General features: G+C 44.6%; 2 protein-coding genes and 1 long non-coding RNA gene across 15 annotated transcripts; all 3 read left to right on the forward strand.

Annotated features, from left to right (window-relative positions):
* Nucleotides 1–3,471: 3,471 nt before the first annotated feature.
* Nucleotides 3,472–85,427, forward strand: RALGAPB (Ral GTPase activating protein non-catalytic subunit beta). Of its 8 annotated transcripts, none has more exons than XM_082746322.1 (31): nt 3,508–3,773; nt 17,800–18,015; nt 20,961–21,163; nt 26,084–26,247; nt 27,853–28,039; nt 31,561–31,692; nt 32,364–32,542; nt 34,180–34,328; nt 34,456–34,672; nt 36,927–36,962; nt 38,167–38,368; nt 41,121–41,288; nt 41,807–41,921; nt 42,289–42,436; nt 45,341–45,405; nt 47,022–47,160; nt 48,920–49,053; nt 50,518–50,700; nt 51,739–51,890; nt 58,416–58,603; nt 60,768–60,874; nt 62,437–62,589; nt 64,694–64,903; nt 66,914–67,072; nt 70,492–70,657; nt 73,496–73,618; nt 75,210–75,346; nt 78,372–78,480; nt 79,248–79,326; nt 80,504–80,652; nt 81,347–85,427. In XM_082746322.1, the coding sequence occupies exons 2-31, from the start codon at nt 17,830–17,832 to the stop codon at nt 81,538–81,540; spliced, it is 4,533 nt and encodes a 1,510-aa protein (XP_082602448.1). In that variant the 5' UTR covers nt 3,508–3,773; nt 17,800–17,829; the 3' UTR covers nt 81,541–85,427. The 8 variants fall into 8 exon arrangements, with proteins under 8 accessions (XP_082602454.1, XP_082602455.1, XP_082602448.1 ...); XM_082746325.1 differs by having other exon boundaries at nt 48,932–49,053; XM_082746324.1 differs by having other exon boundaries at nt 47,022–47,151.
* Nucleotides 85,428–87,809: 2,382 nt separating this feature from the next.
* ADIG (adipogenin) lies at nt 87,810–117,788 on the forward strand. 6 transcript variants are annotated; one of them, XR_014315619.1, is made up of 4 exons: nt 87,810–88,016; nt 91,622–91,757; nt 117,328–117,406; nt 117,770–117,788. XR_014315619.1 is itself a non-coding variant. In XM_082745602.1 (3 exons), the coding sequence occupies exons 1-2, from the start codon at nt 87,890–87,892 to the stop codon at nt 91,714–91,716; spliced, it is 222 nt and encodes a 73-aa protein (XP_082601728.1). In that variant the 5' UTR covers nt 87,810–87,889; the 3' UTR covers nt 91,717–91,757; nt 104,400–106,644. The 6 variants fall into 6 exon arrangements, 5 of the variants coding, with proteins under 5 accessions (XP_082601728.1, XP_082601726.1, XP_082601725.1 ...); XM_082745602.1 differs by lacking the exons at nt 117,328–117,406; nt 117,770–117,788 and adding an exon at nt 104,400–106,644; XM_082745600.1 differs by lacking the exons at nt 117,328–117,406; nt 117,770–117,788 and adding an exon at nt 93,345–94,954.
* Nucleotides 117,789–117,987: 199 nt separating this feature from the next.
* Nucleotides 117,988–121,031, forward strand: LOC309872024. Its single transcript, XR_014315620.1, has 2 exons — nt 117,988–119,547; nt 119,784–121,031. It is a non-coding gene; the product is annotated as an uncharacterized lncRNA (long non-coding RNA).
* Nucleotides 121,032–143,121: the final 22,090 nt, after the last annotated feature.

A 143,121-nucleotide genomic window follows, 5' to 3' on the forward strand; every position in this document is an offset into this window, starting at 1 on the left:
TTAGATGCTGAGCCAATGAATTTTCCATCCACTACCGATCCCCCACCACATCTATCCATCCATCCAATGAATGTTTATTGAGTACCTACTGTGCCGGTATTGTTTTAAGTTCAAGAGAAATAGAAGTGGGTCTTCCCAACCATTATCTACTCCAAACTAGTTCTGTGTACTTTGAAAAAGAAGAAAAAATTGGCTACAGATGACATACCTCTCATACATCTGTTAACAGCTTTTCTTAGTTATGGCTCTTGAAAGTGTTTTAATTACTATGAGTGCATACAATTTACCTCAAAACTTAGTGGTTTTAAACACTGACAATATTTATTTTGCTCATGAATCTGCTCTCCGGTCTGAGCTCAACAGGATTACCTTGTCTCTGTTCTGCTCGGTGTCACGTATGGCGTAAAAGCTGGGGACTGGAATGATCTGAAGTCTTCCTCATTCACGTATCTGGCAATTTAATGTTGCCAGCTGAGACATTAGCTCAGGCTGTCAGCAGGAATACCTCCACATGGTTTCTTCATGTGGCCTGGGCTTCCTACCAGCGTGGTGACTGGGTTCCAAGGGTGAGTATTGCAAAAGGGGGTAAACTAAAGTTTGTTTTGGTTTTATGCCTTTATTTGTCAGAGAGAGTGAGCACAGGCAGACGGAGTGGAGGCAGAGGCAGAGGGAGAAGCAGGCTCTCTGCTGAGCAAGGAGCCCAATGTGGGACTTGATCCCAGGACGCTGGGATCATGACCTGAGCTGAAGGCAGCTGCTTAACCAACTGAGCCACCCAGGCGTCCCTGCAATGCCTTTTAATACACAGTAAATAAGTATACAATACAAAGTGATTTTTTTGACATAACAGTTTCAGAAGAAGATACTCCCAATTTGTTCTACTCTTCTAGTTAGAAATTATGATGTGGAACACGTTTGAATGGGGCCTGTGTCTGGAGAAACCAAAAGGTTTCCCTCTGTGTAGTGTTTCATGTTTCCTCAATCTGTTGCAGTCTGAAACACTTTACATCCACTTGAAACACATGTTTCAAAGTGTTATGTTTTATCCCCCCCCACCCCACCCCCACCCCGCCAGCAAGTGCGTGTGTTCCCGGGCACAGGTTATAACTTTATTCTTATGTTGGTTTAAGTGAAGCCCTCAAAAATTAAAAAAAAAAAAAAAGGGAAAAGAAAAATGTGCAGAAATGTATTACCTTTAAAAATGACTCTTGGAGCCCTGGGTGGCTCAGTTGGTTAAGCAGCTGCCTTTGGCTCAGGTCATGATCTCAGGGTCCTGGGATCAAGTCCGGCATTGGGCTCCCTGCCCTGCGGGGACTCTACTTCTCCCTCTCCCTCTGCCTCTCTCCCCTACTCATATTGTCTCTCACGCTCTCTCTCTCAAATAAATAAATGAAAAGAATGACTCTTGTGGCACATGATTGGCTCAGTCATTAGAGCATCTGACTCTTGATCTCAGGGTTGTGAGTTCAAAGCTCTACATTGGGTGTGGAGCCTACTTAAATAAAAAAGAAAGAATGACTCTCTTGCATTTTTTCTCCACCAACCCCCACCAAATATTGAATCTTATCTTCTGAACAGTACAATAGTTCTTTCACTTTGCATTTTATGTAAGAGCCATACTACTGACTTAAAATAATTTGTTTATATAATTTTTATCTTCATTACTCCATTGATATATTTTTCTGTTAAAATATTTCGGTATCTTGCATTGGAATTGAACATTTTTTTGGTTTTCCCATTAAAACTAATAGAAACATATATTCCTCATTTAACAGCTTTTGCTTAGGGTCAGAATTTTCAGAAATGAATTAAAGTCACCAGGGAGAACTAGATGTATTTTCAACCTCTCTCTAAGAGTTTTCAGACAGCTTCCTAGTCCTGTATCTCTCAATTTTCCAATTCCTACCATCTGTTGCTCTTTCAATCTATTACCCTCATTACAGCCCCTTACCTGTCTGATATATTACAGGTATTCAATATTTAGTATGTTAGAAATGAGTATGGTTGAAAGTAACATATATAACTCAACAAGCTCCCATCTAAATATGATTTTCCCTGTCTCACAAAACAAGAAGGTAGTCCAGGGTTTGTGCAGATGCTTGAGTATGTCCTAAAGAACTATGCTTCTTTTGTCTTTCTGTTCCACCTCCCTTAAGCATAGTCCTCCTCATGGTCTCCAGAAGACTGCAGCACCTCCAGGTGTTGTGCCTGAATTCCATGAATGAAGTAGGGAAAAGGTGAAGATCACAAATGTCTCCAAAGACTTCCTTTTTCTTCTGGAAGGGAAGATCTCCCTTCGGACTTCTATCTACACCCTATTGGCCAGAACTTTGTTGTGTTGCCACTCCTAGCTGCAAGGGAGGTTGGAAATGGTATGCTTTGCTTTCCAGTCTCTGTAGTTCTGAAAGGCAAGGGATAGGTGGTTGGAATAGCTCTTGAGTGAGCCTCTGGCAGTGTTCATCACACTGTGTTTAATTGAAATGCATTGCTTTGATCCACAAAGTGTCCTGGATATAGCCCCACTCCTGTCCTGGAACATTCTTACTCCTTATTCCTCTTTCCTCTAACAACTTTCTTGGGGTGAGGCTGGAGAGGTGGCAAGGTCTTGGGGAAACACTCATATCTTTATGAGAGTATCAGTTCCCATGGTCTGTTCTAATTGAAGGTAAGGAGGAGTCAGCATTTTCTCTGCTCTCTTCAGCCTCAGACAACCATGCCTTCAGCCTACTCAACACCCTGATCCTGTATCTCTAAATAGCAAGGACAGTCTCAAGGCTGTGGCTTCCCACCTCTTCTCTCTCAGCCCGAGTTTCCCCCTTTACAGTCCCAAGGCACTTGAGTTGTACTATTTAAGGGTATTTATTATCTTCTTCGTTGAGCCTGAAACCAAATTATTGAGAGAGGTAATGTTTACAAAATCTACGGCGCATCATAGGTGCTCAAACCGGTATCTCCTGCTATTATTATTACTACTTATGTCTTCTCGCCTATGTCAGACTCAGCTCCTTAACCAGAGGCTCTGATGTCTGATTCATCTTTGTAGTCCGCTCTGGGCCTGGAATTGAATATTTCTTAGAGTTAACGCTATGCCCAGGTAATAAGGGGGCAGCGGGAGAAGGGAAACATTTCCAAGAAAAGGTGCTGTAACGGTGGGAGTGAGAAACTCCTAGAACTTGGGTGGGAGTCACAATCTTGCACAGAAGTCCTTTACTCCTACCGCACCGAAAACCAGCGAAGCCTGGACGAATTCACAGGGACGCAGGTGGAGCACCTCCCCCACCCCCCAGGCGGTATTGAGATGAAGTAGATGACTCCGTCACTTCACTCCTCCCACTCCAATAGATCCGGAAAGGAAGGAGGGACTATGCCCCGCGCGGCGATCTGGGATAGCTGCGCACGCGCAGCTTCCGGCGCCGTGTCTCGGGAATTATTTGACGCCACGGCTTCGGACCCCCGCAGAAGTCTCTGATCAGGCGCGGCGCGCACGCGCGGTGGTTCACTCGGTTCGGGGAGTTATTTGACGCTACCGCCCCTGGCAGTCGGAAGTTGCCAGAGCGGAGCCCAGCCGGCCGGCCCGACCGGCCTTCGTCGTCCCCCGGCGCCCTCGGAGAGTCGCTGACGGGTGGACGGACCGACCGCCCGAGAATAGCCGGCCTGGGCAGCAAAAGCGCCGGCACTATGGCGCGGGTAGCGTGAGGCGGAAGGCCGAGCGCGGCCGGCGGCGGCGGCGGCGGCGCCCGCCCCAGCGATGCGGGCCCCGCCCGTCGCCTCAGGTAACCGGAGGGCCCTCCCCGTCGCGGCCGGACCCTCCCCTCTCCTCCCCTCCGGGCGGTCCCGAAACGACCAAATCCCTGCCTTCGGAACCACGACTCTGCTTTTCTCGGGGGGACCCGCGGGGTCCGGCAGAGCCCGGACCTGACTCGGGGTGGGGGTGCTGGGAGTCGGCGGCTTGTATCGGGTCTGTTCGGACTCGGTCTAGCCCTTGGGACCTCCCTGGGCCGGGCGATGCGCTCTCCTGGCAACCTGGGGGAGGGGGCGGGTCGGGAGCGAAGCTCGACAACTCCGGCGAGGAATTTGGTCCAGCAGAAGGGTTGCTTGAGTTGCTGCCGCCCTGTGGGGATGATGCTACCCATTGCACAATGACAGCCGGGTGAGGAAGAGTTAATAACGAGGATAAACAGCTAACCCTTGTTAAGCGCTCACTAGACGCCAGGCATTGTGCCAGGCCATTACGTTCACCACATCTAACTTCACAACAAGCTTGTAAGGTAGGATGGTTATCCCCATTTTACTGACGATGCAACTGAGGCTCTGAATGGTTTGGTGACTTATTTGCCCAAGGTCACATAACTGGTAATTTGGTCGCAGGCAGCCTGACTCCAGATTGAAGTTCTTAACAATTAGGTCAGTGGCTCTCCCAACTATGCTGCACGTTGAAGTCACCTGGGGCCACTTTCAAAGATTCCCGAACCTTAGGCAGCACACCCAGACTGATTAAATCAGAATGTTTGGGGGGAAGGAAAGGGGAGCCAAACCAGTATTTTTTTAAGGAGACCCATGTGATTCTAGTGTGTAGCAAACTTTGGGAACTGCTGGGGTGGGAAGTCCTGTATCTCAGACGACGTTTCAGTGTGCCTCCAGTTTAAATGTGTAGGAGAATCATCTGGGAGTTTGTTAAAAATGCAAGTCGCACTTGCAAAGATAGTATCTTTAGGCCCAGTGACGACTCTACTTTGTGAAAACCACTTGGATGAAAAGTAACTTTGTCTACAGGATTTCTGAGTTGCTGTACCTTTACAGTGTATACATCTCATGTAAAACTGTTAGTTTGCAGTTTTCCTGGATGTACAGTACTCATGGGTCTAATGTCTTTAACTTCTGGGTCATATTTGCATATGCTGTTCTTCTGCCTAGGCTATCCTCCATGCTTTGTCCCCACTCCCCTCAAATGCACATACTTCTGCTCTCTCTCACACATGTGCACAGAGCTTTTTCTTCCAGTCTCTGGCTGCCTAACTCCCCACATGCCCTTCAGGATGCCTGTGTCTGTGACACTAAACCACCCTGGGTCGTTCTTATATGCTATTTAGCATCATCATAATGGATTTTATTAATTCTTTTTCTGTGTTGCATTTCTGTCTCTTCTGGATTATGAGCAACTTGAACTATATTATCTCTTCCTTCCAGTGTTTTGATACAGATTTACACCGGTTTTAGAGATTGGCATGTTTGAATCTATTCTATGACATAGACTTTATGCTGCAGACAGATTCTTCTCTATTCCCATTTTTGCAAAAGGTGTTTGGTAGTTCTTAGCCTATAGAGTTTTGTTCTTTTTAATTGGAAACATTCTAGTTAGGGTCATTAATTTATCCATCAAGCAGTTGGACAAACACATTGAGTTCTTACACTGACATGGCACTATGTAGGATGATATGTAATTAGCATTGGTCAATTTTTTTTTAAAAATCTGATTTTATCATAATCAGATATGATCAGTTCTGCAGTGGAGACCTTTAATTGTCCTTAGGCCTTTGCATATGTTGTCCAAAATAGTGTGTAGTTGTCATTTACTAACTGTTGTTATTACCTCATTGGTACTCGGTAAATGCTAGTAGATGGAATTGGCTGTCGATAGTAGTTCATCCTGTTCACTAGGAGAGATGATATAGGTAGTACTTAATGAAGATGAAAACCTTGATGTCAGAGGATTTGACAAACTTAGTATATATTTATTTTAGAATGCCTGAATTGCTATTGCCTAGCATATTTACTGATTTTAAAGAAAGGCAGACTAGTAATTCAGATTGTGTTTGTTCTTGGCTAGTCTTCGAACCACTTAAAGTTTATAAAAGGGAATGAGTGAATATGTGTGTGAAGGTCATTATGAAGAGGTTTTTGGACAGTAAAGATTTTTTTATAGCACTTAAATATGGTGAAGCATGGGTGCCTGGGTGGTTCAGTGGATTAAGCCTCTGCCTTCAGCTCAGGTCATGATCTCAGGGTGCTGGGATGGAGCCCTGCATCGGGCTCTCAGCTCAGCGGGAGCCTGTTTTCTCCTCTCTCTCTGCCTGCCTCTCTGCCTACTTGTGATCTCTCTGTCAAATAAGTAAAGAAAATCTTAAGAACATATGATGAGGTATGTGGACCAAAAAATATGTACTTTTTTATAAAGACTTTCTTTAGGGGTGCCTGGGTGGCTCAGTGGGTTAAAGCCTCTGCCTTCAGCTCAGGTCATGATCCCAGGGTCCTGGGATTGAGCCCCGAATCCGGCTCTCTGCTCAGCAGGGAGCCTGCTTCCTCCTCTCTCCTCTCTCTCTGCCTGCCTCTCTGCCTACTTGTGATCTCTGTCTTTCAAATAAATAAATAAAATCTTAAAAAAAAACACGACTTTCTTTTCCGGATAAGGGTTGTTATAGAAAGATTCTCTTGGTTCCATTTTGGACTGTTATGTCAATCTTTAGGCTAAAGCTACTAGAGGAACTGATGGGACAATTCTTGTTAAATTCAGATACTCAAGAAACTTGCCCTTGTTTCTTTCTGATCAGATATGAACAGAGTATCCAGTTCTGGCCTCAGCGCATGGAAGAAACTCAATCTTTAAGCCTGAGGTTTTACTCTGTAATTGATATCCAGAGTAAAGGTGAAATATTTCACGTGTTCATTAAAGACCAAAAGTGGCTGCAATCAAGATAGCCTGAGACTTGGAAATGGATTCTGTTTAGTTTGAGATACTCACTAGTGTTAGCAGATGTGTTTTCTGACTTGTGTAAAAACCTTTTTAGGATAGAATACATGATTTCTTTTGGTACAAGATGATTAAAGTTTTAGAATTAAAGTACATGGAGTTTAATTCTAACTTTTTAGACATGAAGATAGTAGGTAGTTTGCCCAAGATTACATGGTTAGGTTCTAGTACATTGGGCTAGAAAGCAGGTTCCTTCCTCTGCATGCAGAATTTCCTTTCACCTCCGTACCCCACATGAGAGGATGTCTTGTTTGTTATTGTGTGTGTGTGTGTGTGTTTTGGGGTTGGGGAAATGACAGAGTAGGCTATGTTTGAGATATTCAATTAGATGTATAGTGAATGCTTTTTGTGTGACATGTACTTTATATCCTGAGAATACCAGAATAAATAAGACACAGGCTCTGTCCTCAAGGAGTCTATAGTCTAGTTAGAGTTGTAATAAAAATAAAAGTATAGTATCTTAGGCAGCTCTGCTGGGTAGAATTTTCTGTAGTGATGGAGTTATTCTTTCTCTGCACTGTCCAGTATGGTAGCCCCTAGCCACATGTGAGTACTGAGCACTGGAAATGTGACTAATATAAATGAGGAACTGAATTTATAATTTAAATGTAAGTAGTTACATGTGGAAATGGCTACTATATTGGACAGAGCAGGTCTGAGACATAAAGGATGAAAAGTGTGGGGTGCTGGTTGGGGGCAGGCAGGGTGTTCATAGTATTCATGCCTTTTTTTTTTTAAACAGACTAGCAAAAACTACCTATTTACCCTTTTAGGGAGGAATACAGGCACAACCTGTATTTCTTTGTTGTGATTCATGTGTCTGATAGGATCCCCAGCAGAATCTGGTATATAGGTGAACACATTCCTTTCTGATGAAACTTGATTGATAATTTGCCTTGTAGAGTCAGTGGGACTGCAACAGAAATGTAAACTATAACCCTTCTGTCTTTATTTGTCATAAAGTTATATGGGTGACCTTGAAAGCAATTTGTGCTTGAAAATCCAGCATGGTTCATTTATTTACTCAGTATTCTGGCACCCTGTACCGTGTTTTTCCTAAGAGAAACAAGGCATGCCTGATAGTGTGTACTTTGCCTTTGTACGTCTTAAAGTATGTTGACTTATGTCACTTTATTTGATCCTTCCTGCAAGTTCCTTTAGGTACTGCAGGTTTTTTCCCTGTTTTGTAGTTGAGGAAACTATGACAAAGAAATGCCAGGTGACTTTTCCAAGGTCATAATGGTGAGATATGGAGTCAGAACAAAAGGGAAGAACATTGGACTTTGGAGCAAAAGATGGAGTTTCTTGTCCCAGCTTTACTGTCACTTAATATGGCTCTGAGCAAGTTACAGCCTTTTTTGTTTCCTCACCTCCTGTCTAGTACGTCTGTTTTCCTGAACTTTCTAAGCTTGTTATTAGAATAAAATGAAATACCATGTGGGAGTTCTTTCAAAATGATCAGTTTTTACAAAGGCACATTGTTATCAAGCAAGATCTCTAGTAGTTTTTCTCTTGTTTAATGCTGACTTCAAAACTCATCATGTTAGTTCATCATGTTAAATTCTACAGTACTGTGGTGTCACGGATTTTCTCTTGACTTCCTCCCTGTGAAAGCTTCCCTTGGACAGCCATCATGTCCTGTTTATATCTGCGTACCTATCCTAGGACAATACCTGACACATAACAGGTTTAATAAATGTTTCATGAAATAACTGATGTCTTGATTTACTTTATGAAGTCTTAAAAAATTGTTCTCTGTAATTAGACTTGAAGTTTCTTGGGATTAGGGATCTTATTTATTCACTGTTATTCTTCCCTGTGCATGGTGTATAGAAAGCATGCAATAAATACTGGTTGAGTCGGTTGATGTAATTAATGTCAGACTGTGGTCTCAGTGCATCTGCAACTACCACTGTATTGATCATTTTGGTCATCTGTCAGTTAGACCAAACATTCATGTTGCTTTGTGGTAGAACCTACAAATCTTAAGCTGTTACCAGCACACAATCACCTGATAGTAGAAATCTCCAGGGAGATTACCTAGAAAATGGATACATGTAGAGTTAGGAAGAAGTTAAGTGAACTGCAGGGGTGCGTTGTCATCATCTTCTCCTTCTTCCTGTTCTATTTACTTTTGGAGACTTCTCTTCTAGTAGTTCTGGGTGATAGCTGACCGAGCCTATCTGGGGAGGAGACCCAGGATCCTTAACTTAGCAGTCAGAGTCCTTAATTATCTAACTTCAGTTTTGTCTTCATTTCTCACTGCAGTGCCCATTCCTCCCTGCCTCGTCCCCATCCTTCCCTCCCTCCCCCTCAGTATATTAGCTACACTAGCGTTTACTTTTCTATCGTCCCTCAGCCTGTCTTGGATACTTACACCAAATTCTAGTTCCTACTGTATCATTTCTATGATAAAGTTAATATTCTCTCATTCTCTGCCCCAGATTTTTTTTTTAAAGCTTTTATTTATTTATTTGACAGAGATCACAAGTAGGCAGAGAGAGAGGAGGAAGCAGGTTCCCCGCTGAGCATAGAGCCCAATGCGGGCCTTGATCCCAGGACCCTGAGATCATGACTTGAGCCGAAGGCAGAGGCTTAACCCACTGAGCCACCCAGGCGCTCACTGCCCGAGTTTTTATTAAATTAATTATAAATCTCCAGTCCTAGCATTTGTACTCTTTCAAAATTGGTCACAGTTTATCTTTGAAATCTTATCCCTTCTACATACAACTTTCTTTCTTGCCACTCTAGGTTTTTAGTTTAGGTTTTTTAGGTGCTTTTTTTTGCTGATTGAAGCAAATACCCTTCCTCATATATTTTCCTTTTCTTCCCTCCTCTTTTTACTCTCACCCTTATTCACTTAATTTTCTTATCTCTGTTAAAATTGTGACCTTCCTTCAATACCCTATTCATTCTTCCCTGATCTTGTCCTGTTGTTTTCCAGCTCAACCCTTCTTTCAATCAAAAGTAATCAGTCCTCTGAACTTCTTCAGTGTCTTGCCTATAGCTTACCACAATAGGTTTAGTTAATATTCATCATCTCCAGTAGGTACAATAAAAAGAAAAAAATATTTTCCTTGTAATGAGAACTCTTAGGATCTGCTCTCTTAACAGCCTTCCTGTATGTCATTCAACAGTGTTAACTATAGTCATCACATTGTACATTATATTCTTAGTGCTTATTTATCTTGTAACTGGAAGTTTGTACATTTTGACCACCTTCCTCCAATTTCCCCTCCCCAAAGCGCCCATCACTGGTAACCACAAATCTGGTCCCTTTTTCTATGATTTTGGTGGGGTACTTTTGTTTATTTTTAAGATGCCACTTTTAAGTGAGATCATATAGTATGTGCTTTCTCTGTCTAGCTTTACCTAGCATAATGCCTTCAGGGTCCATCCATGTTGTTGCAAATGGTAGAATTTTCTTATTTCTTTATGGCTAAATAATGTTATGTTACACCCCCCCCCCCCACAACTTCTTTATCCGTTTATCCATCAGTGGGCACTTTGGTTGTTTCCATGTATTAACATTGCTGTGAACATGGGGGTGCGGGTATCTTTTTTGAATTAGCATTTTCATTTCCTTTGGATATATTCCTAGAAGTACAATTGCCGGATCATATGTTAGTCCTTTTTTAGTTTTTTGAGGATATTTCGTTCCTTTTTTCTGCAGTGGCTTGTAGCAGTTTACAGTCCCACCAACAGTGTACAAGGGTCTCCTTTTCTCCACATCCATTTATTATGTTTTTTTGATGATGGCCATTTTAACATTTTAACATGATGTAATATCCCATTTTGGTTTCAATTTGCATTTCCCTAATGACTAATGATGTTGAGTACCTTTTCGAGTAACTGCTGTCCATTCATATATAGTCTTTGGAAAAATGTCTGTTCAGATCCTTTGCCCATTTTTAATTGGATTATTTGGGGTTATTTTGCTCTTGAGTTGTATGAGTTCTTTGTGTGTTTTGGATATTAACTCCTTATCACATACGTGGTTTGCAAGTATTTTTCCCCACTCAATACGTTGTCTTTTCGCTTTGTTGATGGTTTCTTTTGCTGTGCAGAAGCTTCTCAGTTTCATGTGGTTCCACTTATTTTTAATTTTGTTACTTGTGCTTTAGATATGATTTCCAAAAAAATCCATTACCAAAACCCATGTCAAGGAGCTTTTTTCCTATATTTTCTTCTAGGAGTTTCATGTCTTAAAATTAAGTCTTTAATCCATTTTGAGTTAATTTTGGTAAATGATGTAAGGTAGGGGTTGTTTAGTTTTTTTTTTTTTTTTACATCTGAATATCCAACTTTGCCAGCACCATTTATTGAAGAGACTTTCTTTTCTCATATATTTGACATTTTGAAATAAGGACTACAGAAGTGTATATGTAGTTCTTGAAATAAGGACTACAGAATTGTATATGTAGTTTCTGACAGCAGCCCAGATACCACCAGTGACATAGCCTTTGGTGATGTGATTTTCCTGAAACGGTCAACAGTTTTTTTAAAACAATTCTTGGTATGGTAAGGTTCTAAACATAAAAGGTCCAGTCTTTTCGCAGTTTACACGATTAATTGCACTACTGGAAAATTCAGTGTATATTAAACTAGCACAAAATATATTTTTGTATAAAATGGAGTTACACTTCTAGGCTTAGATAGTTACGAACAAAATGATTTTTTGGCGGACATTTGATAGTCATGTGAAAAGAAGCGTAATTGTTCATTGTGCAGGACTGTCTCCTGGATTGCAGGATGTCTAGATTTCCTGCCTCTGCCCATAAATACCAGTAGCACACACCAGTCATTGTGTTAACCAGAAGTGCACGTCATATTTCCAAAATGGCCGCTAGGAGGCAGTTCTTTTGTATTGAAAACCATTGACTTAAATTCTTCAGTGTGTCTTAGTGGCCTTACCTGCTAATCAGAGTTAAGGTGTTTGTTTGTTTGTTTTTCAGAGTTGAGTTTTATCACTTATTTTGCTAGTTTAATAGGTACAAAACAATGTCTTTGTTGCTTTGTTTGTTTTTGTAAAATATTTTATTTATTTATCTGACAGAGAGAGATCACAAGTAGGCAGAGAGGCAGACAGAGAGAGAGGGGAAATAGGCTCCATGCTGAGCAGAGAGCCCGATGTGGGGCTCAATCCCAGGACCCTGGGATCACGTCCTGAGCAGAAGGCAGAGGCTTAACCCACTGAGCCACCCAGGCACCCTGCTTTGTTTTTTTAATTCATGTTTATTTCCAATGTTTATTTTCTCTTGTTTTATTTAATTTGCCTGTAATTATAATCACACTTTTGTCTTAATACTTTTTGTTTATATGTATTTTGTTAAATTTAGCATGTTTTTTCTGTTATATAGATTTTAATAGTTAAGTTCAACTTTGTCACTGTATCTTTTCTATACCTTCCTACTTTACATGTTTGTTTCTTAAAGTCTTTAAGAATTTAAGAGCTAGGGGCACCTGGGTGGCTCAGTAGGTTAAAGCCTCTGCCTTTGGCTCAGGTCATGTTCCCGGGGTCCTGGGATCGAGCCCTGATTCAGGCTCTCTGCTCAGCTGGGAGCCTGCTTCCTCCTCTCTGTCTGCCTCTCTGCCTACTTGTGATCTCTGTCAAATAAATAAATAAATAAATAAAATCTTAAAAAAAAAAAAAAAGAATTTAAGAGCTAGGGGCGCCTGAGTGGCTCAGTGGGTTAAAGCCTCTGCCTTCAGCTCCGGTCATGATCCCAGGGTCCTGGGATTGAGTCCCACATCGGGCTCTCTGCTCAGCATGGAGCCTATTTCCCATCTCTCTCTGCCTCCCTCTCTCTGCCTGCTTGTGATCCCTGTCTGTCAAATAAATAAATAAAATCTTAAAAATAATTTTTTAAAAAAAAAGAATTTAAGAGCTATTAAACCTGTTTTGATTGGTCTTTCACAGTGTTGTTGTTGTTGTTGTTGTTAAAGAATAATACTCCTGTCTTTTTCAGAATTGGGTGGGATAGCAGCTATTTCTTAAAAATGCTTATTCCCAGGCCCCAATGCAGACCTATACAGAATTTCAGTTTCTAGTGATACAGGACCTGGAGATATGCAGCAGCAGCAGCACCACCACTCCTGCCCTGCCCCTCCATGATTCTTACATGTGCAGTGAAGTTTGAAAGCTAGCTTGTCTTTTTTTTTTTTTTTTTTTGCCTTAAAACATTTTTTTCTGCCAATAGTGTATTGTCTGGAATGCAAGCTAAATAGTAATTAAATATTCTTTAGATATTTGGAAACCATCTACCTACCACTTAAAGAATTAATATTGTAGGGGCACCTAGGTGGCTCTGTTGGTTGAGCATCTGCCTTTGGCTCAGGCCATGATCCTGGAGTCCTGGGATCCAACCCCGACTCCCTGCTCAGTGGGGAGTCTGCTTCTCCCTCTGATCCTCCTCTCTCTCGTGCTCTCACTCTCTCTCTCACCCTCTCTCTCAAAGAAATAAAATCTTAAAAAACAAAACAAAACTAATAACATAAAACAAATGGACATTTTCCAATTTTATTTGTGTATAACATGCAGAATTTTGGACATACCTCAGTGGAATAAAGGGAACTTTCTAATGTCTTCCGGTTTCCCACTGGTAAACCTTAACATTCTGAAACATTTATTTATTATCTATTGCATGCTAGGACTACTCAAAGATTTAGGAAGTGAGGTTTTCACTCAGAAAAGGTTGACACTATTGTGGTGAAGATATCTTTACATGGTTAACAAATAAGTTAATATGAAGCTTGATAAGACCAGCATGTAATAGGCACATGGAGGAGGGGTAATTCGAAGAATGTAGAAAAGCCTTACCAAAGGGAGGACATTTGTGCTGTTACTCGAAGGAGTATTATTTCGTAAAGTGAATCAGGGTGGGGCGTGGCAGTGTAGTCAGTAGGAATAGCTTGAGCAGTAATACAGGGTATGAAAAACCTTGTTGAGTTTGAGTGATCCATTAGTAAGGATCGTTCAGTATCACTACGGATCACTAAAGATCCATCAGTAAAGGATTAGTGATCCTTAGTAGCCACAGTTGGGGGGAAGGGTACGTGTGGGAAAGTGTCAGTAGAAGATGAGGCTGGGAAGGTAGAATAAGCAATTTCGAATAGATTCCTAGCAAGGTTTTGTTTATTTTTTTAATTGTATAAAATCATCTTAAATTTTATATAGAAGAATACATACATAACAATTTGGTCTGAGAATAGTCAATAAAGTTTTGAAAAAGAATAGGGGAGGTTGGGGGGCTTCCTTTTCAGATCTTAAGAATAAAGCCACCGAATTTAAATCATTATGGCATTGGCATAGGAATAGATAAATAATTGAATAGAACAGATTCATAAGTAGATTCCTATATAAATGAGGATTTAGTATATGACAAATTGGTGTTTCAGTTTGGTGGGAAAGGATGTATTTTTAATAGATGATGATGGCACAACTGACTGTACATTTATAAGAAAATAAATTGAACCTTTCCTATACCATTTACAGAAGTAAATTCCAGATGAATATAAAACTTAAGTGTGAAGAAATAAGCAATTGTTTTGCAGGAAGTCTAGGAGACTACATATATACTTTAGGGTTACGTTTTCACACTTTTGGACCTAGTCCTATAATAAATGTATTTTATACTGTGACCCAGAAATATGCATTTATGAAAAGTGAAACAAGTTTCACAGAATATTGGCTTTACTATGTCTGCTGCCTTTATTGTATATCTTATTCCAGGTAATTAAAAACAAAAGCGTTACCCATTACATTTATTTCATGACCCACAGTTTGAAAAACACTGACAGAGGAGATGGGAGGCAGAAACCACCTAAGCCAGACTCAAGCTATAAAATTTAAATATGTGACCAGGAGGCGCCTTGGGTGGCTCAGTGGGTTAAAGCCGTTGCCTTTGGCTTAAGTCATGATCCCAGGGTCCTGGGAAGCCACACGTCAGGGCTCTCTGCTTCCCCCTCTCTCTCTCTGCCTGCCTCTCTGCCTACTTATGATCTTTGTGTGTCAAATAAATAAATAAAATCTTTAAAAAAATAAAAAATAAATATGTGACTAGAACAGTGAAATTTCACCTCATACCTATCCAATTGGCTAAGAAAGAAAGAAAAAAAAGCAATTCCTGGCAGGAGATGGAGAGTGAGAGGAGGAAAAGGGCTCTCATCCATTCCAAATGTAGATGGAAGTTGTTACAGCTTTTTTTGGGGGGAAGCAATCTGGCAAGACCCATTAACATTAAAAACAAATGCCCTTTGATCCAATAGTTACATTCTTGGGAACTTATCCCATAGAAATTAAAAGGCCAGTGTTTATATGAATAAGTATGTTTATTGCATCATTTCCTGGTGATAAAAAAGTGGGAAATGAGAAGTAAATACACATGTTGGGAGACTGGTTGAATTAAGTTATACCACACCCATGTCGTGGAATGTTACACAGTCATTAAAAAGAATGTATTATTAGTTGAGGCATTGTTGAATGGGGGGGAAAAAGAGATATAGAAAAGTGTACAATGCCTATCTATGCAAGTATGTAAAATTATTTTAATATGATTGAGTTAGGGTAGAGCAAACACAAGAGGAAACATTAGGTTGTCAACATGGATTATCTGTCTAGGGAAGTGAACTATTTGGATAGGACATGAAGCCAAATAAAATGAAAAAATGTAAAAAAACTACACTGAAACAAAAGTCCTTGTGTAATATTCTTGTGCATTTATGTAAGAGACTATGTCTAGCGTTTATATGTATATTATACTGTGTATGCACTGCATGTATATGTACTCGTATATATGTTGACTAGAAGAGGTGAGAAAAAATGTATGGCATAGGAATATAAATTGTCATCTGATAGGGACGGCTCCCTATCAGAACTTTCCCTTTTCCCCCTTCCATTATTTTGGGAGGGGCGGGGAGGGCACCAGAATATCCTTGGGGGAATTCCTTATAAACCCAAGGAAACTGAGCTAATCTTAGTAGTCGAATCCACCCTTCCTTCAGATGGTAGGTATCTTGTTAGATGCTGGTCCTGCTCTCTTGCCTTCCCATTTTCAGGGCCTTTTCATCCAGAGGAGGACATCAGATCTCAGAGGGTATGGAAAGGTACAGGGCCCAGAGTCCGTAAGATTCCCAGAGAAGCTGAGAAAATTGAGGAGGGTTGGGGGTAGGAAGTATGAAAGAGAGTAAGGGAACATGGTGGGTTCCTCTGTGTGGAAATGAGAAAGAAAGGTAGTTTGGGACCAGTCTGTGAATGACTTTGACTTTCATGCTAAGGAGTTTCACCTTCATTCTTCAGACCTGTAATTCTCAAATGCCATATCCTCATGAAAAATACTGATACTGGGGCGCCTGGGTGGCTCAGTGGGTTAAGCCGCTGCCTTCGGCTCAGGTCATGATCTCAGGGTCCTGGGATCGAGTCCCGCATAGGGCTCTCTGCTCAGCAGGGAGCCTGTTTCCCTCTCTCTCTCTCTGCCTGCCTGCCTCTCAGTCTACTTGTGATTTCTCTCTGTCAAATAAATAAATAAAATCTTTAAAAAAAAAATACAGATACTTATTGAGGTGGAATGAAGTTTAAAATTGAATTGAAAATTGAATTTTCAATTGAAAATAATTTCAATATTTTCAATTGAAAATAAAATTGAACAATGCTAGTCTTGCCCAGTATGAAGGAAAATTAGCTTAAAGGATAGAACTTTTTAAAGATTAAGTATACCCATATATTTTGCTTAAACTCTGCTGGCTGGGCATACAGATTTCAGAACAAGTAGAAGTTGGAAGTTAGCAGAGATTAATTGGAAAGAGTTTAACCATCCTTGATTCTCTTCATGTTTATGATTGTAACATTTACATTGTATTCATACAGCTGTGTTTTCTGTGGCTGAAAGTTTTTCATGTTCATGATAGGCAGAGACCATTTCATGAGACTATACAGCACAGGGAGAAGCAGTACATGCACAGAGAATGTATAGGATAGGGAGAAGGTAGTACATGCTAAACCCAACAGATAGGGATTAAAACCCAGCTCCACCATGTTATTGCTCTGAAGCCTTCAGGTAAGCAGCAAACCTTTCCCTGTCTCAGCTTTTCAACTGTGAAATAGAGATAACATTCATTAATATTCATTGAGTTGGTTTTTTTCCAAGATATATTTTATCTTTAGGGAGAGAGAGAGCATGCGCATATGTACCCACACACCCGCAACCCCCCCCCCTCACAAGAGTGGGGAGGGGCAGGAGGAGAAGGAGAGAGAGAATCACAAGCGTACTCCTGCTGAGTGTGGAGCCTCATGTGGGGCTGGATCCCACCACCCGAGCTGAAACTAAGAGCTAGGGGATGCTCAGGTGACTAAGCCATCTAGGCACCCCTGTTCATTGAGTTGTTTTGGTGATTGCATGAGTGGCATGTAGTAAATGCTCAGTGAGTCGAGCTCTTAATATATTTTCTGAAGAACGCTATGACTTCCGGGTGTTTCATTACTAGAAATTTGTGTGTCACTCCTGCAGGGAATGAAATATTCACAAAGAATTTTATGTTTGATTTGAGGACATCAGTGGGAAATTGCAGGGATATGTTTCTAGCATGTAATAGGTACTTGGATATTATTGACTGAAAAATCTAGATCTTGGAGTAAACTCTTTCTTTTGTCTTCCTTTCTAGTTAGGGCACTTCATTCTGTATCGTTTTCTCTCCTGGAATATAGAATGAGGAGGTCTCCCTCTTGTTCTGAGAACCAGATCAGATCATTTTATCCCCCTGCTCAGTGGTATCTGTCCCAGTTCTGCTCCAGGGTTTCTGAGGCTCTTTTGGGGAGGTGCTCAGACATTTGCTTCCCAGGGTCTGCCTTCCTACCTGATCTTGCTGTGAGGCTGTTTCAGGATATTTTCAAAACATTTAGATGTGTGTTTTTTTTTTTTTTTCTGTCTGCTTGGTAGACAGAAGCTGCTTTTTGTAGCTGCTTTATCTTACCATGTAGGGCAAATCTGTGTTTTATTGATTTCTATTAATTTACAGCAGTGTAATTTAACAGAAATTTTTTCTTGTCTTTTCAGGTGCCATTTGGATAGTCCTTTAGCGGCACGATGTACTCTGAGTGGAGGTCACTGCATTTGGTGATTCAGAATGATCAGGGCCACACGAGTGTGCTGCACAGCTATCCAGAGAGCGTTGGGCGAGAGGTGGCAAATGCAGTGGTCCATCCCCTTGGGCAGGCCTTAGGTACCCCTTCAGTGGCTGGTAGTGAGAGTTTGTTAAAAACTGACAAAGAAGTAAGTGTTTCTTCTTTTCATTCTACTGTGTGAAAACAATTTTGTTACTGAAGCATTTATTTGACATTGTCCTTTTAATGGGTTTCTGTCCAATGTAGTACAACTTTTTTTTATTAATTTTGACCTTTGGGCTGAGGGTTGGGGCTGAGAGTTCATGGGGGTCAAGGAATAGGTTGTACTGTTGTGTTGCTAGCCCCTTACTAGCCAGGCCCAATTCTCTACTTGAGCTGTGTACCCAAGACAAGGCTTAAGTGTCAGGCTCTTTCCCGTAAGCTCTGGGCCCAGTCTTTTTATTCAGAGGTGTGTTTGGAAGGTCTTTACTGCTCCTCCCATATGGCCTCTAACTGAAGGCCTATCTTGTGTCAAGTTTTCAGTTTTCACATACACACTGAACTTGAGGCCTTCCTGTGTCTCCATGTCTGCTTACCCTTACCTGTCTCTCGGGTTTAAGGGTGTTGCAGAGCAGCTAAGCCCGTATGGCTGTGAGCCCAAGTGGTTGGAATGGGGGTTGTGTTTGCTGTCTCTAAAGATAAGAGCTCTTCGAGTGGCTCGGCCTGGAGGTGGTCCTCTATTCTTGGGTTCAAGTGACTGGGCTGAAGTAAAGTTTTAAGGGTCCGGTCGTGAAGGGACCCTGAAAATGGAGGGATACAGGAACTTGCTAGTGTGATGTCTGGCTAAGATATGGGATTAGAACTTTGTCTTTGTGCTTGAGGAAGTTTATACAACCTTCAGACTTTGGGTTAGCTTATTTTCCAGACCCACTTTTTCTCCCCCTTACTTTTTCATTTCTTTCTGATGAAGGAGAGATTAATCTAGATAGAAGACTGGATACAAGACCAAAGCTTATAGCTCTAAAGGCAGCTTATTTACCCTCTGCAGGCCATGGGTTGCTGGAGGATGAAGCCCCTCAGTCTGAGGAGTGTTTTTCTCTCTTTAGAGTACCTTAGCAGAGACTTACCCTAAGGACCAGCGCTTGCCCTGGTGCACTCTCCTCTTGGTGGGTCTATAATCTTCTCCTGGTAAGAGATGGCACATGAGTGGATAGAGGTGCTCTGGTGCAGCCTTTGTTTGTTGTCCTTCCTCACCCTTAAAAAGATACGAGAGAATAGTCCTCAAATCCACTGTCCTCTAGAATTGTACAACTGAACTATTATGAAGGTATCACCAGAGATGTTTTCTCCTTTGTCGTTTCATCTGACAATTACAGACTTGCAGTCCCTTTTAAAATCCCTTCTTATGCATGGTTCAGTTCCTCCTACCCTCCTATATTTGTCACAGCTTCACTGTGGTGTTAGAGCCTTAAAGTTTATCACTGTTGTAGATAATACTGTATTTATTGTCTATGTTATATTGCTGTTAACATGATTTTACTCTTAGTCGTTTTTAGTTGTTTTTGAGCTTAAAATTTTCTCTACCTGTATTTATCTTGTTAGATTCAACTTTTGTTTTAAACTGTTGAAGTCTTTTTGAATCCTGAATTTCTATATAACAGGTTAGCTATGCATTTTAGCTTTGTGATAGCTACAGATGGTTAGCCTGTAAACTGTTTTTCTCTCTTTTCCTAAGTAAAAATCTCGGCAGGGCCTTTGGCATGCCATTGGGCACCTTCTTCAAAATGGTCTTGGTGCATTAACCCACTGTGTTCTCTCATCTTGTATTTCAACAACTTAAAATCCAGCCATTTTACCTTCCTCTGGGCCATAGGTCTCCATCTTGTCAGAAGAATATCCTGCATCTGACCACATTTCGTGATCCTCCTTCGCCAGACAAGGCTATTGGTGGAAGATGGTGGGAGTAGCTTCAGATGTCTAGCCGGAAGATTGGGGTCCAAGTTTTCAGTTTTACCATTTCCACACCAGTGACTTGGGCCAAACTGCTTAATCTTTCTAAGCATCAGTTTTCTTATCTATAAAGTGAGGATAATTTAACCTCTCATACAGGGTTATTTTGATGGTTAGAGGATATTTATGAAAATTGCTTCGTAAATTGCCAGGGTTATGCAATTGTCCACTGCCTTCATAGTAACCTTGTTAGTAAAGGAATGAAGCTTGACTGGCATGACTTGTTCTTTTTGAGTAGGCTGGTTCCCAGTGAGCCTGCTTCTGTTTTATAAGTGCTCACTGATCATCTGCTTAGTAATTTGTCCCACAGTTTCATCTGGAATTTACTGAAACTTTCCAGTCTACAGAATCTGGAATATTGTTTCATCCTCTCTTGCAAATTATGATATTTTCACTTTCTGCTTATATCATATTCATTCTTCATGACTGTGGGCAGTGGTTGGTAGTCGCTTAGACAAGTTCTGTCAGCCTCTGTGATGTGAAGCACATGGGTCAAGGGCCTGGCACTCATTTAGGGCAGCTAAGTGCCTTGTTACGATCTTACCAGCTTAAGTCCCGTCTCACTTGTGTGTGTTCTTACCTTCCCATGTTAATTATTTTCTTTGGCAGTGTAAGAGTTGAGCAGGTCATATTCTTTCCTGTTGCTTGTTAATGTTGCATAATCTAGAAATGGAATATGATTGAATTTATATATATGATTTCCTAAATGATACACATACCTATATACAAATTAAAAGGAGAAATAAGGCTAAAATGTTCTGTGTTTCTGTGCCTCCAGTCTCTAGAGAAAATCAAGACAGCCCATAATTGCTTTTTATTTCACATAACAATAATAATATCTAATGGGTAATAGCCAACATGGGTTTAATATTTAGAAATAAATAATTTATTTTTTTCTTAAATATTTTGCTTAGGAAATGTTGTCTGAGTATATTTTTTCCATGGAAAGTGTCTTCTTGAGAATAAATCTGATGATACAAAGCTGAGATGGATATACTGTCACTTGAGAGGTTTTTGGTAATAAAAGAGGTCAATATTAAATCAGTCTACTGAAATATAGTAGGGATGTGTGATAGTGCTGTATGTATATTTTCTTTTGTTTAGGTGAAATGGACCATGGAAGTAATTTGTTATGGACTGACCCTTCCACTGGATGGAGAGACTGTAAAATATTGTGTTGATGTATATACAGATTGGATTATGGCTTTAGTATTGCCGAAAGATTCTATTCCGTTGCCAGTTATTAAAGAGCCTAATCTATATGTTCAAAGTATACTAAAACACCTGCAAAATCTTTTTGTACCAAGGTAAGCTATACCTGTCTGTCTGGCCTATTATCAGGAGCATGATAAAATAATCATAAATGTTAACTATTTTATATAAATAGGAGCTGATTTTATTGTTAGTCTTTTGAAAAGTATCATTACTGTTCAAAGAATGTATTAATATGAATAATAAGAGAGATGGGCTTATAGCATGTTAACTAAGTGTTTTTAACAAGTCTATGTTCATTAAAGGCTTTTGTTTTCCTTTCTAAGATCTGATAGCTGTTAGATTTTAAAATGTTATGACCCCTTTCCCCTCCATTCAAAAAACATACTTTTGCTTATCATAATTTTTTTTCTCCACTTAAGCTAAAGGCAACTAAACCTTCTACCTTAAAATGAATCTTTCTTATGAGAGAATGAAGACATTGAAGGAAGCAGACTTGAAATTATTATGGGCAAATTTGTGGTAGACCAAAAGATTTTGTTAGCAGTTTGTTACTGATTTTTTTTCTCCTTTCTTCTGAGACGATGACCTTAAATATCATAATATGGGATATGTACCTTATTTGGGCTTCAAATTTTTTTCAGGCGTCCTTTAGTGCCTCAGTCAGTTAAGTGACAGCCTTCAGCTCAGATCATGATCTCAGGGTCCTGGGATCAAGCCCCATGTCGGGCTGCTCACTTTGGAATCTGTTTCTCCTTTTCCCCTGCTGGTGCTCTCCCCCTCTTGCACTCTCTCCCTCTGTCTCAAATAAATAAATAATCTTAAAATTTTTTTTTTCCAATTCGAAAAGATCATATGTCATCGTAAAGAGTTTGGGAAATATAGAAAATAATGGAGAAGAAAGCATTAATTAGTTTCTTACCCATTCATGAGGGTTTCCTTTAAGAAAAACCTGTCTTTAGCTGTTTTTTAATGTCTTTGAAAGAGGCAAAGGGGCTTGTTTTCTTTTGGAAAAGTTCTTATTACAGCTTTTTCTTTATCAGATGGTGAGAGACTCTGAATCATCCAAAACCACTGTATAAATTTTTAACCTTTTGAATTTAGAAGGAAGATTACTTTGGAGGCCCCTGGCTGGCTCAGTTGATAGAGCATGCAACTCTTCATTTCAGGGTTGTGAGTTTGAGCCCTACAAGCAGTGTAGAGTTTACTTTAAAAATTATTATTATTTTTTTAAGCTTTATTTATTTATTAGTGAGTGAGAGAGAGCACGAGTCGGGGGAGGGCTGGAAGAAGAGGGACAGGCAGATTCCCCACTGAACAGGAAGCCCAACTCAGGGCTGGATTCCAGGACCCCGGGATCATGACTTGATCTGAAGGCAGATGTTTAACTGACTGAGCCACATGGGTGCCCACCCAAAAAAGAATTTTTTTAAGGAGTTTTAGAAAGAAGTTTACTTTGTAAAATTTGAATTAAAAAAAGAAAACCTCATTGAGAACTGTGATGTGTAGGATCAAGTATAAACTCCTTGCCTTTTGTGAAATGCTGGCTATAATCTAAGCAGATTATTTGCTGCTCATTCTGCGTGAGCCCTGCTCATTGGTCAGACTCATAAATTAAACATTCCCTTAAGACTCCTTAATGATCTTCCTCATCTTCTCCTACCCTTTTGTCATCTTCTTTCTCTTCTCCCTCTCCTAGTTGTCTGCATCTCATTCTTGTTGGTTCATCTTAAGTCCTGCCTTATAAACAGAAGCCTTGCTTGACCATCCAGCCCCACAGTGATCATACCTTTTCTGAACCATGTGGTACTTCCTGTGTCACTCTTTTATGTCTTCACTATTTTATTGTTTATCTTTTAAAACGTGTGTGTCTCATTTCCCCAGCTAACCAGCTTGAAGGCAAGAACTAGGGTTTTACATATTTGGGGCTTCCACAGTACGTGGTGCAGTACTTACATTATTAGAGGTGTGAATTAAATATTTGTTGCTTGTATTTATTGATTTCAAATAGGAGTAGTAACAAGAAGTAGTTGACAGTGATTAGAATATTATTTGTGCCTAAGCAGACTTTTCTAAAACGGTGTAATAGTTTTAATGCTTTTGTTGTTCCATGTAGAAGACTAATTTACTGGCCTTTTTCCTTGGGCATGGGACAGTCTGATGAGTAGTCTTGTCCCTGGGCTGCTTTCCTGTTTGCTGTCTTACCACCTGTCTGTGCTCAATTCATTTGTATTGATGAAAAATAGCAATGTCATTTGAGTTAATTGGGCTTTTGCTTTTTTTCCCTTTTGAGAACATGAGTACCTTGTTCATTAACTTTTTTTCTCAAGTGTGTGTGCATTCTTCAGAGAGGATATTGGACGGAGTCCTAGAGTTCTCCTGGCCAACAGTGTCTTAGGGAGCTGAGTATTTTCAGTGCTAAATATTGGGAGTTATGATCCTCTCTCCCTTTTTGGGAAGTATCAGAGTTTTTGTTTTGTTTTGTTTTGTTTTAAATTCAGATCACAAAATTGTCCTCAAGCTTACTTAGTTGTTTTTATAAAAAGTAACACTCAAAATAGAAGAAACTTTTTACCACTTTGCTAGAGATAAGTCAGTGGGGGTAACCTTTCTCTTTTTGCCTATCAGTTTAGTTTGATCTCGTTTGTTTGCATACTAGAGTAAGTCATCTTTTATTTATTTATTTTTAAAAAGATTTTATTTATTTATTTGACAGAGATCACAAGTAGGCCGAGAGGCAGGCAGAGAGAGATGGGGAAGCAGTCTTCCTGCTGAGCAGAGAGCTCCAGATATGGGGCTCCATCCCAGGACTCTGGGATCATGACCTGGGCTGAAGGAAGAGGCTTTAACCCACTGAGCCACCCAGGTGCCCCAAGAGTGTATCATCTTTTAAAATTGATTAGGGTTTTCATTACTCAAATATGTTGTAGTTTAAAAAATGTAATACTCTTCTAAAGCAGTGGTTGATAAACTTTTTTGATAAAGCCAGATAGTAAATATTTTAGGCTTTGTGGGCTATGTGGTGTCTGTTCTAATTACTCAACTCTGCTGATGTAGAGAAAGTAGCCACAGATAATGAGTAAATGAATGAACATGGCAGTATTCCAGGACAACTTCAACAAAACCAGATGGCAGGCCAGATTTGACCCATGGGCTATAGTTACCGGCTCTTGTTCTGAGAACAGTTTTTCTGAAGATCACAAGTTCTTTTGAAAATGTTGGGGGGAGGGTCGCCTGGGTGGCTCAGTGGGTTAAAGCCTCTGCCTTAGGCTCAGGTCATGATCCCAGACACCTGGGATCAAGCCCCGCATCGGGCTTTCTGCTCCTTGGGGAGCCTGCTTCCTCCTCTCTCTCTGCCTGCCTCTCTGCCTACTCGTGATCTCTGTCTGTCAAGTAAATTTAAAAAAAAAAAAAATTAAAAAAAAAAGAAGAAGAAGAAAATGTTGGGGGGGAGAGGAAAATCTCTTGTGTTTAGACCTTTCTGCTTATTTTTAAGCAAAAATGATGTAAAATGAAGTAAATGAAGTAAAGATGATCTTGTTTCTCTTAGCTTTAGAAATTTGAACACTGCTTCTGAATTTAGGTCTTCTTTGTGAGGCTACAGTTACCTACAGAGCAGATGTTTCCTTTTGTACCAGTGGACAGGTACCTGGAAATAGTGGGTAGGCCTAGATTACTAGCTTGGAGTCTTATCACTAGCTTGGAAGAGTGTCAACCCCAGAGCTATTCTTTTTTCTTATTCTGGACTTCTTGTATGACTAGATGAGATTTGGGGCTATTATACAGTTTTATATTGTTCTTCAAGTAGCCAGTGCCACAGCACAAACTTGAGCTTCATGGCTTTGCATGTACTGGATTTACCTCTAGCTAAATGTGGGACATTTTCCTGCTCTTGGGGATCTTGGTCTTTCCTAGGTGAGAGATAGGACTACTTTAGGAAAAACTTAGTGGTGTCATTTGTAACTTTAAGGTAAGTGTCTGGTTTTCTGGGCCATAGCCCAGAATCTGAGAATCTTTTATCCTCAGGTTGGGGCAGGAGTGGTAAGTCCACTTGTTTCATTTTCTGGATTTTTTGAGGAAGCTCTGTTTTATCAGCTCTGTGTGATATAAGTCATAATATAGAAACTTGTCAAGATTTATTTCAGTACTTTTAGTTACTAGGTTTCACACAGTTAGTCAGGAGGCCAACTCACCACTCATTTATGCATTGAATTTCCCACTATTTTCAAAATTCTCAGGTGGTCTGCTTTGCAAAGTAGGGATAAGGGGCTGGGGCTTGGACCTCTGTCTTCTACTCTAGCCTGACTACTTTGATCTGTTTTATTCTCTTGAGGAAAAAATTGGTCCTATAGACCAAAGAGAGTTTTAAAACTTTTTTCTAGAGTATCTTGGGAACCATTGGAACCCCCATCTTAGGTTAAGATGCCTTTTTTTTTTTTATTAGAACAGCAGTAACTGGGTGCTCACTTTTGAGGCAGTTGCCTCCAGACCTCTTCAGTTTCAGGGACCTGTGAGCATATTCCCTTGGGTCTGTAGGCTCTTCTCTTCAGACATTAGCCTCAAAGGGACTGTGAACACCAAGAATTCACATTCTAAATTCTCGTGAATGTGTGTTTAAAAAAATTTTTTTAAAGAATACAAAGGGCATTGTGTTTCAGTTTGAGCAACAGAAGGGGCTGCGGGTATTTACTCATTCACTCAGGAGAAAATGGTGTGCCTGTTATGTTGTCAGGTACATTTTAGACTTAGAAAATCCAGAGGTGAAACTTATATTCTATTATTCTCCCTTGTCCGGGAGCTTTTCAAGCTCTCCTAGGAATGGTGGGCTGACATCCCAGAGAGCCAAACTCTGGTGGCAAAATAGCTTTGAATTGAAGAGGCTGCGCCTTGTCCTGCCTTCTGATGCTCTTAGGGAGTGTCATTGGACCATTGCTTCCTGTGTCCATAAGTCGCCTGTCCTCAAGCCTTTGCTTTCTCTCCTCAAGGCTTGTCAGTGATGTATCTGTCTTCTTCAGACAGGAACAGGGCTCCAGTCAGATCCGACTATGCTTACAGGTCCTGAGAGCCATTCAGAAACTGGCCCGTGAGTCATCCATCATGGCACGAGAAACGTGGGAAGTCTTACTGTTGTTTCTTCTGCAGATTAATGACATACTTCTAGCCCCGCCAACTGTTCAAGGTCTGTTTGTGTTTTTTCTAATTTATTTCCAAGCTCTGGATACAGTTCACTTTAAACTCACTGAGTAGTAGACTGTAGGGATTTACAGTTTGGGATGACATTGGACAAACCAAGGTTAACAGGTCTTAGAATGGAAGCCCTCATAGGCACAACATAAAGTAATTTTACTTTCAGGGATGATTTTGCTAATGTAGGAGAGATTCGGTGCATGAATGCATATTTGATAATGATGGGAAGTAGGTCGTTCAGTCTATTAGGATAGGGGCTATATAAGAAACAGCTAACTGAAGTAGAACCTGTAAGTACAGTACCCGGTTGCAAAGCAGTTATCAAAGTAGACATTAAAAACTTGACAGTGGCAGAAGATACTTTGTTCAGTAAATGAATCCTGCAAAATCTTAATGGTTCTATTTGGAGGTAAGACAATATGCCACTCATACCTTGTCATTAAGAAGCCTCCAGTTTTATGCCTTCAGGTTGTATTTTAGAGGCCCTGCTGTGTATGTTACAGCATAGCATATACAAACTGTAAGTTGATACTCTAGTTCTAGGTTCCCTTGTTGCCCATTATCTGTGTAGTCTCTTACTAACAGACATGCAGTGTGCACTTGGGAACTCGCACAAATGCAGTGTCCAGGAAAGTATCTAAAAGAAACCACAGAAAATGAGTGCATAGTAGGAATACCTTGTCTGTTATGATGATAGCTAGGCAGTCATTGATTCATTAGCTCTTTGGTACATAGTCTCCATGCCAGGAATCTCAGCAACTCAGCACAGGCAGTTTCTCCCCTTCTGGGGCTCATTATTGTTGAAACTTCATTTGTGCTCATTTGAAATATGCATCCTTATAACTTTTCCTACTACTCCCAAGTTTGCCTTGTGGAGCTATGCAGAGTATAGACCACTAATTTTCTCCCTAGTTCCAGGGCTCAGAGTGGAGGAACAGGTCTGTTTTCATGGTTGAGGCTCTGTCCTGCACAGCTCCAGTCCTTTTGCTCCCTTCTTTGACTTCCTCTCCCCAAAGGGTAGCTTTCAAACACCTGAAAGTTTTACAACAAAATTTGGAGATAGAAAGACCTGGGTATTTGCTCTGATTCCTTTACTTACTGACTGTGTAAACTTGGAGAGGTTACTTAAATTTTCTCGTTTAAGTTTTCTCTTCTTCAAAATGTGTTTAATTGATAATTTGTAAAAGATATGTCTCTGTCTTGCAGAATTAGTGTGCAAAATATATGAGGTCATGTGCATAAGCCAGTCAGCACGGAAACTGACCCAGTAGTCACACATCATAGACATTTGTCCTTCCCCTTCTCCTCTGTGTCTGTCCCAGTTGCTGGATGATAAAGATCTTTGATAAGAACTGAGCAGGGCAACTTGAAAACTTTATAAATGATAATTGGTTGATGTCATCATGATTTTCTTCATAGGCCCTCCTAAGAACAGTTTCTCATTCTTACTTATTACGTGGCTATTTGAAAGTCAGAACTTAACATTGCAATTATTTTGATTTTTTGACCACTTACCCCAAATCAGTGAATTAAAGTTGTTTTTTTTTTTTTTTTTTTTAAATAAGTATGCCAAAGATGTTTTCTTTCTGTTGGTAAGGTGGCATTGCTGAGAATCTAGCAGAGAAGTTGATTGGTGTTCTCTTTGAGGTTTGGTTACTAGCTTGTACTCGGTGCTTTCCAACACCACCTTATTGGAAAACAGCCAAGGAGATGGTGGCGAACTGGAGGCACCACCCTGCAGTGGTGGAGCAGTGGAGCAAAGTCACCTGTGCACTCACTTCAAGGTAGGTTACCATCATTGATTTGCCTTCCTTCCTCCACCTGGTCTAAGGCAGCTTTCTCCTAGTTCCATGTCTTTGGGATTTATGGAATATGTTCTGAAAAGTCCATTTCCTGTGTCTGTTATTACTTGCATTTTAAGTACAGAATCAAGCCACTTTTTATTTCTTTTTTATTTTTAAGGTTTTTTATTTGAGAGAGTGAGAGAAAGAGATCACAAGCAGTAATGGAGGGTAGAGGGAGAAATAGACTCCTCACTGGGCAGAAAGCCTGATGTGGGACTCGATCCCAGTGGGATCATGACCTGAGCTGAAGGCAGATGCCTAACCGACTGAGCCACCCAGGCACTCTCAAGCCACTTTTTAAAAATGGATATAGAGTTTGGCTACTGCCTGGCAAATTTAAAACCTTTCAGGTTAAGCAAATATGGAGAAGCAGATAAATTTTCTACCCTGCCTCCCTTGCCAAAATCCCATTCTTAATCTGGTTACTAATATACCATGATTATTATTTTTTAAAAAACCATAGAAAGATATAAAAAAAATTAAGTTCTTTAGAAATGCTATTATATATATTTATACATAATTTTACAGAAATGAGACCATACTATAATGTGCTATATTCTAACCAAAGTAGGTAGTTTGTTATATTAATTTTATCTTTTTTACCATTTATATGTAATGTGAGTAAACTTTAGGCTTTATTTTTTTTCGGGCTTCTTTCTACATTTCAGTTCTACGAATTTTTCCCTAAGGATTCTATTAATTAATTTATTTATTTATTTGAGCAAGAGTGAGAGAGCACAAGAGCAGGGTGGGGGCAGTGGAGAAGCAGACTCCCTGCTGAGCAGGGACTCTGGAATCAAGACCTGAGCTGAAGGCAGATGCTTAACTGATTGAGCCACCAGGCGCCCCTAATTCTACATATTTAAATATGTAGCTCTAAAAGATGAGGATTCTTTTTGAAACATAATCACAGTACCATTATCATACCTAAAAAAATTAACAGTTCTTTAATATCAGTTAGCTATTCAATGTTTAGATTTCCCTTGAATGCATCCTTTTTTTGTTTGTTTGTTTGTTTTTATTGTGGGTTTTTTTTTTTTTTTGTGGTTGATTCCATTGAATCAAAACAAGCAAGGTTCACATATTGCATTTATTATTTTTTTACTATTATTTAAAAAAATATTTTTTAAGATTTTATTTATTTGACAGACAGAGATCACAAGAAGGCAGAGAGACAGGCAGAGAAAGGAGCCCCCCATGTGGGGCTCGATCCCAGGACCCCGGGATCATGACATGAGCTGAAGGCAGAGGCTTTAATCCACTGAGTCACCCAGGCGCCCCCACATACTGCATTTAATTGACGTTTCTTAAGCCTTTCTTAAGCTATATTTTTATTTCTTTGTGGTTTTTGTTGAAGAAACTGGGTTGTTTGTCTTAGAGTGTTTCCACATTCTGAATTTTCCTTATGATGTCCTAGTTGTGTTAATATGATTCTCTCTCCTCAGTGTTTCCTGTCAACTGGCAATTAGATCTAGAGACTTGATCTGATTTAGATTCCATGTGGGGAGAGGCAGTGTGAGGCAGGAACAAATAACTTACAGGTAGCATTATGTATCAGATGGTAGACTGGTCTTTTTCTGAGTTAGTGAAATGTTTATGTTTCTATCTTCATCATTACTTAAAGTAAGAAATGGAAGTTTTAGAATATTCTTTTAATTCTTTTATATCTTAGTGAATGTCAACATTATAAATCTAGTTTCAAATAACACTTAATTGAATTTAAATGGAAAAAGTAAATAAATGAAAAAACAAAAATTTTTAGAAAAAAAAGTCATCTAAATAGTACCTGTATCATGTTAAATAAATCAACTAATTTCTGCTCCAAAAAAACAAATACTTTTTATCTTGATTATAAAACCAATACATAATTTTTTAATTTTTTAAAAAGATTTTATTTATTTATTTGACAGAGAGACACAGTACGAGCTAGAACACAAACGGGGATTGAGAGAGGGAGAAGTAGGAGCCTGATATGGGGCTCGATCCCAGGACCCTGGGATCATGACCTGAGCCAAAGGCAGATGCTCAATGACTGAGCCCCCAGGCACTCCAAAACCAATACATTCTTAAAATAGAAAACTTGGGGAAAAAAAATAGAAAACTTGGAAGATATGGGGGAAACTGTCCATGACTTACAGATCACTAGTGTTAATCTTTTTTTTTTAAGATTTTATTTATTTATTTGACAGAGATTACAAGTAGGCAGAGAGGCAGGCAGAGAGAGGGGGAGAAGCCAGCTCCCCGATGAGCAGAGAGCCCGATGTGGGGCTTGATCCCAGGACCCTGGGATCATGACCTGAGCTAAAGGCAAGAGGCTTTAACCCACTGAGCCACCCAGGTGCCCTCAGTGTTAACTTTTTTTTTTTAGTGTTAACATTTTAATGTATTTTTTCCATTTCTCTTTATAAAAAAAAGTTTGAGATTGTTCTATGTAGTATTACCTGCTTTTTTAATTTGATTCTTATCCCATTAATTACATGTACCTTTTCTATTATTAAATCTTGAGATACTTTGAATGCTTTTGTAGTTTTTTGTTATATAAATGAAGTTATAATTTATACAATAATTTCATTGTTCAGATGTTTATGTTCTTTAAAAATACTGTTTATATGAATACTTTATAGAAAGTCCGTATACTGGTTATTTCATTAATATATAATTTCTAGACATAAGGTAGTTGAGTCAAAGGGCTTTGAACAGTTTAAATACATTTAGAATAGGACTATTAAATTAAGGAATTGAATTGTTGAATTACTTTTAAGTATTTAAGGTACACTATAAATTCTGAACTTCGTGCAAGTTATATAGCAGTTATTATGGATAAATTACAGCCTACTTGTGTTGAAGGAGTTTGTAGTGGGATGAATCTTTTTAAAAATGAAGTAACAATTTATTTATAATTACATAACTATAAACATCAGTTTCATCTATAATTTTACAATTTACTAATTTATTTTCAATTATTTATAATTATTTATAAATAAAATTTAAAAATAATCCATAATTTTATAATTTGATATTTGTAATTTTATTTATTATGAAATTATATCATTCATATACAGTTTATATATTACATATTATATGTTAAAAAGCTATTACATTACTATAAGATCATAATATATGTAATGTATATCATTATGTAGTTTTATAAATTATAGGTACATTTATAATAAGATTATATAACCTAAAATATGAATAGGTATGTAACTAAATGACAGTTTTTAAAATAAATGCAGTATTCAAATGTTTAGACTTTTTTTTAATCTTACAAAACTGTATTTTCCTTTATAATTTGACTCTTATCAACGAGGGTCTTCATTGATCTTACTCACTTCTGTGAGGTGTAATACACATGTCATCTATTTTCTCTTATATTTCTCTTATCATATTTTAATACTTCAGTGTATTTTTCATACTGTTAAGAAATGAACTTGGTGGTATGCATTTTTTTTGTATTCCAGATTGCTACGCTTTACGTATGGTCCTTCATTTCCTCCATTTAAAGTTCCTGATGAAGATGCCAGTCTGATCCCTCCTGAAATGGATAACGAATGTGTAGCACAGACCTGGTTTCGCTTCTTACATATGTTAAGGTACTGTTATTTAGTATTGTGTGTTCTCTCTCCCTGGTCTCTTAGAGCAGGAACCACGCTGTAACTTCCGTGTTGGTGCTCAGTGTATGATGGCTAAATACAGCCCTCAGATGGAGCCACATTAGACAATAGGCACATCTACATCGTGTGCCTCCTGTGCTCCCTGTCCCAGCAGAGTCAGGCTACCCTCAGCTGTGCTTGGTCTGTACTCTTGAAGCTTGTCCCTGTGGTACATGTAACATTTGTTTTCATGCCTACTGCTGCAGCCTGGATATTATCTCTCCCAGGACCTGCTCTCTCTTTATAGTAATTCTCTTCAATTCAGTATTATTGCTTCTTACTTTTCTCTCTACTAGCTACATCCTTATGTCCTATGGAACTTTTTTTCTGTTGCATGCTGCCCTAATTCTTAAATCATTTCCTCTCCATATTCTCTCATTCTAGTTTGACTGGCCTCATTTTTCTGTTTTGTGTATTAGTGATTCTTAATTACCCTTTTTATAAATTAGTGTGTTAACCATTCTCTATCTTTCTTCTCGTTTGTAGTTCATGTTTTTCATCTTTCAGTGATTTCAGCTTTTTAAAAATGTCTTTTTCTATGATCATTTTCTGTTTCCTTTAAAATTAGAAAGCCTTCCTGTGTAATTAATTCTTTTTCTCTTTTTTGGTAGTAATCCCGTGGATTTGAGTAACCCGGCCATTATAAGCTCTACTCCCAAATTTCAGGAACAGTTCTTAAATGTTAGTGGAATGCCACAAGAATTGAATCAGTATCCCTGCCTTAAACATCTGCCTCAAATATTTTTTCGTGCCATGCGTGGAATCAGCTGTCTGGTGGATGCATTCTTAGGTGAATTTTGTGTATGTTGCTAAATGTTTGGAGACCTACATGTAGATAAGTCTAGAGTATAGATTTAGAAACTATTATGGAAAGCCCAAAGAAAAAGATGGAACAGATTTGATTACATAGGACAAAAGTAGGAAAAAATTATTTGCAACAAATGTAATAGCTGGAAAGCTTTCGTTGTCTTTATATAAATCAAAGTATGCTAAGAAAAAGAATAAGACTTGGTAGATAAATGGACAAAGGATATGAATAAATGATTTGCGAAAGGAAAAATTTATTCTCAAGAAAATACAGATTAAAATACATTAGGGGGTGCCTGGGTGGCTCAGTGGGTTAAGCCTCTTCAGCTCAGGTCATGATCCCAGGGTTCTGGGATTGAGCCCCACATCGGGCTCTCTGCTCCGCGGGGAGCCTGCTTCCCTTTCTCTCTCTCTGCCTATCTGTGTGATCTCTCTCTGTCAAATAAATAAAGAAAATCTTTAAAAAATAAAATAAAATACATTAGGTATCATTCTTATGTGCGTCACTGGGAAGCAGATTACACCTTTTGTGAATCATTATTTTAAACATTTTGGGGTGATTGAATGGCTCAGTTGGGTAAACGTCTACCTTTGGCTCAGGTCATGATCCTGGTGTCCTGGGATCGAGTCCTGCAATGGACCTGTTGCTCCCCCTGCTTGTGAGTGCTAGCTCACGGGCGCTCTCTCTGTTAAATAAGTAAAATCTTTTTTTTTTTTTTTTTTAAAGATTTTCTTCATTTTTTTGACAGACAGAGATCACAAGTAAGCAGAGAGGCAGGCAGAGAGAGAGAGAGAGGAGGAAGCAGGCTCCTGGCTGAGCAGAGAGCCCGATGCGGGGCTCGATCCCAGGACCCCGAGATCATGACCTGAGCTGAAAGCAGAGGCTTTAACCCACTGAGCCATCCAGGTGCCCCAAGTAAAATCTTTTTTTTAAAAAGCCCCATTTTTCACATTTTAGGAATATGAAAAGTCAGTATTTTTAACCTATTGAAAAGTAATAATATTTAGTATCTGTTTTTTTCTAAAACATTTATTATATATACTTGTTAATATATTACATAGGTAATATATTAGTTTAAATTAAGTTTGGCTGCCACATAACAACCGAAAATATCAGTGGTTTAAAAAAGATAGTTTATTTTCACATATGGTAAGGCCAGGGCTAGCTAGTATAGGGCTGCGCTAGCTGTTCCATCATTGTAAGGGACCTAAGGCCCTTCTATCTTGTGGCTTTTTGTGTACTCTCTCAGGGACCGTGATGGTTAAATGAGTTCCAGCCATCCTGTTCAGCAGTTAGGAAGGGAGGAGAGTCTGTACTTGATTGGTCTTTTTAAGGAGATTCTTGGAAGACCCACCCAGCAATCACCCACTTCTCTATGGTCAGAACATAGCCACATGTAGCTAGCTGTAAGGGAGGCTAGAAAATGTAATTGTGTGTTTCAGGTAGCCGTGTCCAGCTAAAATTTGTGTTTTGTAACTCAGGAAGAAAGAGTGAATGGATATTGGGAGGCAGCTAGCCGTGTCTGCTCTAGTCGGCCTTCATTGGTATTATTTGAGGAAGATTTTTTGACCACGTGTTTGAAACTATGAAGAATAACTCCATTTGTCTTTTTCTTAAAGGCATTTCTAGACCCCGATCAGACAGTGCTCCTCCAACACCCGTGAATAGATTAAGTATGCCTCAAAGCACTGCTGTGAGTACCACCCCACCACATAACCGGAGGCACCGGGCTGTTACTGTGAATAAGGCCACCATGAAGACAAGCACAGTGAGTTTTCATCGCCATTATTACGCTGTATAGAGCTGACTTTCTAATCTGCCAACCTTTTAAAAAAGTCCTGCTGTTTTCTCAAACTTTTCTTGAGTGTGGATATATTCTTATACTCCCCTGACAGGTTAGTACTGCTCATGCCTCGAAAGTTCAGCACCAGACATCATCCACCTCTCCTCTCTCAAGTCCCAATCAGACTAGTTCTGAACCCCGGCCACTGCCTGCCCCTCGGAGACCAAAGGTTAACAGCATCTTGAATCTCTTTGGATCATGGTTATTTGATGCAGCATTTGTTCACTGTAAACTTCATAATGGGATAAACAGAGACAGCAGCATGACTGGTAAATATTGCTCAAGAAATATGTTATCACTTTTTTCTTTTCTTTTTTTTCTTTTTAATCTTTCCTACCTGCAAGATTAATATGTATCTTAAAAAGCTTTCTGTCTCTGACCAAGCAGTGTCTTGTGTTTAACCCCTTCCAGCTGCAGTAACAGAATTTTGGAAGTTTTCCTACCTGTCCTTTTTATGTCTGTTCTATGAGGTTTGGCTTTTGTCTGGTTTTATTAGACATACTTCAGGTTAGCCACTTTTTGTTGAATCAAATTCCTTTCAGTAGGTGGCCGGAAGTTCCCTTCATGTCAGCCAGGATAATAATATTGATAGAAAGAACTAAAGATTTTGATCAGAAATTTATTCACAAGAAGTGTTTTTCTTGGATCCTGGCAGCCATGCACTTATTAGTACATATAAATATTAGAAAATTTCTGCTTCATGAAAAACTCTTCTCAGGTTTTAGTCTAGAGAACTTTATTTCAGAGCACACTTAAAAAAATACCATTGCTCTGGAACTAAATAAGACTGGTGGCAAATGATAACTCAACCCTGATTTCTTCATTTAGATTTTATTACAGAAACGACACTGTTTAAATGAAATCTGATTTATTTTTGTCATCTTACCACTGTACTTGGGAATGGTGGCATAGTGTGCAGGATGGGAGTGTGGGGTAGTCCAGAACGTACTAGATATTTATGACACATCTTCTGGAGAACAGTAATCATGGCTCGCATTTACTGAGCGGCAATGACTATGTGCCCAGGTACCTTGTTATATGCACTAATGAGTGTATTGGTTGTTTGGTAAGAAAGCACAGTTCCAACTGGGGTTAGGTATAGATTGAGAGAAAAGGTTGCCTAATTGCATTAGTTTATGCATCTCTAGGGAGAATATTAGTTCCAAGGATTAAAACTAATGAGATGACCATAAAGGTCTCTGCTTTCTCTCAGAAATGCATTCTTAGCTATTATGAATCATCTCAGAACTAAGGTCTGTGTGGGTATTATACATGTATAATCATTTTAGATGTTTTAAAAAATCTTTTAAATAATTTAAAAAGGTATGAATATAAAGATGGTTTTGGGTATATAATTTGAGATTGCATGTTTGAGTTTATGGATTCCTTTGTTTATTTTCTTCAATTTCAGATACTTTATATTCTACCATTTCCATATTATATTTTATTTACAAGTTTGACTGTAGTGCTTGTGTATGGATAAGTAAATGTACTCACTTATGACTAAATGAAAACTTTTAGAAAACCATTTTTGGCTTATATTTTCTTATGTTCATGTGGCTTATATTTTGAGTTTTCTGAACCATGTTTATATTTATTAATTTGTATTGGTATTGTATTTTCTATGATGAATCAGGCATATTTTTATTTTTGTTAAGGTACAATTCTTATAATTGTAACTTTTGGGTATCAAACTATTAACATTTACTACAATCCCTGAATCCAGAATGGCTCAATCTCCTGCCTTCTTAGTGGGCTTGCTTAAGAGAATATACAGATCTTCTCACTCTCTAGGGAGTTTGTAACAGCTTTGCTCACCCTCTTGTGCCAAAAGATGGATAATTCAGATAATATGTGGGCTACCAGTTCTTACTTTTAACTCTTAACATTTTCCTTGGTATGGAAAAGATAGAAGCTCTTCTTTCTCCTATTGTGTTTGGAGATGAGAAAGGCTGTTACATTACCCGGGAGATAGGAAGTGTCCTGGTATTTCACTGAGTTTGAGTGCTCCTGGGCACTGCTCTTGAACTTGTGGGGTTGGGAGAGGAGGGGTGGGATGGAAGGTTCGGAAATGCTAACACTGCTAGTGTGTTTTCTAAGTACTGGCTGCCATCAAGGAATTCTGCCATGCAGTTCACCTATAACTTAAAATGTTTGCTTCTATGAACTGGTTAGCTGTAGACTGATGTGACATTACACTATAGTTTGTAAAAGTAACATTGAGCTGGGAAGGGTTAATGAACTAAAATTTTAATGCACGTTATCGGCAGTTCAAAACCTCAATTCTCTGTAGTTGTGTAATTTTCTTCGTTCATTGTTTTGCATGATACAAAAATCATAATTTTGGATCTGAATGCACAATTTCCTGTTTTTGAATTAGCTTGTGGTATCATAAAGCTTTTAATCTAACTTTTAAAAAGCTAAAAAGCTTCTTAACTTAATGTAAAATTTCACCATCTTTAAAGTATTTTATAATTACTGCTGTCCTTTGATTTGTTTCCATTTATTTCTATTATCTTGCAGCATCTTTTATCCAAATTCTTCTTTCTTATAAATCTTGTAAGTAGGAACCAGAAGCTTCTCCTTAATTGCAGTCATGTTTTTATTTTTTTCATAATTCCATTAAAAATTTTGATTGTCATTGTCTCTTGTAGTTTTTGCACTTGGGAAGAAAAATACTTTTCTGTGTTTTGAATGGGGAAGATTGTTGGCAAAAGCAAATTAATCTGCCTGAATCAGTCCCATTATTTCTGTACACTAGTCTGGTCATGTCATGAATTCCAGGACTTTGCACTAACTGTGTTTTGGCTTTTCTTTTTTTTTTTTTTTTTAAAGCTTTAAGCTTATTTTTATACAGATTTAGTGTTTGATTTGTATGCATTCTGCATGTAGTGTTTTTCAAATGTATTATTGCTGGATAGCTTATTCAGGACTAAAAATGGCTCATGGGAAGTTGCATAAAGATTTATGCTTGACTCTGCATTCTATTAAAAATAATTTAAACATTTCATGTAGAGTGATAAAAGATTTCAGAGTGATTTTCAATACACTGTGAAATCTTTTGTTAAAAATAAAAGCAACTTTCAAAGGGCTTCTGTTTCAGTGACAATGAATGACCATGATAATCTTTCTTACCAATCCAATTTTCTGATTTATCAACCTCAAGTTAGCTGCTGTCTGTGGTTGTTAAAATTCATTCTCATTTTGCTTGGTTGGGCGATTCTTTGGTGTGTGTTTTGGAGTTGGGTGGGTGGTGGGAATGCTCTCTCTTCCTCTCTACCCATTTCTCCTCCTTACTTTGCCCTCTCCCTAAAGTATACAAACTGGCATGGGCTTGCCCATTCGATTATGATGTCTGTCTGGGGTAATGTGTAAATTGCAGTAGCTATTTTTCTTAATGTTTAAGCATCATTCTGCAGGAGGAGGAAAAAGAATAAATAAGAGAAAAGCCAAATTCTTTTATTATATATCTGTATTCACATACAGATATATACACATGTACTCTGCTGATCAAAAATTCAGTTGAAGAATGCTTCTAGTAGAATCTATTAAGCTGATAATACCACTGTAAATTGTTACCATTTTCAAAGAAGATTTCAGAGAGCCCCTTCTGAAAAAAATTAAGACGTAGTTGCCAAACAAAAGCATTTTTGAATTCTATTTAACAATTTAATGACACCAACACTTGATCTTTGTGTCCAGGGTCCCATGAGCCTATTTGCATATTGACAAATATAATAAAATGCTCCTTTTCTCTCCTCAGCCATTACAACACAAGCTAGCATGGAGTTTCGGCGGAAAGGGTCACAAATGTCCACAGACACCATGGTTTCCAATCCTATGTTTGATGCAAGTGAATTTCCTGATAACTATGAAGCAGGAAGAGCTGAGGCTTGTGGGACACTGTGTAGGATTTTTTGTAGCAAGAAGACTGGAGAAGAGATTCTACCAGCTTATTTATCCAGGTCTTAGAATTTTTTTGTTTATTTTTCCATTTATATAGTTTTGATAGTGAAACTCTATTATAGCATGGCTTGGTAGGCTGAAGTGATAAGTAAATTTTGGTCTGAAATACTTTCAAATGTCTGTAAGTAATTGGAATTTGGGCTTGAAATTCTTGCATTTTACCTGTCTCATCAAATTTTGCAAAGATCCTTAAGATGCTTTTTATTTTAAAAGTATTATTTATTTCATCATATATGACTTTTCTTAATGATGGAGAGATTTGGAAGGATCACATTAATTAAATAGATTTTTAGCAGAATATTAGGTACTACAGATGGTCCAGAAATGTTAGCTGTAAATCCGGCCTCTGAGGAGCTTATTTTCTCAAGTGAGCAAAGGCATGTACATAAGTAATAATGATCCATTAGTAATAGGAAGTTGGTAGGAGAAAGGCAGAGGTCAAGTGCTGTGGGCCTTCAGAAGAAGCAGCAGTACACACTTACCCCAGGGGTTCAGGAAAGAGTTACAGAGAATGGGGTGATTTTGCTGGATTTAAGAAGGATAGGTAGCATTTAGCATACCTTAGCAGGTTGGGTATGGTCCTCTTAACCAAGTGGGTGACTTCAGCTATCTTGGTAAATGGCTTTGCCAGCCAATTCAGTTGCTCAGGCCAGAAACTAGGAGTCATTTTAGACTCTTCTCCCTCTTCATCTTTAGATGGTAAACCATCTGCTGCCTTTCTGTTACTTAACCCGCTTTCTAATCTCCACTCTGTCCTCACCGTGACACTTTAGATCTTGTCACTTTTTTCCTAAATTAACTTGTAGCGGCCTCCTATTTCTCTTGACTCTGTTTTCCTTCCTGAGCTGATCATTCACATAGCTGCTAAAGTGATCAACAAGATCATTCAGGTGTCTATACCTGTTGGGTTCTCAGGAATGACGATTAACTGAATTAGAGGGGACCAAGTGCAGAATTCTGTAGGCCTGAAACAAACTGGTACATGCAGGCAGCTAATCAGGAATATCTTAATGGGCTCTTGGCTTTAAGTAATAGGAAACTCCTTAGTGTGATTTAAGCAAAATGGTAATAAGTTACGAGAAACTGCTATTTAATACATTTTAAGGTCAGGACTTACAGCAGGGCCTCACAAAGGGCAGGGATCAGAAACTAAAAAGTGTTCAAGGAACAAAACAATTTTCTTCCTTTCTGTTTCTCTGTCTTCATGGTCTCCTAGAACTGCTTCATTCTTCTCTGCTGATTTTTTTCTTATATTCAGTAGGCTTCTGAGTTCCCAAATTCCATGGCTTTGGTCTAGATGAACAATTTCAGATACCTGGGAAGGAGGATCTGATTAATCAGGTGTCTTCCTCTGCTGTAGTCAACTACAACTATGTGGGTGGGTCACATGGATGGCTGGAGCTCATCCCTTGTGATGAGGGCATAGTCTCAGAAGGGAGACTGTGGGTTGGGGAGATACCCTGAAGTGTAAATAGCAATAAGGGAAAAGGCTGTGACCATGAACTTTCTGTCTGGCCCCTAAGACCAACCAAAAGAGCAGATTTGCTACAGGGCAAGTGATGAACCTAGTTATGAAACTGTTAAGTTTGAGATGCCTATAAAATATTAATCAACGAATATTTATCAAGTTCCTACTATGTGCCAGACACTGTGCATAGGAAGTACTGGAGTAATTAGTACAAATTATCAGTAATCAATAATTAGACATGACCTGCTTTCAAGTATTCAACACACTTTTGGTTAACAGGAGCTCACTTGAGAGGCATAGACTAGAGACTGATTCGATTATATTCAGGAGCTTAAAACCAGGTTAGTGCGAGAAAGAGCCTAGAGTGCAGCTTGACAGCCTGTTGGATACCAGTATAGGAGGCAGGCGGAGTAAGAGTGTCTATTACAGAAAACAGCTACAGAGGTCACAGAAGGAAAAGAAGAGAAGCGAGTAAAGGGTTGAATGCTTTAAAAAAGGCAGAGTAAGTTAAGACTTAGACATGTCTTCTGGATTTAGCAATTGAGAGGCTGTTGGTTATTTGCTGACATGGTTTCAACTGAATTCTAGGAGTAGAAGCTAGATTGCAGTGTTTTGAGTTGTGACCAGAAGGTAAGGAAGTTGTTTCCAAGAGGTTTGTGGAGAAAAGTGCCTCACAGTAGTAGAAGAGTTGACCGATATCATTGCTCTTGAATGATGGAAGATCAAACACGTAGTTGATTGGGGGTTAGGAGAGGAAGCTAAGGGGAAGGTGGGCTTAGGTGTATTCCTGAAAGGAGTCTTACTCAGACTTACCTCCATGTCATGGTAAATGCAGATTTCTTTCTTTCATTGTCCCCCCAGAAATGATGGGGAAGGGGAAAAGACACAACACACACCTTTTTTTTTTTTCCCCTTCAGGAATTGGGAAATACTGCAAAATTTTACTGGCATGGAATTCAGTTCACTAATTCCTCTAGTTTAGTGATAATTACTGCAGTCATTTGTTTTGGTGACTTCATATGCAGGCAGCTATAACTGAGTTGCAAGGCTTAACATTTCACGAAGGTGTAATAGACATGAATCTTTTTTCTCTTTTCATTAGGAAAGATAATTTGGTTCTTAGTATATTTGCTTTTGAATTGTTCTAACTCTAGTAATACCTTTTAAAGGATAGAAATAGTGAAGAGTGGAAATGGACTTTCAGATGACTGTGTAGAAAATATTAATAATTATGAAAACAGTTGACCAGCAGTTTATTTAAAATTTTTTTCTTGCTTTCCTAGATTTTACATGCTTTTAATTCAAGGTTTGCAGATAAATGATTATGTGTGCCATCCTGTCTTGGCCAGCGTTATTCTAAACTCCCCTCCTTTGTTCTGCTGTGACTTGAAAGGGATTGATGTTGTGGTTCCTTACTTTATTTCAGCTCTTGAAACCATTTTGCCTGACAGGTAAGCTCTCACTCTGTACTAGCATATCACTTGTGGGTTTGACTTGGTCTGTTTTTGTGCTTCCTCCCCGATTTCCTAATTTATCCTATGCAGTTGTCTTCATAACTCAAGGGGACTCAGGTCACATTACGTGAGCATAGAACATCCAGACACACCTCATCCCTGAATTCATTTAGTTCTAATTTGTCTTGGGCATGTTGAATCCTTTTTGGTTTGGTCTAGAGAGCTAAGAACAAACCAGCCTGGAGGTCCTATTTGTATAGAGTAGATGAAACGTTTGAAATCAATAAGTCAGGTTTTAGTTTTCTGTAACAGTTTAACATAGAAGTTCATACACACACAGGCAGAATATAAACACAGTGGAAAGTAGTTACTTCACTCTTTATGAAACCAAACCCAGTGCTTATATTGTGAAAAACTGACATAATGTATATTTGGCAATAGCTAAAAACAAGCTTTGGTTTGGAAATACCAATAGCTATTTCTTGTTTGTTTGTTTGTTTGTTTGTTTTTGGCAGAGAGCTCTCAAAATTCAAAAGCTATGTAAATCCAACAGAATTGAGAAGATCTTCCATTAATATCCTCCTTTCTTTGTTGCCCCTCCCTCATCATTTTGGCACAGTCAGATCTGAGGTAATGTTTTATTGAAGTTTTTTATATTCTATATTTTATTTTGTGAACTTAAGTCAAATTGTATTTTAAAAATGGAACATGAGCTTTTTAAAACTTTTCTCAGATTATTTCAATCAAATTGACAAAGTTGATTTTTCTTCTGTCAGCCAGCCAGCCTGGCTTGGTCTACTGTTTCAGGTAACAACAGCTAGTGAGAGCTAATAATAACGTGTGTTGTGTGAGTTAGTGCCAGCCTTAGCACAGGGGCTAGTACTGGTCAGATTGAAAGCCTTGCCTGTTAGCCTGGTCTCTGTCCACTGTAGGAGTTGCTACACGGGCATAGTGCACCACAGCAGTTGATGGTGAATATTGTTTGTTTCTTCCATAGGTGGTCCTGGAAGGAAAGTTTAGTAATGATGACAGCTCTTCATATGATAAACCAATAACTTTTTTGTCCCTGAAGTTGCGACTTGTGAATATACTAATAGGTGCCTTGCAAACAGAAACGGACCCCAACAACACTCAAATGATACTAGGTTTGTGTTCACACAGTTTTTTGTAAGAGAACCCATAGGCTGTTGACCCCAGGTATGCTTGGAAGGCAGGGGTCAGTGATGAAGCCTGAGCCCAATACAGCTGTATTTATTCTGAATCAGAGGCAGAATATGTTTGCTTTTGCATGTGCAAAAGTTTAAAGGGGTGAGATGAGGGAAGAGAAAAGCGTTACAGTTATCTTAGGGGGTCATTTTTGCTTAGTTTTATTTGTGCTATTTTTCTCTTTCCCTCTTGCCTTTCCTCTCTCCTCCTTTCCCTTTACTCCCTTCTTCCTTTTCTCCCACCCCCACCCCCCACCCCCACCCCCCCGCCCACCAATATCTGCGTTTTCCTCTGCATCCTGCCCATTGTGGCCCTGGGGAAGGATTCTGAGTTCGGTACAAATCTGGAAGTTGTGTCAGAACCCTACCAGGAGGAGACTGAGAAATAGATAGCTGTTGCTGTGCTTCCTCCCTTTTTTCTTAATGTTCTCTCTTGGTCTCCTGATCATACTGATTCTCTGTTTTATTTTTAGTTTTTAAAAATTTTTTTAAGATTTTATTTATTTATTTGTCAGAGGGGGGGGGGCACAAGCAGGGTGAGCGGCAGGCAGAGGGAGAAGCAAACTCCCCGTTGAGCAGGGAGCCTGGTGTAGGACTCGATCCTAGTACTCTGGGATCATGGCTTGAGCCAAAGGCAGACACTTAACTGACTGAGCCACAAAGGTGTCCCTGATTCTCTCTTTTAGATGGCTCATCACTATGCTCACTGCCATATATTAAGCCATATATATTGTTTTTCAGCTTGATTACTACAATTCTCTCTGTACTTTTGACTTTTCATCAAAGCCAAGAGCATGGCCATAGGTACAGGTGCTTTGAGGACAGTCCTAAAGAACTGAATGGAATGGCTTTCATCCTTGAGCAAATCTTATTGTAGAAAGAATATTCTCCCAAAGTGTCAGGTAATAACAGAGGGAAGAGCTGATTGCATGTCTTGTTCAGTGTCTTCACTGTTGAGAGAAGAAACCAACAGCAAGGAAGACCTTCATGGGGGGAAGTGGAGGTTAAATTTGATCTTGTAGGACAGAATTTGAATAGGCAGAAATGACGTTAGGTTTTCATTTCAGGAGACGAAATGTCGTTGCCAAAGAATTGGTGGTGGCAGGAATAGTTGGACTGAGTGTTCTCGAAGTATGTATAGTATGTTATGCAGTGAGAAGGTGGAATAAATAGGGAAGAATAAATCCTTTCATTTTGAACGAGTTGAAAGAACAGATTAAATCTTGCTATGGACATTGGGGAGGGTATGTGCTTTGGTGAGTGCTGTGAAGTGTGTAAACCTGGTGATTCACAGACCTGTACCCCTGGGGATAAAAATATATGTATATAAAAAATAAAAAATTAAAAAAAAAATCTTGCTATGAGGGGGCCTCCAAGTTGAGTTTTAGGTTATTGAAATAATGTATCACTTGAAATCAGATAATTTTCTACAGAGTTGTTTAGTTCTGCCTTACCCTTGCCCTGAAGAGCTCTGTATGTACATTTCAAGGAAGAGTCACTTGTCAGTTCTTGCCATAGATTGGCAAAGCTGTGTCTGTCCGCTCTTTATTTACTGTGGACAAGAGTACTCCCACACTGAGATGAGAAGCAGTGTGCTAAGCTCACCATCTTATTTCTGTTCTAGCCTTTCTAGGGTTGTAAGTTCCTTGATAGTAAATATGTGCAGCTTGCCTTCAAAATACGCAGCCAGGGGTAGCCCTCAACCGTGTGGCTTTAATCATTCTTAAAAAGCAGTCTGATCAAGGGCATGTGGGTGGCTCTGGTGGTTGAGTGTCCGACTGATGATTTCCTCTTGGATCATGATTTCATAGGTTGTGGAATCAAGCCCCACATCTCAAGCCCCAGGCTCTGTGCCCTGCAGGGAGTCTGCTTGAGATTCTCCCCTCTCCCTCTGCTCCTCACCCCACACATACCCTCTCCTTCTCTAGCTTACTTTCCCTCAAATAAATAAAATAAGTAAATAAATAAATCTTAAAAAAAAAAAGGGCAGTCTGATCAGAAAGATACAGCTGTGATTTTTGTTATTTTTCCTTTATTTCTAAAAGAACAGAATCAGTTTTTTAAAAGTATTCCATAATATTTTTCTTAGTTTGGGGGTACTGGGATGGCTCAGTTAGTTGGGCAGCTGCCTTTATCTCGGGTCATGATCCCAGGGTCCTGGGATCAAGTCCTGCATTGGGGTCTCTGGTGGGGGGCCTACTTCTCCCTCTTCCTCTGCCTGCTGCTCTGAATACTTGTGATCTATCTCTCTGCCTCTGTGTCCAATGAATGAATAAAATCTTTAAAATATGTGTATTTTTTTTTCTTAGTTTATAATAGCCTTGAAATTGAGATGCTTACATCTGGTCTGAAATACCAGTTAGTGGTCATATTTTTATATGGTTCAGTTTGACCTTCAAGTTTATTTTAGAAAATGTGGTGTTTTTTTTTTTTAAGATTTTTATTTATTTATTTGACAGAGATCACAGGTAGACAGAGAGGCAGACAGAGAGAAAGGAGGAAGCAGGCTCCCCGCTGAGCAGAGAGCCCGATGTGGAACTCGATCCCAGGACCCTGGGACCATGACCCGAGCCGAAGGCAGAGGCTTTAACCCACTGAGCCACCCAGGTGCCCCCAGAAAATGTGGTTTTAAAACACATTTGATGATTGATGAGATGGCAGATCAGAATTAGGGCATTTCTAAAGAGTGTTTTTTTCATACCAGTCCATAGATTTATTGGTAATATTATGGACATTTCAAGAGTAGTCAGCTAAAATCATATTCTTATCTCTTTGGAGATATGTTAGCCATTTTAATATTCTTATCATATATTTAAATAAAATGCTTTTTTTTTTCTCTTACAGGGGCAATGTTAAATATTGTTCAAGATTCAGCACTTTTAGAAGCCATTGGTTGCCAAATGGAGATGGTAAGAAGCATACCACATGTTATCTGTCAGAATATCAGCATCTGATTAGATGTAAATTGCATTCCAAAATGTTTGTCCTTGTGATTTTTAAAGGCATTTGTTTCTAAACTCAGCTCATTGATTCAGAAGGATCATATTTTAAAATAAGTATTTTGAGGTTTTTTTACCTTTCAGGGTTTCCTTAGCCATTCATCAGGTCCTTGAGAGATTCTGCACGAGACACATTTCAGCCAAATGCAGTCTTCATTTCTGGACAGTCTCTACTTAAAACTCTTAACTTCTTTATTGTGCTGGTGAACTGGCTTGAATAATCTAAGAGAAGCCCCCTATTCTATACTTCTTCCTAGTAGATCTAATGCTGTCCAGAAACAAGCATTGAGTTTATTCTTTTCCATCTCGTCAGCTCTTTGAGCTTCCCTAGACCAAAGCTTGAAGATCCCCAAAGCACCAATATTTCCAAATTAAAAAGCTTCCTGGAGACTCCCATTGCCCCTTGCCTCTGGCTTCAGAATAGGTGACCTCCCACCTGGAGTAGAGGCAGGACTGTGGAGAAATAGAGTATTCTGGAATGAGCTGGATAGATACAGGATGGGTGAGCAAATTATTATTAAGGAAATTATATTTGTATCCTAGTAGGTGGCTAATAATAATCAGCTGATCTGGATATAATGAATTTTGTTTATTGGAGGAAAAATGAGAGAAATCTTTAACATATAGCCCCTACATGTATAGGAGTTAATCTTTTTACTAACCATGATATCTTATTGTTTACATTCTGTGATGTAACTACATTTAAAAGTTACTGTTGCTTATTTGTGTTGTATTTTTAATAAGCTTGTACTCCTGAAGTTTTGCTTAGGAGGTATTGGGTAATTCTTTTTTTTTTTTAAAGATTTTATTTATTTATTTGACAGAGAGAGATCACAAGTAGGCAGAGAGGCAGGCAGAGAGAGAGAGAGGGAAGCAGGCTCCCCGCTGAGCAGAGAGCCCGATGTGGGACTCGATCCCAGTACCCTGAGATCATGACCTGAGCCGAAAGCAGCGGCTTAACCCACTGAGCCACCCACGCGTCCCGGTATTGGGTAATTCTTAAAGGACTCAGAGTCATTAGCTAGTGAAGTCAAGTGAAGATAGAAAAAGGACTTTGGCTGCCCCTTTGCAAAGAACACTGCGGAATGGACACCTATAATCATCAGACACTTCATACCCTTTAGTAGATGGTGTCTATGCAAAAACACCATTAGTAGTTTTAATCCCTTGTCAGTTTTTTTTTTTTTTTAAGATTTTTATTTATTTATTTGATAGACAGAGAAAGATCACAAGTAGGCAGAGAGGCAGGCAGAGAGAGAGGGGGAAGCAGGCTCCCCGCTGAGCAGGGAGCCCGATGTGGGGCTCAATCCCTGGACCCTGAGATCATGACCTGAGCTGAAGGCAGAGGCCTAAACCACTGAGCCACCCAGGCGCCCCCCCTTGTCAGTTTTTATCTGTGTATCAGTTTGTGCTACTTCTCTGGCCCATTCCGTTTTATCAGTATGGCTTTTAGTGACTGACTTCTATCTGTACTTGTCAATTTCGGGGGTAGTCCTCAAATATTTGATCCATTTGTATTTAACTAGGGTGGTGGAGAGAATAACCTGAAGAGTCATAGTCGCACTAATAGTGGTATTAGTTCAGCAAGTGGTGGAAGCACAGAACCCACAACTCCTGACAGTGAAAGACCTGCTCAAGCTCTCCTAAGGGATTATGGTAAGCCATGTTTGTTTTTTTGAAATCCAAAGATTATTGGTAACTTTTAATGCCCAGATACATAAAACAAAATCTTTCTAAACAAAATTTGAATGTTCATGATTTTAATGTATTTAAGTATTATACTTAAATGTATAAATTAAGTATAATACTTAATAACTTAATACTTATTACTCTAAAAGATTTTTAAAAAGTAAACAAATCTTGTAAAATTACCTCTATAGCTTTTAATAACTAGATTTTGGGTAGTTTTTTAGATGTTATAAATGATTACAGTGGGTGGCAATTTATGGGTTCTGTTACCAGCTACTGGTTATACAGAGAAGTAGAATGTGCTCTGCCTCAGGCTCTAATGAGAGAGCCAGCACATCAATTATTGCAGTATGGTAAGTGGAGTGATAAAATATACATTGGAACCCAGAGAATAGAGTCTTTGTGTTTAAAAACTACACCCTACTATAACTGGTTAGATTTTTTAGTCACAAATTTTAAGCAAAAGTGAAGAAGCATTTGCTAGCAGAGCATCCTATTCAGTGACGTCCTTTACCTTGGCACTTACTTTATGGGTTCTGTGAATTTGTGGGTGCCTTTTTTTAATACATATTATTAATATTGTGTTGAATCTCTGAGTGCTAGTCCAACATGACTGGAATGAAATCTAGATCCTTAGATATGAATTACCTGGAGAATTCATGAGCCTAGGAGTCTAGGCATGTTTAAGTTTGCTTTCAGTATCCTTGAGCACGTCAAATACATTGGGTCATCATGCGGTTATTCAGCAAATTTAAAAATTGCATTTATAAAGAAGTTATTTAAATTGTTATTCATTATGTTCATGGGTTTAAATATACTATAGGTGAAAATTTGTTTTTCATGCTTTCTAAAACACTTCCAAAGAACTTTTTGAATTATTGTATGTGTTCTAATATAAATGTTTGAAGTGATTATTGTTTGTTTCAGCCTTTTGAACTGGTGTTAGTGAGTTCTGGTTGTAATGTCGTAAAGTAGTTTTTACTAAGAAATCCAGATTTGTGTTAGTGTCGCATGAATGTCTCTCTTTAATGATCATTCCTTTTTCTGTTGTCACTGCCCTCTTTCTGATAGGATCGACAGGTATAATGTCCCTAAAGCTTCCTTTATAAATTCAATTTAATTTGTCCTAATTTTTTATTAGCTAAGTAGTGATTACTTTTAAATGTAGAACTGGAGGCCAAATAAAAACATGGCGACTTGGTTATCTAATTCTTTTAGAAGTATTAAAGTAGCTTTAGAGAATTAAATGTCAAAATATGTTTGAGAAGGCATTGCATGTGACTTTTGATAGTTTAAACCCTGAAAATAATTTCAGCAGATGTTTTAGGGTATTCTTAGTGTCTGAGGAGATTCTAAGATGTGAATTTTCTTTTCTGTAAAATTCCACGGATATAATTGATAGCGTTTTCATTGTTTTTTTGAAAATGTAACTCTCTATGAGTTAATTAAGAAATTTTAAGATATATCAAACTGCCAAATCCTAGTGGATGTCTGTGTAAAAGTACCTGAGCTGGGAGCTAAAAGCTGCTTCAGTCCAGTGTGTGTGCCCTATGCACTGTTGTTTAGTCAGGCTTAATGCTCAGGCCCATGGGGTGGGGAGCATAGCACTGTGTGGGTGCCCGTCATGCTCACTGTGGCTGCTGTGGTCTGTGCCTGGTGGAATGCTGTGCTTCTTGTTACTAATGCTTAGTTGTTTTCCCTCCCTGTGGGATGTGGCATTGGGGTTATATCCTAGCTCTTAATACAGATTCAGCTGCTGGGCTCCTGATTCGCAGCATTCATCTTGTCACCCAAAGACTCAACTCCCAGTGGCGCCAAGACATGAGCATATCACTGGCAGCTCTAGAGCTCCTTTCTGGCCTGGCAAAGGTGAGGAGAACAGTCCTTTTATTTTAGCCCAATAGCTGTGGACCGTGAGTCCTTTCCCTTTATTGCTTTACTCCTTGATGTGGGTATTACAGTGTTGCTCATACTCAAAACAGTTTTATCCAGAGTGTGCAAAAATGGGCCTCCAAGTGAAATTTTACAACGTGAACATTACTTTTTTAAATAAGTTCAAAGATTATGAATGATACTTTTGCTGTTAAGTTACAGGAAACCTTTCAATACTTGCTATTTATTTGCATATGATAATAGAATACCTGTTGGTTTTGTATTTGTTTATAATACCCTTACATTTTCAACATGACATTTTGTGTCATTGTAGGATCATCTGATTTTAATAAATGCACACAAAAATATGCATAAATCTCAAAATATTTATGCTGAATAGAAGCCAGGCCTCCAAAAAAGAATACAATACATTTTTTTTTGTATAAAACTCTAAAAAATGCAGATTAACCTGTATTGACAGAACGCAGATCAGTAATAACCTAAGGAAGGGGCATAAAGGAAGTGGAAGAGGGGATTAGAAGATACATGAGGACATTTTGGGAGGTGATGGATATGTCTACTGTTTTGATTTTGGTGATAGTTCACAAGTGTATACTTATGCCAGAATTTATAAAATTGTTCACTTTAAATAGTTTTAAATAGTTTAAATAGTTTCCTGTATGTTAATTATACCTCTGAGCAGCTACACAGAATTTTATAGCCCATAGAGCATCACTGCAGAATTGGGTTAGGGGGCTTCAGAAATGTATACGCATCCCATTGCCAACTATTCTTTTGATAGTTGGCAATGATGAATAGGTACACCCCAGGGGTTTAGGTTTTTAGGCAATGAAAAAATAGGCTAAAATGAAATAACTGTTTTATTTATTTATTTTTAAAAATATTTTTATTTATTTATTTGACAGAGATCACAGGCAGGCAGAGAGGCAGGCAGAGACAGAAGGAGAGGAAGCAGAGCAGAGAGCCCGATGTGGGGCTCGATCCCAGGACCCTGGGATCATGACCTGAGCCGAAGGCAGAGGCTTTAACCCACTGAGCCACCATGCTTTTTGATTTTATAGAATATTATGATATACTTGAAATATTCTGTTCCTTTGTATAAATATTTTATTTTTTTATTTTAAAGATTTATTTATTTATTTTAGAGCATGGGAGAAAGGGCAAAGGGAGAGGGGGGAGAGAATCTCAAGGACACTCCACCCCCTAGCACAGAGCCCGACATGGGACTCGATCTCACAACCCTGAGATCATGACCCAAGCCAAAATCAAGAGATGAACACTCAATTGATTGAGCCACTTGCATTTGTGTAAATAATATTTTAAAAAGTGAGGCTTCCTGTGTTGTATCCCAGTGTCAGAAAGGTCAGGCTACAGTGTAGATAGTTTGAAATCAGTACAATGGTTCCTGGCTAACTGTGTTCCCCATATGAATATGCTCAGGTGAAGGTGATGGTTGACTCTGGAGACCGGAAGCGAGCCATCAGTTCCGTGTGCAGCTACATTGTGTACCAGTGTAGTCGGCCAGCTCCTCTTCACTCCCGGGATCTGCACTCCATGATTGTAGCAGCTTTTCAATGTCTCTGTGTCTGGCTGACAGAGCACCCTGATATGCTTGATGAAAAGGTTAGATTACTAGATCTTAAAACAGGAAGGAGAAACAAAAATGTATGTTGGGAAGACACCTCTTAAAAGGAATATTTAAATACAATATTACATACTTTAAACTGAATATTCTTGTTATATTTCGGTAGAACACTTGTCCTCTTGAGCATAGCTCAAAAATTGTCATCATGCTTAATTAATTAATTTGGTTGCAAATTAACACAATAGAGAACTTCTTTTGAAAGATAGAGCCTTCACTAATTTATCTGAACTATCAAGAAAATTCTTTCCTGAAAGGATGTGGTAGTTTCAAGATGGCCAAAAGGCACTTTGGTCACTCTTCAAACTTTGAAGGGCAATTGGTAGCCAGGCTGAAAACCTAGAGCACAACTTGCCATTAGTGGTTTGGCTGTATATAAAAATTTCGTTTCACATATTTTCCACTTTCAAGTAGGCACAGATATCTAAGCTGGTTTCCCTTGCCATTGTTCCATTTAATATTTTCCTTATAGGGAGGCAGACAGTTATCAAGAATTCATAGTATAAATAAGAGATATCAGGCCCATTTAGTATTTATAGAGAGCTTTATATCATTTTAAAATAATACTATTGATTAAATCTTAGTTACTTTCATTATGGCTTCTTAAGTTATGGTACCAAAGAATTGCTTAAGAATAACAGTAACTGATGAACTTCTCTTTGGATAATCTCGTGTCTTAATGTCTTAAACCACCCCAGGTTTAATTGAATTACTATTCTCTTAAACTTGGACTTTCGTGATTTTTGTAATCTGTGGTAATTTTATAAGAATTATGATTGATAAGATTGAATTCAATTTATCATTATTATTTAACTCTGAGCATTCAAATATAGTACTTTAAAGAAAAATTAGGGGGCAAAGTTTATTATATTATTGTGAAATTAATGTACACCTATTAAAGTGAGAAGGAAACTGCAGCCCACCACTAAAACACAACCACTGTTGCATATTGCTGTAGTTCCTTATCTTCTCATAAAATAGGTGTATTACAAAAACTGATTTGCCTTTCCTGCTTCTAGGACTGCCTTAAGGAGGTATTGGAGATTGTGGAACTGGGTATTTCAGGAAGTAAGTCCAAGAACAGTGAGCAAGAGGTCAAGTACAAAGGAGATAAGGAGCCTAATCCTGCGTCTATGAGGGTAAAGGATGCTGCAGAAGCCACCCTAACATGGTATGAAAGTGACTGCAAAGGGATTGCGCCTGGCAATTAGATGGGGTTAGCTATCATGCATGTTGTTTCCTCTCCTCCCCAGCTGTTCAGCATGAAGTGATGTAACCTACTAGGATGCTTTTTCTTTAGAAATAAAATGGAAAGGAAAAACTTATTTTGGGGACCAAAAGAAACCAGGAATGTGGGGCTGAGAGTTTGGGTCCTTGTTTTTCTGTGCTAGTTGGCATTAATTGAAGTCGTATCACATTAGAGTTAGAAAGGATCTTGGAGAGCCTTACTCTTCCTCTTCACTTTGGTACCTGAGTCCAGAGATGGGATCTGCCTGAGCTCCCTCTATTAAGTCTCCTGCTTCTTAGCTCAGTGGTGTGTATTCTCTTAAATTTATAGTACATATTAGAAGTGCATTCAGTCAAGATTTATGAGCTCCCTCTTATGAACTTGTAATAGGATTGTAAAGATACATCAGATTCGGTCACCACCCTAAAAGAGCTTCTTGTCCAATATGGAAGATGAGAGATGAACACAAATAGCTATAATGTTAGGTGGAGAGTAAGTGCTGTAGGAAGAGAGGTATAATAACATGCTTGACAGGGGAAATGAATACTACTAGACAAGGGGAAATCAAAGATTTCTGGAGAAGATGACTTTGGACCTGACTTTTACAGGATGGGTGAAGTTTCATCAAAAGCTGGATTACAGAGTAGTTAAGGCAGCAAGAAGATTTCTATTCTAATCATTTTGGTAGTGAAGGGATGGAGACAGGTTGGAACCTTAGAAAAGGTTAGAGATTCCTTAACAGAGATTCCTGAGAGAGTTTGCATTTGGCTGGCAAGTGGGGAGAGTGGAAAGAGGGAAGGAAGGCATTTATGGATTGAAGGGAAGGGTTGAGTGGAGATGATTAGGTAGAATCACAATACAGATGGAAAGATGGGGCTTATGAAAGGGTAATTGTGGGTGAAGACACAGAAAACATAAAAGCAGGAAGGAGGATGTCCGGTCAATCAGTATTGGCTCATCTTGGTCTTAAAGTGGTGGGCTAGACTGCTTGCAGATTTGTATCTAAATCAGCCCTTACCAGGATCCCAGAATCTTTTTGAGTTCAGTGGTCTATTTATCACTTGGGGCATGGACAGTAAAGTTGGATTTATTTCTCTTACTCATGGCCTTTGGTCATTCAGTACATTTTTAGAATCATGCATGCATTAGTTCAGTCTTGCTTACTGCACTAGCTAGGCTTTCGGTGTGCTTCTGGAGGTTTGGCTAATAGTTAGAAAATCAGAAAAATGTGAATGCAATTGTTTAAATGTACTTACACAGGCAGTGAGTACTAGAAATAATAAAAGTTGAGAGGGGTACCTGGATGGCTCAGTGTCCAACTCTTGGGTTTTGTTTTTGAAGATTTTATTTATCTGAGAGAGAGAGAGTATGCGTGAGCGGAGGAAAGGACAGAGGAAGAAGCAGACTCCCCCCGAGCAGGGGGCCTGATGTGGCGCTTGATCCCAGGGCCCTGAGCCAAACGCAGACACTTAACTGAGCCACCCAGGCGTCCTTCCAGCTCTTGGTTTTTGGCTCAGGTCATGTAAGATTGAGCCCCAAGTTGGGTTTTGCAGCCAGCGGAGACTCTGCTCAATGATTAGCTTCCTCTGCTCCTCCCGGCCCTCGTGTGTGTGCGTGCATGCATGCGCACTCCTGCATGCACACCCATGAGCATGTGTTCTCTCTCTTTCAAATAAATCTTTAAGAGAGAAGACCATTTGGGGGTGGGGTAGACTGAAAAGCTTTATAAAAGAAATGAGCTTTAATATGTGCCTGGAAGAGTAAGAAGGATATGGAGAGAAAGGGGGAGAGTCCTTCTCACTGGGAACTCTGTATTATACAAAAGTTAAGTTGGCTATATCCTAGCCTGGGTGGGGCATTCCTGTGAGAATATGACGCTGTAAGAACGGGGTATGTGCTCAGAATGAGTAGTGAGCCCTGGCTTCCAGGCCACCCAGCTAGTGGTTATCTAGGTGGTTCATCTGTTTTATCTGCAGCAGTCTTGTTTCTTCTGCCAACTCCACAAATGGTATCTCCAGTTACCAGTCCTGAAGAGGGCCCTGCAGAGTACCGTCGTCATGAAACCCGTCCCAAATCAAATATCTTCCTTAAAATTACTGCTTTATGTCTGTATCACTGCTGTTTTCCAGTTATGCAAACAGAAACCTTTGTCTTTTTTGTCTGATATAGCTCTACTTTTTCTGTCATTCCCGATATGAAACCAGTGACTAAGTCCAGTAGACTTTATTTTTAGAAGTATTTCCTCCATCCCCTCTAACCTCAGCATCCTGGTCTAGGCTCTTCTCACTTCTTGCCTAATTTCCCTGTTTTTAATCTCACCCTGTTCATCTTGCATTCCATTTTTTAATTCATCCTTAGGCACTGTTTTTTTGATTTTTTGGTTTTTTTTTTCTGCTGCTTAAGCAATTGAAAACTGAATAGATCTCTGTTTCTTGCCATGTTGTCTGAACTCCTTGTCTGGTTGTCAAGGCTCTCCTTACTCTGTCCCCACTCATACTGTTTGATCTTTCCCAGCATATCCCTTTTGCCGTAGAGGGACCTGACAGGCCATTTGTGGGCATGTTTTTACCTGTCTCTGTGTGTTCCCTGGGTTTCATGACTGCCCTCTTTCCCTCGTGCTCACATCCTCCCCTGCTCAGTGTTCACATCACTTCTGGTTCCCTCCAGGGGACGTTCCTTGGCTATTCTGCTTCTTAATGATAGCTCTCTTCTCTGCCTCTGTGCTCATTCAGTCAGACCCAACTGCATAGTATGGAATTCTATACTGTCACGATCATATCTGGTTGTATCTGATACATGCTAGTGTTGTCTCCATAACTTGGGTAGAGGCGGCATTTCCGTCTTCAGCATCTCACAATGCTAAGAATAGTAGCATCATCTCCTTCATGTAATAATACAAATTCAGAGTTAGGACTTTTGGAACACCTTTCAGCAGCCCCTCTGCCTAAGCCACCTGTAAGACACGTATACCGAGTTATTTTGTCTCTAATTTTGGGATACTCTAACCCCTAGGGTTCCCATTTCATTTTTGTGTTTTTTTTTTTTTAAGATTTTGTTTATTTATTTGACAGATAGAGACCATAAATAGGTAGAGAGGCAGGCAGAGAGAGAGAGGAGGAAGCAGGCTCCCTGCTGAGCAGAGAGCCCGATGCGGGACTTGATCCCAGCACCCTGGGATCATGACCTGAGCCGAAGGCAGAGGCTTTAACCCACTGAGCCACCTAGATGCCCCTTCATTTTTATTGTTAAAATTTTGATGTTTACACTGAACTGAAATCTCTCCCACTTTAACTTCTACTCACTATTGGTTCTAATTCAAATTCTTGCTAGTGGAGTCCTCTTTCCAGGCGGTAACAATGTCTGACAATAGTGCTCATGAAGATAGTGATTTGTTTTTGTCAGTACATTAAGCTATTTGTTAAAAGACGGAGCTTCAAGTACCTTTATCATCCCGGTCATTCTTCTCTCGGAGGTGTGGGTTTCACTACTTAGGTACCTCTTAAAGGCGTTGAGTATAATATTCTAGGTGAGTTGGATGATCTTTACGCTCTGTAGGATATTATATTTGGATTCAAATGTACTTTGAGGTTGCATTGGGTTTTGAGAACTTATAATTTGCATGAAGTAACTAAAATTAGAGTCTTTTTCACACATTTATCTTTTGTCTGTTTTTCTCATCGTGTACTTACTTGTTTGGGGTATTTGGATGTACAGAACTCTACATTTAAACTTGAGATCTCTTTATGTAAGATTTATCTCATTATTTGGATCCCAACTCTTCCTTGACATGTTAACTCTGCAGTTCAACTTTTGGTCAACAGCAGATTTAATGAGCCTGCTATATGTGTGTCCTAATCAAAGACACTGGTGTAAATACTAAACAGAGGTAGACCCACAAAGCACACCATCAGAGATTTCCATTCAGGTTGACAGGGATTTTTCAATGTCATCCCAAGGTTATCACAATACACTGTCAAATACTTGTATGTCTTGATTTCAGAGACCATGCTCTGGCCTTTCCAGTCTAGTTATTATCAGAAGAGTAAATGTTGTTAGGCTGGTATGATTGATCTCAGTAATCCATTTCCTTGCCAGCAGCCCATTTGATATTGTCTTAGAATCTTGCTTGGAACATGCCAACTCACATGGTCCGTATACTTTGTGACATCTGTCTCTGTCCCATATTAGAAATCTGAAGTCACATTTTCCCATTTCTGCTTTGCTGGTATATCACCTGTTTTTCCACAAAACCTTAGAGGCTTGAACTCACCATCAGATTCTCCTGGTCTTTGAAATTTTTAGACCATCCTCCTCCTAGGAGAGAAAATTTGGGGTGGAAAACTTCTGGAGCAGCGTTGCCTTCCATTATCAGAGGTATTTGCATTCAGGCATTAGAATGAAGGAGAAAGGGAGAAGCCACTCAAGCTAAGGATTGAGATGACAAAAATGTGTTGGGGAGCGTTAGTTTTTCCAAATGAAGTGCATATTGGGAAGGCCTTGTGGCACACTGGTAGTATGTTGGACTCCAAATGAGATGCATATGAGGACCACAAGGTAAAATCATTACAAGATACTTTCTGTGCTTCAGTTTCTTCATTATAAAATGGGAATAATAATAGTACTCACCTCAGAGGGTTGTTCTGATAGCTAAATAAAAGAATGTGTGTAAAGTGCTTAGACCAGTGCCTCATGATAAGTGCCAGTTATTATTAGTTTTTTATAGTTTTTGAAATTATGTTGTGTTAGTTACCATATAGTACATCATTAGTTTTGGTTGTAGTGCTCCATGATTCATTGTTTGCGTATAACACTCCATGCTCCATGCGATCTGTGTCCTCCTTAATACCCACCACCGGGCCAGCTCATCCCCTCACCCTTCTTCCTTCTAAAACCTGAAGTTTGATTCCTGGGGTCCCTAGTCTGTCATGGTTTGTCTCCCCCTCTGATCTCCACCCCCCCTTCATTTTTCCCTTCCTTCTTCTTATGTCCTCCATGCTATTCCTTATGTTCCACAAATAAGTGAAACCATATGATAATTGTCTTTCTCTGTTGACTTATTTCACCCAGCATAATCTCCTCCAGTTCCATCCATGTTGATGCAAATGTTGCGTGCCAGTTATTATTGTTAATTGAATGTATGCAGAAATCTCTATGGACATAAACATTTCTGAATGTTAATTAAGTTTTATTTGGTTGAATTCCGGTTTACAAAACATTTTTTTCTTAAATATTCTTATTTAGTAATTATAGGTGTTTTGTAAATTGTACTATTAGTGCCTTCAGTCTTTTTTTTTTTTTAAGATTTTATTTATTTATTTGACAGATAGGGATCACAAGTAGGCAGAGAGGCAGGCGGGGGGGGGGGGGGAGGGGAAGCAGGCTCCCCACTGAGCAGAGAGCCTGATGCAGACTCGATCCCAGGACCCTGAGATCATGACCTGAGCTAAAGGCAGAGGCTTAACCCACTGAGCCACCCAGGTGCTCCAATGCCTTCAGTCTTATCTGTAAAATTAGGATAATGTCTCCTCAGGGCCACACAGTGAGAAGGCAGCAAGCCCTGGTTCCTGGTTGCTTAAAAATCACTTATCAGGGCGCCTGGGTGGCTCAGTGGGTTAAGCCGCTGCCTTCGGCTCAGGTCATGATCTCAGGGTCCTGGGATCAAGTCCCGCATCGGGCTCTCTGCTCAGCGGAGAGCCTGCTTCCCTCTCTCTCTCTCTGCCTGCCTCTCCATCTACTTGTGATTTCTCTCTGTCAAATAAATAAATAAAATCTTTAAAAAAAAAAAATCACTTATCACATCTCAGTCTAAATTTCCTCATCTGAAATACTGAGGTTTGGCTAGTCTTTGGGTCCTTTTGTAGGTCTAGAATGCTTTAGCTAGCATAATCCTGACACCTGGAGCACTTAACATATTTTTTAAAATATGTTTATCTTTGGGAGCTCCACAGTTTCAAAGTGTGATTGGTTGGGTTCTCTGGATAGCAGACTCTGAGAGAAATTTCCTTGCAAGAAGTTTATTGGAGGGTGCTCTTAGGATCAGCCTCTCTGTGGGAGCGAAGGAGGCAGGACTGAGCAGAGGGAAGCACTACGCTGGGGCAGGTGCAGCAAAGAGCTCTGGGGCTGGGATGGGACTTGATAGCCCACGTCACCCTTTCGCTGACTGAGCTGTCCCAGCACAAAGCAGTGAATTGGGGTCAGGTACTGCTTCTTGGCTGAGAGCAAGTCCTAGATTGGGACGCAGCTGGAAGCTGTGGCCACCATCTCTTTGCATCTGGGGGACAGGAGTTTTCAGTCTTGGAGGCAGGAATCTGGGGCACACACCATGACATCTGCCACAGGGAGTAAATCTGACTTGCAAAGTGGAAGCATGGCTGTGGTCACTTAAAATTCAAAGAGCCACATTGATGCATGAGGTAAACTTAAGATTTTGCTTTGGGGATTAACTGTTATCTTTTGCATTCTCCATAGTATTATGCAGTTGCTTGGAGCATTTCCTTCACCCAGTGGTCCTGCCTCTCCTTGTAGTCTGGTGAATGAGACCACTTTGATTAAATACTCCAGATTGCCAACCATAAACAAGCATAGTTTCCGGTACTTTGTCTTGGATAACAGTGTCATCCTGGCAATGCTGGAGCAACCTCTTGGAAATGAACAGAGTAAGTTTCAGCACTTTGGGCCTTTTCCACTGCTAAATTGACATGTTCATCAGTGCTACTCTCGGGCTGTTTCCAGGAATAGAGAAGGAAAAGGCTACAAATGCACACAATTCTGCATTTGTCAAAATGTCTCCTAGCTGTGTGATAATAGTAACTGAAAAATAGAGGGTCAGAAAATAGAATACACATATTAAATAGAATCTCTTAGACACTCTTTGTCTGTATCTGAATACCAGAAAGGAGCTCTGTAGTTCTATAAAAAGTTTATTTTAGTGGGATATTTTCTCTTTTGTACTGTGCATAAAAATTGTATTACTCTTCTTGAACTTTGGATCCTGCCCTTCTCCTCTTGTGGCCCTCACTCCCCGTTATTGTATTTTAGCTATCTGTGCCACCCAAACAGTTGGGAAATTTGAGGAGTCATCTTGGCCTGCTCCTTCATGTTTCTCCCTTCCGTAATTGGTGTCCAAGTTTCTGCTTACCAGTGACTCTTGCATCTTTTTTTCCTCTGCATCCCTCCCAATACATCCAAATGCAGGGCCTTATTATTTCTTACTGAGATTATTTTAGTTGCTTCCTGTCTGGTCTGATCCCCCCTCCTCTGGTTCCAAAATGTCTTATCCTTACCCTTGTCCTACTTGCTGCCACCATTATAGTCTTCCTCAAGTATGGATCTCACCATGCCAGGCCCTCCAGAAAACGCTTAAATGGTTTTCCATTGACACAGCATACACTTGTTCCCTCCTCAACTCCCCCCCCTTCCCCGCCCCACTGTAATCTATCTCAAGGTATATGACTACTACTTGCAACCCAGACTACTCAGAGTACATTTTTTTTTTTTTTTTTTTGATGGCTATTGGAATCAGCCAGTATGTAAAAGAAACATGTTCTCAGAGATACCCTTATTTCCGGGAAAGCGAAGGTTATAGAACCTATGGGCAGAGAGAGTCCAAGGAGTCTCCCACTGTTCTTCATTTACAGGTGAAGAAATGGAGGCTCAGAGAGGATATATATGGCTTAGGGTTACTCAAGAAGCGTGAGGTGTGACCAGGACTAGTGTCCTACACTACCCTACAGTTCAGAAATGAATGAATACCATCACAGGTTTCCCTTGTATGGTATGGTGGTAAGGTACGAAGACTTTAATGTAAAACAGATGTGGCCTTCAATCATTTCCCAGCTCCAGGAGTTCTAGTTCCAACTCTTCCCTGCATGCACTTCTTTCTTCCCTGTCCCAGACCTAGGGCTTGCATCACTTTTTTCCCTGGCTTGTGCTTATTATTCATGACTCCTCCAGCCTTCTACTCCCAGGCCACTTCCTAAGGAGTCTAAAATCTCAGTGTTCCCTTTAGGTTTCCTGTCCTGAGGGGTAAGTGTCAGCCCTCTTCCAGATTTTTTAGAACTTACCTACTCTCGTTCCTAGTAATTTCACTGCATTGGAAGTGTATTAAAAATATAAATAGTTGGGATTTTATAGATTTCTAAGAACATTTTGATCGTTTATTATAATTAGTAACAGAAGAAGTGAGAAAGAGAAGTTTGAAAAGTTTAACTCCCATACCAGGACGAAAGGAGGGAATAAGCAGGAGGATCTGGGTCACTCGGGAAGTCCATCCTGAGTTTCTCCCCATTGCCCTCTCCCTGCCCAATTCTCTGCCCCTGAACTTCCCCTGGGATGGAACAGGGACTGCCTGTGGATAGCAGTACATAGTAGGCATGGGGGAATGCAGCAGCAGCACTGCAGACACCCAGTCTGTTTTTCTGGACTAAGAGTATTAGCTAGGACTGCCAAAAATGTGTGTACCACTGGAGGCATGTGAGATGGTGTTAGTCAACACGTTGATGAACATAATTTTATTAATTGTTAAATATGTGTTTAAAAAATAAATTATTAGCACACCAAAACTCACAGTTTTCCACTTAAAGATACACAGTTTCCTTTTTGAATAGATTTAAATTTTAAAAAGAAGGTGGTTGATACAAAGTAAGATAATAATACTTACAGTATGTGGATATGGCAGAAACGGCAGAGGTAGCACACAGACAAGAACACTGTAGCTTTCAAACACTGTGCTGGGTTTGGATTATTAGTGGTTGATAACACGTGTATTTTAAATGGTTGTTGTCTGAAATAAAAACTTTTTACACCAATATTTTATTTTAGATGATTTTTTCCCCTCTGTCACTGTGCTGGTCCGGGGAATGTCTGGAAGACTTGCTTGGGCACAACAACTTTGCCTTTTACCCAGAGGAGCAAAAGCAAATCAGAAGGTATCCACTAGAAATTACAGGGAAGTGACTAGGAGCGAGTGAGTGTGTGCCTGTGAGTGTTTGTGTGTTATGATTTAAAGGTTAGATAACATCTCAACAAAGTTCATTGGTAAATATTTTTGATCATAGCCAGGGTTCAGTCATTTGGTTGACATCAGAATCATCTTAGGAGCCCACAATTCCCACATCCACTAAATTAATCTTTAAAGACATCTTCGTGACAGGTATATTTTCAAAAAGCTTTCCAGGTGATTGTGAATCTGCTTATGATTAAGAGCTGTTCTGAGCCATGGCCTCATTTTTTTATGCTATGTTAAATGTAATAAAACTCAGGTATGTGCCATATAGGAAAAAAATTTGATCGCTCTGGCAATAGGACTTAGTTTCATGTTGTTTTTGTATGATTTATTCCTGTATAATTGGTAATATGCCCTATAATTTTTTAATATGCTGTATAATTTAATGAAATCTTATTTGGGATGGCATAGTTTATTTTCTTTGTAATGTTTGTAATTTTGTGAATAAAATTTGCTCATGGGAGAAGGTTGGAAAATTCAGATAATAAGGAAGAAATTTTAAGTCATCTGTACCCTGACTTTCCAGATGTAGTCACTAAGTATTTTAGTAGATTTCTTTACAATCATTTTTTCCTTTCTGTACACGGTAATATTAAATGGAGTTTGAGTCCTTTTTGTATACTGTTCTTTTCACTTACAACATTAGAAGCTTTTACTTATGTTATAAAATTTCTTCAAAACATGACTTCATTAAATGTGTCACCAGCATTTAAGAGAGACAGCCACAAAATTGGAGCATGTGTCTAAAATCGTTTAACATCCTAGGTGTCTGTTTTAGATGAACTGTGTTTCTGCCCTGTGAGGAGCACACCACTGTTTTTGCTTGGTGGCGTCATGCAGATCACATTCTGTCAGCACTGTAAGCCAGTAAATTAGCATTAAAGACAGGAGGAAGGAGATTGGGAAAGGAATTAAAATCTGTTGGTGCTTTAATATGTATCTTGTACATTTTTATTTAATCATTACAATATCCTGATGATGGATATTTGCACTTTTCAGATGCAAAAACAAAAGCCACACAGTTAATGTATATTAAAGCAGGGATGTGGAGCCATGAGCATCTAGATTTGGTATTCAGTTAGACTCACTGTCTAGAGAGGCCCAGGGGACCCAAATTTCTGCTTGTTTATATTGGATGTTCTGAGAACCTTTGGAAAAGAGGGAGATTTGAGCCTTAAGTTCTGAACTGCTTTATCCATTGGTTTACCACTTATTGGAGATTCTGGCCTGAGGCTGTTAGAGATATACAACCCATAAGTCACAAAATCTGTAAAATGACGAACATTTTTGTAAAAATAAAAGAGTACACTAGTACATGGGCTGTTTACCTTTAGTGTTAACAGTGGTATTTGCAGATTCTTACTGAGTTCCAGTGTTATGTAATCCTAGGGAAACAGGCATCTAAGAGACCAGGAAAGTGTGTGTCATTATAGATGACACCAAATGTAATGCACATAACATTATTTATTTGTTTTATTTTCACAGCTTTTTGTACCTGAACCTCGTCCAGTTCCTAAAAATGATGTTGGATTTAAATATACTGTCAAACATCGACCATTTCCTGAAGAGGTGGATAAGATTCCTTTTGTGAAAGCAGATCTGAGCATTCCAGATTTGCATGAAATTGTCACTGAAGAAGTAAGATAAGTCATTTTTTCAGCTGTTGTTAAGGGAATGATGATAAACATTCTTGAACAACTGCCATGGTTGAGACTCTGCTTTTTTTTTTGATGTTACTGGAGATGGTTCATAAGATGACTTAGATCTCTGTCATCCAGGTTACCGAGTAGTAAGACAAGTGTAGTTTGTAGCTGATTCAAAGGACCTGGACCTCTCTTAGAGAGGCATCTGGGCCAGTCTGTGGTAGGTTTCAGCAGGATGGAGACATGGTCGCACTCTGGAGGGCATTTGGAGAAGGGAAACCCAATTCAGAGATTTGGATGACCATCCAGGCAGGGAAAAGGAAGGACTACCTGATTAATAGCAGAAGTTGAAACACATGGAATGTACTATAGAGATAAACCCAAGCAGTCTTCAGTTGATTAGAGAAGGAAAAAAACTGAAGAACTTAGATTCTGAAGCTGAGTGACAAAGGAGATGTCAGTGCTATTTATAGAAATATGAATTTTTTGGAAGAGGACAGGTTTGGCAAGATGGGAAAGATGTATTTGGTTTTAGATTTAGATAATTAGATTAACTAATAGGTATCTTAGATCAGGAGAGACATTTAAGAAGCAGGGGGCAGAAGTATGTCAGGGCACGAGAGAATAGGGCTGGAATGGAGGCTGCTTACTCTAGGCAGAGAGATCAGGGAGGAGGAGCGCTAAGTAGAGACCTCTGGATTTTGGCATGAATGTGCAGGTGACCCTTGAGAGCAGGTCCAAAGTCAGTGACACTAGTGTAAGGGGCTGCGGGATGAGTGGTTAATGAGAGGCAGTGCATGTAAACTACACGGTTAGCAGTTAAGAGAAGGGTACAAAGTGGATAACAGCATGAGGAAATGGCCTAGCTAAGGCAAGGCAAAGCTAGTTTTTACTTATTCTTTCTATTTTTTAAACTCATAGATGTGAGGAATATGAACATGCTTAGAGGCTGAAAGGAAGGAAGCAGTGGAGAAGGGCCTATGTCTGCTAACACTGTAAGATGGGCTAGGAAAGCACTAAGTAATCGAATAAGAGTCTGAGTGACTCTTAAAAAAAATAGCAAAACCATATTTCTGGTAAGACAGGAGAGAAGGAGTAAGCAGGTGGAGATTCAGAGACATTTGAAGGTGGAAAGGAGAGAAACTGAAGGAGCTCATGTAAATTTTAATTTTAGTTCTTAGCAATGAAATAGGGAATAAAAGATAGCTCATAAAATTGCCAGGCAGCCCAGCCCAGGTTAAATAGAATCGTCTGTAGTGAAATTACTTAACTTCCTGTGCTGACTGTCTTCTTTACAAGTCCTTGGGATCTGGAGGCATTAAGTAAAAAATTTGAATGGTGTAAGAATATGGAAGAATAATGGCCATTTGTATGTTTAGAGGAGGGTACCAAAATGTTAGATTTGGTGGGGGTGAGGTGGGTGGGTTGGCATATAGATGAAGCCAGGATACTACTAGCCTGGGACAACATGAGGAGGGGTTGAATGCCCACAATGGTGGGAAAGCGAGTGAAGGTGTGGGAGAGATATAGGAGGGGGCTTGTGGTTGGAGAAGGGACTCTCATCATCGTAGCTCGTGAAAGTACAGCTTATCTGAGGTACAGAGTGTTCTTGTGGACGGCCAAAGTTGTGAGGGTTGAGGAGGTTATAGAAATACAAGCCAGGCTATTGGAAGGATCATTGCTCACCACAGAGGATAGAGTTAGACTAGGATTGAGCAGAAGCGAAGCAGGGGGTAGGAGAGATTCTCTGAATCTAGTGGAGTAATCCATTCAGATGAGGACTTTGAACATGAGGGGCTACAGGGTGAGGGTGGACAGTGGTGAGGGAGAGGGAGTGGAAGCAACAACCCCTACCCCTTTCTTGCCCATTTGAGGGGAAGCAGAGACAGAATGGTTTCATTTACAGTTTTTGGGTATTTGTTTTAACCTTGAAACGTGTTTGCTTGGTTGCATTCTCTACTGAATTGAAACTCTGTTCATCACTGAAAATTATCTGCATTTCCTTTGTTGCTTAAAGCTTTATTTTTATTCTTAAATTAAGCTTAATCCTATTACTTTTCTGATAGTTCCAAAAAAATTAAATATTTGGTTTATTTCAGTTGGAAGAAAGACATGAAAAATTAAGGAATGGCATGACCCAGCAGATTGCTTATGAAGTACATCTTGAACAACAAAGTGAGGAAGAGCTGCGGAAGAGAAGTTTTCCTGATCCAGTTACGGATTGTAAGCCTCCACCTCCTGCCCAGGAATTCCAAACAGCACGCCTCTTCCTTTCTCACTTTGGATTTTTGTCCTTAGAAGCACTGAAGGTAATTTTCCTAAACCTCTATGAGTAAATATATTCATAAGTTAACATGGAGTTGATGATGGCCAAAACATTTTTATGAGAACAGAAGGAATTAAATAAATAAATCTTATCCTGCATGCAAGTCAATGAAATTCCGTGACACTGTAGTTTTTACTCTGCAAGTTCAAGACCGTTTGTCAACCATGAATCCTTCTGGATTGAGGGGACAGTCCCCGTCTGAGGGGGCTGCTTTGGTAATACACCTAGCACTGAAATTTGCTGAGTAGTGTAGGGCCCAAATCACATGTATAAATGAAATCTACAGATAATTAGAACAAGAATGTTAAAAATCTTCTATCAACGTTTATGACTGAAGGTACAGGCTACAGTGGGCTCTGCTCTTTCATGCCTCTTCTAAAAAGTAACAAGTATTTGTGACTCGAGAAGTTCTTATGTTGTGCAGGTTCTAAGATCAGACTGGCTGGGTTTAGGTCCTGACACCAGTGCTTGCCAACCTTGTGGTCTTGGGCAATTGCCTGATGTCTCCGAGTCTTAGGTCCTCATCTGAAACGGAGACAGTGAAAGTCCCCGCCACACTGTGGCTGTGTGAGGCTGCATGAGATATTTCATGCAGTGCTTAGAGCACGGCCAGTCAGCCTGGAAGAGAAATATTGCCATTCTTCTTCTTTTTTTCTTTAAGTAGGCTCCACACCCAGCATGGGGCTTGAACTCCCAACCCTGAGATCAAGTGTCACATACTCTACTGACAGCACCGGTCAGGGCCCAGATATTGCCATCTTTCTTCTTCTTCGTCTTCCTCCTTTTTAAAAGATTTTTAAGTCTTTTTAAATCTTTAAATCTTTTAAACCTCTCTATTTGAAAAAGAGAGAGCACAAGCAGGAGGTGGGGAGGTGAAGGGCGAGAGGTAGAAGCAGACTTCTCACTGAGCAGGGACCCAAATGTGGAACTAGATCCCAGCATCCTGAGATGACCTGAGTTGAAGGCAGACACTTAGCCTACTGAGCCACCCAGGCACCCCTCTTGCCATTATTCTTGATTCCATTATCCTTAAAACAGTTTTACAAGGAAAGTGCTACTATCCCTGTTTTACAGATGTGAAAACAGGCTCAAAAATATGAAATAGCTTGCCCAAGGTGGATTTAGAGTTTGTACTAAGGCCACTTTGTTTTGAAAAGCACAATTGAAGTGTACCAGGGAAGAAGCTGCTCATTGCAGAAGTTGTCTCTGCTCTTACTCCCTAGCAGCTACTAGGGTCAATGTTTTAGGAAAGCAAAGGTAACATTTCTGGTTTTGGGTTTCAGCACGTTGATGGAAAATGTTCTGAGTTGTAGAAAAGTGAGTTGGTGGTGGAGAGTATGAGTATTACTCTGAGCTCACACGAGTCAGGGGAGGGGCACAGGAAGAGGGAGAGAAGGAATCTCAAGCAGGCTCCAGCACAGAGCCCAATGGTGGGGCTCAGTCTCACAATCCTGAGATCATGACCTGAGCTAAAAACAAGTCAGCTGTTTAACCGACTGGGCCACCCAGGCACCCCTGTGAAATTTATTTTTTACTAGAAAGTGCGATAGATTACAGAGAAAATAGGATTCAAAATTATATACAGAGTATGATCTCAGTTGTCTTTGAAAAAATTATATACAGGGCGCCTGGGTTGCTCAGTGGGTTAAAGCCTCTGCCTTCGGCTCAGGTCATGATCCCGGGGTCCTGGGATCGAGTCCTGCATCGAGCTCTCTGCTCGGTGGGGAGCGTGCTAAAATCTTTAAAAAAAAAAGAAAAGAAAAGAAAAAATTGTATACATAGTATGATCTCAATTGTCTTTGACAAAAAAATAGTTGAAAGGAAATATACAAGAATGTGAAATAGTTTTTCTAGTTTAGGATAATGGTTGTGTTTATTCCTGCCAACTTTATAATTTTTTTACTTACATATATTAAACTATGAGCAAGTATTGCTTTTATAATTAGAATAATGAAAAGAGATAATAATTTCTCCTTTCTTCCTTTGGTGGTAGGAACCTGCAAATAGTCGCCTACCTCCTCACCTTATTGCACTTGATTCCACGATACCTGGATTTTTTGATGACATTGGGTATCTGGATCTCTTGCCATGTCGTCCCTTTGACACAGTTTTTATTTTCTATATGAAACCAGGTCAGAAAACCAACCAGGAGGTAAGATTTCTGCATTTTGGGGATAATTTTTTATGCTATAAATGTTAAAAAGTTTTACTTGGCTGTGTTTATCCATAGTGGTAGGTAGGTTATACATGATGCTTAAAGACTGTGAACCAGTTCAGAATGGAGTTAATGAAAATCGTGATGCTCAGAGTCCTAAGCCTTTTGACTCTCAAAAGAACGTGATGTAGAGAGGAGCCATAATGTGTCTTTCTTCCCCTTAAAGAATTCGGATTCAAAAGAAACTGAAATACAGAAGGTTAACCACAAAAAGCTTAAGGTGAAAAACAGCAGCAGATATTTACTGAGCATCTTCAGTGCCTGGTATAGAAATGAGTAACAGTCTTTCCTCTCAAGGAGCTTACCTTGCAGGTAATTTCACAAGCAAATAATTTCAGTTGAGGCATGCATAGCGTCCAGTGGGGAGACGAACACCTGAAATAAGGACAGAAGCGGAGGGCTTAAGTAAAACTTAAGTTAAAGAAGACTTAAGTTGGTGCATGTACCAAAGAGAGTAGGAGAAGTATGAAGAAAAATATAAGATAAAGGATAATGGGAAAATGGAGAATAAATGACAAGGGAGTTAAAGCATCTGTTGGAAATGAATAGTTGAAACATGGAATTGGCAGGCATCTACGAACTTTTGACTAGGAAAGGGCCAAAGGAAGAGTTACCAAATACAGTATTAGATGTACAGGGCACTATGACTACATGGTCTCAGAATTTTACGGTAATACTTGTAACACTGGTAGCTAATCAAATTGAACACACCATAAGAAATTTATCAAAGTCACAAAATGTTTATTTCTATTAGAAACACTATTTTAGATAATTGGTAGACTGTTAGAAAATGAGATTGATTTATGAGATTTATTATAAATGGTGAACTATTAGAAAATATGAGATTTCTCACCTCATGCTATTGACTCACTAAATATTAAGTGTCCACGGTCAGTTAGGTGCCAGGGTTGTAGTGGTAAACAGATCTGCAAGGTATCTGACATTCCAGAACTGCCGTCTAAAGGGGAAGACAGATGACTAAAGAAACAGTCATAGTAAAGTGTGCTAATTAGAAGCATTTTATAGGAGCCATCAACAGGAAAACCTAACCTCCTTTTGAGAAGGTTAGGAGGAAAATATTTTAGCTGTTATCTGTGGTTATATTGAGAGTGGGTAAAAAGGGAAAAGCAGATTTTTACTAACAAAGTCGTAGCATGTGTAATGGCCCTGGAGGTTAAGAGAGAATTCCATCTTCACCAAATTCACTGTGGATTCCAGTATACTTGGAGCTTGGGCTCATGTGGGCTTATGATGGCTGGAGGTGAGACTAGTGGACTCCAGGTATTTGAAAGAACCTGAGAATGGGGTTGATTGCAGAGGTTGGGGATTTATTTGGAAGAAGTCTCATGCATGGTTCGTATGACAATAGTAGGGTCATTTTTCTCCTTCCTGTAAAAGAAGACACAGACCGTTGAGATAGTTCTTAAACTAATTCCATTTCCTTAGCTTTCTAGGCATTGAGAGGGATGAGAGCATCGCGCAGTCTGCAGCCTCCTATAGAATGTCTGAGCCCCACCTTCCCTAGCTGCAGGATAGCTTTAGGGTAATTTCTAGTCGCCAGCCAGGGCGACTAGAATCTGCTCATCTATTGTATCCTGACTAATTTTTCAGAAATTGTTTATTTAAAACTTCCACTTCTGAATAACAATTTTAATTGAAAGAAAACTGGAAGTGGCTGTCAAATCAGTTTCCTTACGCTTACAGGACTGTGAAGGGCTGTGGGTGAACTACATAAGGTACTTCTAACAAGTGTTTAAGATGTGATGGCCTGGCAAGTTTGACCCAGTGGGTTGACAAGTAACAGAGGGAACACCCCATATGTTGATTTGCTCAGGCCTCTGTATGGTCTTGAATAGATTAGCACTGATGAACCACATCTGTGACTTGTAGACCGACTCCATCACTGTCATTTGGAGAGTTTTAAGAATAGTGATTGCAGGGTCCTACTTTTGCTGATGGTAGAAAGTCTGCAGTGGTCTAAGAGAATCTCATGTTTAAGATGTTGCTCAGGTGGCAGATTTATGTTTCCCTGGTCCTATAGAATCAGTGTCCGCTCACCCCTCTCTGAATTCAAGAATGCCTCAAATCTCTGTATGCTGATTTTGAGTGTTATATCAACAGTGTTACCTGAACACAGTGTTGCTGTGTTCAGTGTTAGGCAATCCTTTTATTTTTTGCTTTCATGTTGTGTGATTTGCTTATGTGTTTTATAGATGCAGTTCATACTGCAGACTTTTTTAATATTACCGATATCAGATTATAGGTTAAATGATCTTACATTAAGAACTGTAGTTCAGATAAACCACTTAATAATTTTAGTCATTTATTCTCACAAGGGAGATAACATTGAATACAAAATGAAATAAAAGTTAAATGTTTTTATAATTACTAAACTAAAAGTTTAGTGAAACATTCAAGAAAAAAATATTCCCTTGCTGATTTTGATACATTCCCCCCTTTTCATTTATAATTTGTAGAGGATTTCTCATTTTCCTTCCATTAGCATAGGGTTTTCAACAACAGTACTATTGCTATTTTTGGCTAGATAATTCTTTGTTATGGAAGCTGTCCTACAAATAGGTCACTAGATGCCAGTAGCACCCCACAAGCTGCGATGACAGAACTGTCTTCAGAGATTCCAGTTGCCCCCTGGAGGGGGAATCATAAAACTATGATTTTAGGGACTTTTCTTTTTGAGACAAGTAAAAAGCCCAGGTATTAAATCTTGTATTTAGTGAAGAAGGGTGAACCTTCTGGTCATTCTGTTTTTGCTGGAATGGCTGCATTCTCTTTTATGGACTCGGAGAAGGATTTTTTCTCGCTTGTTTGTTAATTATACCTAATCTTTATTGAATTTTTAATAGATTTGTACTTTTTATATCCTTTCTTATGATGTATAATAAAATAATCACATACCTGTGTAATGTATCTCACTAACCAGACAGTAAAGTCTGTGAAAACAGGGACATTGCAGTTTTAATTTACTTTAAGTAAACTTGTCTGGTTCAGTATTGTTTTGCAAGAGGGGAAGCTAAAGTCTTGCATTATCGCAGTTACTCTTTGCAAACATCATTATTATCCCTACTTTAAAGTTGAAGACACTGTAACAGTGAGGTTAAGAAACTTTCCCAAGGCCCAGCTAGGATTTGAACCCAAATCTGTCTTAACTAGAAGCATCATTTTTAACCAAAGGGATGTATTCCCAAGTTTATTCTGAGCTTAGACTTAATTTGTCAGATACTTTAAAGCTAACAGATTTTATGGAGATTTATTTATTTATTTATTTATTTTCAAGATTTATTTTGATATGCTCTTTTGTTTCCTTCACTATGGCTGATGATTGGTATGTATTTCAGATTTTAAAGAATGTGGAATCTTCCAGAAATGTTCAGCCACATTTCCTAGAATTTTTGCTTTCCCTTGGCTGGTCAGTAGATGTGGGCAGACACCCGGGTTGGACTGGGCATGTTTCCACCAGTTGGTCTATTAACAGTTGTGATAATGGCGAAGGACCTGAACAAGGTAAAACTCATCATGGTCATTGTTTTTCCTTGTTTTGTTACTCTTGGTTTCTCCCTCTTTACTATAAGTTTGTAGTCTTATTTTACAAAGAAACAAACCAGAGGTATCTTAAAGAAAACTTTTCTTCCCCTAATTCAACCCCTCACAAGAGGCCACTTAACACTAGTTTGTATATTCTTTCAGATGTCTTTTGTGTAAATGGGGAAAAAATTATAGACACATAAAGGTAGTTAATACAAAATTCATGGCTTAAATATCACAAGGCTAATAAGTTCCCTTTTATATTGTGAGTAAACAAATTCTGTTTTGTATAACAGTATTGTAATAAATTAAGATTTATTTGCTAACAAGTTTGCTAATGTATATTTTGCCCAGTACAGTTTTCTGTTAACAGGTGTGTTTTATAGATATCGTGGCTATCATTAAAGGTTACATTCTTGGGACATTATATAAAAGCCTTTGTAGTAAACACCTGACTATCTTGGAGAGATTCATGCCCATATCTACAAATCTTCTTGGGGAACTATAATCAGAATAATAAATACCAGGGCAAGTATAAATTTAAATTTAAGACCTTTACCCCTTCTGGCTCTTTGTTCTGAGGGCTCCTGAAGTCACTGGAGAGTTAATATTATCTCTGAAGTGGGTGATACCTGTGTCCAGTGCTTTGAATTATCAGAGTTGCTCTGTTAACCAGATTGTATTCTCTCAAGGTTTCCCACTGAATACCATGGTGACTTGTGACCTGTCATTTTTTCTGATTTCAGTCAAGGTTGAATGGAACTATTTGGGGATATACTCTAATCTTAATTTCCACATATCCTTTAATAATATGCTTGAGTATATTTAAGTCCTATAAGTAAACTGATAAAGAATATGCATATTTTTCAATTTGATGAATGTATCATTGGATGCTTATGGTTGCAGTAATAGAAAACTTGACCCAAACTGGCTTATATTTTAAAGGTCATTTATTATCTGATGTAAATTAAAATTCCAGAGCTTAGTGTACATTTTTGTTGTCATTTAACCAGCACCCTGTTCCCTTTCTCTGCAATTTTCCTTTAGCTCTACTGTTCGTATATCGATTTTGTCCCTAGCCTGGCTTCTCTCATAGTATGGAAAGGCCGTTCCAGGCTTTACATTCACATACCAACCCTAGCCCAAAGAGGAGAGATTAGCTGGGTCTCAGTACCTCCTACACCCAGGTCCTGAGATACGCAGTGATTTGGCCACTCCAGACCTGTTGCTATGGCAGGAAAGATGGACTGGCACTGGTAGAGAGCTGTAGACAAGGTACAACCTGTATGAAGAGTCAGTTTCACTTACAGTTCACACCTGCTACAGAATGCAGGAGGACGGGGTGGGTGTTGGGGCAAAAACCACAGTGTCTACTATAGTAGATGCAATGTGCCTTCCCAGTGTCGAAACCAGGATCTGGCAAATTACAGCCCATCCTATTTTTGCAAATGAAATTTTATTGGAACTCAGCTACACTTGTTAATGTATTGTTTACGACTGCTTTCATGCTGTGGTGCTCTCATACTTGAGTCATTATGGCAGAGACCATTTGGCCTACAAAGCCTTATTTACTATCTGGTCCTTCACAGAGAAAGTTTGTTAACCTCTGGTCTAAACTTCTGTGTGCCACATCCTCACCAACATTAGATATCTACCAGTCTGTTAGCTGAGAAATTTTCTGGTTTTTTTTTTTTTTTTTTTTTTAAGATTTTATTTATTTATTTGACAGAGATTACAAGTAGATGGAGGGGCAGGCAGAGAGAGAGGAGGAAGCAGGCTCCCCACTGAGCAGAGAGCCCAATCTAGGGCTCGATCCCAGGACCCTGAGGTCATGACCTGAGCCGAAGGCAGAGGCTTTAACCCACTGAGCCACCCAGGCCCCCCCAATTTTCTGTTTGTTTGTTTTTTTTTAAGATTTTATTTATTTATTTGACAGAGAGAGATCACAAGTAGGCAGAGAGGCAGGCAGAGAGAGAGAGAGGAGGAAGCAGGCTCTCCGCCGAGCAGAGAGCCCGGACGCGGGACTCGATCCCAGGACCCTGAGATCACGACCCGAGCCGAAGGCAGCAGCTTAACCCACTGAGCCACCCAGGCACCCCAATTTTCTGTTTTTAATTAAGATTGAGTTTCAGCATTTTTTCATATTTTTATTTCTCTCCGGAGAACTACTTGTTCATTTCCTCTTCCCAGTTTTTTTCAGGTTGTAGTTGGTCTTTTATGTATTACTGGTAGGGCATTATGTTCGTTTTAATTGAGAACTATACTAGCTCTCAGGAATGTTACTTTTGTTCATTCGTTCTTGCTGGCATAGAGCAGATACTATTACTCAGAATGCCTGTATATTTTATGTTCTGTCACTGACCATTGGGGAAGGTGGAGCAGAAGCAGAGCTGAGGAGCAGTAGAGAGAGACCAGAGACAGGAATGCCTTGAAAGCAAGAGTATGAAACACACAGACACCTGCCCTAACTCTGTTCAGAGGTTTGTGGTAGTTGTCTTCCTTTGGATTATTACCTCTTCCCGAAAAACTGTTTTCATAATCTGCCTCATACAGATGAGTTCAAGGCTTTGCTAATCAGAAGTAGCCTAATTTAGAGTAGTTTCAGAAACTGTGAATTTAAGATTTTATCATTTAAATTTAGTGTAAAGACATATAATGAACACTTAAAGTTTATTCTTCTTAAACACTCATTGGTTCTTGCTGGAAATGTGCCTTCTGTTGATTTCCATTTTATTAACCAGTTAAAATTTCATGAAGCAGGATGCAACTGATTTTTCCCACTTTTTGGAGCAATAATGTAGTATTTCTCATTCCTAGATGAAGTTATTTCTTCTGAAGACGTTGGGGCTAGCATTTTCAATGGACAGAAGAAGGTGCTGTATTATGCCGATGCCCTTACGGAAATAGCTTTTGTAGTTCCTTCTCCTGTGGAGTCCTTAAGTAAGAGCATTTTTTGTATGGTGCTGTTTTAAAATCTATTTTTGTATTCACTGATTTGTGCAGTATTTTTGCGTTGGGAGATATTCTGAAGTCATCTAAGTCATTGTTTAACTTCTAAGGCATGATAGCATTGAGATTATGCAGAGGTATAGGATGTTAGCTCTTCTTAACTTTCTTAAGAACACTAGTTAAAGACAGGGTAGACTGAACCTCTCATAATAATCTTTAAGTAGAGAAGGGGACCCATTCAACCTGTTTTTTGTCTTTTTTTAATTAATATATGGAAGGCTTATTTTCCAGTTTATTCATTTTTTTTCTCTATTTATGAATGAGCTCCCCACCTACTTGCCTCTTTCCATGTGAGAGTCTTATGTGGAACCTCAGAGAATCCTACAATTGGAAGATTCTCTACAATTGGAAGATACATCTGGCTGATCTTCTGACACCAAGTAGGAGAAACTGCACAGCCTAGAAAAGGTGGCAAAATAAGCCTGTTCTTCAAAAGATCAGGAGTGATTATTACTTCCCAGTCTGAACCCATAGTCTTATCTTGCCAAGAGCCTTTGCACCTCCCAAATTAAGCCCATTTCTTTGTGCCTGACCAGGCAGCAGGTAGAAAATTTTCATCTTCATTGAGACCATCTGTAGGATGGGCTGCTATATACATCACATTGTTATGGTCTCATCTCTAGGCTAATGACTTCTCTCATGCCCTTATGCTGGTGGCCTCCTGACCTTTGTACTTGGGCCTTTGATTTCCTACACCAATGCCCCCGGCCCCAACCCCTGTCTTATATTCTCCGGCCAGTTGTGTACCTGGCAAGAGAGAGCTTTCATGGTCTAGGTCAGTATCCCTAGCAGCTGTTTCCCTTCATGTCAAGACTGTGATCTACTACTCTAATTCCAGAAGCCAGGCCCCATTTGTCCTCTCTGAGTTGAGTCCCTGCTTCATCTCTAGCCCAGCCTGTTTGCATAGCGGAGCTAGAGCCTTGTCCTTATACTTCATTTGCCACAGTTGGGTCTTCACCTCTTATCAGGAAATGCCCTGTGTGCTGACTGTGCCCCTCCTCCTCCGGTTTCTTGAGATTTGTTTTTGTTTGTTTTTTCTGACTCTGTGTGCTTGTCTCCAATCAGATCACTTCTTAATCACAGAGACTAGGTACTCCGTGGCTTCGGAATGCCCCTGTGCCACTTGGTACCATGCTACATGATTGAATATGTAATCAAAATAATTCAGAGAGTACCAGATGGCCTATATTCTGCATCTGAAAAGTCCAAATATTTTCTGTTCCTACCTCAGTTATCCTGTAGCACAGGAGCTGACAAACTATGGCTCACAGGCCAAATCAGACCACTAAGAACAGTTGTCCCATTTTTAGCGTTGTAAATAAAATGCAGAGGAGAATATGCCATAGAGACCTACATAACCAGCAAAGCCTAAAATATTTACTGACCCCTTACAGAAAAAGTTACCAATTTTTTTGTTTAGAGGTATTACTTCTCTTAAGTGACTTAGGTTAGACAATTAGCATAATTGAACACTTCTCTAAAGAGATAGTAAATATAATTGATTTTTTTCTTTACTCTATAGCTGATTCTTTGGAAAGTAACATCTCGGACCAAGATAGTGATTCAAATATGGATCTTATGCCTGGAATTCTAAAACAGCCATCCCTGACACTTGAGCTTTTCCCTAATCACACAGACAATCTTAATTCCTCACAGCGGGTAAGTAACTTTGTTGATAGAGCTCTGAAAATTTGTCATGCAGTGGGAGTAATTGTAGAATCATGCCTTTAGTCACCTTTTAACTGTAACGTAGAGAGTAATGGTAGCAGTACTGATTCATTAGTATCTTAATTTTTTAAAATCAAATTCTCACAGTTTTCTTTTTTCCAGCTTACAGCAAGTAGACAAATAAGACAGCCTCTGTTGTTTTCCTTGATTTGGCCATTTTGGTCCCCATTCCTTCTCAGGCTTAAGTTTTTATCTGGTCCCTGAAATATCCATTAAAAATACAATAGTAGTGGGGTGCCTTGGTGGCTCAGTTGGTTAAACATCTGCCCTTTGACTCCGGTGATAATCTTGGAGTCCTGGGATCAAGCCCTGCATTGGGCTCCATGCTCAGCAGGGAGTCTGCTACTCCCTCTTCCTCTGCACCCCCCCACCACTCCCCACTCATGCACACGCTAGTTCTTGCTCTCTCAAATAAATAAATAAACCTTAGTAAAGAAAAGTACAACAGCAGCTGTATGTTCCACATCTTTAATCATGCAACATTCAACTTAAGTCTACTCTGTACAAATGGTAGCACTTTGGAGACTAGCCCAGTGTATGACTAGATGTAATGAGTGAGACACACAGCAGCCACTGCAAGAAGGAAGCATTTTACTTTTATATGATTTTTCTTGCCATATGAGTAAATGTTATGTCTTTATTTTTGTTTTCTTCTCATATTACCTCTTCATCCTTACTGGAACGTGGACAAGTGAGTGATAGGAGGGTATGGGATCCTTTCATAAATGTGAGAAGATTGATTTGTAACAAATAATAGAAAGACAAAAGAAATGTAAACTTGATTAAAGCAGAGGTTTTCTTGGCAGGAGATTTCATGTACTTCTTTTCCTGGTGGGGCCTGTAATTGATTATTCTTTCCTGTTGATGATTCTTCTGTTGGCATCTATAATGGACAGTTATTCACGTAATTGCATTTGCATGGCATGGCTCCTTTTTCTAGCCTCCAGCTTTAGTGAGGTTTCCCTTTGTTAATTTCTACACTACTATCTAAAATAAAAATGTTATCTCAATAGATGCAGAAAAAGCAGTTGACTTTAAATTCAACATTCATTCATGACTTTCAGCAAACTCTGAATAGAAGAGAACTTTCTGAACCTGAGACAGAGCTCTACTGGAAGCCTAAGGTTATACTATACAGTATTGTTGACTGCTTTCCCCCTGAATGGAGGACAAAACAAGAATATTTGCTCTTACCACTTGCATTCAACATGGAGTCCTATACAGGGAAATATGACAAGAAAAAGAAATAAAGTGCATAAGTATTGGAAAGGAGAAGTAATACTGTTTGTATTTGCAGATGACATGATTATATATGTAGAAACCCTGAGGAATCTTTTTTAAAAAATCTACTATATCTGCTGAGTGAGTTTATTAAGGTTATAGGAAAAAAGGCCACCGTGTTAGGCTGAATTCTAAGATAACCCCCAGGGACTCCTGCCCCCGTATGATGTCCTCCCCCTGTGTGTGTAGAACCTGTGAATATGATGAGCTATCCTGTGATTATGTTCTGTAATACAGCAAAAAGGATTTTGTGGGTATAGTTATTAAGGTTACTTTGAGTTAATCAAAAGGGATTACCCAGGTAGGCCTGACCTAATCACAGGAGCCCTCCACCTTTTTTAAGATTTTATTGAGAAAGAGAGGGTGTTGCTCAGTGCTCAGAGAGCATGGTAGGGGGAAGGGCAGAGGGGGAAGCAGACTCTCCGCTGAGCCAGGAGCCTGATAGAGGGCTCAATCCCAGGACTACAGGATCATGACCTGAGCTGAAGGCAGATGCTTAACCAACTAAGCCACCCAGACACCCCATAGGAGCCCTTTAAATCTAGGGCTAAAGTCAGATTCAGAAATGACTAGGAGCCATGGTAAGAAAATGGTCTCTGAGTGTGGCTGGTGTCTGCCACCGCTTTGGGGAAGATCTCTTAGTCACAGCCATTTTCTGTGACTGCCAGAACACAAACAAAAATGGAAATAAGAATCTAGGGGAATTGCCATGGGCTGTGTCATCCGAACACAGGTATATTTCTGTGCTAATAAAGCAGTTTTATTTTTAAAATTCAACTTAGATATGAGATTCTCTCTTTTGTCCACGTAGCTTTGTTTAGGGCTTTAGCACAAACTCATCCCTACTATATGCCCTCACAGTGGTGTTGCTCAGTGCCAGTTTGCTAAAGGGGAGTCACAGAGGCCTGCTAGCCTTTCAGAGAAACTTCATGCCGATCAGGTAGGCAGGGAAGCCAGAAGCAGATTGCATGATAACAAAGACACAAGCAACTCTTTTTTTCATTCTGTTGACAAGGAAAAGGACTTTTTTGGCCTAGATTGCAGTAGGAAACCTCTGGCCTAGAAATGAGAACTAGAAGTAACTTGCTGATGGGACATTTTAGAGATTAGGATCCTCAGGCAAACCAGTGACGTTGCTGAGGTAAGGAAAGCATTCTGCTTACTGGCCGAAGATAATCGATAGACTCAAATCCTCTGAAGCCCTCATTAAGACATTGCCTGCAAATTTTTTAAAGATTTTATTTATCCATTTATTTTAGAGAGAGAGAGTGCATGCTAGCAGGTGGAAGGGCGGACAGAGGGAGAGGGAGAAAATCTCTAGCAGGCATGGGGCTCGATCCCACAACCCCGAGATTAGGACCTGAGCCGAGTCAGATGCCCAACCGACTGAGCCGCCCTGGCAACTCCCCCACCAAGTTTTAATTTTTATTAATGTAAATTATAATTGGTCAGTATTCCTTATCTTCTTTGGAAATCTAGGACCCTCGTTTCTTTGTTCTAGGCTGAGACTTGATAAACAGGAGTCAAAAAAGAGCTTTTTTGCAAATATATTTTACTTTTTTTCTGAAGTGATTTCACTGGGCAGCTTGATGAATATGTGGTTGGGTCATTTTATTAAGACACTTCTTTTTTTCCCTCCCCCTTTTCCTATTCTGCTTTTCTCTACCTCATATAGCTTAGTCCCAGTTCCAGAATGAAGAAGCTTCCTCAGGGTCGCCCTGTGCCTCCCCTTGGACCTGAGACCAGAGTTTCTGTAGTCTGGGTGGAGCGCTATGATGATATAGGTACTGTATAAGGACTTTGTCCATAAGTAAAATTATTGTAGAATGACAGTGACTTGCTGAATGTCTGAAGAGAGGAAGCACAGATGTGGTGTGGTGGCCAAAAGCTGGCGCTGGAGTTCAGCAAGCCTGGGTCGGCATCCCAGCTCCACCCCTCACTCAATTTCTTTAAGCCTTAGAGTACTCGTGGCATCTCCTAGTTGTGATGATTTGATGAGACTAGTGGATGTAAAACTTTCAGCTATTCTCGATGTCACAGTGAATGGCTTGTTGTGAGTTGGTCCCACTCCATGTAGCTCCCAGTCATCCCAGGACCTCTGGAAAGGGGAAGAGGGAACAGTTCCCTCCCCTCTGGATGAACCCTACTGTCTAGTTCTGGTGTAAAGATTAATTTGTCCTTAGAAATTCTGCTGTGGGTAAGTTTCTCATGACTTTTATGTAAGCAACATAAGAGCATTAGAAATGCATGCTTAGCCTAGTATCTCATCCAGCTCAGGGTTTGTGGAAAAGTGTGATCATTGCTTTCCAACCAAGCTCTCGAAGACCACAGATCATGTTCTATAAATACTCAGCTTTAGATGCACTTAGCTAAAATTTGTCTTGAGGGAGATTTCTTTTTGGTAGGAATGGTCAGGATTATGTATTTTAGGATATCACAATCCATATATTCATTGCACACTTGTATAAAGAGATGAGGAAATTAGATTTCATACTCTTTATTTTAGAAATATGAGGGAGATATTAATTGTAATGCTGTTACTTTCTTCCAGAAAACTTTCCCCTCTCAGACCTGCTGACAGAGATCAGTACTGGTGTGGAAACTACTGCAAACAGTAGCACTTCTCTGAGGTACACTCTTTATTTGTGTCAGGCTCACCAGCATGTCTTGAAGCATAGAAAAATCTATTCGTTACAGTATATCAGTTGTGATTTCATAAAGATAAAAAAACAAAAGGGATGGAGGCAATAGGAAATGAACATAAGGAAAAAAAAAATCAAAGAAGTTGGTAGATACGTGCACAAGGTGATAAATTAACAGGCATTTTAAAATGGCATAATTAATTGCTATTTTATATTCATCTGCAGCAAAGAGAAAAATGAATAGGTGGGAGCAGTTAAGCATTAATGAAGACTGTAACACAGACTGCCAGTATTAGATAGAAGTAATAGAGTTAAATTGGTCAAAACATTCTGGATAGTTAAAACGTCCTAACTAAATGAGCTATTTAATGGGGAAATATTTCTAAGTAAAATGTAATGTTAACCTTATTATAGTAGTAAGATTCCTATTTTAGCTGCCCATACACAAAAAGGATAAAAGGGTATAATTAGATTCTAAAGTTAGTAACAATGTATCTCTATAGGCTTTATAGTCTCAAGACTTTCTGCTCGCTCGCTTGCTTGCTTTTGGTTTAAATAGGTATTTTAAAACAATTCACAAGAAGTGCCATTATCATCTCTGTTTTACAAATGGAATAAAATAGGTTGATAGAAATTATTCTTCAGTATCACACATTCAGTAAATGAAAGAGAAGGTGATCTGAACTCAGGCTTCTGACCCCAGATGCCAACCTTATTTCATACATCAGAGATCTGCCCTTGATATCAAGTTACATAACCTGATTTGTATTGCATGTAAGATGAATTGCTCCCCACAAGAAGGAGGAACTAAGTGAAAGTCCCACAGCTGGTTGCTGGATCTACCCTCCCCCCCAGAGATTCCTCTCCCTTTGCTTCTACCCTGTGTCCCTAGTGGTTTTAAAACACATTTTTAAGCCCTTTTTTTTATTAGTTTGAAAAGCCCAACTGCAGTGATGGGCATTAGGGCCAGGTGTTAATGGGGGTTTGGGGTGGGGTGCAGCAACGTGGGCTCCCAGAAGGAGGATTCTGAGCAGAGTGACATGTTGAGTCCTATCAGACTACATCAAGCTTGGCATCAAGTGTCCTTAATTTTCTTAAATTACACATGGAGAACTTCAGCTTTTATGTGGTTGGGGTGAAAAAAGTTTTCTTTTCTTTTCTTAAGATCTACCACTCTTGAAAAAGAAGTTCCTGTCATCTTTATCCACCCTTTAAACACTGGATTATTCCGGATAAAAATTCAAGGAGCCACTGGAAAATTTAACATGGTCATCCCGCTTGTGGATGGGATGATTGTCAGCAGGCGAGCACTTGGTAAGGCCTTCACATGTGGCCAGAGTTAAGGTTTCTCTCTTTTTAAAAATTTATTTGCTTTAATATTTTTATGAACCAAGAAGTAGAAATAAAGAAATGGTGATATTACTTAATAGATCCTACATGTAGAAAATGCTGTGGTTTGGGGCACCTGGATGGCTCAGTTGGTCAGGTGTCTGCCTTTGGCTCAGGTCATGAGCTCAGGGTCCTGGGATCAAGTCCCACGTCGGGCTCCCTGCTCAGTGGGAAGTCTGCTTCTCCCTCTTGTTCTCCCTGCTCATTCTCTCTCTCGCAGTTGCTGTCTCTCAGATCAAATCTAAAAAGAAAAAAAAGAAATTTCCAACGTTCTTGTTAACTAAGAAGCACGTTTTGTTCTTTTTTAACTGTGCTTCGTCTACTTAAGTACATGTAGAACTATAATTCACGAACTTCCAGGCCTAGAAAATCAGAGAGCTGTTTATAATCCAGGGCAGGAAAATGGGTTGTCAGACCAGATTTACTTCTGCTTTCCCTGGTTTATTTCTTCTAGCAGTTTTGTCTCAGTAGAGTGTTGTCCATTTCTCCAGGGATGGGAAGTTTTGCACATGGAATGAACTAGGTTTGACTTTGTAGAGAGTAGTTCACTTTGAATACTGATAGTTCACCTAGACAGCTTGTTACTCACATTGAATTTAATACCCTCTGTTTTTTCAAGGTTTTCTGGTAAGGCAGACTGTAATTAATATTTGTAGAAGAAAGAGACTGGAGAGTGACTCCTACAGTCCACCACATGTCCGCCGGAAACAGAAAATCACAGATATCGTCAACAAGTACCGGAATAAGCAGCTGGAGCCAGAGTTTTATACTTCACTTTTCCAGGAGGTTGGACTCAAGAACTGCACTTCTTAGACACTGTCTGTCTAGGACTCTTGAACTCCAGTTTGGGGCTATGGTATCAGAGCAAAACAATTGGATAGGTGATCACTGTAAAAAGAAAAACCAATCACTCCCCAAGAGCTTACTGTTTAATCACCAGAATAGAAGAAACACATTATAAACCCATTTGATAGAAGACTTTTGGCTTTCTAGTGAAATGGGCTCCCAGACACAATCATATTCCTGCTGGTAATGATGATATACATTTTAGCCATAAACTTTCTTTTAAAAGTGACAATTTTAGTTAAATATAAGCCTTTTGAGGAGAAAGGCTTCCTGCATCTCAGTTAAACACGTGCATTGGTAGTATCAAATTTGCAAATTAGAAGTTGAAGATAGTTTTATACTTCACTTTTTAGGAGGTTATGTTCAGAATTAAAATCTGTCTCAGAATCTTCCAGGACATTCAAAGACTCATGCTGATGATAGCATGGAGGAGAAGGAAAGAAATCTCAGCTTTCTGCTCACTTGTAAGTTTATTTGTCGTCCAGCTGTCCACCTGACAGAAATGAGCATAAATGAGTTTTGTTTAGGTAAGAAGCCTGACATTAAAATATTTCATGTTTCCTCTCCACCTTTCACAAAGTTATCGTCCTCATTACTGCACAGATCTCTCTGAAGTCCTCAGTTTCTGGGCAGCCCAGGAGCAGATCTACATTGGAGGCATGGCTCTGTCCTTTAAAGGGCACACAAGTGGTGTTGGGGTTAGAAAGTGAGACAGCAGTGATGCCTCCACTCTCTCCATTGCTGTGTGGCTTGGGACAGGATGACAGGCTAAGCATTCGTAATTCCTTGGTTAAATTTTAAGAAATGGAAGTTCGCAACAAGGGTTGAAAATTACTTGGTTTCATCCATTGACTCTTATTTCAGGACCAAGCAGGAAACTGCAGTCGTTTATGAAGGATTCTAATTTGGGGTTCAGGAAACAGCCTCTCAACGCTACTAATTCAGATCTCTCCGAGGGCGCTCCTGGATTTCATCGTAATTGGCAAACATTAGTGACCACCCCCTAGGGTGACTGCTATTAGAAATGGTTGTTGTTATCATGTTTTCTGGACTTTTGCCAGCCAAAGGCACAACAAATCCCTGCCCGGGTTTTGGAAATATTTGTTACCTCACTGCTACTTTTCTGCCAGGGATAAATATTTTGAAGTGGCCAGACCCAGAGCAACCTTCCGAGGATTCCTGTTACAGTGCTAGAGTATACACTGCTCATTTCTCCTGTTCTTCCATGCTTTCTTCTTTATTAAGATTATTTTATGTTAAGAAAATAAGTGACATTTGAAGTCCAAAGAGGAGTGCTCACAGCTGTTTTAGGGGTGGTTTTCCATGTGAACTCTGGAGCCAATAGACTGTAGGTCAGGGCTGCGATGGTGTGTTTGGTTTGATGTTTGGGGAGTTCATTGAGGGGATAATGTAGGGCCTAGTTCCCTGTGCAGATATTTCTATTCCAAAAGTACGTGTTTTGTCATCTATGAGCAAGAAATTTGGGTATCATAGCAACTCTTGGGTTTAAGTTTGCTGTACCCGTTCCTTCATATTTGTTTTAAGCTCAGGTAAAGCTTACCTCCTCCTCCTGTGACTCCTGTTTCCTTCCATTCAGGGTATGGTATTTTTGAATGATTGATTTTCTTTTTAATCTGGGCAATAAATTGATGTTTCCAGATGGTAGCATGGGGGTAGGGGTGTAGGATAAAGATGAGCAAATTCTACTCTAAAAATATTTTATTAACTCAGCAGGTGTAAAGTGAAGTTTAACAACTTTCATGGAAATTCCAGATTGACATTTCATGGGAAAAATGGGCCTTTTTTCTGGTGGACCTGAACAAAGAAGGCTTAAGTCAATAGGCAACTCATAACATTCCAGAGGTTAAAAATAACTGATGTAGGTGTGCTTCCTCAGTGTGATTCTTCAGATAAAACCTTTAGCACAGATTTACTGTCAGCAAAATATACTGTGATGTGCGTGTTGAGGGTAGGCTTCCTGATCCTTCCGTTTGCTCTCATTTCTGGCAACGCTTTGTAATTCTCCTGACTGAGAAGTGAATAACTGTGTTGAATGCAGTTTGTAATCTGGAAGCCTATGATCTCCCAGGGAAGGAGGGATCGATGCAGAGTTGTGCAGCCCCCGAAGGCGTGAGACCCCAGTGTGTACAGCACAAGTAGAACATAGGGGTACATCTACCTCATGAGGTGCCCCTTCCTTCTGCTCAAAATAACATTTACCTAAAAAGGGAGTACGGTAAGAACACTGGGAACCTTTCACTAGTATGGGTTTGAGTTCATGGTCACTAAGTTCACCCAATTGCCTTTGCTAGAATCACTTCAAGTAGAATAATGCCAGAGGAGCATATTCAGTCCCTAGTGATAACCTTTAGTAGTCCACTTGATAAATTTGGTAGCATGTGTTCCTAACCTTCAAAGGGAAGCCTGGACCACTTTGGTCTGTGGCTTAAACAGTATAGTTGCTGCATGTGACAGGTATTCTCAGGGGGTGGATGAGTGTGGCATTCGGTGACAAGGAAAGCATTACCCAAGGGACAGAGGCAGGTAGCCCCTTGTAGTCCTTTTTCCCATTCAGGAGATCGGAGCTTTCCTCCTCCTTTCTGGTTGGGAGCACTGACGACAGTGAGGAGGCTTTTACCTTTTCTTGGTCAGCCAGCTCCCACTTTTGTCCTGTGCTTCCTCGTAAGACCTCCTCCTACCTGGCACTGGCCCTCCGAGAGGAATAGTTACGTGGTAGGTTCACCCCCTCCTGTGCTGGCCATACACAGCCACGTGCGTGCGTGCTGTCCTCCATTTCCTGGTCCTCGATTTCAGGGTGGCCCATTCTCCTCCGGACTCCCTTACAAATAGAAAAGACCTACGTCTTTGGCCAGTAATGTTGGTTGCCCGCAGGCTGTGTATATGAGGCCTTTATGAACGGTTACTTTCTGCCTACTGTGGGGAAGCATTTGTGAGGCTCTCCGGAGTGATTTTCAAAGAGACCGTCTTTGGGAGCATTTCCGTTGGAAGGTAAGACTTTACCCAAGGTGGAAATCAGCCTTGCTCAAAGACCCACTTTGAGGTAGATAGTAAAGATGTATTGGGGGTAATTTGACACTCCTGCTGGCAGTGGTTCTCCATTCAGCATTTTAAAACCCATTCATGTTATATCTTCCTGAAAAGATTTGATTTATGTGTTTACATGAAACAATAAGTTGAATGAGATGGTCTGTTCTAAGGATTTCCGTGACAGCCTCTTTTCCTGAGATGGAGAGATTGGAGGTAATCCACCCGCTCAGCGTGGAATCAAACTGTGGGTTCTCGGTAGCTGAAGAAGCCATGTACTGTATAGTGTTTTTCTCAGAGCATCAGCTCACGTTCCTCAGATGCTTTTCTTTTTTTAATGGTGAGGGAAAAGGTGTAATTTGGGATTCCACAGTGCCTTGCATATAGTAGGCGCCCAATAAACATTTGTTGAAGCAAACCAAGTTTCCCAAGTCCTTGCCTCTTGCAGTGACCAAGAACATCTTTCTCCTCTGAAGGGCTTGGCAGTTGTGGCTAAAAAATAAACAGTATCATTATTTGCTTGAAATCATATATACAATTTGTATGAATTTCAGTATGTTGCCAAGACATGATCTTTTTCTTATTGTATTTTCTGTAAATATTTCTGGCACTGAACTGTAAAGTAAAGGCGAAATGTAAATACGAAGGTGTACCTGTGTCCCCTGCCTCCTGTGTTTTCTCTTCATCAGTTAGGGAAAAAGGCCCAGAGGCTTGTTTGTATTTATGCCGATCCTTTGTCCAGAAGAAACCCATGGAATATTGAATGTAATACATTTAGTCAATTAAATTTTAAGGAGATTCTTATCTAATAACGTTGTGTGTGCTTTTGGTGACAGGCTGGGTTTTGACTTACACTGGTGTTTCTAATTTGCTCTTAACAGAGCTGTGTGCTCTGCTTTGCCTGACCTTCCTAATTTAGATCTGTGGGTTTTCACACTGGTTTTGTAGAGTTTCATGGAATACCGGAAGTTAGATTACTTTTTAAACAGAATTATAACTGACATGCAGCATTATATTGTATTAGTTTCAGGCTACAACATAGTGATTTGCTGTTTTTATACACGATTAATTGATTACTTCCATAGGTATAAGTTATTCTCTGCCACTGTACAAGTCATCACAGGGCTTGTGTAATGAAAACACTGCCAGCAGAAACCCGCCGTACAGAGGCTGTGATCACCGAGGGGCCGGCTGCCTGTATCTTAGGGACACAGAAAAGCAGCTTTACCTTCTGCCTGCCCCAAATCCGGGCTCTGCCAGGGCTAGCAGTCAGGAAAGGGGAGACGCAGAGGCGGTCATCCTCCACCCACCTACTGCCCCGTGAGTAAGGTTGGCTTGAGAGGGTTCCACACAGCCTGATTAGCACCTTCCTACCAAGACCACACGTGTGGGGAACCAAGGAAACAGCAATGAGAATGGTTAGGGTGCGCGCCTCTGCCAAGAGCTGTCCCTCCAGCCTATCACTGACTTGACGGGACATTAACAGGTGACTCTCTGAGCTGCCTTCCCTGTAATTGTGCGTCCACGCCTGCTCTGCCCACAGGACCTCTAGCTGGTCCTTGGTGGCCAGGGAAGCGTCAGGCTGATTGCACAGTGGTCCGGTTCCGGGCTCTGGTGAGAAAATGTTCATTCAAGCCTTTCCCACCAGTGCTGCTCAGCCTCTTCGGGACTCAGTGTCAAAGGATCCCCACCCCCACCCCAGCCCAAACCTCTCCTGGTCTTGGCCTCTAGGCTCGGAGTGGCACACACTGTAATGCCCTCTTGCCCGGGCCACCCCTTCTGGGGATTCGAGTCTCTAAGTCTCCGGGCTAAGACTCTAAGCACTGGCTTCCAAGCTCCGGCTCTCCCCTCCCCTCTCCTCCTTACACCCCTTCCCTACTTTGCCCGTGACTGGCCTTTTGCCTTTCTCCCTGAGCTGGTGGGGGGTCCTTCCGAAACCCCAAGCCTTCCGCAGGTCTACCACCGGATTCTTGTAGCTGCTCTCCTAGCCTGGAACTGGATCTGCCTAACTTTCTGACCCACGCTCCATGAGCTGCTGTGGCGCCGGAAACGAGGCTGGATCAGACTGGTTGCTCACTGAGCCTCACCTAGAGTTTCTGAGTAGAGCAGGGGGAAGCGTAGGAATTGGTGTGTTTCACAGGACATTTGCCGGTAGTGACTGAGGTAGCTGGCCCAGGACCCTTGTGGGGATTGAGGGTTCTGCCTCGCTCCCTTCCACAAGCCGCAGCCAATCCACCTGTGACCTCCCTGCACCTGTCAGGCTCCCCGTCTGGCCAGCATCTCCCTCCAGCTCTGGGATGGCCGGGCCCTGGAGGACCTCCTTCCCGACCCACGGCCTGGCACATGGAGGTGTGCTACTACATGAACGGACGAGTGACAGGTGTGGTGGGAAGAGAAGATGGCATTTGAGAGTATTCTCCCTACTTGGGAGCCAAAGGAACAAAGCCAACTACTTAGAAACCCCTCACTGAAAACTGTCCTAAGGCGAGATGCCAAAGTTTCCAGAGTAAATAGTCATTTATTGAGGGCCTCCTGCGTGTTAGAAAGTTTGTAAAAGGCAGCCCAGTGACCCAGGCTGGCCCAGCAGATTTGTTTTCTTGAGCTAACAGTGTTTCAGTGCTTGATGCAACATTTTTAAATTGGAAGATTTTGCATAAAAATGCAGATTTGGGGGGCTCTCTTAGGAACGGAGATGTGCCAGTACCAGGCCTGCCTTTCACACACAGCAGTTACTCCCTGAAGCTGCAACAGCTGCCTGCTTCGATGCACCGAACTCAGTTTGGGTCGCCGCATCCCCCCCTCCCAGTGCCACCAAGTGCACATGTGGGCACCTGTAGCCAGAAGGACAGGCCCTGGGATCTGGTGGGCTCCTGAAGGAACCTGTGACCTCAAATTCTTGAATAGCCACCTGGGGTCGATGTTCATCCCATCATTTATTCTTCTAGAAGCTTGCTGAAGTAAGAATTCCTTCCATCTTACAAGAGGATCCAAGGAGGTGTCCCATGAACCCATAGCATTTTAGCAGGGATTCCAACCCAGACCTGCCTGCCTGGAGGCCTGAGCTTTTTGTTCTTGGCCCAACTGTCTCACTGCCAGTAGTTCCCACTCGCTTGTCCAAAACAGCTCTCCTTTTGCCTGAAAGACACTGACTTCCTTGTTAGGTCATCCGCTCAGTCACAGTTGAGCTGAGAGCAGAGTGTGGGCTGGCCCACTGGGTCCCCAGGGCAGCCCTGCCAGCCCAGCCCAGGCAGGCCTGGCTTAGCCACACACCATGAAGTACCCTCTGGTGCCGCTGGTGAACGACCTCACATTTTCTTTCCTGGTGTTCTGGCTCTGGCTGCCCGTGAGCTTGCTGTTGGTCCTGCTGATCGTCTGGCTCTGCTTCTTACTGAGCCAAGGTGAGTTGCCTGGGCCGGGCCCTAATCCTGGAGCTGAGCAGGGGATCCCGAAGCTGGGCAAGCGGGTCCTGAAGCAATGGCAGAGAGAAAAGTTTCCTTCATGCTCTTCAACCGCTGGCTGAGACAAGCAGTCGCCCGTAGGAGCAAAGGATTCATTGAGTAGTGTAGAGGCCAAGAGTGAGCCCCCAAGTTTGGGAAGCGGTTTGTGTGTGTGTGTGTGCACACCTGTGTCCCCTCACAGCCACTGCTAGCACAGAAGGTCTTTGGCACAGATCAGAAAGAGGTGGTTCCTGTCCCCAGATGAATTAGTAAAAGGGGCCCTTTGCTGTGACTAGCCAGGGCACAAGGGGTGGGGGAACAAGGCATGCGCTGGACTTCAGCCCCTCCCTGTGCTTCCGTGCAGTAAATAACGTACGCGATGGGATATGGCAGCGCCGGGCATTTATCGGGTGCCAAGAGACCCCTCATGCTGCTTTCTGCCTGGACTGGGTTCTCGGGGTCACAAGATCATGGAGGCTGACGGCCACTTGTCCTGAACTCGGCATGCCCCCCAGAGCAACAGGAGGCAGGATGAAGCTGGTCAGAAGGGAAGCTTGGGGCTAGTGGCAGGAATGGCCTTCGGCTCCGCAGGTGTCCTATCCCCTGGGCGCTCCCCTCACCACGGAGCCTCTTCCAGGGGACCGTCTGACCTTCCACCTCCTGCTCCGCAGTTCCAAGACCTTTGGTCAGCGAGGCAGGGAGGGTGCTGATGCGCCGCCAGCTCTGGTCTGATGGCACTGACTCATCCCCAGAGCTGCCCCACGTCCTCCAGTGTGGGGGCTGCTGATGGCGTGTCATTACTGGGAGATCCTGGCGAGAGCTTCTGGAAAATGTTTAAAGCACATTCTCATATTCCCGGGGTGGGCTGCCGCCTTCCCTGAGGGGCGCAACTCGGGCTCAGGGCTGGTGGCTGGTGGTGGACAAAGCCACGTGTCCGTGCAGTGGCTGCAAAAGCCGTCTCTCTGGAGTCTAGGACGGGGCCCACATTTGAGCCTTGGCCCTTCATCGTTCGGAATAATTGCTAACCTTTCTTCCACACCGTACTAAAGGGTGTGCGAAACACTGATGTGCATCATCTCATGTAATCCTCAGAATAACCTGCTAAGTAATCCTTATTGCACAACTGAGGAAACCGAGGCTCGGGGAGAGGAGCCACGTGCCCAGGTCCCACAGCCATGAAGTACTTGAGGGCGCCGGTTATCTGGTGTCCTCTCCTGGCTCTACCTCCCAGCAGCTCTGTGACTTTGGCTAAGTCCTCTCTGAGCCTCGGGTTTCTCATCTATAGGATGGAGAGAATATCGGCCCCTACCCTTTGGGGCTGTGGAGAGATGCGTGTGAAGGGCAGGGCGTCGAGGACATGTACACGTGTGGCACATAGTAGGCGCTTATAGGCTAACAAATAATCCATTTCAGCCACGGTGTAGACGAGGTGGGAGGAAGCATAGGCGTGTTTTCAGATGGCTTCTCTAGAAGCCAGGAGCACCTCCCCTAAGGTCTAAGGCACTAATCTCCAGCAGTTCATGCTCCTTGAATGCCCTCCTCTAAAACCATCTGCAGCCTGCCCTGTCCTGACCTTGTCTCAAACTTGCTCCCACATCTCACATGGCCCTTTGCAAAAAGGCATTTGGAAATTTGCAATGACCAGAAACTGTCCTTAAAGCGAGATAAGCAGTCTCCTCTTAGGGGCCCGTCTGCTCAGAACTCTTAGTATTGTTGCCCTGGTCATGTCCTTGTGCTAGGGTCTGGGCCTGCCGGAGTTTGGGGGACCTGCTTCTCGGGGACACCTGGGCTGGCAGTTTTCTGTTCTGCTGTTGATCTCACTGGAATCAGTTTGGCCTGGAATCGGGTGTGAAAAGCAGGCAGGACTAGCTCTGACCCCCCTGCTCAGCAGGGCCGTTCCAAAGCCCAGAAGGCAGCCGTTTGGGCAGGGAGTGCCATGGGGCCCAGGAGGACACGCTTTCTCAAGTAGATGAAGGAGCAAGGGCAGGAGAAGGGAGCTGCCCGGCAAGCTTGGCACCGAGGCAAGAAAAGACCGTGGGCAGCTGAGCCCTGGAGAAGCTGGCCAGTGGGGACAACTAATTCTGGGCCATGACAGGAAAGAGTATGCAGCCCCGTGTGCCCTTCAAGGGGAAGGTGCTCCTCTGAGGACATTTCCTTTGTGATCGGAAAGGAATTTGCTGCAGGAAGAGAAACCTCTGAAGAGATGGATTTAGGGCTGAAACATGCCTGTCCCACCCACCTCAGGGTGATCCTGGGAGCGGGGGGGGGGGTTAAATGCAAAGCTCCCTTTGAATCCCCTGACTTCAAACTGGTGCAGCCCATGGAACATGGAACCACAGGGCCCTGGTGCTGGGAGGCCCATCGGAGTCCAGCCCCACCGCTTCCTGGCTGGGAGCCTGGACGTTCCGCCTTCCCGAGCCTTCCTCACCGGCAAATTGCAACGAACACTAGTAATTCCTTCAAGACGTTGTCAACAGGATTAAATGAGAAAATGCACGTGCCATACTTAGCACTTAGTATGTGTTCAAGAAACAATCACGACCTGTATTGAAGAGCGGACCCTTCAAGCCCTCACACTGGTTTGTAAATCCTCATCACTCCCTCCTCACAGGGCTGTAGATGAGGAAAATGAAGCCCGCCTCTCCTGTCTCCTGCTCTTGGTCTGTGAGCGGAGGGCTCTCTTCAGTCTTCATGACTTGGCCATCAGTGAGACGTCTTAGGAGTATAGTCAGGAGGAGGATCCCCTCGCCCTCCTCCCTCCTCCTCCACCTTGCCTTCCCCGGATAAGTCACGGGGGCAAGCTCACACACTATCTAACAACACATGCAGGTTTTCCAAAAAAGCATGCGCAGATTGTTACTTGTTTTTCAGTAGAAAGGGGAGGAGCTCTTTACCTATACATTTCTCTGAAACTTGCTTGTGATGCATCACGGACATCCCGCAAGTCAAAGGCTACGGGTCTCACGGTTGTTTTAACAGTTCCTAACATGGCACTGGATGGAGGGGTGGCTCTGTGCAGTGCAACCGTGCCACCCTCCGTCACCCAGACCCCACATGATTCACACACACACACACACACACACACATACACGCATGCACGCACGCACGGAGTTTCTAGCATACTTTATTGCTTGTGCTTGCTTCATCACAAAGCAGTGCTGCAGGGAAGTGTTGTACATACATGCTCAGACACTTGTTAATAAGTGGACCAGTGGACGAATGGATGGATAGGCCAGTCGCTGGGTGTGTTTCTCCCCAGTGCCCGCTCTTGGACCATTCCGAATACAAATAGGTTGTTTGTTTGCCTCAAGGGCCTGTCCCAATTTCGTATGTGGGTGTGGCCACTTTCTGAGTCCCAGGACAACCTTTGTTGGTCCCCGTCACCTTCAAGGTCCTCAGGTCTTCCTGAGATCTCAGAGCTGTCCCATATGTCATGATTCTGCCTTGGCCCCTTGGTCTCAGACAAGGCTACCAGGGATGCCCAGGCTTGGCAGGGGGCTCCCTTGAGGTCAGGGGTAGGAGACAGGATGTGACCACCCAAGATGCCTTATCTTGTACCTCCACAGACTCAGAGGACAATGATTCGGATGTACGCCTTGACTGGGAGCCCTGGAGCAAAGCCCCAGCCCAGTTTTGCTGGGAGGGGACACTCCATAGCTAAAAGGAGGAGAGGTCCTGCCTGTGAGCCTTCTGTTCAGCCAGGTGAGAGCCTTCTGGGAGTTGGGGCGGGGAGGGGGCGGGACAGGAAGGGGAAGTCTCAGGTCCTACCCAAGGCCTGGGCAGCTGCCATGTTGGATATCCACTCCCTCCACCATGGGACAAGAGCTGCTTGTCTCCGCCATGTTGGGGAACCCTCTGCTTCATTCTTTTGGAGACATGTTTTCACCATGTTGGAGGACCAGCCTTCTCTGCCATGAAGAGTGCCTTCACAAAGTTTCCCTACCCTTTACCTCCGTGACCCCACCTCCCACTGCTCTCCGTACGGAGGGTCTTGGCCCTTGCTGCTCCCTCTGCCTGGGATTCTCCCCCGCATCCGCTCGGTGCACTCCCTCACCTCTGAGGTTGAGCTCCAATGTCCCCTTTACTCTGCTCTAGATTGTCTTCTGCCATAGCATTAGCACCTCCTAACGTGCCCGATAACTGATGCTCCAAATCCAAAGCCCTCCCAGCACTCCTGACACACAGCCCTTTGGAGGAGGAAGGACACGGTCCAGTGATGCAGCTCGCTGATAGTCACTGGACACTTACAAGGCACCAGGGCCTGTGCCAAGCACTTCCCTCTCACAAGCTCGTCTATGAGATCTTAGGAAGAGGGTATCATTCTTACCTCCACTTTGCAAATGAGAACCTGAGTGGCAGAGCAGTAAGTAATTTGCCTGGAGTAACGGGGCCCTGGCATCCACTGAACACCTGGAAAGGCCTCAGCCACTCCAGAGGAGTGGGATGTCAGCCCTGTGCCAATGACCCCAATGCTCTAATTGCCCTTCTCAGCTCTGTTATCTCCTTGACACCTTTTCATTGCTGGAAGGGGAGTCTTGATTCCCTTGGGTACCCAACAAAGCAAAACACCGCCCCTGAACTTCTGCCAGCTTTCTCCGTCTCCATGAATAGCTCCATTGATCGGTCTCATTGCTTGAGTCATAAACGCAAGAGTCAGTCTTCGTGCCTTTTTTCCCTCCCAGCCCACATCCAGTCCGTCAGCAATGCCTCAGCTCTATCCCTCATGTGCCCACTTCCCTCTGTCCCCACGGCCACCCCAGCCTGATCTATTCCAAGTCCACCGATGCAACCTGTTCCCAACCCCCTCTGCTCCCTGTGGGTCACAGTGTGGAGCCCCTGCCTGTGTGGGGTGAGAAGCAAGGGCCCTCACTTAACCTCAGTTACACTGATTGTTAACCTTTCTGGGCCATGACTTTGATAGCCGAGGGTGCTTTCCCTGGAAAAACACACGCGAGTGCTTGCACCCAGAGTACTGTGCTCAGGCCCAGCTTCACGGTGGTAACCTGTGCGGTCCCAGGAGGTCCCATGTTCCGAAAATCCCCGTACTTGCCTTAATGATCTGCTGTCTCTCGTCTTAAAATTTTTAATTTTTGAATGAGGGGCCCTGCCCATTCATTTTATCAACGGGCACACAAATTACGTAACCTGCCCTGTTTGTGTACAATTAGTGGGTAAGGAAAGGAGACTTTCGGACTCTGCTCCAGAACCTTGTCCCATTCATATAGAGCCCTTCCCGCCCCATCCTGTATCTGTTCCTCTCTCACTCTTTCATTCCGTCATCATCTCTAGACTCAACCTTCCATGCTTTTCCAGCCTGGCTTTCCTGGAGTCAGCGGAGCGGTGGCGGTAACCAAGCTGGGTGGGAGAGATTTGCCGATGAGGGAAGAAGACTCTGGCGAATGTGGTGCTTCCCGGGGGTCCCCCGACTCCGCTCCTCCACCGACGGACTCAGGAAAGCCTCCAGAGGACCCAGCTCTTTCCCACTACGGATGACCTCCCAGGGTCCCTGGGGAGGAGCCTGAGCCTATGAAGATGGGAGAGATAAACAGGCATGCGGGGAAAATTTGGCCATCTGAACTCAGAGGAGGTCCTAGGATACAGCTGGGCCAAAAGGTGTGGGTCCATATTAAAGAAACGAGGCGTTTCCTGTGCTTAGGAGACCCCTGACAAGTCCACTGGGCCTGGCCAGATCCATTCATTTAATAAGCTGTGGGGTCTGGGCCCAGCCGCTGGCACTGACTCCACATGTCCTTGACCTTCTTTGGGAATGCCTGGGTTTCTCCCATCCTTTCAAAGGGTTGGGGGATTCTTGCTGCCAGCTCCCGTTCTATGATTCCACACTCCTCGATTCGCCTTTAGGTTGACTTTAATAACAAACACTCATTTTGTAACTACAGAGCAGCTACCACATGCTCGTACAAAATTAACTCACCTTTCATGAGCACCCACTGTGTACCAGGCACTTTTCCATGGGCTTTATATGGGAGTTTTAACCCTCACAAGAATTCCATGAGGGAGGGTCTTTGGTTATCCCTGTTTCACAGAAGGGGAGAATGAGGCACAGAATGACCAAGTGTCTGGCTTGGAGCCACGCCAATGGAGTTGGGCTTTGAGCCAAGACCCTGACTCCACTGTGCCAGGTCTCACCCAGCGTGGGATGGGGGCGGGGCGCAGGCAAGGAAGTGTTCTCTCCTTTGCAGAAATCCCCTGTCCTTCCGTCCTCACTAGCTTCCCAGGGGCAGCAGTGTTGATGGCAGGAGAAGGGGACAGGCCCTCCTCGTGTCCCCCCCTCTGCCACCTCAGATCCTACCAGTCAGGAGTATGAATTATTAGCTCGTCTGGAGTTTGGTCTCCCCAGCTCTGCTTTTTCTGCCCTGTCAGACGGTCCATCCAAGGCACAAAGTAGAACATATCTTTCCCCCTGCTTCGAGCCCTCTATAGCTCCCTATTGTCCTAGGGCTAAAGTCTTGAGTTCCTTGTGTGGTACAGAGGGCTGCCCTTTGGGAGCTGAGCCCCACTAAATTTGCGGGACAAGGTTTCTGTTTCTAGCGACAATGGGAACATCCTTGAACTTTTATCTTGGTATACAAGTGCGCTTCTATCGAGAGGATAAATTCTGGGAGAAGTTGTTGACTTTGAGATCTATGTGTTTACATTTTGCAGATGTTGCTAAGTTGCCCCTCTATATGGTAACTCCGAGGGTGTACATTACGTGCCTGTTCCCCCCGGCCTTTGCCCTACTCTACAGGTACTCCTAACACACACATATGCTCCCCCCATCCCCTCACCCCACCCCACCTCTCCCTCCACACATGCCTTGTTCTAGCTGATGAGATTTTGGCAACCTGTGTTTTCCTGGGAGCTTTCCTGGCATTGAAATAAACACTTTTGGTAACATACATCCCCTGTGGCTGGAGCTTCTCTCAGGCTTTGTCTGGCATTTTCTCCAGCTTCCCTGCTCCATAGAGTCCCATGCACTGCTTGGTCGCCTCTGTCCCCTTTGCTGCGAGGGAACATGCTGCGGGTCAGCTTCCGTGCTGACCTAGAAAAGCCAGATGAGCCATCAAGCCCCACCCGCCTGTCCCCTGTCACTCTGGAGGAGCCAGAGAAGCCTCCTGGGGTGGGGATTCAGACCTTGAGGGAGAGTGGGCACTGCCTGGCTCTGCAGGGAGGACCTCTGGCCATGTACCTGGGAGCACCTGCTGCAGAAGGCAGGGGACACAGCTCCTTGGGACTCCTGGCAGGTAAACAGCTCTGGATGGTAGTTGGGGAGGGCTGTGGGAAGATGCCCTCCCAGCTCTGGGTGGAAGGCTGAGATCCCGGGTCTCTGAGGGGTATGGATTGAAGTTTCCTTTTCAACATTTTGTTCTATAAGGCAGATGTGTGTGTGTGTGTGTGTGTGTGTGAAACACAGCCTGTGAGCCTCTAGTGATAGGCTCTCCAAGACACACCATCCCCCTTATAGCAGCCGTGGCTGAGTGCCTGGTGCTCTGTGCCTACCCCAAGGCTATCCACTCCCCGTGAGTTGTCTTCTTTGACCCTCCCAACAACCCTGTGAGGTGGGTCTTAATTTCCTTTTCCAATGAGGAAACTGAGGGCCAGAGAGGTTAAGTGACTCCCCCAAAGTCGCACAGCCTGGAAACGGCCTGCTTTCCTGACTGTAACTCAGAGGTCTATCTGAAGATCCCCAGGGATATCCTTGGCTCTTCCTAGCCGGGACGATGCAACTGAAGGTTGTGCCATTGATGTTTGTAAGACACACGAGTAAACTCAGGACAGTAAGTGGACGTGGCTCTCTCTTTCAACCTCTTGCCATGACACATTTCCCAGGCATGCCCATATTGTCCACCTCCAACCAGAAGCTCTGGGACCCTCTCTCTGCCCCTCTCCAGGACCCTCAGTGTTGTCCTTGGCAACTGGAGGCCCATCCTCTCTGTGCTCCTTTCCTGAGGTGACCACCACAGAGCAGCACAAACTGGGTGGCCTAGAACAACAGAAGTGGATTGTTCCACAGGCCGGAGGCCAGGAGTCCAGAAGGCGCTGGCAGGACATGCTCCCTCTGAACCTGCGGGAAGGATCCAGCTTCTAACAGCTCCAGATGTTGCTTGGCCTCTGGCTCTATCCCTCCAACCCCTGACTCCCTCTTCACACGGCCTTCTCCCTGTGGGTCTTTGCACTGTCTCCCTCTGTGTGTGTCTGTCTCTATGTCCAAATTGCCCCTTTCTATAGGGACACCTCATTGGTGAGGGCCCACCCTAACGACTGCATTTTAACTTGATTACCTCTGTTGAGACCCTATTTCCAGAAGAAGGTCCTATTCTGAGGTCCTGGAGGTGATTAGGACTTGCATGTGTATTTTTTTTTTTAAAGATTTTATTTATTTATTTGAGAGAGAGACAGTGAGAGAGAGCATGAGCAAGGAGAAGGTCAGAGAGCGAAGCAGACTCCCCATGGAGCTGGGAGCCTGATGCGGGACTCGATCGCGGGACTCCGGGATCATGACCTGAGCCGAAGGCAGTCGTCCAACCAACTGAGCCACCCAGGCGTCCCTGCAAGTGTGTTTTTAGCAGGACACAATAATCCCTACCTCCCTCTTCTTTGAGGACTCCTTGTGGTCGTGCACGGAAAGCTCTGAGCACAGGCTGGGCTCACGCTTTGTAAATGCTCCGTAAACTGCCACCAAGAGAGCAAAGTTGAGCACCCAGAAATAAGGTGCTGGGTGTACATCCTGTGCCAGGCACAGTTTGGACCCTTGACACGTATTATCCCACTGAATCTTCATGGCCACCCTTTGAGACAGGCAAGATTTTCATCGAAATGACACAGAAGCTGTGACTCCGAGAAGTTAAGGCACTTGCCTGAAGCCAAACAGCCCAAGTGGCAGAGCTGAGGCTTAACCACAGGGCTGTGTGGCTCCATCCATCCCACCAGGGGGGACACGTGTATCCTGGGGAGCAGGAGATGCTCAGATGGGGAGAAAGGCAGGGTGGAGATGCTGTGCACGGAGCACACAACCCTGGGAAGCTTTCTGGGTCTGAGGGGCATGAAGCACGGCTCTACAATAGTCAGGAGGTGGGCTGGATCACAGGCTCCCTGGGGAGGTGCTGGCAAGTTGCCAGGATCTGAGTCATTCCACTTGACTGATACTCCAGGGCTGGGACCAGGCCCAACAGGGGCAGAGGGATGTTGCCCAGAGAGTGGGCACACTTCATCCTCTTCTGAGTTAAGTGTGGTTCTCCAGGAAGCTGGGAAGTAGTGCTGCCTTAAAGAAGCTTACTCAAGACTCAGGATACTCTCTCTTCCTCCTTGCTTTCCAGGGGTTCCCTACACCTAAGCAAGGTGATAACAAGTTAGGTTTTCTGTTCTGGACCATAAGTTAATTTACTCGGGTACTTGTTTACTCATTCAAGCATTTATTTATTCCTTCACTCATTAGCTTTTCTATTCATTTGCCTAATGGCTCACTGAATTCTTCATGCACTCATTCATGCTCTAACACATTCATATACACAGCCATCATCCATCCATCCATCCATCATCCGTCCATCCATTATCCATCCATCCATCCATCCATCCATCCATCCATTATCCATCCATCCATCCATCCATCCATTATCCATCCATCCAAGCATTATCCATCCATCCATCCATCTATCCATGATCCATCCATGATCCATCCATCCATCCATTATCCATCCATCTATCCATGATCCATCCATCCATCCATCCATCTATCCACCCATCATCCATCTATCCATCATCCATCCATTCACCCATCCACCCATCCATCAATCCACCCATCCATTCATCCATCCATGATCCAGCCACCCACCTATCCACCCATCATCCATCCATCCATCCATCCCTTCATCCATCTATCATCCATCCATCCATCTATCCATGATCCATCCATCATCCATCCATCCATTATCCATCCATCCATCCATCCATCCATCCATCCATTATCCATCCATCCATCCATTATCCAACCATCTATCCATTCATCCACCCATCTAATACTTACTAAGCATCTATATGTTTTACACACAAAACTACTTATGGCTCCCAAAGTACTTTTCATCCATTTTCATGGCTATTTCAACTTACCTATTGGGAAGGAGGGCCTCTGCACCAATGGGACTTCCAAATACCTGACCTTCTGGTGGCATGGTTCCAGAGTCTTGTCCTCAGGAGGACCTTGGGAAGACTGGACAGTTAGTCATCTGCATAGTCTTAGTCTCCATGTGAGAGCCAGTGCCATTTACCTGAGACTTGAGGCTCTCAACAGAGCCTTTGTTCTGTGAGGCCCTTACCATTTTTTGATGTGAGAGTCATGCATAGTCCTGGGCACTGTGGCTCCCCTGGGGTATTACTTCCAGTTATTGGGCTCTATTTCTTCCTTCTCCCTGGACAGAGCAGGCTATGGTGACCTGTGGACTTGGGCCCCATCCTTGAGCTGCTCCCTGGGGCCACTCTTAGTGTAAAGTCAACTTTGCCCCCCTGGGAGGGTCATTAACACTCAGAGACTTTGAGGAGGACAGGGTGGGAGCCCAGAGCAACCTGGGGGAAAACCACAGTGTTCTGTCCTGGCCAGAGTGCAAGAGGAGGCCCTCCTGGTCCCTATAGATATGGGGACACAAGCCAGGGGAACTGGCAGGAAAGTCTCTCGCTTCCATGCCTTTGCATGTGCCGAGTTCCTGCTCTTTCACACTCCAGGCAAAATGTCAATTCCCAGGATCCCCACATTCAGCCACTTTCCTTCCCTGCCCGTTAGCCTCCTCTCCTACCCAGGCCCTGCCCTTCTCACCACTTCAACAGAATCCTGCTGGCTTGCTTTCCTGCTTCCTGGCAAATGTTACCATCCCCATTTCAAGGACAAGGAAATCAAGACATAGAGCAGGTAGACGACCCGCTCAAAGAGTAGCCAGACTGGGGTGAAGATCCCTGAGTCATCGCTACCTTTTCTGGCTATGTTAGTTGGGTACTTTGTCAATTCAGTTTAAAGTTGGCTGCAGGTAATAATGCAATGCAAATAATATTTCATGACTTTTTAAAAGGTGCCATTTTTACTTCACTGCGTGCTGGTGGGCGGTTGGGGGGGTGGTCTGTCTGTGTGTGTCTGCCTGTAGGTGGCCCCAGCTGAGACAAGCTCACAGGAGAGGAGGTTGGACATTTGGGGGCGTCTGGGAATTGAGTGTGTCACAGAACCCATGCAGCCCCATGGTGATGGGAGCCCAGCCACTGAACTAGGAGCCGTGAGGGTGTCAGCCCTTTTCCCTGCGCTCCTGATGGAGAGGCTGGACCCTGGTGCCCCTTGCGTCACCATGTCCCTGGATCCTCTGAGCCCACACCGCCGGGCAGCCCGGGCACTGTGCAGACCTGGGCTGAAGGTACAGTCGTCAAGGAAAGAGAGCGGGGAGGTTTGGGCCACTGGTGTCTCAGGGCCAGGCCTGAGGGGTAAAAGGAATAAGATGAGGACCTTAGAGGGGTATATGTTCTGTCAGTCCCTGCTACACCCCCATGAGGGAAGTATTCTCCTCCTATCCTACAGATGAGGAGACAGAAACTCAGAGAGGTCAAGTAAATGACCCAAGGTTACAAGCTGCCAAGTGTTGAGAGTGTATATCAAACCTTGGTTGGTGAACTCCAAATGAGACCGTTCTGGGACACACATCGCCGTGGACTCTGACTCATGTCTTCCTCAGGGTTTGCTGATTTTCAGATTCTAAGGGATATGAGGGATGCCCCCCACCATGTGTGCTGTATTAGAGACCCAAGAGTTTATTTGGGGTTCAGGATTCAGGATCTTAAGCTATGGGGTCTCATTTGGGTCCATGTAGCTCTCTTATGACCAAACTCTACTTTTGTTGACAAACACCCTATGATGAAAATTTAGGCTGTTTCCTTTCTTTTTCTCCTCCCTCCCTCTCTTTTCTTTCTTTCTTTCTTTCCTTCTGCCTTCCCTCCTTCCTTTCTTGTTGCTATTTTAACTATATGCATTGTCTTAGGCATATATATCTTTGTGCACTTACCTTATGATAAATTCCCAGAACAGGAATCACTGAATCCAAAGGTCTGTACCTTTAAAATTGAATCATATCGCCCAGTGGTTTCCCAGAAATCTGTGTCCAATTACAGACTCACAGTGTGGGTGCCGGTTTGGAATTTTATGTTGACATTCTTGACTGGACAATACTGCTCTTTTTAGCCTATGCTAATCGTATCTTGTTCTTAACTCTGCTTGCTTTCTTTCTTTCTTTCTTTCTTTCTTTCTTTCTTTCTTTTTTTTTCTAAAGAGTTTATTTATTTATTTGACAGACAGAGATCACAAGTAGGCAGAGAGGCAGGCAGAGAGGGGGCGGGGTGGGGGGGGCAGGCTCCCTACTGAGCAGAGAGCCCGATGCGGGTCTTGATCCCAGGACCCAGAGATCACTACCTGAGCTGAAGGCAGAGGCTTTAACCCACAGAGCCACCCAGGCACCCTAACTCTTATATAAGTGCCATTGAGCAACTTTTCACATGCTGAGTGTCTGGTAGATCACAGAAGCAGGAAGACCATTTTGAGCCTAGTGCGACGGTCTAGGTCCTGAGAAGCGACTTGCCCAGCTGCACACAGATAACTCATGGCCTATGTCATTTTTACAAAGCCTGCCTAACCTCATGCTCTGTTCATGTGTCGCTCTGAGGTCTCTGTCACGGGTAATGTCACCAGTCTTTCCAGATATCCTGCTGCATTAACCCCTCAGGCACACACCCCTGTATGCAAACCCAAGCACCAAGAGATCACTGCCGGCAATTTAAATGCATCAGTGGTTGAAGGTCAGCCTGAAGCTCAAAGTCCGGCTTTCACCCTTCCCAGCTGTGTGGGGCTCCAGGGAAGTCACTTAAGCTCTCTGAGCCTCAGATTCCTTTTCTGTAAGATGGGGGCAGGCTTCTCTGCCTTCTCTGCTATGAGGACCCAAGGAGATGAATGCACGGGCAGGGTCCGGCACAGAGCGGGGACGTGGGGAGAGCGCTGGATGCCCCAGACATTAGCGCTCTGAGGGATCGCTCTGGGAAGGACACAAAGAGCACAGACTCGTTTTCATACAACACGTAAAGTCAGGCCTCCTGACTCCTTGCAGTGGAAGAAAGATCTGCATTTGAGCCCTAAGTCCTCCGCTTACGTCACCCTTCTGAGCCTGTGTCTTCATTTGCAACAAATACTGTTCTGCTAGTTGTTGCTCACACACGCCCTCCTGGATGTCCATCACGGATTGGCCAACGGGGTCTGCATTCCAACCACTTTTGCAACACATGGGCTGGCAGGCAGCTTCTTTCCGGGGCTCACCTGGGCCGACTTTGCTTACAAACCAGTGAAGGGCAAGTCCCTTCTGATGGGCTCCATATTTCCTCTCTTGCCCTACAATGAAGCAAAGAGAGAAGCTTCCCATTATGCTGAGGGGTTAGGTTAGGGCCCTTCACAGCTCTGGAATTCCCCACCCCTAACTCCCCTCCTGTCAAGCATTACCAAGTCCGCCCAGCTTGCCCAGCGGATGCTCAGAGGTTGTGAAAATGTCTTTTTGACACTTGCCACCCCTGGGTATTAGCGATCTTTTTGGTGTTTGCTAATCTGGTGGGTGAAAATGTTTCATTGTTCTAATTTGTGTTTCTCTAATCACATCTTTTCACATGGAGCATTTACATTTTATCTCCAGTGGCTGTTAATTCATATCTGTTGTGTACTTTCCTATGAGATGTTTTTTAAAGGTATTTTTTCTTTATCGATTTCCAGGAACTCTTTATATAGATTAGGTAGTAACCTTTATCATTTGTTACAAACATCCTGTCCGCTGATCACTAAATTTGTGTATGGTGTCTTTGTTATACAGGAATTTTGAATTTTGGTGTGATCAAACCTTTCATATTGCTGGTTGATGGCTTCTAGATTTTATTTTGCATGGGGAACTCTCCATAACCCTTTATTTCTTTCCAACTTCTTTCTCATCAAACCCTAATGTAGACTCCCATCCACCTGGGGAAATTCCTTTGTACTTACCAGCATAAAAACTTGCTCCCCTTCCAATGAGCTCTGCATATCTCATTCCCTCCCTGGTGTTCACTGATCCTTTAAAAACTGAGTCCCAAGATTGCCTCCTCCAGGAAGCCTTCTCTCTTCAGCCCCCTCCCACTCTTGTTCCTGTTCTGTCCCTCGGGGCTGTTTGCCTCATCTTAGGCAGTTTGTAGGCTGTGTTGAAACACAGTTTTGCTTTTAGACATTTGGTGGAGCACTTACTAGGGGCCAAATGATTTGTATGCATTGCTTTACTTCCTCCTCACAACCTGTGTATACTAGTATCATCCTTATCATGCCCATTTTGCAGGGGGAGTTGAGAGACTAAGATATTTTCCCACAGTCACACATCAAGAGGACAGACCCAGACCCAGATAGTGTGACTCCAGGGCCTGGAGTTAGACTAATCACATTTCAAGTGTTCGGGTAGGCACAGGTGACCAACACAATTGCATATGTTGCCCAACATGTAAAATAATCTGATGAAGTGGCTCAGGTGGGGACAAGGTAGTATCCATGACTTTCCTTAAAGGAAGGACGGAGGCAAGCCTCAACCCCATGGGAACTTTCAGACCCTCTCTGGCAAGCAGGGCAGGGATGCACTGCTGGCTGGAAAGCTCGCTGGAAGGGGTGGCCCCCACCCAGCTTCCTCCAGTGGGCCCACTAGTCCTCTGGCCAAGTGCTTTAGGTTGTTCAATAATATACTGTCTCTGTCAGCTATCACTGTATAACAAATGATCTCGAACTCAATGGCAATCATTCACTAAACAACGCTCATTACTCAAGCCATGTGTCTGCTGGCTGGCTGAGAGTTCACTGATCTGGCCCAGGCTCTGCTGGGTGGCCCCATTTCAAGCTGTGGGTCTGGCTGAACTTGTTGCTCCTGCTGGCTGGGCTCTGGTCTGTCCCATACGTGTTCATTCGGGGACTCAGGCTGCAGCCATCCTCGGACAGCTCCTCCCACGGTGATGGGAGCCGCTGGAGGACCAGCCCCATCACACAGGCACATTTCACGTCTGCAAACATTCCATGGGCCAGAGCTTGGCATGTGCCCGAAGCCCACGTCAATAGATGCGTGGGGGGCAAACTCAAATGACATAGGGACAACACAAGCTGCATACTTAGAACTCTTTGTCAGGAAGATATTTTCAAACACTGTAAACTACCGCGCTGGGATCAAAAAACTAAGTTCCGACCAAAAACCTCCTCTGGTAGCCAGGGATCAAACTGTGCAAATGCCAAATATCTGTGGCTTTTCCCTTCTTGTACTTTTGCCTGTGCCCTCTCGGGAATTGGGGTGGTTATGACTGGGTATATGCAACTAACACCTCTGAGTATCCAGCATGTGTCCTCATTCTACCCTGAACCAGAGGCTGATGTCAGCATTTTAGCAACTAGCTCTGAAACAACCCAATTCCCAAAGCACTGGCTGGTCTGTTTGATTTCCTGAATGTTTGTAGAGGATATAAAAGATTGGGTCACATCACATGCCCTATGGCCATTCCTCCCATGGTGGCCGTTCTTGGCGATCCGCTCATCCTCTGTCCCTCCTTTATCCTCACCCCTTCTTCTTACCAGCCCCTGGGTCAGCTACTTGGCCAAGGAGACTCTGGCATTTCCCCGACAGTGACCTCCAGTTGCTCCTCCAGCCTGCCCCATGGGGATTTATCTCAGTCCATTTTGCTAGGACATATCACTACCCACTGCTAATTTTTTAAAAAAAGATTTTATGTATTTATTGGGAGAGAAAAAGCACAAGCAGGGGGAGGGTTCGAGGGAGAGCAGACTCCCCCCTGATCAGGGAGCCTGATGTAGGTCTCAATCCCAGGACTCTGGGCTCATGACCTGAGCCAAAGGCAGCCGCTTAACCAGCTGAGTCACCAGGCCCCTCTGTCTATTCCTAATGATGGGCCGGAGGGAATCTTCAAAAGTGTCCGAGCAGCTGGTAAGAAGCAGAGCTAGGACTGAGTCTAGGCTGGTGGTATTCCCTCCCCAGCCTCCTGCTGCATCTGGCCAATGGGCTGGAAAAAAAGAGAGAGGGAAGGAAAAGTCACAATTAAGAAAAAATTGTTGCACAAAGGCCTTATTGCATAGTGGTTGAGAACGTGAGCTATGGAGCCTGATGCCTGAGGTCAGAGTCCTGCCCATTTACTAGACAGGTAATCTTGGACAAGCTCATTTCTGCGTGCCTCTGTTTTCTCCTCTGTAAAATGGGATTATAAGAATAAGAAATTGTTGTGAAGATTACATGAATGACATTGGTTTTTAACGTGCGTAATTTTGCCCCCCAGGAGACATGGAACAGCATGTCACTGTGGCCACATCGCCTGTGCTGGTCTCCAGATCTTTCTCTCAAACTTATGGTTGCCTCTATCGTTCCTGATGAGGGGAGCAGTGATGCTGTCACACTAATGACAACTGTGGCAACGGTTCCTATTTCCCGAGCACCCAGGGCAGGCCAGCTACTTTGCCTGGCTTCTTGGTTACCCCTCTTGTGATGCTCACTGCGACAGTAGCTCGGATTAGTCCCCCTGCAGAGGACACGGAGGCTCAGGGAAGTGAAACGTCTCTGCTGAGATGCAAGGTGAGCGTGTGGAGCTCAGCCTCTGTCTAACCTGGATGCCCGGTCCTGCCACCTGCCACTACTTCGTCGGAGTCAGAGAGGTGACAGCAATGGCAGGCTCTTTGAGGGAATGGAGGGGGACCCAGGAGCCTGACTGCCACCAGCTGGCCTGCCGAGCTGGAGAGGAGGCCTGGCCACCCCTCCCCTGGCACTCCCCTAGTGAAGCATCCTCGTCCCTCGGTCATCCTGTCTGTGCGGGCTCCTCGGCCCATTCTTCAACCACTGCCTCCCCCCATCACCTGATCCTTGGGCGCCTGCTGTGACCCCACGGGCAAGAGTCTTCCCAAGTCTGTCTTGCAAAGTTCCTGTCCCTACCACCTTTTTCCCACTGCACGGTTATGGAAACTAAGGCCTGGAGGGAGAAAGGGAAACAGCCACGGTCACACAGAGAGGAAGTATTAGGGGGCACAGACTGCAGCTGAGAATTTGCGAGATATGCGTCCTCCCACGGGTCACCTGGAGGGACAACCAGCTAGCACGTGGGGAGAGACTTTGTACTCGGGAGAGACCCGAGCAGCTGGGATTGCCACCCAGACCATCTGACCTGATGGTGTGTTTTGTCCCCAGGTTGGGCTTGTCAGCCTCTGCCCCCTTGTTGCAGAGCAAGAGCTAGAACCCACTCGTTGGCTGGGCAGCCTGGGCAAGTCACTCGTCCCATCTGAATGTCAGGTGGAAAGTGCCCCGAAGCAACAAGTATGTATTGAGCTGACATTTGAGGAGGACCTCTCAGTCCAGCACTGTACGTGCCCCAGCTCTCTAGAAACTATGCGGGAGCTCAATCCACATTTGCTGACTGTCGCTCTTAAACCACACTAGGGGTCTCTGTGGGACGAGGAGGAAGCGGAGGCTTTCCGGGTTCAGAGGCTCCCGAAGGTTATTTTACTAATATAACAGCTCTAGGATTCAAAGTCACACCTGACACTTGAGCCGAAGTTCTTACCTTCTAAAATTACGGATTCCGTTATCTATCGCTTAGTGGGCGTGTGGTAAGTGCTCAGTAAATGCCTAAAAACAAAATTACAACTAGAGACCATTGTGCTGTACGCTTAGAATCTGTGCGCTTTTCTGCATGCATACACGATACCTCAAAAAAAATGTTGACAACAAAAGCAAAAAATGGGCTGTGTTTGTGAAGCTTGGAATGAATTTTGTGGACGTGCCGAATGCCCCAGTTGTGCTAAACTGAAGCTCTGTCACCGCACTGCACGCCGTGATCTCAGCGCAACAATCCTTTTAGAATTGCTGGGGTTTTATTTTGTGTCTGTTTTCTCCTGGGCCCCTGTCTGACCTCCTTAGAAAGTTCACCCAGAGAAACGGCGATGGCTCCTCTCTCACTCTGAGCTGTCAAATCGAGACACAGTTACTGTCTCCTGTTTGGGTTTAGTCACTGAGGTTTTCAAATTGTCAGGAAAACACACAGATGCCGGCAATTTTCAAGCAAAATCGCAAAACAGCTAAAGAAACCAAACTGAGCGCCAGCATGCGGGACCAAACGGATTCGCAGGAGGGGCGCCGGCTAGCAGCTTTCTCGAAAAGCATAAATAGAGCGGAACAGCCAATTTTATAATTAACTGGGAATTGGTCCCCAGTTAAGCTTCTGCTCGGTGAGAATGGCCAAGCCGTTACCCCACGGGGAGAGCTGGTGCCTTGCCTCTTTCCTTGGGCCCCGGAGGATCTGAGAATTCTCGGCTTTACCCCGTTTGAGTGTGTTTTGGGATGTGAGTGTTTATGGCTTGGAGTCGAGCTCAGTGTGTGGGCAGGACACTTGGGAGAAAGGCACAAGCCATGCGTCAAATGAACATGGAGGCTCTTGTTCAACCGTTATTAAGAATTCCCTGATAGGACACCTGGGTAGCTCAGTGGGTTAAGCCGTTGCCTTCGGCTCAGGTCATGATCTCAGGGTCCTGGGATCGAGTCCCACATCAGGCTCTCTGCTCAGCAGGGAGCCTGCTTCCTCCTCTGTCTCTCTCTGCTTGCCTCTCTGCCTACTTGTGATCTCTCTCTGTGAAATAAATAAATAAAATCTTTAAAAAAAAAGAATTCCCTGATAATGATTAAACCTAGTGGGAGGCCCTTCTAACCGAGGGACTGTGTGTGACTGCTCAGGTCCCACATCCGTGACCCTGATCCTGAGTACTGGATCACACCTCCAGAAGCTGGGGGGACATCAGGAGGTGGGATCTCAGGTTATGGGCAAAATACAGCCTCAGAGACTCCAGGACACAGGAGGGAAGCCAGGGAGGCAGCCGGAACCAAATCAGCACCCCGCCCCAGGCTGCAACATGGACTGCAACAAACAAATCCAATAGAACAATCCTTTCTGGAAGGCGATTTGGGCAAGAAGTGTCACCATCTCACAAATCCTTTGTGTTTACAAATCCGCCTCTCACACTCTTTTCTACTATTACCTCTACACAAGGGAACATGATAATGAACGTGAGGACGCTTATCGTCCTGTTACTTGCAACTGACAGATAGAAATAATCCAGCCCCTGTCAAAGGGGAGGGTTACTGCCTCCCCACGAGGATCTTTCCTGAATATGCGCCATGTAGGTAACCCTCTTGTGACTCAACTACTCAATGACATCATCTAGGACCAAGTTTTTAAGTTTTCTATTCGTGTTGAGTGTGGGATCCACTTCGTTCTGAGCCTGGATCACCACTGTGTGCTCGCCACCTCCGTGGAGCTACCCGCTCTGCGTCCTGGGCTAGAGCTGGTGGTCTCTAGCCTAGAACCCCCAGCCAAAGTCCTGCATGTTCCCTTCCTTGAATCAACTATTGTGGCTGGAGGAATGCACCTAGTGTTTCTTTCCTTTTCTGGTTTACTGTTCTGATTTATTGTTTGTTTTTTAAATAATAGCTTGGCAGAGAGCTCGTCCATGGATGGCTTTCTGATGGAGGCCAAGTGGATCCAACAGAGGGGTGAGCTGAAGGAAGAGGGTGCAGTGGGGGTGAAAGCCAGCTTCCAGAGGGTGAGGAGCCCTGGCTGGGGCCTGTTGGGTGCTGGGGCAAGGGGAAGAAAAACATGACAGGAACCAGACGGGAACCAGAACAGGAAGGGGCTTTCCCTTGCATCCGGACTGATGCAGTATCCTCTTCACTGGTTTCCCTGCCCTCCCCTTGCTCCCAGCCATCCGGTCTCTCCCTTTTCCGTGCAACGGTCATATGATCTTTTTATAATGTAAATTAGATCATGCCCTCCTTAGATTAATTCATTTAGCAAATATTGATGAGGGCCTATCACATGCCAAGTACTGTTTTGGACACTGGGGATACAACAGTGAACACAGTGTTCACCGTTCAAAGCAAAATCTGTCCCCTCGTGGAGCTAACATTCTAGCGGAATTCAAAGTGCTCTGCTCACCAGGTAGATGTCTCCCATCTCTCTGAGAGACAGACAACCCTGTGTCCCTGTTACCTATGACTGCACGGGTACCCAAAACTCAGTAGTGTAAAGCAGCATTCACTGTGATGATAATGATGACGACGACGACAAGGACGATGGTGACAGCATCCTCCGGGGCTTGATAGGGCTCGGCCGGGCCCTTCTCACTCAGGGACTTGAAGGGACGCTCCACAAGGCTGGGGACACTGCCCATCTTCTTTACCACTGCCTCCTCAGTGCCTAGACCCAAGCCAAGCACATTCTCATACTCCATCCTTATTGGTTCAGTGAAGGAGGGAATGGAGAGACATCCACACGGAAACCTCCTTGGTTTAGAATACAGTTCAGCTACGCTAGCTCCTGGTTTCCAAAACATGTGGTTGTATGGGAGACGGGACTCCCCCCAAGGGCCTGATGTTCTGCCACCACGGCTCCACTGCAGAATACACATCGCTGGGCACGGAAGCAGTGGTTTGGGGAGATGCCCCTGCTGCAGGAAACCGGTCGGCCATCGTGCCCCGGCCAGCAAACTAATTTCACACAATCAAAGGGACTGGGGCCGGGGTGGGTAAAGGAGAAACCCATGTGGATGACTAAATAGACACAGGAGCTTTTTTAGACACACAGGACAGCGGGAGCCTCTTGGTGGCACCGGGCCAAGAACGTGAATATAGTCACTGTATCTCATTAACTTCTACTTATTACCTGCGGTGATAGATACTCCCTTTAGTGGTTAGGATATTGGGTTTCTTTTCCAAGAACAGATGTAAGTAAAAATGTGGCCCTTGATTAGGGAAAAATAGTAAGGAAACTATTGTACGGGACTAATTAGATTCAGATAAAAATGATAAAGGTGGTAGATAAATGTCTCAATTTCATGAAACATTGATTCATTGAAAAGATCTGCACAAATGACCTGTGGTTAGCAGGAGGGAAAAGTCTCCTAGCATTACAGTGACATCAGTACCTCCACCAGCCAGAGGGGAGGACCCACAGAGCTGTGTCTGCCCTGGAAGCATTTCCTTGGCACCCAAGTACAGGGGAAATGTTCGAAGACTTTGGTGTCTGTCTTATGTGTGCGATCCAGGCTTGCCAAAAAGGCAATTTGGGGTTTTTAAACCACCGGCACCTGGTCCACTAAGTTGGTCACACTGGGCACAATCATATATCGTGCCCCCTGTCGGCTCACATGCGTGTGCAACTTCCTTCTTGAGCTCTCATCTGTTCGCCCAAAGAAGGAAGGAACCCAGCAGGCCAGTGTTTCCCAGATGCTCCAGGAACCTGGGGAGGGTGTTCCAAGTGCAGTTTCCCGGGCCTGGGGCCTGAGCTCCTGGGTGGTCTCTGCAGGTGGGTCTCAGGGCTGATCTGGATGAACAGTTTTGCGGTGGGAAGCATAGGGGGAAACACAGTGGAGGGTGTCTTCTATCCTAAATAAGGTCTTGAGTAGAAAGGGACTTTCCAAGGGGACACCAACGGCTTGCCCACACTCTACAAAGCAGGGTCCATGTGATTCTGTGATGGTCTCCACCGGATCTGGGAGAGGGAGTGAGTTCATTGCTACATTTCAGAATCAGCACAAACAGGGGGCCTCCTCAGCCTGCTCTGTCTCTCATGGGTGGCAGTGTTAAGGGTTGACATCTAGCGAGTGGGTAATCCCATCAGTATCCCCCGAATTCTCAGATGTGTTATTAGATCTCCCCATTGAAAGGCGTGGTTGGTGTTGGGGGGTCCCATGGTCGGGTATGTGGATGCCCCTTGCATCTACGGGAGTATGTATTCTTACATGTGGCCTTGGTGAGTGCCTGTGGCTGGGCTCGGAGCTGTGTGTGTTCCTCTGGGTGTTCTCCTCTGTTGGCAGGAGAAGCCAAATCCCAGTGGCTGCAGGACACAGGCCTGTCAGGCCTCCTTGGTGGCCAAAGCTTGGGCCGTGGCCACCAGGGGCTCCTGTCCACCCCGACGCGGCCCCAGGCTGTTGCCGTGTGCGGCCGGCTGCACATTTCTGCCTGCTAGACCTGCAGACAATACCAGGCACCTGCCAGAGATGTCGGGGACACCCGCAGGGTCTTCCGATCAAAGGTGAGGAAGTGGCATAAGGTCACGGCAGGCCCTGTCTCCCTGGGGCCTCTGGGATGTCACCACAGCCTGAGCACAACAGCGATACCATGGCAGAGCTGTATTGGCGCACGCACCTATGTGTGTGCGTGTGCGTGTGTGTGTTCGCGTGTGCGTGCGTGCGTGTGCGCGTGCGCACAGACGGCAAGACTGCCTATCTGGGTGCTTGTCAGCCACTGTGTTCCCGTGATACGTGTAGGTCTTCCGTCCTTGGAGGGGTCTCGGGCAAGCTCCCTGAACTTCAGCGGCTCCGCCTGTGAAGGGGTTGGGGACCGCTCCTGCGTCCCGCGCCCGAGCACCCGGTGCTTCCTGCACTACTAACTGCATAGGACGCGTCTTCAGAGATTGGGGCCTCGTGTGTGAAATGGACCCAGCTCAGGTCCAGGACCTCGAAGTCTCCTCCAGGTCAATGGTCTGCATTCTCCAGGCGTCGGCATTCTCCAGCTGCGCCCCCCGGCTTGCACGCTGAGGTAAAAGAGGGAGCACCCCTCTGAGTTTTTCCATCTTTCTGCGGGTTGCTGGGGTAGAGGCCTGAATCCTCGGCCTCACGGCTTGCTTCCTGGAGTCACAATCTCAGATCCTACTCTTGGGCAATTGCTACTGAGTTTCGTGGGCCTGAGCAAGGACAGAAGCCTGGGAATTTGCTTCTTGGGGCTCTGGGCTCGGAGTCAATGAGGGGAGGCAGCCAGGAACGTGTGCCTCTCTGTTCCGTTTCCAGTTACAGAGCTGGAGGCTCAGCAGCGAGGGGGGAGGGGTGCATCCCCTCGGATGCTGCTGGGCTCCTGCAGGGGGCCCACCGCCTCAGGGGAGGCACCTAGCTGGTGAGCACTCTGCCCAGAGGGGTGGTGGCTGGGCCCCATGCTTTGGCACCTGTACATCTTGCATCGCCATGTACCGAGCTGCCGGGCACCCAGCCCCCAGGGGTTGAACCGTTCACTCACGGAATTCCTAGCACAGCTCTCTGCTCCGTAACTGCCGTGCCCAGGCCTGGGGAGCGGAGACCTACAGGCATTCATGCTCCTTCTTCACTCTATGCTCATTTATGTTCTCTGCTTTTATGCTTAGAAAGTCCTCCTTAATCCAGCAAACTGAAAACTGTCCACCTCCAGGTATTTTTTCTAGTTTTTTTTTTTTTTTTTTTAATCACTTTGGTGTCTGGTGTGAAAGATAAACACCCAACTTCTGCCCTTTTTTTTCTCCCAAAGGGCTGAACTGTCCCAGCACAGTTCCTTCCAAATGAGGACGTCATCATTTATAGCTATGTTTTAAAGATTGAAATAAAGTGCATGGTAAGGTCGGCAAATATTTGCCCTGTGCAGCTGGATGTGTGCACCTGTGTAACTCCCACCAGGTCAAGATCTAGATCGCTTCCAGCACCCCCTGAAGGCTCCCCTGTGCCTTTCCTAGTTAATCCCCACTGCCTAGGGCAGCCACTGTTACCAAAAGGAAGAGGTTCTTCACGGACCATATTTTGATGTCATTGGATAACCCTAGGTAGCTGGCTCTGGGCCTTGTTCCAGAGGCTTCCATGCACTGGCTTGTTTCCTTCCCTCACCCTAGAAGGTGGGTGCTGTCACTGCACCCCCACCTCGCTGGTAGGAAAGGAGCAGTGAGGTTCAGAGAGAAGTGGGAGAGCCGGCTGATCCCGAGGCCAGGCCTGGAGCCCCCAGCAGCCCCACCCAGGGCCTTCCTGGTGGACTGTTACTGTCCACCGCTTAGGAAATAGGCCCCCTCCCCCAGTAACCTCTACTCCACAAAGAGAATGTTTCTTTTTCTTTTTGAGGTAAGTTTAGACTCACAAGAAGTTGCAAAAATAGTACAGAGTTCCCATGTACTCCTTACCTAGTTTCTCCCAGGGAAAATATCTTATGTAAGCACAGTACATCAAAATAAATTTTTTTAAAAATAATGACTTTCTATTTCTAAAGCATCAGAGATAATTAATGCTCGACATTATCTTACCTTCTAGCCTTGATCATTTGATTTCCCGCATTAACCCATGAAGGATGATGATTAATAATCTGGAGATACTATATATGGATGTTTTCCCATGGATCAGGCATTATACCCAGTACTTTACCTTTAAGATTTTCATTTCTTTCTGCTATGTTGGCAATCATGCCCTGAAAAAATAAATAATTATAGTAGTGATATGAAACTGTGTTTCCTATGCTTTATCTAATTTAATGCCCCCCTCAATCCTCTGAAGTAGGTCCTGTCATTAGCCCCATTTTACAAGTGAGACTGTTGACACAGAGACAGGTAAAATGATTTCCCCAAATCCATAGGGAACATCAGACTTTGAACCCAGAAGATGTGACGCCACAGTTCACACCACAGGCCCTAGGCTGTACGATAGCCACAACATTGTTACCTACAAGCACAGCATGCTTCCTTTCCCTTCTTAGGGCACTGGAATGGGGCCCTGGGGAATCCGCTGGTCAAGTTGACCAGCAATACTAAACAAATCCATCAGTCCCTCCCTCTTGCTGTCTTTGACCTCTGGCTGCAGGAATGCGTCGTGCTGCCCGCAGAACCCTCCTATGGCCTCTAGACGGCGCGGTTGAGCATAATTTATTTTTTCAATTACTATTCTGTCATTATTCAGAGTAATAGGAAGAGGAGCATTGGATCCATGGGTGGCACTGCCAAGGGCAGAGACAGATGGGGCAAGAGAGAGCAACAAAGGACTGGAATAGAAGCAATGGTAAGAGGCCCGTGCGGTGTTCCCTCCTGTTGGAATGCAAGTAATAAAAACAGCTTCCGTTTATTGCGGCCTCGCTGTGTGCTTGGCACCAGAAGCACTTTGTACCCCTAAGCCCATTTTACAAAACCCTATGAGGCAGGCACTAGTTTATGGTTAGAGATGAGGATTTAGAAGCTCAGAATGCAACCCAATCTGTCAGAGATAGAGCTTAAACTTGAACCTGGGATGGACGCCTGAGCCCCAGTCCTCATCGCCTCTGTTCCCCACCCCCCAGTAACCTCCTGTGGGGGATGGGAGAACCTCAACACCCTTACCAGGCATGCGGCTTCAGCGATTGCCTTTTTTTTCTTTTAAAGATTTTATTTATTTGGAGAGAGAACAAGTCAGCACATGAATGGGGCAGAGGGAGAGAGAATCTCAAGCAGACTCCACGCTGAGTGCAGAGCCCAGTGCAGGACTGGCTCGTAGGACCCTGAGATCATGATCTGAGCTGAAACCAAGAGTCTGACAGTTAACCGACTGAGCCTCTCAGGGGCCCTTTGAGTGATTGTCTCTACTTCCCTTCCTAGAAGTTTAGGATTCCCAAAGGCAGACTTGGCTTGATGAAGATAGAGACTTCTCCCTGCAGGATACGCAGACGATCCCTGCTCTCGCTCTCTCGAGCTGACTGTGCTCTGCACCAGTGAGACTTGGACCTGAAGAGGAACAAGGTAGGGAAGCGGAAGGCAACTGGTCAGCAGTCCCAGCTCCAAAAACCCTGTGGCTTTCTCATCCAAGGAGCTGCATGGAAAGGAAGCATGCTTAGCTGCCGTATTTCTTCCTGTTACATATAACAGTAACAAATATATTATGTTATATATAGAATATATATGCTGTTATATTATATATATATGTATATGTATATTTCTGCATCTGAAAACCAACCCTGCTCATTGTAGGAAATTTGGGAAATAGAGCAAAATACAAACGGAAAGATATGATTCAGATTTAAGTGCTATCAGCTCTCATGCATCATCTTCCTGTGTGTGTGTGTATCTTTTTTTCACTAAATATTAGAGAATTATGGACATTTCCCATTGTATCATTCAGCTTTTGCCACAATAATGCCTCATAACAAACAATCAGCAAACTCATGATTTAAAACAACAATTACGGGACGCCTGGGTGGCTCAGTTGGTTGGACGACTGCCTTCGGCTCAGGTCATGATCCCGGAGTCCCGGGATCGAGTCCCGCATCAGGCTCCCAGCTCCATGGGGAGTCTGCTTCGCTCTCTAACCTTCTCCTTGCTCATGCTCTCTCTCACTGTTTCTCTCTCAAATAAATAAATAAAATCTTAAAAAAAAATAAAAATAAAACAACAATTACTCACTCTTGTTCACATGTTTGGCGGTTCAGCTGACCTAGGCTGGCCTTGGCTCAAGCTGTTGGCTGGGTCTGGGTCTGCTTTTCATGTGTCTCATCCACCCGGGACCAGCAGGCCATCTGGAGCCTGTCCTTATAGCAATTAATGGCAGAAGCACAAGAGAGCAAACCCTACCACATAATGCATTTTTAAATTTTTTAAAAGATTTTATTTATTTGTCAGAGAGAGCTAGAAAGAGTACAAGCAGGGAGAAGGAGGAGAAGCAGGCTCCCCGCTGAACAAGGAGCCTGATGCAGGACTCGATTCCAGGACCCTGGGATCATGACCTGAGGCAAGGGCAGACACTTAACCAACTGAACCACCCAGGTGCCCTGACACACAATGCATTTTAAAACTCTGCATGCATCATAAAATTTATTGGTCCATGGGTCAAAGCTATCACCTGGCTGACTAGCAAAGCAATGGGGAAGTATTTTCTGTTGCTTTATGGGAAGAACTGCAAATTCATATGCAAAGGGTGTGGATACAAAGCTGGGTAATGAACTTGGAACAATGTTACCATTTATTACAACTAGTAATAACATTTTTGGAAACGTGATTTTTTTTATTATGATGTTCAGTTAGTCCCTGTAGAGTACATAACTAGTTCTTGATGCAGTGTTCAGTGATTCATTATTTTAAGTATAACACCCAGTGCTTATCACAGCACGTGCCCTCCTCCATACTCATCACCGTGTTACCCCATTCCCCACTCTCCTCCCCTCTGAAACCCCCAGATTGTTTCTTGGGGTCCATAGTCTCTCATGGTTCATCTCCCTTGATGATTTCTCCCCCTTTGGATTTCCTTCCCTTCCCTGATGGTCCTCATGCTATTGCTTATGTCCATGTATGAGTGAAACCATATGATCATTGTCCTCTGCTTGACTTACCTCACTTAGCACGATCCCCTCCAGGTCCGTTCATGTCAATGCAAATGGTGGGTGTTCATCGTTTCTGACGGTTCTGACGGCTGAACAATAATAGTCCATAGTGTAGGTGGACCACATCTTCTTTATCCATTTATTTGTCGAAGAGCATCTTGGCGCCTTCCACAGTTTGGCTCTTGTGGACATTGCTGCTATGAACATTGGGGTGCATGTGCCCCTTCTTTTCACTGTGTCTGTATCTTTGGGGTAAATACCCAGTAGTGCAATTGCCGGGTCGTAGGGTAGCTCTGTTCTTAACATCTTGAGGATTGTCCATACTGTTTTCCAGAGTGGCTGCCCCAGCTTGCATTCCCACTAACAGTGTGAAAGGGTTCTCCTTTATCCACATCCTTGACAACATTTGTTGTTTCCTTTTGAAAACATGACTTTTACTCACAGTATTATTTTCGTCCTTAGGGATATATTCTTTTTTTTTTTTTTTTTTTAAGATTTGATTTACTTATTTGACAGACAGAGATCACAAGTAGGCAGAGAGGCAGGCAGAGAGAGGAGGAAGCAGGCTCCCTGCGGACCCTGAGATCATCACCTGAGCCGAAGGCAGAGGCTTTAACCCACTGAGCCACCCAGGCGCCCCCTTAGGGATATATTTTATTTAGCCATTTCCTTATTAGTGGCCATTTACTATTTCACTGTTTCTGCGATTATAAAACACAACCACTATAATTGTACATACAACCATGAGTGCATCTTGGATTATCTGAAATAGACCTGTTTAGTTGGTGTTTGTTATCCTTCAGTCGTGGATGAGAGTGTTCATTTCACTGCATCATTGTCAACATTACACACTGAATTTTTAATTTGTGTCCTTAAAAACAAGAACGGGGCGCCTGGGTGGCTCAGAGGGATAAGCCTCTGCCTTCAGCTTGGGCCATGGTCCCAGGGCTCTGGGCTCAAGCCCTGCATCAGGCTCTCTGCTCGGCGGGGATCCTGCTTACCACCACTCTCTGCCTGCCTCTCTGCCTATTTCTGATCTCTCTCTCTCTCTGTGTCAAATAAATAAAATGTTAAAACAAACAAACAAACAAACAAACACCAAGAATATAGTGGGTAAGGCAGACCAGGGATGGGAGTTTTGCAGAGAGAGGGGTAGAGAGGTAAAGAGAGAAGGAAGGTGGGGTAGATTTGGAAGGAGGAAGTTGCCCCAGAAGACTGTGAGACAGGATGAGTAAGAAGACCTGGGGATATGTCTTAGGCACTTAGCGCATGCCTGCAGGGCTAGGCCCTCTGCCCCAGACCACTGGTATGTACCTTACCCAGCACCCCCTGGGACAGCATCACCTTTTCCTTTTAACACCTCTTTGTCCAGCTGAGACTTTCTGGTCTGTGATGCAGCGAACATTTTCATTATTGCCCAGATTGAAGTTTCTGCTTGAGAGATGTGAAGTTTGAGCTCAGCCATTCTGCGGAGAGCTCAGTCCCCATGCAGGGAAAGGAGTCAGACTCACGTCGCCCAGACAGTCCTACAGGCTAGAGCCCGACTGGTCTTCCACGACATGAAATGCCCCTTCTGCTCTTGACTTCCCACAGAAACATGGCTTTCAGGATGCCCCTTGACGCCCTGCCGGAAGCTGACCACTGAGCCCTCCCCAGCCCCCGCGTCTTGCTGGTCCTTCACGCCGTTAGTTGTGCCCAGATTTGGCTCATTGAGCCTGTGAGAGGCTGTGTCTGGGGCCACCATTGGGAGATGTCTAGCCCAGGGGCATAAGAACGTGGGCTTTAGAATTGGACTCCTGGTTTCAAGTTCTGGCTCTGAAACTTGCTAGTTTGGAGACGGGGGATGAATTTCTGAACCTCCGTAAACCTCCTTGTCAAGATCTGTACAGTGAAGTCATAGTAATAGTACCCTCCTTTTATGAAGGACGAAGTAAGAGAAATGCATATGAAGCTCTCAGAGCAGGGGCTGGCTTCTGGAAGTGGCCGAGAAAGCTAGCTCTCTCCTCCTAGCTCTCTCCTCTTCCCAGTTTTCATGGGAGACAAACACACCAGTTTGAATCACACTTTTCAGGGGTGCTGGTTTAAGTGTTGGCATCCTTCTCTCATAGCTGCTGTCCTGTTTTGGAAAAGAGAGAGCTGGGCATGGAAGGCATTCTCAGGCTGCTTGGATCCCAGGCCAGGGTCAAGGTAACGGTTTGGTTTTGGTTTCCCCCATGTCATCGAAACTGCATCTCCAGAGTTAAGCCATGGGAGAAGCAGTTCCCAGCTTGTCTGTGTTCTGCCTTGGGTCCTGTTTGGGTCGGGGAATTCCAGGAGGGTGGAAAGCAGGGAGGAAGCAGCGTGCGGCACAGGGGTGGAGTCAGCCTGCCAGCATGTCTTGGGTGAAACTTGTGCCATCAGTTACCCAGTTTGGCCATTTACTCTGCATATCAGCCCACAGAGATGGTGCTATTGCTTTCCAGATGAGGAAAGGGAGGCCCAGAGAAGTGGTAGAACAACTTTTCCTAGAGCCTTGGGCCAGCTTCTCACTGACGCCCCTCCTTCTTTTAGGGGATGAAACAAGAGCCGGAGAGAGATTTCTCCACTGGCCTTTCTGGCTGGGACAAGGCTCACCACAGTGACACGTCCCATTTGCTCAAGAGGTTCATCCGGGAGTGCCGAGTGCCTCCCGACATTCACCGCGCTGCCCAGTGAGGATGTCCCAGCCCTTTGCAGAGAAGAGCATTTGATGCCACTGACCTTGGTTGGAGAGGCGACATGGTGGGAAGACAGGACTACCTCCTCCCTGTGACCTTGAGCTGATGGGGGAGGATGTATGTGCATGTACACGTGTGTGCCTGTGTATGGTGCGTACCGTATGTGTGTGCATGTAGTGTTTGCATGTACACGCGCAGGTGTGTGTGGAGTGTATCGGGTGTGTGTGTGTGCGCGTGAGTATATAGTGTGTGCCTGTATGTGTATGTCAAGGGCATGCGTGTGTGTGGTGTGTAACGGGGGAGAAGAGGAGGTGCGGCTTGCTCACCAGTCTTTATTCATCCTCCTACAGACCAGCTTTCTTCCCTTCACGATGGAAGTGGGGCTGAGCTTATCAGATTCAGCTCATTGTGGATCAGCAGGCGCACACGTGTGTGCACATCCATCTGTCCGTGGGCATGTCTGTCTGCCCGTGGGCACGTATTGCACAGATCCCCACTTACTTTCTGCCTGGACTTCTCACAACCCACAGAGTGCAAACACTCCTAGTTTGCTGAAAAGAATAAAGCAACCCGCCCAGGGTCCACCTGTGACCTAGCGGGGAAACCCGCTCGCCCTGTCACTCTCCGACTCTCTGATAAGCTTCAGGGCACAGGCTGTCTGATGTCCATCCCCAGCTGAGGTCAGGGACCCTGAGAAATCCTCTCCAGCCTGTGCTTCCCACAGCCTCGCTTTAGTTTTTTCCCTTTTTCTTTTTTTTTTCTATTTTATCATTTTTTTAATATGTTAGTCACCATCCAGGACATGATGAGTGTTGATGCAGCGTTCCCTGATTCATTGCTGGCCTATAACACCCAGTGTTCCATGCAGTCCGTGCCTTCCTTCGTACCCATCCCTGGGCTCCACAGCCTCGCTTTAAAACAGAAACCTTGTGGCTGCCGAGCTCCTCCTGCTCCACGCCCCCCCCCCCACCCGGAATAAATCCTCAGTCCCTCCCCTCATCGGCCCCCAGGGGCAGTTTCCCTCTGGGCCCCTCCCAGTAGGGGGCTCCCCTCTGTCCTCCCCGCCTTCGGGCCTCAGCTCCCTCCCTCTGGCCCCTGCGCTCGCGCCCTTCCGCTCTAGGAACCTGCCCACACCCCTGGAGGGCTGCCGCCGGGCCCTGGGATGGCCGCTGGCTGTCAGCGCCTCCCAGAGGCCCGCCCAGGCGCTGCGTATCCCAGACGCTCCGCTCCGCTGCGTAGTGTGTGTGTGTGAATCATTGTCTGGAGATAGTCATTTCTCGAATCACTTATTGTCTGCCTTCTCCCCTGAAACCGAAGCTTTGCAAATCTGCGGCCTGTTTGTCTTCTTCGGTCCTGCGTCCCAGGCACTTGGACTGGAGAGCCCACCGGTGGGATAGGCACTGGGCCATACTTGTTGCGGGAGGGAGCGGATGAGTGAATGAATTGAGCCAGCGCTGGAACGGAGGAACGCGAGCCCCGCGGGATCCGAGGGAGGAGGCCCAGCGCTCAGCCTCTGTGCCCCCACGAAGGCTCTGCCTGCTCTCAGCCCAGCGGTGCGGTCTGGCTTGGGGAACTCCTCCTCTGAACTCTGTAACTCCCACCTCCTCTGCTCCCTGGAGATCCTGACCCCAGGTAGGGGATGCCTGCTTCTTCCTTTGCGGCTCTTGCAGTGCTAAGGGTCCCATGAAACCTCTCCAGGGCACTTGACGGTCTCCCCTCTAAGGGTGATTGTGGGCTCAGTGCATTTCTGCCCCTGGACTGGAGCTCTCGGGCCACACATCTTGGCGTACGTGTGTGTGTGCACGCGCACACATGTGCACATGTATGTGTCTGTGTTTGCACCCACGGGATACTTTTTATTCTCACAGCATAGAGAGTGAGCCTGGCGACCGGCACTGGACAGAGCTCTCTGAGCTGCCACAAGCCCAGGAAACAGTTCCTGGTCTTGTGACGAAGGGTTTCCTGGCTGTCCCTGGACTCTGCGATCTACCCCCAAGACGGGGCCTCCAGACTGAGAGAGGGAGAGTCCCTGAGCCTCTCGCGGACTGGAGACTAGAGGCTGAAGCCTCCCTCCTCCCTCAGGCAGGCAACCCCTGCCAGCCCTCCACCTGCCCATCCTGATCCTCCCGGAACCCAGCAGAAAGGCCCGGAATAGCACCTGGCTGGCTCAGTCAGTAAAGCAAGCATGATCTCAGGGTCATGAGTTCGAGCCCCACGTTGGGTGGAGAGCTTACTTAAAAAAGAAATTAAAAAAAGAGAAGGAGAAGCCGTAACTGGAGCTGCCTCCGTTCCACAGTCTCAGCCCACGGCCGCCATCATGGCTCCTCATTCATCGACTTAGCCATCCCTTCGACGGCGACGCCACATGCTGCCTGCTGTGACGACAACAGTGATGACCGAGGCTTTCCTGGACTTCTTCCCTAGAGAAAGCAGATGAGCCCTGAAAGAAATCGGGGCTCACTGGAGTGGGGACTTCCGGGCGTCAGTCCTGTGTGGCGTTCACAGGTGGCACAGAGGAGAAGGGCTCCGGGTTCAAATAACATGGGTGAACACTGACTCCCTGAAACAAGGCTGAGGCTCATTCTTCCCTACAGACTTCTCAGAGCCTGTGATACGGTCTCCAAGTGGGACTAGAGTATGTAGTACTGTGCCAAGCCGGCCAGCTGATCACGGACCTCTTCTGTTGCGGAAAGCACTACAGGGCGCTGGCGTTCAGGGGCGGGCTGCGGGGGGCACCAGTCTGGGAAACGCCCTTTTAGGGAACTCCCACTGTGTGTTGGGGGAGTCGGTGCTCAGGACCTAGGCTAGAGTGGGGCTCGGGGTGCAGCCTTACCTTAACTCCAGCCCCTTTTGGCTGTCTTTGGGTCAAACGCTACGGTGAGGCTGTGAGGAGGTCCGGGCCTCCTGGAGGCCTCGTCTGCTGTGGGCACGGGAGGCCCTGAGGAAGTCTGTGAAACCAGATAGCCGGGCTCGAGGGACCTCCACGCCTCGTGCCTCAGCGTTGGTGGAAGAGACAGCCTCTTTGAATTTCTGCTTCCTTTTCAGTAAAAGGAGGATAATAATAGCATGGTGTGTGATTGTTTTGGCAATTAAAAGAGCTAACGCATGAGAACTCATAGAGCAGAAGGTGTGGTGCTTTGCGGGGCCTCGGTCCGCGCTCTTCCCTCCCCCCCCCATCCATCCATCCATCCATCCATCCATCCATCTGTCCATCTCTCCAGCTTTCCTTCCTCCTTTCCTTCACCCTTATGGTTCTGTGGCCTTGTTGCACATTCTCCTTCTCTGTAAAATGGGTACAATGATAGAACCCACTTTGCCGAGTGGTTGTGAGGACTGAACGGGATGACAAATGCAAGTACGTTGCTCACTCAGGCCAGAAACACAAAGAAGACTTAATCAATGGGAGTTGTATCGTCTCCTCCGTTTCCTCCCATTGTCTCTGTTTCCCTGGCTTTTCCTTTGCCCATTTTGGCAGATCCAGACTCCGGAAAAAGCAGCTCTCTTGGGGCTCTCGGGGAAAAGACCCATTTCCCAAAGCTGTGGCTCTTTTCCGCCTGGAAGTTGAAGTCTGATGCTGAGATTTCCTTTGCTTCTGAGGGAAGAGGGACAGGGTGGGGTATGGACAACAGCAGGGGACTGAGAAGCAGGGAGGAACTCCTGGGCTGATAGCAAAGCTGAAACAGACCCCCCTATCCTGGCCCCCCATCTCTCCACATGCCCCCAAGGGGTGCAGCATGGGGTTCTGGGAAAGGTAAGGAGTTCTGGCACACACTAAGACCCAAGGGAGGTTCCGTGGCCTTCCCCAGGCACTCCCGAATTCCTCGGGAAGCTGGTGGCCTGAGAGCCAAGCAACAAGATGACACTATGGCCCCGAATCTTCTCCTGCACCAAGGATGGCCCCCACTAAGCTCCCCAAACACTAGAAGGAGCAGCTGGCATGGGGGTTGGCTGAGGGGGTGCCGAGGACGGTGCACGACCAGGACCTGCTCCAGACAGTGAGTGCCCATGGGTCAACCACGAGTGGAGGGGACAAGGTGTCCGTCCTGGTGGCAGGGATGGCTTCCATCCTCCTCTCGGTCAGCTGCCCTGCTGCTCCCGCCATCCTGGACTGGATGTCTTCCCGGCTGTCTCTCTCCAATCTCTCCTTGTATCTCTTCTGGGATCTTTGTGGGATCCTATGTGTGGACCCTGGGCCCCTTCCTCCCCCTGCCTTGGTGTCCAAGAGCTGTCTCCACTTTCTGTCTCTACTGCTGTGCCTCTCAGCCAGTCCACTACTGTCTGGGCTACCCCAGATTCGGGGTGTTCCCCGAGCTCTTGCAAGGAATTCCTTCACATTAAAGCTCCAAAGATGCTGAAAAAGCCCCACTCTTGAGACCCAGGAGCACAGGACCTCCCTAGAACCCAGGCCGCAGCCAGAGAGCCAAGGCTCCCCTGGCCCTCCCATGAGCCGCCCTGAGCAACCATCAGAGTAGTCCAAAGCAAGGGGGAGGGATGAGAGTAAGAAGAGGGACCCCTCTGCACTATAGGCATGCAAGGCCTGCTGACAGCTGAGGGCCAGGCAGGAGCCCTGGGAAGACCCAGCCGGCACTGGAGTCCCCCGTGAACACAGGCACCGCGGCTGGGTGACTGCGGCACTGGGAGACCCGGAGAGGGCAGCCCACGTACACACCCACCCACCCTTCTATTCATACACCCACTGACTCACTTTTTCTCCTTCCCTCCCTCGCTCCCTCCATCCATCAAGTCGGTAAGATAGTTTTTTTTTTTTTTTTTAATTCCAGAAACTAGCAAGTGCAGCTCTGACTGTTCTGTTTCCCCCCCACCAAACCCAGGCATTCCTTTGTGTTCTAAGCCCACCATCTCCCCCTTCCTCTGACACTTCATCCCTCTGAACTTTGGCTTAATGCGTTTTCAGAAAGGGCTGAAGCCAGGTAGCTCTGCTCCTTCTTCTAGCCTAGTTCAAGAATCAGCTGTGTGGATGGCTCCCTGCCCCCCTCCTCCCCCACGCAGGTGCCCGCCTCTGCTCCCACAGTTCCTTTCTCCCCTGTGTCTTTCATCTCTGAACTAAGGTGACTAAGACACATTAGATTAGATAATTTTTGTCATAGGGAGTTTAAAAAATTCCAAGAACACCTAGGTATTTTTTTTCTTTTTTTTTTTTAAGATTTTATTTATTTATTTGACAGAGAGAGATCACAAGTAGGCAGAGAGGTAGGCAGAGAGAGAGGAAGGGAAGCAGGCTCCCTGCTGAGCAGAGAGCCTGATGCGGGACTCGATCCCAGGACCCTGAGATCATGACCTGAGCCGAAGGCAGTGGCTTAACACACTGAGCCACCCAGGCGCCCCACCTAAGTATTTTCTTGTTGCGAGCATCAGTAAATGGGAGACTTGCCCCTCCCCCTCCCCCACGTGTATTATCTTGCTTGGGTGTCTCACAGGCAAGAAACAGAGGAGCCAGAATGGAACCCACTTCTTTCAGAGGTGCACACATGCTCTTTGCGATGAGGGTCCCCCGGAGCTAGATTCTTCCAGCTCTGTCTGCTGGGTTCTGATCCAACAGACAGGCATGGGCTGTTCTGAAGGTCTTTGGGAATTTGCCAGTGCAGGGATGGCAGGGGGTTCCCACAGCCTTAGCTCACTCCAGGTGTGTTCTTGGGGACACCTTGTACAGTTATTCCACAGCAGGTACAAGACCCTCCAGCTTCTGTCTGGGAGATTGCTGTCCATTAAACCCCAAAGTGGGCTCTAACTCTCAGAGTCCCCTCTCCCTTGCCCTCTTTAGGGCCTACGTGCCCTCCCCCCACACATCCTACCAAACTAGCGCTTCAGCCCCAAGTTCAACGAATTGTATTGCCACCCCTGCGTGGGGTGCTGGGACAGGAAAGAGGCCACACTGACCCTCCCATGCTCTGCGTCTCTCCCCAGCAGCCTCAGGCCCCTGCTAGGACGCGATTCCTTCCGGCCAGCTCCCTTCTTTCTTGGTTGTCCAAGTGCCAAAACTGAATGACAGCCGTGGCTGCCCGCCCCCCACCCCCGCCCCAGCTCGATGAGACGGGGACCTCAAGACCTGGATGCGAAGGTTACACGCAGACCGGGACAGGGACGGGGATGCGACTGGGAAGCAGTGTTGGCAGTGTTGAGCGTCCCCTGCCAGGCGGAAGGGACCAGGGGCGGCGGGCTCCCGCCTCCTGCAGGTGCTCGCTACCTGACAGCCAGGAACGGCGCTGCGGATTCTGCCACCAGGGGGCGCGCCGACCCCGTCGGAGCGAGCGAGGGACGTCGTGTCTCTGAGACCGCGGAGAAGCTTCGACTGAGCGGGAGGGAAGTAGCGGGGTGCGGGGACTTCTAGCAGCCATCTCCCGTACCCCCGCTACGCACGCCTTTTGTGTGCCTGACAGAGGGCTGGGAAAGTGGGGATTGTATGGTGAGCTGTGGGGTGATTGGGGTGAGGAGAGGAGTGGTAGGAAAGAATGGCCTCCCGAGAACCTGGAGTGCTCCAGCGAGTCCGCAGCAGGGGTCCTTACTGGAGCGCTCAACAGAGAACTTGACCGCCATCGTGTTGTGCATGACGTACCTTTATATAAACCTACATGCGTGCGTGTCTAGGTGCATTGCACGCACTCGTGTGTGTCTGAGTGTGAAGCCTCGTGCACACTCGTGTTTCCATGGCTGTGTATGCACACTTTCAGGGGCCTTATGTACGTGCACATGAGATGCTCTGTGTACCGACGGCTGGTGTATGTGTGCGTCTTGTATTTCTAACGTGGGTTTTTGTGTAAGTGCACGTGTGTGTTTATGCTCACACATTTGAATTCCAGGAATGCATATGTGTCCTCTGCAGATGGACCTTTTTCTTTCTCTGTAGACTTCCGAAGTGCCAAAGATCCAGGTGGCCTGGTCTATCACAGATCCCCGGGAGGTGCCGCTGACTCCCAGCCCCCGAAGTGGCCCATGTCCCTAGGCTGTTCACAGAGTGCTGAGACAGGAGCCCTTCCCCTGCAGGAAGCAGGTGCAAGGAGGGACCAGTCCCTCAGAGCTTACTACTGAGGGGAGTTGCTCATGCCATTGGCTTTTCCCTCTTTGAGGTATTCAGAAGTGGGTTCTGCAGACTTAGCTTCTTGGCTCCGAATAATAATGATATTTAATGACTGCCTACTATAGACCAGGTACCATGGGGAAGGCTAGAATCACCATGAAAAGAATAGACAGGAGCCCTGGACTTACCAGCTCCCAACCTGGTAGAAGAGACAGACAGGCGTCAAAAGCCACAAAGTGAATATCAAGTTACAAACTGTATTTGGTTTTACAAGACATACAGGGAGTAATGTAAATGTCAAACAACATACCTGGTATAGTTTGGGGGAAGAGATAAGGGTTCCAGGCAGAGAAACCCACAGGTGAAAATGTCCTTAGGCAGCATGGCCAAAATGCTGAGAGAGGATTAGTGGGGCTGGTACACTGCAGTTGTTCCAGGATGCAAGAAACAGCCTGAAACCTTTGGAGCCTCCTTGATGGAACTGGCATGAGGGATCTTGGATTGCCAGCCCGCCTTAGCCAGTGTCTCATCTACTTCCTCTTTGCATGAATGGGAAAACTAAGGCCCAGAGAGGGAAAGGGACTTGCCCAGGGCCACACAGCAAAAGGACAGATTCTGCAGTTGAACTTGGGATATCCATAATTATAATATAACTATATAATAATTTTAGTTCTTATATGTAATCATACAATATCCATAACCCACACTGACTTAGAATTTGCCTCTCACCGCAGACTCCTATTCCCATCTGTCTCCCCTCATTCCACACCCTCATAGCCTCTATCCTGATGTTCTGGTGAGAGGATACCCAGGGCTGGGTGCCTGAGTGCCATCGGGCTACCTCTTCCCTCCCTTTGGGCCCTGGGCTCCTTCAGGGGCTTCGGCTCTCCTGGGAGGGTTCTTCTGTCTTCTCTCGCACCTGGCACCCCAAATCTGTGAGGCTGGCCCTTCCAGGCTTCCGGTCCAGAAGCAGTTGACCTCGCTGCCTCTAGGAGAAAAGATCAGTGGTTTTGTTGTCTCTGCCTCGGGACATCCTCCTCTAAGAGGTTGGAGGGAATATCTGTAAGTCCCGGGGGCATAGGGCGGGGGGGGGGGGGCAAGCCCAGGTCCTGGGAGCTCTTGACCTTGAGGGCTTACTAGGCTCCTCTGGGGGAAACCAGAGCCCACTTTGGGCTGAGCCTTCCCCTCGGGCCTCTGTCTCCCATGAACACAGGTGGGACCCGGCCAGGAGGTAGAGGGTCAGCCTGTGCCGTGCCTCAGAATTCTGTCCAGGAGTGTGGAGTTTTGCCCAGAGCTGGCCTGAGGCAGGGAGGGCAGAAATTTTTGCTTAGTGAGACAGTTGCCAGCGCCACCACTGAAAGGGATGCCTCTGGGGCTCCCTGGCTGAGGAGGCTCTTCCTGCACCTCCTGGCCAGGGATTCCGGAAGGAATTCAGCCAACACACGCCGGGCTCTGAGGCCTCTTCCCCTGGTTTTGGGGGAGCCAAGGATGGGCATTTCTTGCCAGATGCCGTTCTGCAGGCAGTGATTCTCAAACTGTACCACAGGGTCAGAATCCCCTAAAGGGCTGTGAAGACAGAGTGGCTGGACCCAGAGAATCCGCATTTCTAGCAGGTTCCCCGGTGCTGCTGCTGCAGGGACTCCACTCCAAGAGCCTCTGGCTGAAGAGCAGAGGCTAAGACCAGGCTTGGATGGTGGTCGTGCCTTGAGGGAGTGCTCCTCAGGCCAAGCTTTAGGAGGAAGCTAGGGGAGAAGTGGAAGAAGAGAGAAGTCCAGCCTTGGCCACACAGGGGCGCTAGAGTGCAAATTGCATCAGAGGCCGGAAAGCCTGTGTTTCCCACCTCGCCAGGCAGCTTTTGGCTGTGGGATGCCCTGGGGAAGGCAGCTCAACCACCCCTGCAAGGCACCTGACATCTGCAGAGGCCCATTCTGCAGACAGAGGGGTAGCTGTGAGCCACAGCAGCCGAAGCTCACACAGGTAGGTAGTGCTGAGACAGGAGCCCTTCCCCTGCAGGAAGCAGGTGCAAGGGGGGACCAGTCCCTCAGAGCTTACTACTGAGGGGAGTTGCTCATGCCATTGGCTTTGGTCCGGTGCACTGGTCCGGTGCACTGGTCCGGTGAGGCTCCTGGCCAGTGGCATCTTCCCACCCAGTGCCTGCCACCTCCCTCCTCCCTGCTTCCTACAGGTGAACATCGCCTGGACCCAGAGCTCTGCGGCTTAGCTCTGTATTGCTCCAACCCCCATGGCCAGTGGGTCATTAAACCGAGCCCCCCTAAACCCTGAGCTCCGAGGAGCAGCCCCAGATGCCTCACCCTGCCTCACCTGGCATCAAGCTCTATGGCCTATGCCAGTAGACCCAGCGTGGGAGCGCAGCTGCCTCAGGGAAAGGTCTAGATCTTCCTCAGAAGCACCCTTCCCTGCGATGGCTCCCAGATCCCACAGAGGGCTGGGGCTGGCGCTGTCTCCTCCCCTCAGGACCCTACACGCAGAGCCCCCTCTCCCACGGGTTCCCCAGCCCTCAGGATGGTGACTCCTGCACGGGCTGGCTGCATGGCCACAGCACCCAGGGACTTGGATCTCCACAGAGTTTTGTCGTGAGTCCCAGCCTGAGGAGAATAAAAAATACAGCACCTCTCTTGAGAGGCAGTTATTTTTTTTCTCCCAGGGAAATTACTTTGAAAGTGGTCCTAGAGTATATCCTGGGGCAGTCCTGGAGACCAAGTCAGAAGAGGTTTGTGGCCTGGGCCAAACCCCTTGCCTTCTCTGGGCTGCCTTGAAAGAGGAGGGGTTGGGCCTCCAGGAGGGAGAGGGAGGAGGAGCCAAGGCTCTACCCCCACCACCCCCAGCCCCAGGAAGACCTGGAAAAACAAGACAGAGACTCTCTGCAGCTCTCATAATTTCAGTGTTGTACAATCTTCCCATTCTGTAATATCATATTTAAATTCCACTCGAAGATGAAAGCCACGTGTGAAATGTTGCTTTCACTTCATTCAGGTTTTTTTTCTCTCCCCAGTTCAGCTCTTAGTGGGTGCTGTCCCTTCAGGGAGTGAACCTGGGGGCTTGGTGTGAGAACGGCTGTTTCTCAAAGGGTTCTGGCCACACCTCGCACCTGCACCTACCCCTACCCTAGGGCCAGGAAGAGAACTCAGGAGAGGGAGGGATGGAGTCCTGGCCGGTAGCTGAATGTTGTGGGCAGGCACAAGGCTGACCCTCTCTCATTTCCCAGAAATGCCCAAGGCCTCCCCTTCTCGTTTCCCAGCGTTCCAGGTCTCTCCCTTCTTCCTCCTCCTTTCCCAGCTCTGTCTCCTCAGAGCAGGGGAAGCCTCACTCATTCATTTATTCAACAATGAATTTATGAAGTGCTTAACATATGCTCAGGGCTTTACAAGTTTAACCTCTGCAGTAATCCAATGTTTCCATTTGGTTTCATCCAGAAGCAGCCCCTGAGACAATGATTCAAGTGCAAATAGTGACCCCCCCCCCACAAGAGATACAAAGTGGTGGGGAGGTGAGAGGGGCGGCAGCTCATAAAAGGACCCGTCATCAAACAGGTTACCAGGTAGGCAACCAGTGAGGCTTCCCCTGCTCTGAGGAGACAGAGCTTAATTCTACTGGAGAATTCTGAGAAGCATGGTAGAGGATATCCATCTGACTTAACCCCTCCTGCTTGCAACAGATTAAGAGCCTTTGAGTGGCCTCAGTTTCCCCAGCAACTCCATCCAAAGAGCCCAGACTGGATGAAGGACAAGTTTGGCCCAACACTAGCCCCACAATCCCATGAGGTAAGTGTTACTATGGTCCCATGTTACATATGAAGGAACCGAAGTTCCGCAAAGGTATGCCATGGGTTCAAAGCTGCACAGAGTAAGATGCTTAAATGCCCAATTCCAAATCTGGTGCTCTTTCAGCCATACCATGATTGTCTGAAGCAGGATCAAGACCTGGTAGGTTCTATCGAGAGGGGACAGTCAAGAATGGAAGTGGGGGGGGGGGAACCTGGGTGGCTCAGTCAGTTAAGCATCTGCCTTCAGCTTAGGTCATGATCTCAGGTCCTGGCATCAAGCTCTATGTCAAGTGCCCTGCTTACTGGGGAGTCTGCTTCTCCCTCTCCTTCTGCCCCGCCCCTTGCTCCTGCTCTCTCTTTCTATCTTTCAAATAGATGAATAGAATCTTAAAAAAAAAAAATGCAAGTAGGGGGATTTGGTAGATTATCCAAGTGGGGGAAATACCATGGGATTCAGCCAAATTGCTGCTTCTGTTTTCCAGTTCCTCCCTACCCCCACAATCCACCTACAAGCCCTATGGGAATGTCCACCAAAATACACTCCAATCTGCCCACTTCACCATCTTGTTCCTACTACCATCCTAGTCCAAGCCACAATCACCTCAATGCCTTTGATCATGGTGATGGTGGTGATAATGATGGTGGTGATGGTGATGATGGTGGTGGTGGTGGTGGTGGTGATGGTGGTGATGATGGTGATGGTGTCAATGGTGATGGTGGTGGTGGTGGTGATGGTGGTGGTGGTGATGGTGATGGTGGTGTCGATGGTGGTGGTGATGGTGGTGATGATTGTGATGGTGGTGGTGGTGGTGACGGTAGTGATGGTGATGATGAATGTGATGGTACAAAGTCTCAGTGGCTTCACTGTCAATTAGAACTGTTCTCTCTTGTCACCCTCCTATTTGTCCTCTGTACAGCAGGCACAGTGGCCCTTGTAAAACAAAAACTCAATTCTTCTGAAAGCCTTCCTACTAAAAACCTTCCAGAGAGATCCCATATCACTTAGAATAGTATCCAAGTCTTTGCCCTGGCCTATGAGGTCTGTCTACTGTCTCTCCTACCATTCATGCACAACCACCAAAGCCAGCCACACAAACCGCTTTTCAATTCCTGAGACATACCAAGTTCATTCCTGCTTTGGAGCTTTTGCCCTTGCTGCTCTCTCTGCCTACAATAGTTTTAGTCCAGCCACTCCCATGACCAGCTCCTCCCACATCTGGGTCTCTGCTCAGATGTCCCTTCCTCTGACCATCCTACTGTCTCCTCTGACATTCTCTCTCGTCACCTTGGTTCATTTTCATCCTAACATTTATCATTACCTGAAGTTATCTTATTTAATTCATTTTTTAGTCATCGGTCTCCCCAAATACAAGGTAGTCCCTTGAAGGCAGAGATCATGTGGGGTTTTGCTCACCATTGTGGATATAATGGTACACAGTAGGTGCTTAATAAAAATCTGTTGGATGAATGAATGAATAAATGAATCCTTCCTTGCCCCTCTGTCTGTTTCCTCTAGATACTGTTGCCTCACCTCCTAACTGAACTCTGACCTCCCTTGTCCTATAAGTGAAATGAGAAAATGCACTTGAAGTACATAGTGCCCTCATTCAGTGCCCTCACTATTATTATTATTAGGAGGAACCAGGCAGGCTGAAGAGTAACTAATGCTATTCTCTCCCACATGGCTTCCAGCACCTACACTGGTCCCACTGCCTGTCTCATTCTCTCATTAAGAGGGCCGGGATGGTAGAGATCTGTGTTGTTGGAGGGACAATCCTTTAACCTGGGTGAGAAGAGGGTGCAGGTGCCTCGGTGGGTGCTGTGAGCCCACACCCAGCTGTGCTAACTTGGCACCCAGCGTGGGCCATCAGCCACCAGCAGAGGATCCCAGTTTAATCACATGTCAGCTGGCCCATTCATCTTTGGCTCTATCTGAGGGCTCATCTTCTTCCACCGAGTGGTATCATGATGATTGATGAGCCTGCACTCGCCCTGCCGCTGGGTTAGCACAGCTCACACTGGGTGCCTAGCTTCTCCAAGCTCTATGCAGTGGGGGCTGACTTGGGCTAGGATCAAATTTCTTTTAAGGAGCCCTGTTATGGGCTCCTTAATTATGCCCCCCTTCTTTCATGTGTTGAAGCCCTAACCCACAAGTTGACTGTTTCTGGAAATGGGCTTTTAAGGAGGTAATTAGGGTTAAAGGAGGTCATAAGATGGGGCCCTGATCCCATAAGACTTGTGTCCTTATACGAAGAAGACACTCTCTTTGGACACACAGAGGAAAGACCATGGGAAGATAGAATAAGAAGGCAACTGTCAGCAAGCCAGGAAGATAGTTGTTACCAGAAACCCAATTTTCTGCCACCTTTGACCTTGGACTTCGAGCCCGTAGAGCTGGGAGAGAATAAGTGTCTGGTGTTTAAGTCCCTCAACCTATGGTGTCTTGTTATGCAGCTGGAGCTGACGGAGACAAGCCCTTCCTGCCTCCAGCTTCTGCGAGGAAGGAGCATGGGATTTGGAAAGATGCTTCCGAGTGGGACTATTTCCCTGGGCAAAGGCAGAAATGCCCCCTGGGCAGAAGAGGTGTCTCTTCTAGCATTCCAGTGAGGGCTTCTCTGGGACAGGCAGTGTTTAGTGGTGGCCACGTGGGGCTGGATGGCAGCCCTGAGCTCTGGTGTACCCATGTGGGGCTGCAGGTAACCTCTCTGTGCTCCTGGGGAGTCAATCTGCCATTCCTGTGTCACTCCAAAGGATGGAAGGATGACACGAGGGAATCTGTATTGAGTCCACAATGATATTCAATGCCCAGCACTGGGCTAGGCTGGAACCAGAGTAATCAACAAGACAGGGAAGAACCCAACTCTCTTGGAACTCATGGACTATCCAGAGATACAACAAAATTATTGGGGTGCCTGGGTGGCTCAGTCCGTTTAGCATTCAGCCCTTGATTGTGGCTCAGGTCATGATCTCAGCGTCATGGGAAGAAGCCCAGTATTAGGCTCTGCCCTCAGCAGGGGTCTGCTTGAGGTTTTCCCTCTGTCCCTCTGCCCCTCCCCCTGCTGGTGCACACTCTCTCTTTCTCTCTGTCAAATAAATAAATAGAAACTTGATTTTAAAAAAGAAAGAAAGAAAGAAAAGAAAAGCCCCTAGAGAGAGGGTGAAAGGAATGTGGGTGGGTGTTTTGGGTGGCCAGAGAAAGATCTAAGTTTGGAAGTCCCCAGAAGCAGACCCTGAGCCAAAAATTGGAGAGCAAGAAGTTTATTTGGGAAGTGGTTCCAGGAAGACCCTGTTGAAGGTAGAGATGTGAGTAGGAAGGCTGGAGCCGGAGCGGGGTGTGCTAACCAGCGGGTTTCAGCGGTGAGCAGCTGGGGCTCGATGCTGCAGGGATTTCCGGGCAACAGTATAGATCTGCTTCCGGTCTGTGTCAGCTAGGGAGTAAAGAAGAGACAGTGTTATCACGGACTGCCCGACCACCTGTATTGGTTGAGAGCTGCTTCTGGGGGTGTTAACTCCCTGGTGCATCTGGTCCATTTCACAGATACAAGGCTGACCCTCTTGTGTGTCACAGAAAGAGTCTGAGCAGGGGGTCCCTGATGCTTACTGTAGGAAGCCATCCATGAGGATGTGGGTGGGGCAGATGTGGGCATAGCCCCTGTCACAGAAGGCCTCCCTGAGGAGGGGGACACTTGAACTGACACCAGAATGAGAAGGGGTCACCCATTGGAAGAGCCTGGAGAGGGGGCGCCGCGGAGAGGGAACAGAAGGATGTCGGCCAAGGCCATTGTTGCTGGAGCATCACGTGCTGGAAGAGAGATTGTCTGGGCAGCGGGGCTAAGAGATGGATTAGGCTTATTGGACTTGCTCCTAGACCTTTCGCATCTTGCCTTCCCCAGGACTCCTCCCACCCTTGTACCCACCTACGGCTAGTCAGTGATTGGCTGGCTGGGGTGGGCAGGGCCTGGGGGGCCCAATCCCAGGAGGTCCTATCCATTCATTCGCTCCTGAGGGAGGTGGGAGGGGCGGGGAGATGCTGCTCACCTAAGGGAGGTGAGAGACCAGAGAAGTTGGAATTCTGCAGCCACTGCTGCTGCCCTCACTCCACCCCACCCCACCCCACCCCATGCTCGAGGACACAGTGATGTGCTTCCCTGGCCATCCAGTGATGCTGTGATGTCACACGGGCATGTCCCCTTCTGGCTTTAAGTAGTCCCCCAGATCCCGCGACTCCGGTAGCCCCAGTCTAACCTAGTGGCCAGATCAGGTGGGCAGAATGGCAATGAGGTGACCCAGTGAGGCTGACTGGGGTATGGACCCCAACAAGGGGTGTCCTGTCTGCAGTGGTCTAACTGGGAGTAGAGCCCAGACCCGTGATATTCTGTCAGAACATCCCTCCGGCATCCCCTGGCTTGGGTGGTGTCTCAGTATGAGTTCCTAGAAGCAGGCCAGAGACAAGGATTTGAGTGCAGGACAGTGGGGACGTGGGACAGGGAACCACTGAATGGTGAGGCATCACACTGGGACTCCATTGAGAGAGGAACTTAGGGAGACAGAGAACACTTCCAGAGTTATTCACTCCTGAAGGACGAAGAAGAGGTGTGTTTAAAGGCCCACTCTCATTAGTCATTGGCTGAGGGCTGTTTTGAGAATGTTAATTCCCCTCCCCTTGCCACCCATGTTTGCCGGGGGGAGCCCCATGTCCTTGGACCTTGCTGGAGCATACCGAAGCCATAAAGCCTTAGGAATATGGACGGGGTGCGAACAGGTTACCTCGATTACTCATAATCCAATTAATGTGAGTTCTAGTCCTCAATAATTCCTGCAAACCAGGGAGGCTAACCTAGGGTACCATGTCCCTCCTTTGACCTTTGCTCCTTTAACCCTTCTCCCAGGCCCCTGCTCCCCAACTCAAGGTGTCCAGGAGGCAGGGTTGGGAGGAATTCCATACCCACCAGCGCTCCACCTCACAGGTGGGCCCAACCGGCAGTCTGGCCTTGACTTCCAAGCATCAGAGGGAGTCCCACATACTTTCTCTGAGAACTTCCTTGAGGTCCCTCCTCTGGGAAGCCTTCTAACCATGACACCATCAGAGCTCTGTCTGCCGCACTTTGGTCTCTGGATTCTGAGGGGCACTGGGATGAAGGAGAAATTTCTCAGGCTGCCCCTGGGGGCAGGGAGCCCAGGCCCTAGGGGGGTGAGGATGGGAGGGTGCTGCTGGGACCTGGTTATGGGCTGGTGACTCTCCTCACCTTGTCCCAGGGTCCATCAGCCCTCCCTGCCTCTTTCATACAGAGACCACAGGATACATGAGTTGGGGCTTTAGGGGATCTATAAGAGTCTTCATCCTTAGACCTGGGTTTGGTGAGGAGTTGGGGGGGGGGGTCCCTTGTCTTGGTTTTCAGGACTGGATGGGGAACAAGTGAATGTAGTTGCTGTGTTTTGCAAGTCCTGGAGCCAATGCTGGGGGTGCTGGAGAGAAGCGATTTCTGGCAAATCCATCCCACTGTCTTCTGCCCCTCTTGTGGTGGGGGTGGTCCTGGGGGGCCCAGCAATGAGAGGGTGGGACATGCCTTCTATTGAAAGCGCTCATTCTACCCCAGTCACTTTGCATTCTGGGGGAGGGGAATGGGAGCCACTTGTCCTTGTCCTCCCTGAATACTGGCTGGCAGGAGGCCCAGGGAGGGGCTCCCAATAGGAAATCTGCAGCTGCCTGTCTTTAAGGTAAAATTACCGTAATTACTCCAATTACCAAATCCATCAAGAGCCCCGTACTGAGGAGACCGGGAGAACAATTGGATCTAAGGCAAATGAGTCATGGGGAGGGGGCACTAAGTGTAGGGGGGGGGCGGCGATTGATGTTAGACCAGGCTCTTGATTGGGGTGGGGGTGGGAAACTGCAGAGAAATCAGGATTAGCAAGCCACCACTTTGTCCCCTCAGTGAGATTTTCCTCCTTGTACAGGGTAGATATTCTCTATTTTCTCCAGTATATTTTTCCTATATTCAAAATAAGAAAATAACTCTCTCATGGGCTCGTCCTTTCATAGAACCCCACACCCCCCTAACCAACTCACTTGGACCTTCTTTACCTCCTATGAGAGTGAAAAGTAAAAAAAAAAAAAACAAAAAGGGTGCCTGGGTGGCTCAGTGGGTTAAGCCTCTGCCTTTGGCTCAGGTCATGTTCTCAGGGTCCTGGCATCAAGTCCTGCATGGGGCTCTCTGCTTGGCAGGGAGTCTGCTTCCTCCTCTCTCTCTGCCTACTTCTGATCTCTCTCTCTGTCAAATAAATAAATAAAATCTTTTTTTTTTTTTAAGATTTTTATTTATTTATTTGACAGAGAGAGATCACAAGTAGGCAGAGAGGCAGGCAGAGAGAGAGGAGGAAGCAGGCTCCCTGCTGAGCAGAGAGCCCGATGCGGGACTCGATCCCAGGATCCTGAGATCATGACCTGAGCCGAAGGCAGCGGCTTAACCCACTGAGCCACCCAGGCGCCCAAATAAATAAAATCTTAAAAAAAAAAAAAACAAAAAACAAGAACTACGGCGGGCTTCTCCTAGGCTCTTGCTCTGGGTCAGGCCCTGTACAAAGAGCTTTTCAAGCTTCCTCCCTTCCAACCCCATGGAGGGTTTCGGCCCATTTCACAGACAGGGCTGTCGTGCCTTTCCTCTTGGCCTGGATGCTCCAGAGACCAGACCCAGGCTTGTCTTCCTTGGCATCCTTCCCCACAGCCCTCCAGGTAACCTGCACTTGGCACACACTTGAGATAGTTGGTGAAGGAAATAAATACAAGACAGGCAGACTTTGTGGGTTACTGGAAAAATCACCTGACCAGACATGTCCCCTTAAGTCACCGCATTTCCTCCTCCTGTGCCTTCTCCATCCAACCTGCAGTGCGGACACTGGTACCTGGAGCTCCTGATGGGACTCAGTCTTTTTGGAAGATGGCCCGTGACCCTGCCCTGGGACAGAAGGGTGGCCCCGATCCCCATGAGAACGATGCTAGTGCTGTGGAGTTGTGTGTATTTTACTGGTATTAAAAACGTATACTAGGGGCGCCTGGGTGGCTCAGTGGTTTGGGCTGCTGCCTTCGGCTCGGGTCATGATCTCAGGGTCCTGGGATGGAGCCCTGCATCGGGCTCTCTGCTCAGCAGGGAGCCTGCTTCCTCCTCTCTCTGCCTGACTCTGCCTACTTGTGATCTCTGTCAAATAAATAAAATCTTTAAAAAAAAAACCAAAAAAACAAAAAAAACCGTATACTAATGTAAAGTTTGCCATTTTAACCATTTTTAGGTGCACGATTCGGTGGCATTAAGTACATTCATCTTGCTGTGTAACCATCGCCACCATCCGTTTCCAGAAATTTCTCATCTTCCCAAACAGAAAGTCTTTCCCCATTAAACACCAGCTCGGCCTTCCTCTGCCTGGGTCCCTACCAGCAGCCACCATGCTTTCTGTCTCTATAACTTTGACTTCTCAAGGGATCTCTCGTAAGTGGAATCATATAGCATTTATTATTTTGTGACTGGCTTATTTCGCTCAGCATCATACCTTTAAGGTTTGTCCATGTTGGAACTGCCTTCCTATTTAAAGCTGAGTGGTTTTCCGTGGTACGGACATGCCACATTCCGTGTACCCATTGGTTCATTGATGGACATTTGGTTGTTGCACCTTTTGGCTCTTGTGAATAACGCTGCAGTGAGTGTTGGTGTACACGTACATGTTCAAGTTCCTATTTTTACTTCTTCTGGGTCTATGGCCCCAGGAGTGCAATTGCTACACCGTGGTTAATCTATGTTTAGCTTTTTACAAAACAGCCACAATTTTAAAAAATGATGTTAACCTGTAACATGGCTATTTCTCCCCTACTCTGGATTTAATGGACATTTCAGGAAGGGGCACCCATGGTTTCTGGCACTCTCTGCTACCGTGTCAGGCTACTCATGTACCTTTTTGAAAAGCATGGCTACCTTCAATCGTTTCTCCGTTCATTCCACGAATATTGGCTGGTGCCCTCAGTGTGTCAAGAGCTCTGCTGGTCGCTGAGGATATGATGATGAACAAAACTGGACACAGCCCTGGCCTCCAGAAGCTCATGGACTGGAGGAGAAGCAGGCCTCGGTCATGGGACCTCTGTCCTGTGGCATTAAAGGCCCAGAAGCCGTTTTCGGAGCCCAGACCTGAAGGCCTGCTCTCAGCCCCCAGCAGGATGGTTCTTGGTGGGCTGGAGAGACCCTTGTGTCCGTTCTCTTCCCTCGGCCTCCAGATTCTCCTTTGGGAGAAGGGGTGACCACTCCCCTCCCTACCTCATTCATTGTCTCTTTTCTTCCTCCTCAGAGCCATCAGCAAAGGAGCATTATCATGCCTATTTTGTTGACCAGCAGACTGAGGCTCAGCAGGGCAGGACCAGTTTGCTCTGCTGAGTCCTTGGTGGGGCCTTTCACTCCTCAGATCTTCTCTCCAGCCTCCCCCCCGCCCCCCCCTCCTCCTCAGTCTGAGAGGCACTGCCCCTCCTCCATGTGGGCTCCTGGAAGGCCGGTGTCCCCCACCGTCCAAGGAAACAGGCAAGAGGCTCGCAGGACCGACCCGGGGCACCTCATCTGCCCTGGCTACCTTCCCCTGGCACTGCCAGCCTCTGGCCTCCAGCTGGGGATGCCTCGCTTCAGGGCACTGGGGGCCCGTCCTGGCTTTCCCGCAAGCACCGACTTTGTGCTACGTTCCACCCCACCCACAGGGCCACGGACTCCACAGTCCCGCAGACGTGGCCTTGCTGCTCGGCTGACCTTAGGGGCCTTGGACGAGGTGCTGGGTGCCTTTAGGTCTGTGTCCTTGTCCATGGACCGGACATCACTGCCGGGGGGAGGCTCTATGCCCACGTGATGAGATTCTGCTCTATCTGTCAGCTCGGCCACCACAGCAGAACACCACAGACCCGGCCTTAAACACTAGATACACTTCTCACAGCTCCAGAGGCTGGAAAGGCAGGATCCTGAGGTCATTGGGCTCATTCTCCCCTGAGGCCTCTCTTCCTTGCCTTGCAGACGGCCCCCTTCCCACTGTGTCCTCACGGGAACTTTCCTCCCTGCGTGCACATCTCTGGAAGCTCCTCCTCCTCCTCCTCTTCTTTTGTAAGTTTGTATTTATTTGAGAGAGAGAAAGTGAGAGAGCATGAGTGGAAAGGGAGTGGCCGAGGGAGAAGCAGACTCCCCGCTGAGCAGGGAGCCCCATGTAGGGCTCCGTCCTAGGGCCCTGGGATCATGAGCTGAGCTGAAGGCAGACATTGAACCGACTGAGCCTCCCAAGCATCCGTCCTCCTCTCCTTCTAAGGACATCGGTCCAGTTGGATTATGACCTCATTTAACCTTAATATCCTTCTCAAAGGCCCTCTCCCCAAATACAGTCACGCTGGGGTCAAGGGCTTCAAACTATGAAAATATGGGGAGAGGGGAAATGTTACAGTTCAGTTATAACAACAATTCAGCAATTAAAAGGAAGAAATGAATGAGAAACAGGGATACCTGCGTGACTCAGTCAATTACGCATCTGCCTTTGGCTCAGGTCAAGATCCCGGGGTCCTGGGACCAAGTCCCGCATCAGGCTCTCTGCTCCGTGGGGAGCCTGCTTCCTCCTCTCTCTCTCTGCCTGACTCTCTGCCTACTTGTCATCTCTGTCAAATAAATAAATAAAATCTTAAAAAAATTAAAAAGCACTAAAAAACATAAATAAAAGAGATGGCAAATGATTCTCATGAATGGCAACCAAGAGAAGCCACTATAAGACGTATTGACTACGTAATTCCAATGCTCCATTTACCAAAACTTGTTCAACTGTGTAAACAGGTGCGTGTTATTGTGTGTAAATGATACCCCAATAAACCCCAACTCGAAGGGTTAAACATAAGCTTCTCGAGTTAGGCTGCTGTTAGGACTAAGTGAGTTAGTGCCTGCAAAGTGCAGAGATTGGAGCCTGGCACAGAGTAAGTGTGCAAGTACATGGTAACCATGGTAACCTGACAACAAGACTTCAGCTTGGTAAATGGGGCAGGAGAGAGGAATAAACACAGTTGTGCACGTGGAGAAGGGGCGGGGGGGAACAGGAGAGGAGGAACAGACAGGCTGGGGCTTCTAGGCTCAGGAAAGGAGCCCCCGATCTGTTAGTAGCTTCTGGCCCTGCGGTTCCAGCCCCCACCCCGCCCCTCACCGCTGGGTCCGCTCAGTCCTGATGCTGGTTTCTTCACTCATCCATTCTCTAAGCATGCATGCTGGACCACCACCCAGGACAGCAGAGACAACCATAGCTGCTTCTAAGGGTGCCTGGCTGGCTCAGTCTGTAGAGCCCGTGACTCTTGATCTTGGGGTTGTGAGTTCAAGCCCCACATTGGGTGGGCAGATTACTTTAAAAATTAAAATCTTTTTTTTTTTTTTTTAAACTGCCTCTATTTACCGGGTGTCTTTAATGTGCAGCAGGACCCTGCTCGGTGCCCACCATGTAAGGCTGACCCAAATGAGAGAGTTGACATTCAAGCAGTTTTCGCTCTTGAAGCAGTTCTCATTCACCGACATAGTAGTTTCCCACGGTTCAACAAGATATGTGATCGCTCTAGTCCTGGTGACGAGTCTGTAGAGGGATATTCTCCTATTTGTAGTGGGGAAGAGTGGTGTTCAGGAAGGTGAACTGAGGACCCCAAGGTCACACAGCTATTAAGTGGCTGGACAGGAAAGCAGGTCCAACCCTGAAACCCAAAGATTCCAAGTTCCTTGCCTTAAAGAGACAGTCCAGTGGGGGAAGCAACCACATTAAATTGTCTCCCCGGGTCTCTGCCGTCCATCCCCAGGGGCTCCAGACGGGCTGCTTTCAGTCTCCAGACCCTGGATAAGAGAGTCCCAGCCTTTTTCCAGGGCACCAAGGAGCCGCCACCACTGTGCACGTCTCCCCTGCCCACCAGGGCTTCCTACCCTTACCTGGCTTGCTTCCGCCTGGGCCTTGGCGGGGCTCGTGGCAGGCACACTGGTTGGCCTCTGGTCAGGGCTGTATTTGCTGTACCCGCATTCTGCCCATCTTCTCCTCCAGCCTTGCCTCCTGAAAGCCTCCCTCCAGTTCAGATTTGTCTTTAATTCACAGCTCATTAGCAGATCAAAGAAGACAGGATGCCCTGCATCCCAAACACCCCAGGCAGCCCCCTCTCACACTCCACAAGGCACCCCCCTTGGCGTCAGGCACCGGACACCCCTTGGTTGCTCTGTAAAGCTGGAGCCAGGCCGGGACCTGGATCCGGACTCCTCCATCTGTAACTGGGCCAGATTCAGATGGCGGGGGCTGAGGCACTGGGAGGGGGCAGCCGCAGCCCCCTCCTCCCGAGCCTGAGCAGGACAAGGACAGTTAATTCCTCTGGTGTTATCAGCTGGGCACAGGCGCTGGTTGCATAGCAACCCAGATTGCTCTCCGTCTCCAGTGCTCAAAAAAAAAAAAAAAAAAAAAAAAAAAAAATCAGCATTTCTCTCCAACTCCAAATCAATGAGACAATGAGATGGAAATGGGCTCTGGGGCAGCCCAGACACTGCCCTCTTTGCCGCCCTCCACCCATCCCCACACCCACATCTTGCCTCCTGGATGCCAGACCAGGGTAGGAATTCACCAGTCATCTACTACTGCCCTGGAGGGCTGGGTCTGGGGCAAGGTCTGGGCTTGTGGGTGGGAATGCTGAGCAGGCCTGGGGGCTGGGTTGGCCAGGTCTCCTCCTGGCAATGGAACTGTTGGAGTCATTCACTAAGAAATACTTACGGAGCACCTACTGGGTGCCCTGACACTAAACTCCCAGGTTTGGTGAACCAAAGGTGGTTGCAAGTTTTTTGTCGCTCCCACTGTGGAGACGGGTAGCCCGTTTCCCTCCTCCCACATTAGGACTAGCTCAGTGGCCTGTTTGGCCAGTGGACAGGGATAGTAGTGACGCCGTGGTTCTGAGAATAGGTCCTAATAGATCAGCAGCTTCTGCCTTTGTTACTTGAGATACTCCTTTTTGGAACCCAACCACCGCAACTCGAGGAAGACCAAGCTGCCATGGGGAAAGGCCTTCCTGAAGTCTGTATCATTTGCCAGCCACGTGAGAAAGCCACACGAGGCCACGGATGCAGCAGAATCATCCAGCTGAAACCTGAGCAAATCCTTGACCCAGAGTCAGGAGCCAATACTACTCTTGCTTTAAGCAAGTAAATTTCGGAGTAGAGTGTTACTGAATAATGACTGAGACCCCAAGAGAGTTTACCTTCTCATGCACACACTGTCAGATATCCACGAACATGATTTGAGTATCAGCTGTCACCAGGTCCAACGCCGAGTTCCACAGCAAAACGCCACTCAAGAGAGCTTAAGTCTAAAACGCTGGGAGGCTGGGAGTGCCAGAAGACAGCGCAGAGGCAGGAGCATGGAACTAAGAGCTCAGAGACTGGAGCAGACAATGAAACAGAAGCCATCTGCCATTAGAGGCATCAAGAGAGCAGGTGGGGAAGGCAGCCTCAGTTCCTGAGCAGACCACATAGTTGTGAATTGGGGTACCAGCTCTGCTTATTTGGAAATGGGTGCCTGGACCAACCTGGAAAATATTCTGAGGCTAAGTCAGTCCCCCGGGGATAGAGAGAACTGGGATTGATTAGTGATGTCTGCAGTGGGTGAGGAGAGCTACAGGGCTGCCGGCCCCTGGGACTAACTTTTCTGAGCTACCCTGGATGTAGACAGAGGCTGCAAAACACACTGTCCATGCAGGTATCATGGGGGTTGGAGTAGAGAGGACCCTGGGCACGCAGTCAGAACTTGGAGATCTGGAGTTACAGACCTCCATATAAACCAGCAGGACAGCTCCAGAAGGCCTGGTGTTTGTTTAATTTCTGTCTTGTTTTGTTCACAGCTCCTAGTCAATTCAGTTCCAAATCCCATGATCTCTTTCTTGGTGCTTGGGAAAGACTTTCCTAACCCTTACCGCACATCAGAACCACCTGGCTTGTTTAAAAATACTGGTCATGGACAATGGGCACAGGGTGGGGAAAGTCGTGGTATTGTAGAGGATACAGGGTGGGATGGGATGAGATGGGGAGAGGTGAGGCTGGACAACCAGGCTCTAAGTGTGGTCTGTAGACCAGGAGCATGAGCAACCTGGAACCTTGTTAAACCTACTGACTCAGAACCTCTGGGGGTGCAGAACCTGTGTTTTAATAAGTCCCCAGGTGGTTCATGCTCAAATTTGAGAAGCATTGGGTTAGCAAGAGCAGACGGAGCCATGGAGCGTCTTGTGTAGGACAAGGAAGGATTCTGGGCAGAATACAGGTCCCGGACTCCTCCTGGCTGCCTCCAAAGACTTCTTCCTCCATGCGCCTGCCCTGATAAGCTGTGGGAGGAGACAGGGCTGTCCTCTCCCTCTCTTTGGGCAGCACCTGACTGTAATATCTGTCCTTATCTCTCTCTCCCGCATGAGGACACTTTTGCCCTGGATTACAGCATCAGTCACAATGGCATAGTCAAGAGTAATCGTGGGCAATTCCCTTATTCATGTGCTGGGTTGTGCACAAGTGTCACATCAACCACTCCTACAGCTCAGTCCCCATGTTCTGATTTCTGGAAGAGAAGAGCAACTTCCTGTGTGTGACGACTGGAAAGAGTTCTGCGGGGCACCCATGCATTGGCTGACGGAGCAGTTATGGAGAAGGAAGCACCTGGAAGCATCCTCCACCCCTTCACTTTATTCTTTGACTGATTCACATAAGCTCTGGGCTTTGGACTTCGCCAGCTTGCCACTTCTTCCCAGAAGCCCTACCTGACTGTCAGACCCCTCCTACACCCTCCAGGTGGATGGTACTTCCTCTCCCATCACCCCAGAACCCCCAGCCCCTCAAACTTCCCCACTGCAGCACCTCTGTGCTCTTCTCTAGTGTATAACTGCCTCGCTCTCCACTGCAGGCAGGGACCCTGGGCTCCTTGCTCAGTGAGGCATCCCTAGCACCCAACCCGGTGTCACTGCCCTTTGAGCAGCTTGTCTTCCCAGTGTCTCGCCAAGGGTTGCACAGCAACCTGATAATGCCATACTGATGTAGGAAAAATGTTGGGGTTCGAAGCCAAAAGCCAAGAAGGAATTCCTGAGATGTCTTTGGTGCAAAAGGGTGATTTTATTAAAGCACAGGGACAGGACCTGTGGGCAGAAAGAGCTGCAGTGGGGTCATGAGGAGTGGCCCATTATATACTTTCAAGCTGAGAAGGGATTAGGGATAGCGCAAGTGTCTAAGTAATTTAGAAGCAAGGTTTCCAGGATCTTGAGCGGCAAGCTGTTGGTAGGAAAAGTCGGTTAGGGCACCTGGGTGGCTCAGTTAGTTAAGTGTCTGCCTTTGTCTCATGTCTTGATCCCAAG

This window comes from Mustela nivalis, assembly GCF_964662115.1.
Source record: "Mustela nivalis genome assembly, chromosome: 8".
NCBI lineage: Eukaryota > Metazoa > Chordata > Mammalia > Carnivora > Mustelidae > Mustela > Mustela nivalis.

Coding starts and splice junctions, on each gene's coding strand:
- RALGAPB (XM_082746322.1), top strand. CDS start 17,830: ATGTACTCTGAGTGGAGGTCACTGCATTTGGTGATTCAGAATGATCAG. Junction 49,054..50,517: donor TCCTTTCTGGCCTGGCAAAG/GTGAGGAGAACA, acceptor GAATATGCTCAG/GTGAAGGTGATGGTTGACTC. Junction 67,073..70,491: donor GTCAGAAAACCAACCAGGAG/GTAAGATTTCTG, acceptor TATGTATTTCAG/ATTTTAAAGAATGTGGAATC.
- ADIG (XM_082745602.1), top strand. CDS start 87,890: ATGAAGTACCCTCTGGTGCCGCTGGTGAACGACCTCACATTTTCTTTC. Junction 88,017..91,621: donor CTGCTTCTTACTGAGCCAAG/GTGAGTTGCCTG, acceptor GTACCTCCACAG/ACTCAGAGGACAATGATTCG.